The sequence below is a fragment of the Hyla sarda genome, chromosome 4, assembly GCF_029499605.1.
Source record: "Hyla sarda isolate aHylSar1 chromosome 4, aHylSar1.hap1, whole genome shotgun sequence".
In the NCBI taxonomy this organism is placed as follows: Eukaryota; Metazoa; Chordata; class Amphibia; order Anura; family Hylidae; genus Hyla; species Hyla sarda.
The window spans coordinates 66,612,261-66,714,382 of record NC_079192.1 but is presented as its reverse complement, the minus strand read 5'-3'; the positions used below and the strand labels follow the sequence as shown (position 1 = coordinate 66,714,382).

Below are 102,122 nucleotides of genomic sequence, written 5' to 3'. Positions count from 1 at the left end.
GTGAGATCCATTTGTCATCTGACAATCCAGTGGTTGTTCTTAGCACAGAAGGTTTCTGGTGTCACACAACACTACCGTATATACTCGAGTATAAGCCGAGTTTTTCAGCGCGATTTTTCATGCTGAAAACACCCCCCTTGGCTTATACTCGAGTGAACTCTCCGCCTTCAGTGGTCTTCAACCTACGGACCTCCAGATGTTTCAAAACTGCAACTCCCAGTATGCCTGGACAGCCGATGGCCTTCGTCATCATCCAGCCCCCCTTTTGTTTTGTACTTGCCTCCCCTCGGCGGGAAGTTAGGGTGAGCTGGTCTGGGCCATCTATGCTGCAGGGACCGTCCGGTGGGGATGGTTAGTCGTTGCAGGCTTTCCATCTTCTCCGCGCTTCGGGCCCGGACTAGTGACGTTGCGCATGAACGTCCCTTTGCGTCGCGTCAAGGCAACCCGTCACTACTCCGGGCCCGGAGAAGAGGCCCCCCCAGTGACTATGGAAAGCCCGCAACAACTAACCATCCCCACCGGACGGTCCCTGCCGCATAGATGGCCCGGAACAGCTCACCCTTCCTTCCCACCGAGGGGAAGTTGAGTGCAAAACAAAAGGGGGGTGGGGTCTGAATGATGACGAAGGCCGCAGTGGTCTTCAACCTGCGGACCTCCAGATGCTTCAAAACTACAACTCCCAGCATGTCCGGATGGCTGTATGGGCATGCTGGGAGTTGTAGTTTCTTAAACATCTGGAGGTCCGCAGGTTGAAGACCACTGGATAGACAGGCGGTGTGGATGAAGGGGGGGGGGGGATGATGACAGGGTGATGATGAAGGGGGGGGGGGATGATGACAGGGTGTTAATGACGGGGGTCTGGTTGATGACAGGGGGGGATGATGTATTTCCCACCCTAGGCTTATAGTCGAGTCAATAACTTTTCCTGGGTTTTTGCGGTGAAATTAGGGGCCTCGGCTTATATTCAGGTCGGCTTATACTCGAGTATATACGGTAAATACTTCTCTTTGCACAAACTTTCCTGGTTTAAAAGCTAAAACTTCCTGAAGGTTCTACCCTTAGGGTCTATTCATTCCGGCAAGCGGAAATTCAGAAGTGTGAATGGGAGTGCGGAATCCCATAGAAGTCTATGGGCTTTAATTTGAGTCTGAATTCAACAAGTAGAAATCCTGCTGTGTGAATAAACCCTTAGGGTATTTGTTGCAGATCTTGACTTCCCTATTTTTCATTGGATCTGCAGTGTATCCACCACATGTGAACATAACCTATAGGCAAGATTTAAGTGGCAGATTTGTTTCAGACATTTCTAGAACTGAAAATCTGTTCCATTTGTCTGAATGGGGATATTTCAGCTGAACCAAACAGGTGCAGAAATGTCTGCAACACATCTGCCTCCTGAGAATGCAACCTTGTAGTTTCATGACTATATATTAATCCAGGAAATTGCTTTATCTTGTAACAATCAGGTCCCATTGATTCAGTATTAAAGAAATATTACTGTACTGGTTTATGAAAAAAATATATATAATTAAATTGAAGGGAATTTATCATCAGAAAATAACCTATTTTAAGTTAAGCATTTAACTTTTTTTAGAATTTTTTTTTCCTTGTCAAGTTTCCATTTTAATATATATATACTATATATAGTATAATATACTGGTATTTCCTGTTAAGTACAGATCATTTTCCAGTAGAGCTCTCCTTATCAATACAAACTGGAGTACAGTAAAAAGTGACATGTCTGTATTCATTAAGATAGGTAGGTGTTGTCCATAGCTCCCCCCCCCCCCCCCCCCCCCCACTGCACAGGTCACAGAGCATGACTGGAAAACTCCCATAGAAGGGAATTGGGTCCCCTCCAATCTATTGTTGCCCATGTACATGGGGCTGCATCTCTAAATACTGCTGGAGATGCCCCCATAATAATGTAACTAGAAAATACATTCAGAAAAAAATAACATCTTTCAGTATTTGGCTCTAATCAGTAAAGAAAAAAGTTATAATCAAGGTAATTCATTCTCTTTATTTAGGATTTTTACAGACATGTAAAACAAGCAGTAATTCTATTTCCACTCATATTCCTTCTATAGTAAATAGTAGAGAGGAGGGGGATGCAGCTGCAGTTTCCTTCTGTGTCTCCAAGACTGTGCAATAAAGAGACGGTATCTGAATCATCGAATGCATAGTCTCACACCACCCATGGGCACTGAAGCCAAGCAGCAAAACCAGCAAGTCCTCCTCCCCATTAGGTACTGACCAACATATCATTTAGGTTCTTTGATGGATATTTTGCATTAAGTTGGAAACACACATTATACAGACAGTAATTTAAAGTTGTCAGAAAGGGTAGAGTCTCCTTTTCATAAAGTGCTGGTTAAAGTCAGGACTTCAGTGCCAGACGTGAGCCAGACAATGTCCTAGGGCCTGGAAAATAAAATAAGGGCTCATGTTATTTTTCAAAGCATATTGGAGAAAATACATAAACCATAGTGAAACCACCGATACAGCTAAAAGCACCTCCCAGGATAAAGCTGACTGGTGTGGAAGGCTGTATGTATAGCTCTGTAATCTGCAGGGCTGTGGAATCGGACAACATTTTGGGTACCTGGAGTCTGAGTCGGCAAACAATACTCTGACTCCTACTAAATTTAGATTGGAATAAATAAAAAGCAAGTTTAAAGGAGTAGTCCGGTGCGCACTTTTCTTATTTTATCCGGTCCGGGCTGCAAGAAAAAGAAAACAAACTTTCTCTTGCCTGCCTGCGCGGCCCCGGAGCTCTGATACAGGTGTTCGGTCGCCGGGCTGTTTGCTTCTTGCTTCCTGTTAGCCCGGCACGTCACACGGAGCTTCAGCCTATCACCGGCCGAGGCGGGACATCTCTGTGGCCGTTACAGGGAACCCATGGGTAACCTAGCCTCTCAATGATAAGGGTTTAAGTAAATATGTTTTTTGCAGGACTAGAGACACTTGTATAAGTGAAGGGAAGGGAGGGTCAATAGTTCAAGACTGAAGCTGTAAACCATTGGAAAAACTGCTGCCATTCAGCTAAGGCTATAAAAACTTGTAAACTCCGATTGTTAGCTTAAACTTTAAACATGACTATGGGATTCTACTAGGGAAATCATGTTTTATAATATATGCTCCTTCCTGGATCCTCCCACTGCCCTATCTTCAGCAGCAGATCACACAAAAAGGAGAAGGTAGCAGGTTCTGCCCAACTACCTCGCTCTGCTAGAAGAGCTTAGAAGAACTTGGTGGAACAGCTTCTCTGATTCAACTGTAAGGGTTTATAAATACATTCGCATATTAATACAGAGGAGTCGGGGAGTCCGAGTCGGAAGTACAAAAAACTGTGGAGTCGGAACACTTATCTACTGACTCCAGCCCTGGTAATCTGCAGCAAACTGCATTCTATGAGCAAATCTTGTAGTTTAAAAATACACACATCATGGATGTCTGGTCCATAAGCCATATACCCAGATGTATTCATATATAAATGTTTTCAGAAAGTACAGTTTAACAATGGCTAAGCGCATGTGTATGGCATATAGTTGTATACCTCAGGATATCTTTACATTGTAGATGCTGATTATTCACACTATAGAGTCTAAACTGAGTACACATAACTTTCTACCAGCTTCATCACAGGTAACACAAATTATATATACTTGTATGACTAAGGGTGTAAATGCCTTAAAGGCATAGTATTGGGAAAATATTTTTAATTCTATTGTGCCCAGGCTGCAAAACACCCAAAACAAATATTAACTCACCTTCCTCTGCTCCCCTGTTGCGCTGCTACAGCTGTTGGTCCGGTCTGTTTCCTTGTGCACGGATCGTCACACTGCAGTCAGCGTATCGCGGGTCGCAGCAATGTCCCGCCTCGGCCGGTGATAGGCTGAGCGTAGTGTCATGCAAGGAGCCTGGGCTCCGCCTTCTCCCTGGTGCCCGGGCTCCTTACATGACACTGCACTCAGCCTATCACCGGCCGAGGCGGGACATTGCTGCAGCCGGCGATACGCTGACTGCAGTGTGACTATCTGTGCACACGGAAGAAGGAAGGAGACTGGACCGAAGACAGATATCGGAGCAATGGGAAACCATTAAAGTGGTATTCCGGGCAAAAACATTTCATCCCCTATCCAAAGGATAGGGAATAAGATGTCTGATCGTGAGGGCCCGCCGCTGGGACCCCCCACGATCTCCCTGCAGCACCCACATTCTATGCAGGAGCTGCGTCTCCAGTTTCGGAAACCTCCATGTTTCCGGGATTAGGACGTGATTTCACGGCATGTTCCCTCCATTCATGTCTGTGGGAGGAGGGGGTGTGATGGCCGTCACGCCCCCTCCCATAGACATGAATGGAGGGGGCATGGCGTGACGTCACATCCCCAGTCCCGGAAACAAGGAGACGCAGCTCCCGCTTAGAATGCGGGTGCTGTAGGGAGATCGCGGGGGGTCCCAGCGATGGGCCCCCAGGATCAGACATCTTATTCCCTATCCTTTTGCCTGGAATACCCCTTTAAGCTAATGCACATGGCAGATTCTGTACCGTTCCTAATACAGACCTCATGGACATATAACTGGCAGAGTTCCATATAATCCTCCATTATAAAAAGGTATAGAAAGAGGGCATTGCTTATACATGTTTTCACTATATAAGGTTTTCCCCCAGGCCTTGGCCATCATTTACCTTGCATTCTCTGGCACTGTCCAGACTTTGGCACCAATATGAGGGTCCGGCTGCACAGGCAGTGTTCTCAGCAGGTATGGTCTTAGAAGGAGCTGGACAAGCACCTAATGTCTGTGGGAAAGAAATATGTGTTTAACACACGTACAGTATATACCACAAGTGTTTCCAATTGTAAAGTTAAAAACAGGAGGAAATCGACACAGACAGGCGGCATACCTGGGACATATATATATATATATATATATATATATATATATCAGGGCATAAATAAAGTGCAGAACATGCTAGCACTGAGATGGTGTGTGTGACTGCTGGATAAATAGATCTACTACAAGCTCAAGTCTTATCAAAGAGACAAAGAGCAGATGGAAAAGTGTAATAGAACAGTAAGTTTAAGGTGAAGACTTCACAGCAATGAACAATAATCAAGATGGATACATACCACAGTGCAATAGAAGTACTAGAAGTCCCAGGATGCCTCCACCCCCTACATGTGTTTCGGTCTGCTGACTTTCGTCCGGGGGGGGGATGCACGCACTGTGAACAGGGGATGACGCGATCTCAAACGTGTGGCAGTGACATCTGGTGTACAAAATGAAAATTGCAGGCATAATGCTAATTATGCAAATTAGATGAATGCATATATACTGTATACACACATAAACAGCCAAGCGTATGAAGCTTAAATATTTAAGTTTCATATGCTGGGCTGGATATACCGTATGTGTGTATATAGATATGCATTTATCTAATCATTAGCATTATGCCTGCCACACGTTTGACCTCCTGACCTTCTGTGCGCTCGTACGCGCAGCGGCGCGTCTCTATGTGTTCAGTCATGTGAGTATATCACATGGCCGTCACATGACACGCTATGCCACGGCCCGGCTGCCGGAAGTAATGCGGGGAGTGTGTGCCAGGTGAGATGCGCTACAATGTACAATGATTGAGAAACTCTGTCTGTGATTGGACCTATAGGCATATAAAAACCCATAACTATCTGGATTCCTTCACCCCCGGACGAAGGTCAGCAGACTGAAACACATGTAGGGGTGGTGGCATCCTGGGACTTCTAGTACTTCTATTGCACTGTGGGATGTATCCATCTTGATTATTGTTCATTGCTGTGAAGTCTTCACCTTAAACTTACTGTTCTATTGCACTTTTCCATCTGCTCTTTGTCTCTTTGATAAGACTTGAGCTTGTAGTAGATCTATTTATCCAGCAGTCACACACACCATCTCAGTGCTAGCATGTTCTGCACTTTATTTATGCCCTGAGATATATATATATATATGTCCCAGGTATGCCGCCTGTCTGTGTCGATTTCCTCCTGTTTTAAACATGTATTTTTAACTTTATGCTTAATAAAGATTCATTATTAATTCGCAATATTTTGAGTAGCTTCATTTCTTTGTTTATTTTATTATTCATTTTGGAGTCTATTATTTAGGCTTATTCTACTAGTAAAGGGGCATTGCATATACCATATTTTTCGCCGTATAAGACGCACTTTTTCTTCCCCAAAACTGGGGGGGAAAAGTCGGTGCGTCTTATACGGCGAATACACCCCTATCGCGGCGGTCCCTGCGGCCATCAACGGCCGGGACCCGCGGCTAATACAGGACATCACCGATCGCGGTGATGCCCTGTATTAACCCTTCAGACGCGGCGATCAAAGCTGACCGCCGCGTATGAAGGGAAAGTGACACTAACCCGGCTGTTCAGTCAGGCTGTTCGGGACTGCCGCGATTTCACCGAGGATACCCGGCCGGCAGCAGAGACGTTCCAGAGCGATGGGGACAACGATGGAGCGACATCCAGGGCAGCGGTGATGGGTCCGGAGCGGCGGTGACACGTGAGTATTACCTCCTATGCAGTGGTCTTCAATCTGCGGACCTCCAGATGTTGCAAAACTACAACTCCCAGCATGCCCGGACAGCCAACGGCTGTCCGGGCATGCTGGGAGTTGTAGTTTTGCAACATCTGGAGGTCCGCAGGTTGAAGAACACTATTGGGTTCAAAATCTTTATTTTTATAGATTTTGCACCTATAAATTGGGTGCGTCTTATACGCCGGTGCGTCTTATAGGGCGAAAAATACGGTAGTCACTACATGTAGCCACTGTTATAGGGCACAATATCACAGTACAATCATTTGTTCCCCGTATATGTGGATCCTTTTTGCATTTTTTGCATACCTAGTGTTTCCAATTGTGTAGGTACTATCCACCTATATTCAGTCCTCTATATCCTGAGTGTTTTTGGCTGGTATAGAATGCTGCTTGTTTACTGTTACCTGACAGGTGATGTTGTGGTCCCAAGGTTTCAGGAGAAGATTGGATAGTTCCTTCTGGTGGTCTTCGATGAATGCGTAACACTGAGAATATAGAAAAATATAATTAATGATAAATATATTAAATAGGAAACATATAGTTTGTGTTTGCTAGGTTTAGGTTTTGCTTTGAAATATGACCACTAGGTGACACCACTTGGATGCATTTGATTGGTTTATATCTAAGTTCAATACTGCAAATCATTGTTAATACTTAACAGGACTCTCCCACTTTACATGTAAAGGTACCATCCACCCTCAATCTCACCTGTTGCCCACACAGCCATACCTTCATGTGCTTTGAATGGAAAGAGGAAGGAAAGGGTCGGCAGCTGAAATATAACGTGCCTGACCCTTCTCTCCCCCAATATCCTCTATCGGGATAACTAAAAGAGGCCTTCAAACACATTAGATCAGTGTTTCCCAACCAGAGTGCCTCCAGCACACTCCTACAACTCCTAGGATGCCCCGACATATTAGATAGCCAGCTGGTCCCACTAAATATGTCAGGTTTGGCCAACGTTTCACTACATAGAGGCCTTAAAGGGGTACTCCGGTGAAAACCTTTTTTCTTTTAAATCAACTGGTGGCACAAAGTTAAACATATTTGTAAATTATTTCTATAAAAAAAAATCTTAATCCTTCCAGTAATTATTAGCTGCTGAATGCTACAGAGGAAATTCCTTTATTTTTGGAACACTGATGACATCACGAGCACAGTGCTCTCGGCTGACATCTCTGTCCATTTTAGCAACCATGCATAGCAGATGTATGCTAAGGGCAGCATGGTGACTCAGTGGTTAGCGCTGCTGCCTTGCAGTGCTGGGGCTTTGGGTTCAAATCTCACTAAGGACAACAATAAATAAAGTGTTGTTATTATTATAATAATAACGTCAGCAGAGAGAACTGTGCTTGTGATGTCATCAGAGAGCATTCCAAAAAGAAAAGAATTTCCTCTGTAGTATTCAGCAGCTAATAAGTACAGGAAGGATTAAGATTTTTTAATAGAAGTAATATACAAATATGTTTAACTTTCTGCCACCAGTTGATTTAAAAGAAAAAAGGTTTTCACCGGAGTACCCCTTTGAAGATTTTTTCACTTCCAAACCCCCTCAAACCGCAGTAATCGGTAAATAGTTAAAGATGCAAACTCCAAATCGGTTTTAATTTTGCAAGTTCAGAATCACTGTCTTTTGAGAATTTTACTGTAGTTTAGGAGGAGTTGACAGAATCCCTTTGAGGCTCGAATATTTTTTGGTGTTTTTGGGGTGTAAATGGGCACTGTCAGATATAATAACTGTTGATATGTTATAAAGCATGCAAAAACAATCTGTTTTACAATGGCTTTCATCAGGAAATTTTGAGTATTTCATACTGAAAAAGCCAGTCAAAGTGGCCACTAGGGGTCCCCCTGCCTCCTGGGACACATACTAGTCCTGCAGTGTCCAGTGGTCATCGATATGTCATGGACACCATGAGTGATTACCGTGGAATGATGCAAAAAAACCCTGTAGAAGGTGGCGCTGCTGGTTTCCAGTGTGAAGAAGAAACACCGGACCAGAGAAGTGATGTGGAACCAATCTGGACCGCTTTATTGAGAATACAGCAAAGCAAACAGGATAGCGTGTTTCGGGGTATCGATAAAGTAACATCACAGTAATCACGTCACATTCATTACCTGTTCCTGGCGGATGTCGTTTCGTGGGCAACCCCACTTCGTCAGGAGATACGCTTTAATACACTGACAATCTAATGTCTATAAAGGGAGTCATTGTAATGTGTTGTAAAAGAATGATTTTATAACACAAAAGCAGGATGCTCACGTATACTGTTAAGAGCAGCGGACCCTGTTCACTTCTGTGGTCGAACGGAATCACCTCATGATTGGGGCGTATGCGCTATTTCAAAAGCGCAACAGCCCCAGTAATGAGTTCGCTTAAAAGAGCGCATACGTCCCGAACTTAGGGGGTGACTCCATTCAGCCATAGAACTGAATGGTGGCCCTCCTCCGGTTAACAGTATACGTAGGCATCCCGGTTTTCGGCAGGATGCCAATAGAGACTATTAACGTGAGCAGGAACGTAGTGTGATGGTGCCCTTATCATTTAGGCCTAGCGTAAGGCTGGTGGTTGACCACCTGTCTGTCCCTCTTTCACATTGACGTACTAGAGAGATGGTCCTGCATGCACATGGTACACCAAAGTCTGAAAGTAAGGGTGCATTCACACCAATAGGGCCGCCGGCTGGGGAATTAAACAACCGGCCGCTGCCGTACCCGCCCTGTAACCCATTCATGTGAATGAGCCGTACGGAGTCAGATAGTGATAGTGACGTATCAGTTTTATTGCCAGACTAAAAACCGTGGCAGACCATGGTTCTCAATCCGGCAAAAACAAAAACAAATATGGTCCAAAAATAAGTGGCTGGTGTGAATGCATCCTTACAGAGATTGCCAAGCTAGCAACATTTTTCAAAAGAGAATGCCCCATGCATTGCCATCTATTCTCAAATGGCCATCGGAGATAGCGGGTATTGGAGGCCCCATAGCATGTGCCACTCAAGTACCCCCTCTGGTCAAGCTGACTACACCATTTTTCTCTATCATTCTTACCTCCTTCCAATCCTTCGCAGAGGCGCATACTTTGGAGAGGGCCATGTTGATTCCCTCCTCTGTCATGTTGTCACCACTTGTACTCTTCACAATGGAGGTGATGGCCAAGCAAGTATCGCAGGTGACGTTGGATTCCAACACTGGCATTACCTCTGAAGAGAAAAAAGGTTAAAAAAAAAAATTATCTAGAGGAAAGAAGGTTTCACCATCATCATAGATGGGGATTCTTTACTGTAAGAGCAGTGAGACTGTGGAACTCTCTGCCACATGATGATGTGATGTCTGACTCAATAAACAAGTTCAAACGGGGGTTTTGGATGTTTTTCTGGAAAAATATAATAGTACGGGTTATGGATACTAGATTTATGTGGACAGAACGTTAATACAGTGATCCCTAAACATACAATGGTAATTCGTTCCAAGTGAACCATCGTTACTTGAATCCATTGTATGTTGAGGGATACGTGCAATACTAATATAGAAAGCTATGCTCATGTGTCGCCGCCGCTCCGGACTGTCACCGCTGCCCTGGATCGTCGCTCTCCATCACCGCCATCACGTTGCTGCGTACGCCGCTCCTATTGGATGACGTGACGGCGTACGCGGCGACGTGATGGTGACGATGGAGAGCGACAGCCATGCAGCGGAGCATGAAGAGGACGGTCCGAAACGTCGGGGACAAGTGAGTGACCGGAGCACACGGGGCACATTAAACGGCTATCAGGCGGCATCTGAAGCAGTCTGCACTGCCGGATAGCCGTTTATGCGACGGCCCGACATACAAAAGCATCGTATGCTGCCTTCAACATGCGATGGCCTCTGAGAGGCCATTGTATGTTGAAATTATCATATGTTGGGGCCATTGTAGGTCGGGGGGGTCATTGTATAGGGATTTATTCTGCCATATTGGAGTTTGGTAGAAATTATAATTTATTTATTTTTTTTGCCTTCTGTAGGGTTTTAGGTTGAACTTGACTCTTGTCTTTTCAACCTTATAAACCAGTGTTTTCCAACCAGGGTGCCTCCAGCTGTTGCAAAACTACAACACCCAGCATGCCTCTCAGAGGCCATCGCATGTTGAAGGCAGCATCAACATACGATGCTTTTTTATGTCGGGGCCATCGCAAAAACGGCTATCCGGCAGTGCTGACTGCTTCAGCTGCAGCCAGATAGCCGTTTACGGTGCCCCGTGAGCTCCGGTGATGGTCACTCACCTGTCCTCGGGGCTCGGGCGTGTCCTCTTCTTGATCCTCTGCATCGTTGGCGCTCTCCATCGACGTCATCACGTCGCTGCGCACGCCGTCCCGTCATCCAATAGGAGCGCCGTGCGTAGAGACGTGAGGGTGGCGATGGAGAGCGCGGTTGCCGGGGAAGCAAAGGCCTTGTCGGAGCGTCGGGGACACCTCGGGGACGCAGTGACAGCGATGGACGGCGACATATCGGGCAGCGGTGACGGTCCGGAGCGGTGGGGACACGCGAGTACAACTTTCTCTAACAGTGGTTTACAACCTGCGGACCTCCAGATGTTGCAAAACTACAACACCCAGCATGCCCGGACAGCCAATGGCTGTCCGGGCATGCTGGGTGTTGTAGTTTTGTAACATCTGGAGGTCCGCAGGTTGTAGACCACTGTCCTATACTTTACATTGCACGATGGTCCGTTTTGAACAGATTACCATCGTATGTTGAGGGACCACTGTATACTGTAAACTATGTAACTATCTTATTAAACTAAAAGGGGTTCACTTATTTGTTTGGTAAGGAAGAACCATAATGTGGTGGTCCGTAACCATTGATTATAATGCTGTAAAATTCCACACTTACATGGCAGATTATCATATTAAATATAGGACTGTCCTATATAGTATCAAACAATATGCGCTTCTTCACAAACAACGGGAACGTTCTCTTCTACCTAAGGGGTATTTGTGGGGTGGGGGATCCGATTTTTGTGAGATACTTTACAGAATGTCCAATTTTTGCATGTGTTTGTGTGAGTTGGACTTTTAATATGGCAATATCTAAAGTACATTGAGGGAGATATATCAAAACCTGTGTAGAGAAAGAGTGGAACAGTTGCCCATAGCAACCAATCAGATCGCTTCTTTTATTTTTTACAGGCCTCTTTAAAAAGGAAAGCAGTGATCTGATTGGTTGCTATGGGCAACTGCTCCACTCTTCCTCCACACAGGTTTTGATAAGTCTCCCCAGTGGTCAAGTCCTGGGAAAAAAAAGTGTGGGAACTCACCCAAGATTTTCACTTAAAGGGGTACTCTGCCCCTAGACATCTTATCCCCTATCCAAAGGATAGGGGATAAGATGTCTGATCGTGGGGGTCCCGCCGCTGGGGACCCCCGCATTCTCCCTGCTGCACCTGGCGTTCGTTTAGAGTGTTGGGTGACGTGCCAAAGGCTTGTGACAATGCAAATCTATGGGATGGTGGCGTGATGGCTGTCACGCCACCCTCCCATAGACTTGCATTGAGGGGGCATGGCAGTGACGTCAGGAGCCTTGCCCCCCTTCGCCAGTCATTTGGCACTGAGCGAAGTTCGCTCTGTGCACCGAATGTCTGGGGTGCTGGAGCCGAGATCGCGGGGGTCCCCAGTGGCGGGACCAATGCGATCAGACATGGTATCCACTATCCTTTTGGATAGGGAAAAGATGTCTAGGGGCAGAGTACCCTTTAAGGTCTGGTCCTGCAGGACTCCTACTAATAGGAACTGTGTTCCTGCTGTGGAAAAAGTGCAGGAACTCCGTTCCCATGAGTTCCTGCAGGACTTGAGCCCTAAGTCTCCCCCAATGTCACCACATTAGACTCACCTGGTGCGCAGTTTTCATCTGTAACGCACATGAATAACAGTCCACACACCAGTTGCGGTCCCAGTCTTCCTAAGATGGTGTCCAGGAGAATAATAGTGTACTTCTCCACCACACACTGGCACACCCCGGCTATTTTCAGTGGCAGTACAAGGCATAGCCCTGATGCACCCTTCGCAATAGCTTGCTGTAAACATGAAACACATACCATCATGTGGGTAGGTATACAGTACGTTCCTGTATGGCCTATAGGAAATAAAAGGTCATTTTTGAGTTTACCTTTGGGATTGCTGCTTCAAATTTCCCTATAAATGATTTACACATCCAGCACATCGGCATTGGGATCGGCCAATCCTCCTTCATGTCCTGTAAAACATTCATACAGACGGGTGGACGCGGGAATAAGACACAATGATGAATATGGAATGCCTGCAGGGTGTATACAGCACGTGTGCCTGGCTTTATGATTTGGTTTGGTATTATGGCCGATCAGAGCTTCGCCATTTTTCTTTGTGTGAGGAACAAATGCCAAATTGGCAGAGCATTTGAATTTCTATATATCCAACAATTGCCTTCTCTCTGGAAGGGAGATGTAAAGGAGTACTCCCTAAAGGATAGGAAATAAGATGTCTGATCGCGGGGGTCCTGCTGCTGGGGCTCCCCACGATCTCCCCAAACGGCGGGTTCCTGCAGCAGTGGTCATGACGTCATGCAGACATGTCCCCTCCCATAGACATGAATGGAGGGGGCGTGCTGTGCTGGCACGAGCAGGTGTGGTCGTGACGTCATGATCATGGCCTCTGGCTCTGAGGGTTCTGAACAAAAGGTTCAGAACGCTGGGGCACCGGAGTACCCCTTTAAGGATTGTCTTGGATTGATTTTATTTTATTTTTTTCCGAAACAGCGCAACTCTTGTCCATGACCTGTGTGTGTAATTGCAGCTTATTCTCATACATTTGGAACGGACTGGATTGCAATAACAGACACAGACCAAGGAAAAGGGTGGCACTGTTTTTTTCTAATCCCTGACAACCCCCTTTATAGGGGTACTCCAGTGGAAAACTATTTTTTTAAATCAACTGGTGCTAGAAAGTTAAACAGATTTATAAATTACTTCTATTTAAAAATATTAATCCTTCCAGTACTCAAATAAAAATATTAATCCTTCCAGTACTCAACTCAATAGGGTCTTATTAGGGTTATAGGTTGAACTTGATGGACTCTGGTCTTTTTTCAACCTTATGAACTATGTTACTATGTTACTTATCAGCTGCTGTATGCTCCACAGGAAGTTCTTTTCTTTTTTAATTTCTTTTCTGTCTGACCACAGTGCTCTCTGCTGACACCTCTGTCCATGTCAGGAACTATGTAGAGCAGGATAGGTTTTCTATGGGATTTGCTCCTGCTCTGGACAGTTCCTGATATGGACAGAGGTGTCAGCAGAGCACTGTGGTCCGACAGAAAAGAAATTCAAATAGAAAAGACCTTCCTGTGGAGCATACAGCAGCTGATAAGCTGAAGTAATTTACAAATCTGTTTAACTTTCTGGCACCAGTTTTGATTTAAAAATTTTTTTTCCACTGGAGTACCCCTTTTAAAGTAGTCATCCAGGAAAAAACTTTTTTTTATATCAACTGGCTCCAGAAAGTTAAACAGATTTGTAAATTGTTTGATAGAAGTAATCTTAATCCTTTCAGTGCTTATGAGCTGCTGAAGTTGAGTTTTTTTTTTCTGTTGAAGTGCTCTCTGACACCTGTCTCGGGAACTGTCCAGAGTAAAATCAAATCCCCATAGCAAACTTCTTCTACTCTGTGCAGTTCCCGAGACAAGCAGAGATGTCAGCAGAGAGCACTGTTGCCAGACAGAAAAGAACAACTCAACTTCAGCAGCTGATAATTATTAGAAGGATTAAGATTTTTTAATAGAAGTAATTTACAAATCTGTTAAAGGGGTTATCCACCATAAGGTGATTTTAGTATGTACCTGGCAGGCAGTAATGGACATGCTTAGGAAGGATCTGCGCTTGTGTTGGGGCTAAATGGCTATGTTGTGAGATTACCATAACACTGTGGTTAGCTTTTTGTGAACTTGTATTTCCTGTTTGACTTTTCTTTTTTTGAGTACAAATCCCACAGTTCCATTTTCCTTCCTCCCACATATGAGCCACCCCACCCATTGAAACAAAAGACCTGTGGTTTTCAATCAGGGTGCCTACAGCTGTTGCATTAGTTGCAGATTGATCTCTCCCCCACCAAGCGATCGCTCCACCCATTGAAGCAGACAGGCTCCTGTCATCAGCTGACTAGTGAGTCAGGTCTCAGCCGCATTGCAAGCTGGATAAAATCCGAGACAACAGTCATTTTGTATTTTGCTAAAAATAAATATTGGGGTGAAAATCACGAAGAATTGTAAGAAAACCGTCACACACAGGTACAGACACTATATTATGAACTACACTAACTTTACAGCCCCTGTAGCATAGTCAAATAAAAAGAAAAATACCAGAATACCCCTTTAACTTTCTGGAGCCAGTTGAAAAAAAAGTTTTTTTTACTGGAATACCCCTTTAATTGATCACATCTCACCCGCATAGACTTGTGTGACTTAATATATTCTCTGTCCAGCCAAGAATATTAAAGGGAATATTCGCCTTTAGGGTAGGGTCCCACGTAGTGTATACACAGCAAATATTTCCCACTGTGCACACACCCCTGAAACCATGTGACTTATGACATATTGTCTCAGAGACACCAGTAAAATAACAAGACTTGCACTACAGCACTACCAGGTGTGGGTCCTGTGCATGAACATAGGGATAAGTGGTGCATGGAAATGATAGAAGCAAAGGCTGAAGAAAATAAATCCTGGAATACCCCTTTAACTCTACCCAGATGGCAGATGTAAGAAGAAAGAATAATAGAGCCGTTCATCATACCCCATCCATGTCTGGCAATAGGTTTTCTCCCCCCTTAAAACATGTGCATTCTTATACACGCTCGGCTTGGCTATGGGAGATGGGGAGTTCTAGTTGTCAATGGACAATATCTGATGTGTATGGGGAGTTCTAGTTGTCAATGGACAATATCTGATGTGTATGGGGAGTTCTAGTTCCAATGTATGAGAGGCGCCTCACCAAACACAGTCCGCAGACCTCATCTTACCTGTGTGGCCCTGGCATGTATGGTTTGTACAGTGTCTTGGATGAGAGGTAATATATTCTCCAATATATGTTTGCTAAGAAGATCTGGGCTCCAGTTCAAGGCTTCTTCGGAATGGCATATTCTTAACTTGGTGCAAATGAATGATGGATTCTGCGAGACAATAGATATATCTAATAATGCATTATCGATAGTTGGAGCCTGTAGGCATAAATAGTCCGGTGCCTGAGACTCTGCCCATCATGTAGGACACACTTAAAGGGGTCATCCAGCACTCGGAAAAAAAAAGAGCTAATTTCTTCCTAAAACAGCACCAACCCTGTCCTCAGGTTGTGTGTGGTATAACAGCTTGGTTCCATTCACTTTAATAGAACTGATCTGCAATACCACACACAACCTGAGGGCAGGGGTTGTGCTGTTTTAGAAAGAAATCATCCCTACAGTCTCCATAATGCAAAGGCTAGCCTTAGTATTTTTATGTAAATGTTAACTTTATTCATTACAATTATGGAGTCACCAAATTTCTATTGTTAAAAAAAAAAAAAAAAAAAAAAAGATATATATATATATATATCTATCTATCTATATATTTATTAACTTATTTTGAAGGATAATTAGTTTTTATGTGTCGCCACATTCCACAGACCTAATACATGCATTTTTTAATAGAGCTGTATAAGGGTTTGTTTTGTGGGATTGGTTATAGTTTTCATTGCTGCCATTTTTGAGTACATATCAGTTTGTTTTCTATGCTTTTGTCTGGATGAACCGAAAAAAGGAAGTGTGTGCTTGTATGGGGGGGGGGGGGGGGGGGGGGGGAATTACTATTTGTTTTTCGGATGCTATTGGACTTGAACAAGCAACAATATATTCCACACAAACATTATGTGCCATCTCATGGACGGAGAATTTCCAAGGGGAATCCGCAGAAAGAATAGACTTGAGGATTTCTGTGGCAGAAACATCTGCTGTGGAAATTCTGCTGTGTTCACTGTACAGCAGAATCCCATTAAAATCAATGGGACTCTGCAGCAGCGGAACGTCCGTGCGGAATACCCTTACGCCAACAGGCAGTCTACTGAGCCTTGTCTTGTGTTGTAATAGGTTACAATATATGTTGTTTTAATGCAGTGTGCCTCCAGCTGTTGCAAAACTACAAATCCCAGCATGCCTGAGATTTGCATCTTTGCAACAGCTGGAGGCACACTATTGGGGAAAACTGTTTTATTGCGTAACTATAATATTGTTGTGGTGGCAAGATACCTTACTAAAACTCCTGCTTAAAGTGTACCTGTTGTCAACAAAAACTTTTTATATAATGAAGATAATACCGTTATATGTATATTTTTGTCCCTGCAGCTATTGCCTGTGTGTCTCTATGAGGAGTCCAAATACAGGAAGTGTGGGTGGACAAGCAGGGCTCTGTACATTCAGGACAAGCAGGGCTCTGTACACTGAGGACAAGCAGGGCCCTGTACACGGAGGACAAGCAGGGCCCTGTACACGGAGGACAAGCAGGGCCCTGTACCCTGAGGACAAGCAGGGCTCTACATTACATTATATAAAAAGTTTTTGTTGAAGACAGGTACACTTAAGCGAGTGATCTATGGATTTGCCAGAAATCCCATGCAAGTCTATTTTTTTTACATAGACAGTCGCTTTAGCAGTGGGCTATAGGTTGCAGTGATTTCAAATGCGTATCCTGTCACTGCAACAATATTATAGTTACCCCCCCCCCCCCCCCAAATATGTAGATCAGTGTTTCCCAACCAGGGTTCCTCCAGCTGTTGCAAAACTACAACTCCCAGCATGCCCGGACAGCCGAAGGCACCCTGGTTGGGAAACACTGATGTAGATGTTTCCCTTACATCTGCCCCTCTCCAGGGATGTCTACAGGCAATGTTTACTGTATGGTAAATTTGGCTTTTTGTATTATAACTTCATTTCTGTAGATTTATATTTGGCTGATACTTACAAACTGGTTTTCCAGAACGTTTATTATAACCGCTTCATACTCGTCCACCATCTTAATGCACTCTGACTGGAATGGAGGGATTCTGGAACACTGTCCATGTAGAAAGTTCTTGATATAAGTCTGCAGACAGAAGACATTTCATAGGAATGAAAGAGAATTTCCCCAGCTAGCCCCATGCGTTTTAAAGGGAGCCTAGCATTATGTTTGAAGTCATTATAAAATATTACAACTTATCACCTATCTACAGGATAAGTGCCAAGTGTCTGATCGGTGATATGTGGGGGCCACAGCAGTCAGACCCCCACGGATCAGATACTTATTACCTATACTGTGGATGAGTGATTAGTAGTAACCTTGAGCTAACCTTTAACCGCTACCACATAATAATAGACGCTCTAAACATGGTTTCTAAGTTGAGGGATAAGCCATAACTGAACCTAAAAAGTGTTGCCTGCTGTATTGTATACAACCTGCGAAGAGTCATCTGGGAGGAGCCACAGTGCAGAAGAGTCAAGCTGTCCGCTTCCACTAACACATACCCTAACAGCCTTGATTAACATCTCCCAACCCGTTTTGTATCACCCCAGAACATCATCTGCTATACCACTAACACCTGCACAGTGCTGTCAGGTTTACTGTCCACCATCTTTATGCTCACAGATACCCCAGAGTTCTTTTAAAGGGGTACTCCGATGAAACTTTTTTTTCTTTTTTTTTTAATCATCTGGTGCCAGAAAGTTAAACAGATTTGTAAATTGTTTCTATTTAAAAATCTTAATCCTTCCAGTACTTATCAGCTGCTGTATGCTCCACAGGAAGTTCTTTTATTTTTAACTTTCTTTTCTGTCTGACCACAGTGCTCTCTGCTGACACCTCTGTCTGTCTCAGGAACTGTCCGGATCAGTGGGTATGATTAGCGACACGGCCATAACAAATTTATTGTTCTGGGGGGGGGGGGGGAAAGGGCTGCACAGGGTGCCTCCAGCTGTTTCACCACTACAACTCCCAGCATGATCTGACAGCCAATAGATGTCAGGGCAAGCTGGGAGTTGTAGTGGTGAAACAGCTGGAGGCACCCTGTGTAGATGAACTAAGGGCGGAAGTCGGCCCCCCAGCAGGCATCAGTGATGTCTTCCTGCTGGGGAAGTCTGCCTGGTAGTGAGCACACTAACAGGCAGACAAAAAGGCATTTTTTTTATATAGTATAAAAAAATTTTAAAGCAGGGAGGGGGTTAGGGAGAGATGGGCAATAGGCAGAGACAGAAAAAAAAAAAAAAAGGATGGTGGGAGCTACTGTTTAAGATTTTTAAATCAAAGTAATTTACAAATCTGTTTAACGTCCTGGCACCAGTTGATTTAAAAAAAAAAAAAATGCCACCTTTAAATTATAGTTATGAAAACTTTGCTATAGTATTGTTGCCAACTACTGTCCAAGAGCGGTTTATCATGTCTTTTAAACATCCTGGCAATTGTACATAATTTAGATCTTAAGGGATTGGTGGCGCTGCCATCACTATAGTCATCACAATAGATGGCGGCACAGCATTTGTCTTTATAAACTCTAATAATGATCCACTTAGTTAATGTATGTGATAGGCCTCCATACCTGGATTGGGGACGTCTTTGCCATGTTTATAAGGATTGCGACAAGCTGCTTACACTGCAAACATTCTGTATCCTGTTTGGAAGAAGACACAGGAGAATTAACAGCGGTATGGTTAATGGGTCATATGGTACTATATATATATATATATATATATAAATTTACAATGGAATGCTGGTACTAGAGTAATAGCAGTATAGTCCAATACTCCAGTACCAGGGGACTATTCATCTCCATAGGCTTCCTGGGTTGTATTACGAGCTATTAAAGAGAGCTCCAAACTATATACCAGCTTCCATAGTTCCCTGAGCCATACAACTTAAATAGGTCATTTTCCTCCACTACTGTGGTGTCCCAGCCCCACGGCTATCCTATGGGCTAAAGATTGCCTTGGGCACCCTTGCTGACTGTTTACTGGGCCCACTATCTTATTGTTTAACCTTGTTTTATTGTATCTATTGTCATGTCATGTTCTGTATTTTATGTATGAATGTACAGTGATCCCTCAACTTACAATGGCCTCAACATACAATAGTTTCAACATACAATGGTCTTTTCTGGACCATTGTAAGTTGAAACCAGACTCAACATACAATGTACAGACAGTCCAGATCTGTGAAACGTGTCAATGAACTGACCAATCAGAATAGGTATTCACTAGTAAAGCTCCTGTATTACTGAAGCGTATGCACTGAATGGTGTCTGGTAGCGCCCCCTACAGTACAGGGAGGTATTAGATGTTCTGTACTAATCTTTGGGCCAGTGTTATTTGCTCCTTTGGACACCAGGTGAGGGCGTCTCCATGTAACTTTTTTAGGACATTGCCTGTACGGTACAGGACCCCGAAGAATCTCCTGTCCTCTACATAGACCAGTGCTTCCCAAGCAGGGTGCCCCCAGCTGTTGCAAAAATACAACTCCCAGCATGCCCGGACAGCCTTTGGCTGTCTGGGCATGCTGGGAGTTGTAGTTTTGCAACAGCTGGAGGCTCCCTGCTTGGGAAACACTGACATAGACAGTGATTTACAGCTCCCAGCAGATCTTTCTTACTTTTATGTGTAAGGATTTGCTTTACCTGTATTAGTGTTCTACTTATTTTTCTTTAATTCTCACTTTTTTCTATTTTTGGATGACATTTTGGTGCTTTTAGAACCAATTGCCAGGTTTCCATAGAGTTATGTTCTCAACATACAATGGTTTCAACATACAATGGTCGTCCCAGAACCAATTAATATTGTAACTTGAGGGACCACTGTATTGTCATGTCATGTTCTCTACTGTACCCTCAAGGAAGTGAGTATAAATCCTACTAAAACTCTACCAATGCGGTGCGTGCTACCCATATAAATATATATCCTACAAATGAGCAAAATGGTAGACTAAACTTGATATCAAAATAATATAATCTTTATTGAAGTCACAGAAAACAAAACAGATAAAATCACATAAAAAAAAGGCACAAAGAGCACAGCAAAAGAATATACCATCAGGTAGACGGTGGAATCTGTTGGCTGGAAGAAATAAATGTTCTTCCCGGGACATAAGTGTGAACAGTATATGGGGATAAGGTGCAAAAACGTAAACAAAGGGGTCAGAGCAGCTAGGTGTTCATTGCAATATAATAATTAGAGATGAGCGAACTTACAGTAAATTCGATTCGTCACGAACTTCTCGGCTCGGCAGTTGATGACTTTTCCTGCGTAGATTAGTTCAGCCTTCAGGTGCTCCGGTGGGCTGGAAAAGGTGGATACAGTCCTAGGAAAGAGTCTCCTAGGACTGTATCCACCTTTTCCAGCCCACGGGAGCACCTGAAAGCTGAACTCATTTATGCAGGAAAAGTCATCAACTGCCGAGCCGAGAAGTTCGTGACGAATCGAATATACTGTAAGTTCGCTCATCTCTAATAATAATATAAAAGTAGGTGCCAAAGTGCATACAATAGTATTAGTTCAGCAGATACATAACATTGTACGATTCACACAAACATTACCCTCAGGTTTTCTCCAGTCAGCAGATTCCACCGTCTACCTGTTGGTATATTCTTTTGCTGTGTTCTTTGTGCCTTTTTTATGTGATTTTATTTGTTTTGTTTTCTGTGACTTTAATAAAGATTATATAGGGGGAGATTTATCAAAAACTGTGCAGAGGAAAACTTGCCCAGTTGCCCATAGCAACCTATCAGCTCGCTTCTTTAATTTTTATGAAGGCCTGTGAAAAATGAAAGAAGCGATCTGATTGGTTGCTATGGGCAACTGGGCAACTTTTCCTCTGCACAGGTTTTGATAAATCTCCCCCTATATTATTTTGAAACCAAGTTTAGTCTACCATTTTGCTTATTTGTAGGATATATGTAGTGTTGAGCGCGAATATTCGAAATGTTAATTTTTACCGCGAATATCGTCACTTCGCAATTTTGTGAATATTTACAATATAGCGATATATTTAAAAAAGAGATCATCCCTCCCTGCTTCCAGCTTGTGGTCCAAAGAAAACTCCAATATTATTTACTGTGTAAGGCTGGGTCCACACTACGTTTTGTCCCATACGGGAGCGCATACGGCAGGGGGGAGCTAAAATCTCGCGCTCCCGTATGTCACCGTATGCGCTCCCGTATGTCATTCATTTCAATGAGCCGACCGGAGTGAAACGTTCGGTCCGGTCGGCTCATTTTTGCGCCGTATGCGCTTTTACAACCGGACCTAAAACCGTGGTTGACCACAGTTTTAGGTCCGGTTGTAAAAGCGCATACGGCGCAAAAATGAGCCGACCGGACGGAACGTTTCACTCCGGTTGGCTCATTGAAATGAATGACATACGGGAGCGCATACGGTGACATACGGGAGCGCGAGATTTTAGCTCCCCCCTGCCGTATGCGCTCCCGTATGGGACAAAACGTAGTGTGAACCCAGCCTTAGTCGGTGTGGAGTGCGAATATTTCGTATATGCAAATATTCGCGAATATCGGCATTTCCAGAGGACACTGATCCCTCTAATCCTACATGCGCACTATGCGAATTTCATTACGAATTTTCGCATGGAGAAAAAAAAGGGAACAAACATAGCAAATATGCAAATTTCGTGAACATAGAACGAATATTCGTCCATATATTTGCGAAATATCACAAATTCGAATGTGGCCCCTGCCACTCATCGCTAGATATATACCTTAAGGAAGTGAGGCAGAGGGACCAGTTGACCCTGACTCCCCAATTGGGAACCCCGAAACCTTGCCCTTAAGTAGTGTAGGGAGAGAGTGAGTTGGAGCTGTGTGTTAGTGAAGAGTTCGGAGAACTCCAGAAAGTTAGACAGATTTGTAAATTACTTCTATTAAAAGATATTAATCCTTTCAGTACTTATGAGCTGCTGAAGTTGAGTTGTTCTTTTCTGTCTAAGTGCTCTCTGATGACACCTGTCTCGGTAACTGTCCAGAGTAGAAGCAAATCCCCATAGCAAACCTCTTCTATTCTGTGCAGTTCCCGAGACAAGCAGAGATGTCAGCAAAGAGCACTGTTGCCAGTGAAGAACAACTCAACTGCAGCAGCTGATAATTATTGGAAGGATTAAGATTTTTTAATAGAATAAAATCTGTTTAACTTTCTGGAGCCAGTTGATATAAAAAAAAAAAAATAAAGTTTTTTCCTGGAATACCCCTTAAAGGCTGCATTCAATGGCAACTACAACTCCCAGCAAGGCATCAGGCTCCCCGAGTTCCACTCAGCCCATCCCTCTGCACACAAGTCTATAGTGTACAAGACCTGCTGCCTCTATCATCAGTAAAAAGACGGTTTTCCGTAACCCGGCATCAGTGTATTCTTTATCCCACGCCTGGCCCAGGAGAAGCTGTCTCACCCTCAGACTGTGTAGGTTAACTGTACCCTGGCATCACAAAGTGATATCTAACCACCCCGAGTCACATACCATATCTATCTATTGCCTTATCAATCCCCGACACCACACTAACAAAAAGATATCCGTTACCTGGCTTGGTATAAAGGACTGGAAGGACATCACAGGTCACGTGACATGCCGGTAGAGTGGATAATATACGTATTTTTGGGAATGTAAGTAAATTACTTATTTGATGTGAGCGGCGAGTGGGGAATTATATAATAATAATAATTTCTCCACCTCTTTAAAATAAGAATTTATTGCTATAGTTTACCAGATTAAAAAGAATACATTTCTATTAAGTGACGCTTGTAAAAGGAATGAGGGTGTGAGTATACACAGAGAGGATTAGGGTGTATATCAGTGTTTCCCAACCAGGGTGCCTCCAGCTGTTGCAAAACTACAACTCCCAGCATGTCCAGACAGCCGTTGGCTGTCTGGGCATGCTGAGAGTTGTAGTTTTGCAACAGCTGGAGGCGCCCTGGTTTGGAAACACTGGCATATGCACTTGGTGTGGTTTTGAATCAGTCAAAACCATCAAAACCAGTGACTGTGTGAATCCTTACCAGATCTTCCTTCCATACATTCTGCTTGCAGTGGTCCACGGCCCCACAATGGGCGGCTGTCTCCAGATCCTGACACCAGAACTCCGGACCCCGGGTACATTCCTCCTTCACCAGGACTTTACCAGACACAGCTGTGGAGATCAATACTTCTACAGTTCAGAGGAGTATTTGCCCCCTCCCATACTGAAGGGTGTTTATTCTTATAACAAAAGTAATACAGTGATCCCTCAACTTACAATGGTCTCAACATACAATAGTTTCAACATACAATGGTCTTTTCTGGACCATTGTAAGTTGAAACTAGACTCAACATACAATGCTACAGACAGTCCAGATCTGTGAAACGTGTCAATGGCTGGAAGAACTGACCAATCAGAATGGGCATTCACTGGTAAAACCCCTGTATTCCTGAAGCGTATGCACTGACTGATGTCTGGTAGCGCCCCCTACAGTACAGGGAGGTATTACACATTCTGTACACTTTACCTGTACCAGGGTTACCTGCTCCTCTGGACACCAGGTGAGGGCGACTCCATGTTATTTTTTTTAGGACATTGTGTGTACTGTACAGGACCCTGAAGAAGATCCTGTCCTCTACATAGACCAGTGTTTCTCAAGCAGAGTGCCCCCAGCTGTTGCAAAACTACAACTCCCATCATGCCTGGACAGCCTTTGGCTGTCCGGGCATGATGGAAGTTGTAGTTTTGCAACAGCTGGAGGCTCCCTGCTTGGGAAACACTAACATAGACAGTGATTTACAGCTCCCAGCAGATCTTTATTACTTTTATATGTAAGGATTTGCTTTATCTATAATAGTGATCTACTTATTTTTCTTTAATTTTCACTTTTTCCTATTTTTGGATGACATTTTGGTGCCTTTAGAACCAATTACCAGGTTTTCATCAAGTTCTGGTCTCAACATACAATGGTTTCCACATGCAATGGTCCCCCCCCCCCCTCCAATAATGTCATTAAGGGAGAACAGAAGAGGAAAACACACATTTTCAAATCAACTGTTGCCAGAATGTTATACAGATTTGTGAATTACTTCTATTTAAAAGTATTAATCCTTACAGTACTTATCAGCAGCTTCATGCGCCAGAAGAAGTTGTGTAGTTCTTTCCAGTCTGATCACAGTGCTCTCTGCTGACACCTCTGTCCGTGTCAGGAACTGTCCAGAGCAAGAACAAATCCCCATAACGACCCTTTCCTGCTCCGGACAGTTCCTGACACGGACAGAAGTGGCAGCAGACAGCACTTTGGTCAGACTGGAAAAAAATACACAACTTCATCTGTAGTATACAGCAGCTGATAAGTACTTGAAGGATTAAGATTTTTCAGTCTGTATAACTTTTTGGCACCAATTGATTTGAAAACGTTGGTAAATGTAGGAATGAAGTGCTGGTTCTGTTTCTGTTACATTTACTGTTGTATTTGTATTTATTGAATTGTTTGCTTTGTGTTTCTTGTTGCATAAAGCCATAAAACATCCCTTTATGGCAACACAAATGGTCCTTAAGGCAAGAACACATTTCCCCCCTTCAACCATGAGTGTGAATAGTGGCTAGCTGCAGCCATTGGCGGTCTAGGCATGCTGGGAATTGTCGCTTCACAACAGCTGCGGAGCCATAGGCCGCGTTCACACAATGGAAAAAACGCATATCTGTGTGAATTCTGCATCCGCATAGGTTCTGCGCTAAATTCCACGTTTTTTATTTATTCTTTCGCGGAATTCATGCAGAATTTGTGCGGAGATTTCTACACGAATTCCGCAGCTCAGTAAAAGATAGACTTTATTTCATAGAACTGTCAAAGTTAGTGCGGATTCCACAAGTAATCTGCATGCAAAATCCACACAAAATCGACAGACTTCAAACCCCAGCAACTTCAATGTGAATATTCTTGCAGAATCCCATTAAAATTAATGGGCAAAAAAATTTAGACAGAATTCCGCATGGAAAATTCATGCGGAATTCCGTGCGTAATTTCCGCCGTGTGAACGCGGCCATAGGTTGGAAACTAATAGCAAGAGCTGAAACTCAGAGTCAGTGCAAGACCAGTAAAGGTTCCAATAAAAAAAAAAAAAAAAAAAAAAAAAAAGAAGAATATTCATGAAAGTCATTTTGGACTTAGTGGTTCCTATGTCAAATTGTAAGGGTAGAGAAAATAATCTAGTAGGCAGTAAGGGTCTATTCACACGACAGAATTTCCGCCTGCGGAATTCTACCTCAAATTAAAGCTAATAGACTTCTATGGGATTCCGCACTCCCATTCACACTTCTGAGTCTATGACTAGGTTCAGACTACGGAATTTCTGCCTGTAATTCCGCTTTGAAATTTAGTAAGCAGAAATTCTGCTTACTAAAATGTATATGCTAGTCCAGTGTTTCCCAACCCAGTCCTCAAGGCACACCAACATTCCGGGCTTTTTCAGTTACTCCGTTGGAATAGAACAGGGAAAAATTAAAATCCTGGACTGTTGGCGTGCCTTGAGGACTGGGTTGGGAAACACTGTGCTAGTCAATGGATTTTCTATTCACACTTTTTGTAATTTTTGAAGTGGAATTTGTGATCGGACAATTCTCTTTAAAATTTACGCCTGAAGAATGGCGGTGCTTATTCTTCAGGCGGATCTATTGGGGACTGCAATGCCTGCCCGGTCCTAATGCCGGATGATTCAGTTGGCGCTGGCTGCACTTGGAATCTCTAGAAGCAAATTTTCTGCTGGAGATTCCGTAGTCTGAACCTTGCCTATGGCCTTTCATTTGAGATGGAATTCCACAAGCGGAAATTCTGCAGTGTGAATAGACCCTTAGACTGGGTTCACACTGTGGAATTTCTGGGCAGAATTTCTGCCGGTGATCGAGCCGTCCCCATAGATGGCAATGTATTTCTGAGCAGATCTTCCAAAAGATCCACCCAGAAATGCATTGCAGTCTATGGCGGTAGCAATGCAGTCTGCTCGGTCCTAGCGCCACCGGCTCGATCTCCGGCAGAAATTCTGCCCAGAAATTCTGCAGTGTGAACCCAGCCTTAGTGTCGTCGGCTAAATTTCCGGCAGAAATTCTTCTCAGAGATTTTGTAGTGTGAACCCATCCTAAGGGTCTATTCACACAGGCAGAATTTCCGCTTGCGGAATTCCGTCTCAAATGAAAGCCCAATAGACTTCTATGGGATTCCACACTTCTGAATTTTTGCACAAATTCCTCACCAATTCCATTCAAAATCCAAACAAGCCAGAAACCACCCAAAGAAGCAGAATTGGTGCTGAAATTCTGCTCCTGTGAATAGACCCTAAGGCTGGGTTCACACTGTGGAATTTCTGAAGGAGATCTAGCCGGCGGCACTAGGACCGCGCGGACTACATTGTCGTTCCCATAGATGGCAATGCATTTCTGAGCAGATCTCCCAAAAGATCCACCCAGAAATGAATTGCAGTCTATGGGGGCAGCAATGCAGTCTGCTCGGTCCTAGCGCCGCCGGCTCGATCTCTAGCAGAAATTCTGCCCAGAAATTCTGCAGTGTGAACCTAGCCTAAGAATACTAATGCAACGACTGAAAATGATGTCTGGCACCTACAGAAGGGAGACTGTGCACTGTGTTAGTCATAATCCTACGATGGTACCTACAAGAATTATTAAAAAGAGGAGGACTGGAGGCAGTACATTAAGATTACTCGAAGGTAGACGAACAACCTATAATATACCCAGGATGAAAGGACACTCATAAAAGAAAATTAAAATACAGGCCAATAGGATATAGGGGTGAAGGTGAAGTTATGGAAGAACTACAGTGACCCCCCGACCTACGATGGCCCCGACATACGATCATTTCAACATACGATTACCTCTCAGAGGCAGCATCAACATACGATGCTTTTGTATGTCGGGGCCATCGCATAAACGGCTATCCGGCAGCGCAGACTGCTTCAGCTGCCACCGGATAGCCGTTTACGGTGCCCCGTGTGGTCCGCTGACGATCACTTACCTGTCCTCGGGGCTCCGGCGCATCCTCTTCGGGATCCCCTGCATCGTTGGCGCTCTCCATCGTCGTCATCACGTCGCTGCGCACGCCATCCCGTCATCCAATAGGAGCGGCGTGCGTAGCGACGTGATGGCGGTGATGGAGAGCGAGGATGCCGGGGAAGCAGAGGCCGCGCCGGGGACACCCCGGGGACGTGGCGACAGCGATAGAAGGTGACATCCAGGGCAGCGGTGACGGTCCGGAGCGGAGGGGACACGTGAGTATAACCTCCAATACCAGTGGTCTTCAACCTGTGGACCTCCAGATGTTGCAAAACTACAACTCCCAGCATGCCCGGACAGCCATTGGCTGTCCGGGCATGCTGGGTGTTGTAGTTTTGCAACATCTGGAGGTCCGCAGGTTGTAGACCACTGTCCTATACTTTACATTGCACGGATCCCTCAACATGCGATGGTTTCAACAAACGATGGTCCATTTGGAACGGATTACCATCGTATGTTGAGGGACCACTGTATAACAAAGAATTCTTCAGTGAAAAGATACTGCCCAAACTGGATCTTGGAAAACACAGCGAAGACCCTGAGATGTCATGAAATGCATGTAAAAGTTTTTTTTGTGGATGTAAAATATGGAAAAAAGTTACGGATATCTTTGAACATCACTGTTGGACATCACTGGATCATAGTCACCAAACCAAGACAGAACTTTAACTTAAAACAAACACAAGGATTAAGCATTTTACAACGTCGGACATACTATGAGAAAACCTTCTTCTTAGAGGAACTGAAGGTTAAGAGAAATGATCAGCAACAATACAGGTGTTTATCATAAGGGCCCATTCCCACTACATATTTTCAGAGCGGAATTCCTTTCCAGAGTTCTGCTGTGGAAAATATGATGAAGCAGCCTCCCATTCTGCTGCACCGTTCACACTACGGAAATTCTGGATGCGAGACTCCGCCGAAAGAACGAACATGTGCATTCTTACAGTGAAATGCGCTAAGAAATGCATTGCCATCTATGGAGATGGTGCATCCCAAGCGGTCCTAGTGCCGGCTTGTTCTGCCACCACCCGCTACAGATGGAATATCTGCCCGGAATATTAGGTAGTGGAAACATGAACTTGATATTAAGGAGCCTGAACCATGAAAGAATGAGAAGAGACTGAAGAATCGAAACCAGTATAGTCAGAATTGATTCCCATGTGGATTGATATTCAGTACAAGTCTCTGCATTGCCTTCCTGGGAACAATCCTCACAAATCCATTATAAGATCAAAACTATTTCCCCAAGTGCATTCATCTACATATATGTGATATATAGAAACTACTTTACCTGCGAACACACACAGGAGGCATAACAGGCTCAGGCGTGGTCCTTCCATGATCGTCTGTAATGGGCAGCCTCCCTTACCTGCTGACCCTAATATACCTGGGCAGGAGGAGGGGCACTGCGTCATATATGTACCTGTACTCCTACTGCTCTTAGGGGCCAGATCTCTATCTCATATTTATTCATCTATCTGTATATCTCATATCTATCTACCTATCTATCTACCTATCTATCTATATATCTATCTATCTATCTCATATCTATCTACCTATCTCATATTTATCTATCTCATATCTATCTATCTCATATCTATCTATCTCATATTTATTCATCTATCTGTATATCTCATATCTATCTACATATCTATCTATCTATCTATCTCATATCTATCTACCTATCTCATATCTATCTCATATCTATCTATCTATCTATCTATCTATCTCATATCTATCTCATATCTATCTATCTATCTATCTATCTATCTCATATCTATCTACCTATCTCATATCTATCTCATATCTATCTATCTCCCTATCTCATATCTATCTATCTCATATCTATCTCATATCTATCTATCTCTCATATCTATCTATCTATCTATCTATCTATCTCATATCTATCTATCTATCTATCTATCCATCCATCTATCTCCTATCTATTTATCTATCTGTCTATCTATTTCATATCTATATCATATATCATATCTGTATCATATCTGTCTTATATCTATCTATCCATCTTTCTCATATTTATCTATCTATCTATCTATTTATCTCATATCTATTTATCTAGCCATCTATCTCCTATCTATCTAAAAACCTTCCATCTATCTTTTTATCTATCTAATATCTATCTTTCTTCTGAATTATTATGTCCTGATACACTGTGTGTTGTTGCTCACCTAAGGTTGTATTTACCTAATTTTTAATTTTTTTTTATTTTTGTACATGTTTATTATGTTCTGATATGTAAAACCATAAAATTCATGCATTGCTTCCAGCACTATCACAGAGTTGTCTCACAAGCAGCTTAATCACAAATTCTACTACATCAGTGTTTCCCAACCAGGGTGCTTCCAGCTGTTGCAAAACCACTACTCACAGCATTCCCGGACAGCCTTTGGCTCTCTGGGTATGCTGGGAGTTGTAGTTTTGCAACAGCTGGAGGCACCCTGGTTGGAAAACACTGTACTAGATGATTTGACATCCAGCAGAGAACATAATCCTATGGTTATTCCTGGCCGGGCGTTTTAAGACAATGCTGCTTTAATAGTGAAGTGCCCGGACATTATTTCCACACTTAAATAAGACTTTTAGGTGCAGAAGGGGCTGATACATTTTTTTTAGGATTTCAGGGTTTTTGCCCAAAATAACTTTAATTTGCAAATCCACATGTATACATTGATCTCTAGCTAAAAATTACTCAATCTATGTCACATCCCCTATTACCCTCTAGGACAGTGTTTCCCAACCAGGGTGCCTCCGGCTGTTGCAAAACTACAACTCCCAGCATGCCCGGACAGCCGTTGGCTGTCCGGGCATGCTGGGAGTTGTAGTTTTGCAACAGCCGGAGGCACCCTGGTTGGGAAACACTGCTCTCGGACATTATATACAATGATAGAAACCAATCCACATGTATATTTAAATCTCTAGCTAAAAATCACTGGATCCATATTTCACATCCACTACTACCCTATTACATTACATTCAATGATAGAAACCAACCCACCTTCATTACTAACCCCCCACTATACACACAGCGTCAGGGAGGTGGCACACACCGACTTTTTTTTCTACTTGAGCCCCTGCCCCCCAAAATGTCTGTGTACGTCCCTGCACAGCGTTAGGAGACCTCCTCCACCATTATTTCAAGCACTCTCAGGTTTAGAAATCGGTTCTTTATTGAAGTGTCCAGCAAACATCTCATGTCCTTCCTTTCTGCTTTACAGGCGATTTAACTCTTAATGTTCTGGAAAGGCCTGGCGCATATTGCTGTAAAAACGATTTAAACATTTGAGGTGTAGGATCTTAGCCTACGTACAAAAACACACGACACGGGCGTACAGACACACAAATACATACACAAACGCACCAATAAGACAACTTCATTCATCACGACCTCTTCGCCTTCTAAGGGTGCGTTCACACGCTCTTTGTTTTTGCGGGTTTTCCGCTGCGTATTTGAAAGGAGCGGGCTCTTCTCGGCTCTCCATAGCAGATTGTCCGTGGCGGAATTTACGCTGCGGAAAATCCGCCGCAGTCCCTACTGACTTCAATAGGGCTTGTGGCAGATTTTCCGCAGCGTAAATTCCTCCGTGGAAATTCTGCTGCGGATAGCCGAGAATACGCAGCGGAAAACCCGCAAAAACAAAGAGCGTGTGAGCGCACCCTAATAGCCAGAACATTTAAAATTTTCCACTTACAGACCCATACGAGGGCTCTTTTTTTGCATCACCAATTGTATATTGTAATGACATCACTTATTTTACCACCAAATCTACAGTGAAACATAAAAAAAAATTTTGAGGTGAAATAAAAATAAAAAAAAGAAGCCATATTGTAAATTTTGGGAGCTTCCGTTTGTACACAGTGCACTTGGTAAAAATGACACCTTATCTTTATTTTGTAGGTCCATACGATTACAGCGATACCCAATTTATACAGTAGAATCTCCCGATAGCAAACACTCACTGGGAAAAAGGCTCAAAAATCTTTCTAAATGATTGAATTCTGTTCTGTACTCACTCCATAGGGCAATTACTTATAAAAGATGATAAAAAGCAATACTACACTACAATCTCCCAAAACTATTTATTTAACCCTTTTGTTCCATTTCATTCCCCTGTGCCATTTTATTTCCCCTCTTGATCCTTCCAATGACACTTTATTCCTCCCCTTGTTCCCCCTTGCCCTGTGCCAAATCACCCCCCCTTACCCCCTGTACCACATCATTTCCTCTTGATCCCCCTGTGCCATTTCATTCCTGCTTTATGTCCCTCTGTACAAATGAATCACCCCCTCTTTACCACCACTTGTGCAATTTCATTCCCCCTTTATCCTCCGTGCCATTTCATTCCCCTTTTTCCCCCTGTGCCACTTTATTCTCACTGTGCCAAATCATCCCCCTCACCCCTTGTGCCACGACACTTTTCCCCTTCCCTCCTCACCGTTTATCTTCTTACATGGCCAGCAGGCTCAGATGCAGGGGCTCTCAGTGCGTTTGACGTTCTCCTGATGTCCTCTGTGTTCCACTTGTGAGCAGCTGCAGCTGCCAGCAGTGACGAGTGACGCTCCTGATGTCACTAGTCAGTGACTGCCGCCGCCGCCGTATTGGCTTTGCCCCCTGATGGCACCCCTGTGTACAAGGTAGGGTCGGAGCATAAGCCTGGTTGTCCCCTATTGGAAGTGTTTTGTCTATTGGTTGTGTCCGCGTCCTCTATTGGGAATGTCCGCTATTCAGAAGGTGCAAATACATAAAGTCCTATGGGCCTCTGCCAGGGGAATAAAAAACTGTCGGCTATTGGGAGGTGTCCGCTATTGGGAGGTGTCCGCTATTGGGAGGACATTTTTTTGTTTAATGGCTCAGGAACAGTGTATGAACAGAACACCTCCAAATAAGAAATATTTTTTTTATTGCAGTATATTTTGTGATAGAATGAAAGGTGTCATTATAAAGTACAATTGGTCCCATATGGGTCTTTATTGGACAATTAGAAAAAAAGTTATAAGAAAAGATGTTCTAGAACTGTCCTTTCATGGGGAATACAAGGATTTAAAGGGGTACTCCGGCGCTTAGACATCTTATCCCCTATCCTTTGGGGACCGCTGGGCACCCCCGTGATCTTGCACGCAGCACCCCAGTTAAAATCAGTCCCAGTAGCATGTTCGCTCCGGGTCTGATTAGCGGCGACCACAGGGCCGGCGGCGTGTAACGCCACGCCTCCGCCCCCGTGTAAGTCACGCTCCGCCCCTCAATGCAAGCCTATGGGAGGGGGCGTGACAGCTGACTTTAACTGGGGTGCTGTGTGCAAGATCACGGGGTTCCCCAGCGGCGGGACCCCCGCGATCAGGCATCTTATCCCCTATCCTTTGGATAGGGGATAAGATATCTAAGCGCCGGAGTACCCCTTTAATATAACAGACAGGTCAGGACAGACCACTGGTCCTCTTTAAACTAAATATATATTCGTTCTCCTTTAATTTTTATGACCTTTACTGACACGTTTACAAAGAAAATAAGCAGTAAACAGGTTATTACCTTTGTGCAATGTATAATGACATTTTCTTTATAACTAGAGGTAAAAACCTTTTAGCGTTACATAACAGTCATTTCTATCATTGGCAAAGAGTAGAAGTGCATTGTGGGAATGACTTATGTAGCTACTTGATGATGGTGTCAGAGGGCCCAAAGTAAACGTATCTTCTAGATAAGTGGCTTATATTGAAATAGTGAAAACCGCAAGTGACACAGGTGCTGGCTCGCCATACAGGCGTCATGTGAAGTGTCAGCTCTTGTGTAACAAATATCACTTCTTCACTGCATTGCGACAACTGGTTTTATAACAGCTCATCTGATGTGAATTCAATAGAAATGTTTTGGATAAATTATGATTATGATTATTATTATAGCTGATACATTTACCATGGAGCCCTCATACCCCTCTCTGCTGCTGTACAATAAACCATTAAGTGCCAGATTGCAAAATAATTGCTCCTGTAAAGCCCCATAATATGACATCTCAAAGAGAAGGGCACAATTGTTTCCTATCAGATTCTGTATTAGTTACATTGTAAATAATTCTAGGGATAAACAATAAGATCTGTGTCCTATATGTGAAGCAGGTCACCGCCGGACCTGTGCCGTATCCCATTTATTTAAAGAGTACCTGTCAGAGCTATAAAAAGCTGTGTATCATACCTTTATTCTTGCTCACATGTGCAATCTCCCAGCAGGAGAAAGTGAGTGTTTCCCAGCAGGCATGACATTGCTGAAGCCTGCTAGTGGACCACTTCCACCCTCACATCTGTCACGATACGGCTGGCAGGAGGTGGATCCTCTGTGCCAGAGAGGGATTGGCGTGGACCGTACTAGTGGACCGGTTCCAAGTTACTACTGGTATTCACCAGAGCCCGCCGCAAAGCGGGATGGTCTTGCAGCGGCGGTAGTAACCAGGTCGTATCCACTAGCAACGGCTCAACTTCTCTGACTGCTGAAGATAGGCGCGGTACAAGGGAGTAGACAAGAGCAAGGTCGGACGTAGCAGAAGGTCGGGGCAGGCAGCAAGGATCGTAGTCAGGGGCAACTGCAGGAGGTCTGGAACACAGGCTAGGAACACACTAGGAAACGCTTTCACTGGCACAATGGCAACAAGATCCGGCGAGGGAGTGCAGGGGAAGTGAGGTATACATAGGGAGTGCACAGGTGAACACACTAATTAGAACCACTGCGCCAATCAGTGGCGCAGTGGCCCTTTAAATCGCAGAGACCCGGCGCGCGCGCGCCCTAGGGAGCGAGGCCGCGCGCGCCGGGACAGGACCGACGGAGAGCGAGTCAGGTACGGGAGCCGGGGTGCGCATCGCGAGCGGGCGCCACCCGCATCGCGAATCGCATCCCGGCTGGAGGCGGTATCGCAGCGCACCCGGTCAGTGGATCTGACCGGGGAGCTGCAGTAGCGAGGATGTGGCGAGCGCTCCGGGGAGGAGCGGGGACCCGGAGCGCTCGGCGTAACAGTACCCCCCCCCCCTTGGGTCTCCCCCTCTTCTTGGAGCCTGAGAACCTGAGTACCAGACTTTTGTCTAGGATGTTGTCCTCAGGTTCCCGGGATCTCTCTTCAGGACCACAGCCCTCCCAATCGACCAAGAAATTTTTTTTTCCTCTGACCGTCTTGGAGGCCAGTATCTCCTTTACGGAGAAAATGTCAGAGGTACCGGAAACAGGAGTGGGAGAAACAAGTTTGGGAGAGAAACGGTTGATGATGAGTGGTTTAAGAAGAGAGACATGAAAGGCATTAGGAATACGAAGAGAAGGAGGAAGAAGAAGTTTGTAAGAGACAGGATTAATTTGGCACAAGATTTTGAAAGGACCAAGATAGCGTGGTCCCAGTTTGTAGCTGGGGACACGGAAGCAGACATATTTAGCGGAGAGCCATACCTTGTCTCCGGGAGAAAAAATGGGGGAGCTCTTCTTTTCTTATCGGCAAACTTTTTCATGCGAGATGAAGCCTGTAAAAGAGAATTTTGGGTCTCTTTCCATATGGTGGAAAGATCACGAGTCACTTCATCCACAGCGGGCAAACCAGAGGGCAAGGGAGTAGGGAGGGGGGGGGAAGAGGGTGACGGCCGTACACCACGAAAAATGGGGATTTAGAAGAAGATTCAGAGACTCTGAAGTTGTACGAGAATTCGGCCCATGGTAGAAGATCTGCCCAGTCATCCTGGCGGGAGGAAACAAAATGCCGTAAATAGTCACCCAGGACCTGGTTAACTCTTTCTACTTGCCCATTGGATTGAGGATGATAAGCAGAAGAGAAGTTTAATTTAATCTTGAGTTGTTTACAGAGAGCCCTCCAGAATTTTGACACGAATTGGACGCCTCTATCCGAGACGATCTGCGTGGGCAAACCGTGAAGACGAAAAATGTGTACAAAAAATTGTTTTGCCAACTGAGGCGCTGAAGGAAGACCAGGAAGAGGAATAAAATGTGCCATCTTGGAAAATCGATCAACGACCACCCAAACAACAGTGTTGCCACGGGATGGGGGTAAGTCTGTAATAAAGTCCATACCAATCAGAGACCAAGGCTGTTCGGGGACAGGCAGAGGATGAAGGAGACCAGCAGGCTTCTGGCGAGGAGTCTTATCCCGGGCACAGACAGTACAGGCCCGCACAAAATCAACAACATCCGTCTCCAGAGTCGGCCACCAATAGAAGCGAGAGATGAGTTGCAAAGACTTTTTGATGCCCGCATGGCCAGCGAGGTGGGAGGAGTGACCCCATTTGAGAATCCCGAGACGTTGGCGTGGAGAAACGAAGGTCTTCCCTGGAGGAGTTTGCCTGATGGAGGCTGGAGAAGTGGAGATCAGACAGTCAGGAGGAATGATGTGTTGCGGAGAGACCTCTACTTCCGAAGCATCCGAGGAACGAGAGAGAGCATCGGCCCTAATGTTCTTGTCGGCAGGGCGAAAATGAATTTCAAAGTTAAAATGGGCAAAGAACAAAGACCACCTGGCCTGGCGAGGATTCAGCCGTTGGGCAGACTGGAGATAGGATAGATTCTTGTGGTCGGTGTAAATGATAACTGGAAATTTTGATCCCTCCAGCAGATGCCTCCATTCCTCAAGTGCCAATTTAATGGCCAGTAGTTCTCGATCCCCGATGGAGTAGTTCCTCTCCGCCGGAGAGAAGGTCCTAGAAAAAAAACCACAAGTAACAGCATGCCCGGAAGAATTTTTTTGTAGAAGGACCGCTCCAGCTCCCACAGAGGAGGCATCAACCTCCAATAGGAAGGGTTTAGATGGGTCAGGTCTGGAGAGCACGGGAGCAGAAGAAAAGGCAGACTTGAGCCGTTTAAATGCGTCTTCCGCTTGAGGAGACCAGGACTTAGGATTGGCATTCTTCTTGGTTAAAGCCACGATAGGAGCCACAATAGTGGAAAAATGTGGAATAAATTGTCTGTAATAATTGGCGAACCCCAAAAAACGTTGGATAGCACGGAGTCCGGAGGGGCGTGGCCAATCTAAGACGGCAGAGAGTTTATCTGGGTCCATTTGTAGTCCCTGGCCAGAGACCAAGTATCCTAGGAAAGGAAGAGATTGACATTCAAACAGACATTTCTCCATTTTGGCATAAAGTTGATTGTCTCGAAGTCTCTGAAGAACCATGCGGACATGCTGGCGATGTTCTTCTAAGTTGGCAGAAAAAATCAGAATATCGTCCAGATACACAACAACACAGGAATATAAGAGATCACGAAAAATTTCATTAACAAAGTCTTGGAAGACGGCAGGGGCGTTGCACAGGCCAAAGGGCATGACTAGATACTCAAAGTGTCCATCTCTGGTGTTAAATGCAGTTTTCCATTCGTCCCCCTCCCTGATGCGGATGAGATTATAAGCACCTCTTAAGTCCAGTTTGGTAAAGATGTGGGCACCTTGAAGACGATCAAAGAGTTCTGAGATAAGAGGTAGGGGGTAGCGGTTCTTTACCGTGATTTTATTAAGTCCGCGGTAATCAATGCAAGGACGTAGGGAGCCATCTTTTTTGGACACAAAGAAAAATCCAGCTCCGGCAGGAGAGGAGGATTTGCGGATAAACCCCTTTTTTAAATTTTCCTGGATGTATTCAGACATAGCAAGAGTCTCTGGGGCGGACAGAGGATAAATTCTGCCCTGGGGTGGAGTAGTGCCCGGGAGGAGGTCAATAGGACAGTCATAAGGCCTGTGAGGAGGTAAAGTCTCAGCTTGTTTTTTGCAAAATACGTCTGCATAGTCCATATAAGCCTTAGGGAGACCGGTTACAGGGGGACCCACAGGGTCACGGCAGGGAGTTCTGGAAACCGGTTTAAGACAGTCCTTGAAACAAGAAGTACCCCAGCTCTTGATCTCTCCTGTGGACCAATCAAGGGTTGGGGAATGGCGTTGAAGCCACGGTTGTCCAAGGAGAATTTCGGAAGTGCAGTTGGAGAGGACCAAAAACTCAATTTTTTTGTGATGAGGTCCGATGCACATTAGGAGAGGTTCCGTGCGGTAACGCACGGTACAGTCCAATCTTTCATTGTTAACACAATTGATGTAGAGGGGTCTGGCGAGACTGGTCACTGGGATGTTGAACCTGTTGATGAGAGAGGCCAAAATAAAATTTCCTGCAGATCCGGAATCCAAGAAGGCCTTAGTGGAGAAGGAGAAGGTAGAGGCACATATCCGCACAAGCACAGTAAGGCGTGGAGAAGCAGAGTTGACATCAAGAACTGTCTCACCTTTGTGCGGAGTCAGCGTACGTCTTTCCAGGCGGGGAGGACGGATAGGACAATCCTTCAGGAAGTGTTCGGTATAGGCACAGTACAGGCAAAGATTCTCCATGCGGCGTCGTGTCCTCTCTTGAGGTGTCAAGCGAGACCGGTCAACTTGCATAGCCTCCACGGCGGGAGGCACAGGAACGGATTGCAGAGGACCAGAGGAGAGAGGAGCCGGGGAGAAAAAACGCCTCGTGCGAACAAAGTCCATATCCTGGCGGAGCTCCTGACGCCTTTCGGAAAAACGCATGTCAATGCGAGTGGCTAGATGAATGAGTTCATGCAGGTTAGCAGGAATTTCTCGTGCGGCCAGAACATCTTTAATGTTGCTGGATAGGCCTTTTTTAAAGGTCGCGCAGAGGGCCTCATTATTCCAGGATAATTCGGAAGCAAGAGTACGGAATTGGATGGCGTACTCGCCAACGGAAGAATTACCCTGGACCAGGTTCAGCAGGGCAGTCTCAGCAGAAGAGGCTCGGGCAGGTTCCTCAAAGACACTTCGAATTTCCGAGAAGAAGGAGTGTACAGAGGCAGTGACGGGGTCATTGCGGTCCCAGAGCGGTGTGGCCCATGACAGAGCTTTCCCAGACAGAAGGCTGACTACGAAAGCCACCTTAGACCTTTCAGTAGGAAACAGGTCCGACATCATCTCCAAGTGCAGGGAACATTGCGAAAGAAAGCCACGGCAAAACTTAGAGTCCCCATCAAATTTATCCGGCAAGGAAAGTCGTAGGCCGGAAGCGGCCACTCGCTGCGGAGGAGGTGCAGGAGCTGGCGGAGGAGATGATTGCTGGAGCTGTGGTAGTAGCTGCTGTAGCATCACGGTCAGTTGAGACAGCTGATGGCCTTGTTGCGCTATCTGTTGCGACTGCTGGGCGACCACCGTGGTGAGGTCGGCGACAACTGGCAGTGGAACTTCAGCGGGATTCATGGCCGGATCTACTGTCACGATACGGCTGGCAGGAGGTGGATCCTCTGTGCCAGAGAGGGATTGGTGTGGACCGTGCTAGTGGACCGGTTCTAAGTTACTACTGGTATTCACCAGAGCCCGCCGCAAAGCGGGATGGTCTTGCAGCGGCGGTAGTAACCAGGTCGTATCCACTAGCAACGGCTCAACCTCTCTGACTGCTGAAGATAGGCGCGGTACAAGGGAGTAGACAAGAGCAAGGTCGGGGCAGGCAGCAAGGATCGTAGTCAGGGGCAATGGCAGGAGGTCTGGAACACAGGCTAGGAACACACTAGGAAACGCTTTCACTGGCACAATGGCAACAAGATCCGGCGAGGGAGTGCAGGGGAAGTGAGGTATACATAGGGAGTGCACAGGTGAACACACTAATTAGAACCACTGCGCCAATCAGTGGCGCAGTGGCCCTTTAAATCGCAGAGACCCGGCGCGCGCGCGCCCTAGGGAGCGAGGCCGCGCGCGCCGGGACAGGACCGACGGAGAGCGAGTCAGGTACGGGAGCCGGGGTGCGCATCGCGAGCGGGCGCCACCCGCATCGCGAATCGCATCCCGGCTGGAGGCGGTATCGCAGCGCACCCGGTCAGTGCTGTGATTAGAAGAACACCTCAGGCTCTGTGCAGCAGCTTTTAGTCTGTGCAGCTGTCAGTGAGGCTCTTTGCAGCTTTCAGTGATGCTCTTTGCAGATTTCAGTGAGGCTCTTTGCAGCTTTCAGTGAGGCTCTTTAAATCTTTCAGTGAGGCTCTTTGCAGCTGTCAATCAAGCTCAGTGCAGAGAAGCACTTCCTGAGTTTGGTCTCATGCCATTGCAAGCAGGAGACCAAAATCTGAGATTTTGACCAGACGGAATGTGTTCTGACCAAGAAGGGAGACCCCTGGTGGCCAGAAGTATACAGCAGAAAAACTAACATAAAAGTTTTTTTGTTTATTTTTTAATAGAAGCCAATTACAAAAGTTACTTATTTGGCATAAGGAATCAAAAATCATGCTTATTGGTAGTGCCCATTTAAATGAGATGGCCAGAGTCAGATTGTGATTCTGGCCAGCTCATCTTTGCACCGTATCAGTTTTATTGCCTGATTGAATATCGCGGCATAACACAGTTTTCAGTCCGGAAAAACAAAACTGCATACGGTGCAAAAATGAGCCGATCTGCGTCACAATCTGACTCCGGCTGTCTTATTTAAGTGATTGAGATGTGGTGCGGGTCCGGCAGCCGTACGCCAAAAACGTAGTGTGAATGCATCCTAACATAAATGTTGGGAGTTTAGCTCTGCAGAGATGGGATAACGGCAGTAAACAGCAGTCAGAGACAGTGACACGAATCAAATGCAGGGCTTCTTATGCAGTATATTGTCCAAAAACAAAATACAGCTGTATTCACAAAATGAAACAAAACCTGCTGTCCAGCATTAAACTACTATACAAGTGGCCTATTACCCCCCCCCCCCCAGTAGCCAGGTAGTACCCCCAGTACCCCAGGAGGGGGTTAATCTAGGGGTACTACCTGCCTACTGGGGGGGGGAGGGGGTTAATCTGGGGGTACTACCTTCCTACTGGGGGGGAGGGGGTTAATCTAGGGGTACTACCTGCCTACTGGGGGGAGAGGGGTTAATCTGTGGGTCCAGATTAACCCCTCCCCCCCCAGTAGGCAGGTAGTACCCCTAGATTAACATGTACATTGCTGACTTCAAGGGTCTTCAGGTTCCTCCACCTGGAGGCTGAGGGTGGACACAGATGTTGTCCTGTGATCTTCTGTCACTGACTGCTATAATGTGAGAAGTTATGTTAAAGCGGGTACGCCAGTGGAATTTATTTATTTATTTTTTTTACAAATAAACTGGTTCCAGAAGGTTAAACAGATTTCTAAATTACTTCTATAAAAAAAATGGACAGTTCCTAAAATGGACAGCAGAGGTCAGCAAAGAGCACTGTGGTCATGACATCAGAGGAAATGCATTTCTTTTTTGGATTTCTCTTTAGTATACAGCCCCTAAAAAGTACTGGAAGGATTAAGACTTTTTAAAAGACAATAGTTGATTTAAAAAAAAAAAAAAAGTTTTCCATGGGAGTACCCCTTTAATCCCTTGGGGATGGAGCCCATTATGACCCTAAGGACGGGAGCATTTTTTGCAAATCTGACCACTGTCACTTTAAGCATTAATAACTCTGGGATGTTTTTACTTATGAATTTGATTCTGAGATTGTTTTTTCGTGACATATTCTACTTTATGGTAGTGGTAAATTTCCGTCGATACTTGCATCCTTTCTTGGTGAAAAATTCAAAAGTTTGATGAAAAATGTGAAAATTTTGCATTTTTCTAACTTTGAAGCTCTCTGCTTGTAAGGAAAATAGACATTCCAAATAAATTATATATTGATTCACATATACAATATGTCTACTTTATGTTTGCATCATAAAGCTGACGAGTTTTTACTTTTGGAAGACATCAGAGGGCTTCAAAGTTCAGCAGCAATTTTCCAATTTTTCACAAAATTTTCAAAATCGGAATTTTTCAGGGACCAGTTCAGTTTTGAAGTGGATTTGAAGGGCCTTCATATTAGAAATACCCCACAAATGACCCCATTATAAAAACTGCACCCCTCAAAGTATTCAGAATGACATTCAGTAAGTGTGTTAACCCTTTAGGTGTTTCACAGGAATAGCAGCAAAGTGAAGGAGAAAATTCTAAATCTTAATTTTTTACACTCGCATGTTCTTGTAGAGCCCTTTTTTGAATTTTTACAAGTGGTAATAGGAGAAAAAGCCCCCAAAATTTGTAACCCAATTTCTCTCGAGTAAGGAAATATCTCATATGTGTATGTCAAGTGTTCGGCGGGTGCAGTAGAGGGCTCAGAAGGGAAGGAGCAACAATGGGATTTTGGAGAGTGAATTTTACAGAAATGGTTTTTGGGGGGCATGTCACATTTAGAAAGCCCCTATGGTGCCAGAACAGCAGAAAACCCCACATTGCATACCATTTTGGAAACTACACCCCTCAAGGCACGTAACAAGGGGTCCAGTGAGCCTTAACACCCCACAGGTGTTTGACAACTTATCGTTAAAAGCGGATCTGTAAATGAAAAAAAACATTTTTTCCACTAAAGTGCAGTTTTTTCCCCAAATTTACGATTTTTACAAAGGGTAATGGGAGAAAATGCCCCCCCAAAATTTGTAACCCCATCTCTTCTGAGTATGGAAATACTCCATGTGTGGACATCAAGTGCTCTGCGGTCGAACTACAATGCTCAGAAGAGAAGGAGCGCCATTGAGCTTTTGGAAAGAGAATTCGTTTGGAATGGTAGTCAGGGGCCATGTGCGTTTACAAAGCCCCCTGTGGTGCCAGAACAGTGGACCCCCCATATGTGACCCCATTTTGGAAACTACACCCCTCACAGAATTTAATAAGGGGTGCAGTGAGTATTTACACCCCACTGGCGTTTGACAGATCTTTGGAACAGTGGGCTGTGCAAATGAAAAATTACATTTTTCATTTTCACGGACCACTGTTCCAAAAATTTGTCAGACACCTGTGGGGCATAAATGCTCACTGTACCCCTTATTACATTCCGTGAGGGGTGTAGTTTCCAAAATGGGGTCACATGTTGGGGGGGTTCATTGTTCTGGCACTATGGGGGCTTTGTAAACACAATTACGGAAAAATTTTCTCTTCAAAATCCCAATGGCGCTCCTTCTCTTCTGAGCATTGTAGTTCGCTCTCAGAGCACTTTACATCCACACATGGGGTATTTCCATACTCAGAAGAAATGGGGTTACAAATTTTGGGGGGCTCTTTTCCTATTTTCCCTGGTGAACATGAAAAATTTAGGGTAACACCAGCATTTTAGTGAAATTTTTTTTTCCATTTTCCCATCCAATTTTAATGAAAATTCGTCAAACACTTGTGGGGTGTAAAGGCTCACTATACCCCTTGTCACGTTCTGTGTGGGGTGCAGTTTCCAAAATGGGGTCACACGTGGGTATTTATTTTTTTGGGTTTATGTCAGAACCGCTGTAAAATCAGCCACCCCTGTGCAAATCACCAATTTACCCCTCAAATGTACATGGTGCGCTCTCAATCCCCCAAAATTTGTAGTGCAATTTCTCCCGAGTAGGGAAATACCCCATATGTGGCCCTAAACTGTTTCCTTGAAATACGACAGGGCTCCGAAGTGAGAGAGCGCCATGCGCATTTGAGGACTAAATTAGGGATTGCATAGGGGTGGACATAGGGGTATTCTACGCCAGTGATTCCCAAACAGGGTGCCTCCAGCTGTTGCTAAACTCCCAGCATGCCTGGACAGTCAGTGGCTGTCCAGAAATGCTGGGAGTTGTTGTTTTGCAACAGCTGGAGACTCCGTTTTGGAAACACTGCCGTACGATACGTTTTTCATTTTTATTGGGGGGGGGGGGGGGGGGACAGTGTAAGGAGGTGTATATGTAGTGTTTTACCCTTTATCATGTGTTAGTGTAGTGTAGTGTTTTTAGGGTACATTCGCACTGGTATGTTACGGTGAGTTCTTCAGCGCCGGTCGCCGCTGGTTTCCCCGTTCTTCCCCGCCTATTGTGGGTGGGCAGGACGGAGATAACGAAAGTAAAGCCCCCCCGCCCCCGATCTGCTATTGGTGGTCGCTTCTAGACCACCAATAGCAGTGATAGGAGGGGTGGCACCCCCTTATATTCACCATAGACCCGTAATGACCCGGAATCGGCGCAAATCGCAAGTGTGAATTCACTTGCGATTTGCGCTGGTCGCCAACATGGGGGGGTCTAATGACCCCCCTGGGCATTGGCACGGGGTGCCTGCTGATAGATATGCATACGCCCTTCGTCTCCAACAGGTTAAAAGGATACTACGGTGAAAAACTATTTTTTTTAAATCAACTGGTGCCAGAACATTAAACAGATTTGTAAATTACTTCTATTTAAAAATCTTAATCCTTCCAGTACTTATCAGCTGCTGTATACTACAGAGGAAGTCGAGTTGTTCTTTTCTGTCTGACCACAGTGCTCTCTGCTGACACCTCTGTCTGTCTCAGGAACTGTCCAGAGCAGGAGCAAATCCCCATAGCAAACTTCTCCTGCTCTGGACAGTTCCTGAGACAGACAGAGGTGTCAGCAGAGAGCACTGTGGTCAGACAGAAAATAAATTTAAAAAGAAAAGAACTTCCTCTGTATGTAGTATACAGCAGCTGATAAGTACTGGAAGGATTAAGATATTTTAAATTTACAAATCTGGTTAATGTTCTGGCACCAGTTCATTTAAATACATACATATATATATATATATATATATATATATATATATATATATATATATATATTTCACCAGGAGTACACCTTTAATAAAACTACAGCTGTCTTTAAATATAATCCCCTCCCGCTCCCCCAACTAAATTTTTTGACTTTTTTTTTTTTTGATAGATGTTAATTATGGGATATTAACCCCTTAAGGACGCAGGACGTAAATGTACGTCCTGGTGAGGTGGTACTTAACGCACCAGGACGTACATTTACGTCCTAAGCATAACCGCGGGCATCGGAGCGATGCCCGTGTCATGCGCGGCTGATCCCGGCTGCTGATCGCAGCCAGGGACCCGCCGGCAATGGCCGACGCCCGCGATCTCGCGGGCGTCCGCCATTAACCCCTCAGGTGCCGGGATCAATACAGATCCCGGCATCTGCGGGAGTTCGCGATTAAAATGAACGATCGGATCGCCCGCAGCGCTGCTGCGGGGATCCGATCATTCATAACGCCGCACGGAGGTCCCCTCTCCTTCCTCCGTGCGGCTCCCGGCGTCTCCTGCTCTGGTCTGTGATCGAGCAGACCAGAGCAGGAGATGACCGATAATACTGATCTGTTCTATGTCCTATACATAGAACAGATCAGTATTAGCAATCATGGTATTGCTATGAATAGTCCCCTATGGGGACTATTCAAGTGTAAAAAAAAATGTAAAAAAATGTAAAAGTAAAAGTAAAAAAAAAGTGAAAAATCCCCTCCCCCAATAAAAAAGTAAAACGTCCGTTTTTTCCTATTTTACCCCCAAAAAGCGTAAAAAACATTTTTTATAGACATATTTGGTATCCCCGCGTGCGTAAATGTCCGAACTATTAAAATAAAATGTTAATGATCCCGTACGGTGAACGGCGTGAACGAAAAAAAATTTAAAAAGTCCAAAATTCCTACTTTTTTAATACATTTTATTAAAAAAAAAATTATAAAAAATGTATTAAAAGTTTTTTATATACAAATGTGGTATAAAAAAAAAGTACAGATCATGGCGCAAAAAATGAGCCCCCATACCGCCGCTTATACGGAAAAATAAAAAAGTTATAGGTCATCAAAATAAAGGGATTATAAACGTACTAATTTGGTTAAAAAGTTTGTGATTTTTTTTAAGCGCAACAATAATATAAAAGTATATAATAATGGGTATCATTTTAATCGTATTGACCCTCAGAATAAAGAACACACATCATTTTTACCAGAAATTGTACGGCGTGAAAACAAAACCTTCCAAAATTAGCAAAATTGCGTTTTTTGTTTTAATTTCCCCACAAAAATAGTGTTTTTTGGTTGCGCCATACATTTTATGATATAATGAGTGATGTCATTACAAAGGACAACTGGTCGCGCAAAAAACAAGCCCTCATACTAGTCTGTGGATGAAAATATAAAAGAGTTATGATTTTTAGAAGGCGAGGAGGAAAAAATGAAAACGTAAAAATTAAATTGTCTGAGTCCTTAAGGCCAAAATGGGCTGAGTCCTTAAGGGGTTAAAGAGGTTGTCCAGGAAAAAAAGTTTTTTTTTTTTTTTATATATATCAACTGGCTCCAGAAATGTAAACAGATTTGTAAATTACTTCTATTTAAAAAATCTTAATCCTTTCAGTACTGATGAGCTGCTGAAGTTGAGTTGTTCTTTTCTGTCTAAGTGCTCTCTGATGACACGTGTCTCGGGAACCACCCAGTTTAGAAGCAAATCCCCATAGCAAACCTCTTCTACTCTGTGCAGTTGCCGAGACAAGCAGAGATGTCATCGGAGAGCACTGTTGCCAGACAGATAAACAACAACTCAACTTCAGCCGCTAATAATTTTTGAAAGGATTAAGATTTTTTAATAGAAGTAATTTACAAATCTGTTTAACTTTCTGGAGCCAGTTGATATAAAATAAAATAAAAATCAATTTTTTCCTGGAATACCCCTTTAAGTAATAGAAAACCGAGCTGAATTCATCAAAAAACAGCACCACACTGGCCCTCAGGTTGTGTGTAGTACTGCAGCTCGGTACCATTGGAGTGAATAAAGCCAAGATGTAATACCACACACTACCTGAGGACAGGTGTGGTGCTGTTTTTTGATGATAAGATAATGTACTAATTTACTATAGCATAAGATCAATGAGGACAATCTTACTTCCCACCTTATCACTGGGTGAGGTTTTTAGTGAATGCAATTCGTCTATACAGACACCAGGTGGCAGTATGAATACACAAGATGAAGGCTGAGAAAGTTTACGTTTTAGTTTAAACTTAAGACTTCTCATACTTTTTCTGCTGGGCTCTCACCAGCCCTGGTGGGAATGCTAAATCAACGTTTTCCAAACAGGGTGCCTCCAGCTGTTGCAAAACTACAACTCCCAGCATGCCCGGACAGCCTTTGGCTGTCCGGGCATGCTGGGAGTTGTAGTTTTGCAACAGCTTGAGGCACACTGGTTTGGAAACATTGCTCTGGCTACATATGCAAATATATCCATAGACCACTGGTCCGTTGGCTGTCCGGGCATGCTGGGAGTTGTAGTTTTGCAACAACCAGAGGCACCCAGGTTGGAAAACACTGTGCTAAGTATTGTACAGTATACCTTTTATTTGTCTCCTGCACCCAGTATAACAATAAAATGTGAGAACTTTCTCCCCAACCACTGGGGGGCGCTCTGTTAGTAGAACTAGCCGCACAATTTGAGAAGTATGATATCTGGAGAACTTTGTTTTGTGTAACACCGAGGGAGATTTATCAAAACCAGTGCAGGTGAAAAGTTGACCAGTTGCCCATAGCAACCAATCAGATCGCTACTTTCATTTTTGAAAAGGCCTTTGAAAAACGAAAGAAGCGATCTGATTGGTTGCTATGGGCAACTGGTCAACTTTTCCTCTACACAGGTTTTAATAAATCTCCCCCACTGAGTTTCTGTAGCCATATTACTACTACTGTAATGATATAAAGCTGAGATGAGATCTGGGCCCCTATACCTGATGGCCCAGGGGCCAAAAACCAGCACATTGAAACCAGGGAAATTTAAAGGGGAGATTTATCAAAACCTGTGCAAAAGAAAAGTGGAGCAGTTGCCCATAGCAACCAATCAGATTACTTCTTGAATAAAAAAAAAAGGCCTCGGAAAAAGTTAAGAAGCAATCTGATTGGTTGTGATAAATTTCCCCCATAGCCAGGGCTGGTGCAAGGATTTTTGCCACCCTAGGCAAAAGCTAATTTTGCCACCCCCTTGACTCCGCCCTTTGACGCGCCCCACCTTATTACTGGGGTGACACACTGTAACAAACCTCCTCCTTATGCTGCTGGCTGAGCAAATGGTTTGGATGCTGGTTGTCTAACTTTCTTGCGGCAGGCACAGCAGCGCCCCTCATCAAGAGGGTGCTCTAGGTCGCTGCCTATGTTGCCTATAGGGAGAGCTGGACCTGCCTATAGCCTTAAAGGGTACCTCTCATCAAAAAAACTTTTGATATATTATAGATTAATGTATGCAGAATAACTTTACAATTGCATGTTTTAAAAAATATGCTTCTTTCTATTTAATTTTCCACTTTGAAGAAATGACCACTAGGGGTCTCCCTACCAGTCCTGGCAGCAAGCATTTCAGACTCATGCTGGAGTCCTAAACACTACGAGCTGCCAGTCTGCTTTGTTCACAAAGGAGAACACTCAGAGCTGCCAGCCTGCTTTGTTCACAGCCTGTTTGGCTGTGAACAAAGCAGGCTGGCAGCTCTGAGTGTTTAGGACTCCAGCATGAGTCAGAAATGCTTGCTGACAGGACTGATCGGGAAAAATACAATAGAAAGAAGCATATTTTTCATTAACATGCTATTGGAAAGTTATTCAACATTCATTAATCTAAAATATATTAAAAGTTTATTTGATGAGAGGTACCCTTTAAAATAATAAGGTCATCTTATTAATCAAGGAACCATGGCCCGCCTCTCACCATATGCCCATGGGCACTGTCCTAATGCCCTAAACGTTGGCGCAACACTGACAGCTTGAGCACCACAAATCAATGATTTTGCATATGTTGTCAAACGTTCACATTACATATTTTTAGAAAAATACAATGCAGAATTTTTAGGCATTGGTTTTGCATAGCAACACGAATCCAGGCACGGTTTTTGACCAGGCTACTCATTTCGCATTTCGTCACTTTTTTACATTTTTTTATTTAACCACATGGATTTCTGCAAATCTGCACTGGCAAAATCCTTTTTTGAATTATCGTTGAAAACCAACACTGGAGTTTTTGCTTGGAATCTGCATCAGAATTTATGAAGCATTTATGTGTAAACAAGGTGCAAAAACTGGACCACTTTTGGCAGAATTATGGTGCGCCCGCCACTTTAAAAAGTAAGCAAGGCGACAAAGTGGGCGTGGCTACTGCAGTCCGTCACATTCACTGGGATAAATGCAAGTTAACGGAGCTGATGTGGCTTTTAGCGTGCAGCGCACATGCCCAGCCGATTAAAAGTGGCAGGTGCTTCTTAAAAAAATGTGTCAAAATGTGCTAGGGGTGTGAATTGGCAAGAATCTGGCAATACGACATGTATCACGATACGAGATATCCCAATATATCCCAATTCTGTCTCAAAAACGATATATTGCGATTTGTTCGCATGAGGCTGTATGAGGGCCAATTTTTTGCACCATAATCTGTTTTTTGTATCGGTACCATTTTGGTATTGATCTGACTTTTTAATCTTTTTTTCTGGGATTTTATAAAAATTGCGCTTCTGTGATTTATTTTTATTTTTTTACATTTACATAATTTACCGTATGGGATACATAATGTGATTTTTAATAGGTCGTACAATTACGCACACAGTGATACCAAATATATTTATTTTTATTATGGTTACATGTTTTTATATGGGAATAGGGGGGGATTTGAACTTTAAATATGGAAGGGGTTAATGTGTGTCTTTTAAACTTTTATTAACACATTCTTTTTTTTTTTTTTTTTTTTTTTTACACTTTATTAGTCCCTTAGGGGACTTTTAGGAGGAATCATTAGATTCCTCATACAGATCAATAGTGTTCTATTGAACTCCATTGATCTGTGTGCTCTGCGCTCCATTGATTGAGCCTAGTCCAGCCAGGCTCTACAAATGACAGAGCCGCGGACACCAGGGAAGCAGAGGAAAGCCCTCCGGCTACCTCTATAGTGGATTGCCCCCCCCCCAGCGATCGCGCTGCGGGGGCAGCCATCCACCCCACTAGCCCACAGGGAGCATTCACAAGTCCCTTTAGATGCTGCTGTCAGCTTTGACAGCTGCGATCTAAAGGGTTAATAGCCAGCCACCGCTCCATACACCTCTCTGCGTGCCGCCGCACTTGTCTGGGGCTTTTAGGTCCAGCCCTGCTTGCCTGAAGCAGGGTTAAGGGCCTGAAAAATTCACCTGCCGGCGCCCGGAACTGCAGGTGCCGGGTATCGGGCGATAGGAATTCCACATCCCTGAAAAAATCGATTCGAACAGATTTTGAATCGATACTAATATAGTCTAATGAAATATCACGATATTTGACAGAATCAATTTTTTTCTGACACCTCTAAAATGTACGGTGGCAAGGTGTATACCGAGGAACAAGAGGTCCCATAGACTTCTATGGAACAGCTCAACTCAACACAGATCCAAAATACAGCTCTAAGTGTCCCCCAAAAACACATCAAAGAATTGTTCACATGATTTTTCTTTACCTTAATACAGTGTGTCTCAACCAGGGGGCCTCCAGCTGTAATAAAACTACAACCCCCAGCATGCCCGGACAGCCAACGGCTGTCCGGGCATGCTGGGGGTTGTAGTTTTGCAACAGCTGGAGGTGCAATGGGTTAATGGTGGGGTTTGTAATTTTGCAACAGCTGGAGACGCAATGGTTCAATGGTGGGGGTTGTAGTTTTGCAATGGCTGGAGGTGCAATGGTTCAATGGTGGGGTTTGTAGTTTTGCAACAGCTGGAGGCGCAATGGTTCAATGGTGGGGTTTGTAGTTTTGCAACAGCTGGAGGCGCAATGGTTCAATGGTGGGGTCTGTAGTTTTACAACATCTGGAGGCGCAATGGTTCAGTGGTGGGGGTTGTAGTTTTGCAACAGCTGGAGGCGCAATGGTTCAATGGTGGGGGATGTAGTTTTGCAACAGCTGGAGACGCAGTGGATCAGTGGTGGGGGTTGTAGTTTTGCAGCAGCTGGAGGCACAATGGTTTCCAGCAACAAATCTGACCTGTGTGAACATGCCCTTAAAGGGTTCGCTTCTTACCTATACACATCCGCAGAGGAGAACCTTCCTTGAAAAGTTCCCAGACTCCTCACCGGAGATTATTCATTCCCAGGATTCATTTACTTAATCATTAATGGGAGTAAGTCAAATAGTAGATCAAAGGAGAAAAAGGGTCCAACTATGTAGAGGAGGAAGAACGTCCGAAGATGCTTCATTCCACCAAGGCAATTTTCCCCCAATCTGTGGCTCTGTGGGTTGTAGTTACCCAACAGCTGGAGGGCCACAGGTTGTGGAACACTGCATTAGGACAAAATACATGGCCTGATTATTGGTCTGGATTGTACAGAATATTGGATCAGTTTTGTCCTGTAACGTTGAATTGAAATCAGAGCAAGGAAAATATTTGCATGGCCACCATTATTTTCCAGCACTGCCTTAACCCCATAAGTACCCAGCCAATTTTCCCCTTATATCGGTACTCTGCTGCTCAGCGTTTGGAACAAACTGTTCCAAACGCTGGAGCCGGCTCCGGGAGCTTGTGACGTCATAGCCCCGCCCCCTCGTAATGTCACGCCCCGTCCCCTCAATGCAAGTCTATGGGAGGGGGCATGACGGCTCCCGGCGCTGGCTCCAGTGTTCGGAACAGTTTGTGCCAAACGCTGAGCAGCGGAGTACCCCTTTAAGGACCCGAGCATTTTTTGCACATCTGACCACTGTCACTTTAAGCATTAATAACTCTGGGATACTTTCACTTTTCATTCTGATTCTGAGATAGTTTTTTTCGTGACATATTCTACTTATGTTAGTGGTAAATTTTTGTCGATACTTCCATCATTTCTTGGTGAAAAATTCCAAAATTTCATGAAAAATTCGAAAATGTAGCATTTTTCTAATTTTGAAACTCTCTGCTTATAAGGAAAATGGACATCCCAAGTAAATTATACATTGATTCACATATACATTATGTCTACTTTATATTTGCATCATACAGTTTACATGTTTTCACTTTTGGAAGACATCAGAGGGCTTCAAAGTTCAGCAGCAATTTTCCAATTTTTTTCAACATTTTTAAAATCAGAATTTTTCAGGGACCAGTTCAGTTTTGAAGTGGATTTGAAGGGCCTTCATGTTAGAAATAAACCCATAAATGACCCCATTATAAAAACTGCACCCCTCAAAGTATACAAAATTACATTCAGAAAGTTTGTTAACCCTTTAGGTGTTTCACAGGAATAGAAGCAAAGTGAAGGAGAAAATTCAAAATCTTAATTTTTTACGCTAACATGTTCTTGTAGACCCAGTTTTTAAATTTTTACAAGGGGTAAAAGGAGAAAAAGCCCCCCAAAATCTGTAACCCAAATTCTCTTGACTAAGGAAATACCTTTATGTGTACATAAAGTGTTCTGTGGGTGCACTAGAGGGCTCAGAAACGAAGGAGTGAATTTTGCTGAAATGGCTTTTGGAGGGTATGTCACTTTTAGGAAGCCTCTATGATACCAAAACAGCAAAAAAAAAAAAAAAAAACACATGGCATACTATTTTGGAAACTACACCCCTCATGGCACATAACAAGGGGTACAGTGAGCCTTAATACCCCACAGATGTTTGATGACTTTTCAAGTACGGAAATATCCCATCTGTGGATGTAATGTTACATAGTTACATAGTTAGTACGGTCGAAAAAAGACATATGTCCATCAAGTTCAACCAGGGAATTAAGGGGTAGGGGTGTGGCGCGATATTGGGGAAGGGATGGGATTTTATATTTCTTCATAAGCATTAATGTTATTTTTTTCCAGGAATGTATCTAATCCTGTTTTAAAGCTGTTAATTGTTCCTGCTGTGACCAGTTCCTGAGGTAGACCGTTCCATGAATTCACAGTCCTCACTGTAAAGAAGGCGTGTCGCCCCTTTAGACTAAACTTTTTCTTCTCCAGACGGAGGGAGTGCCCCCTCGTCCTTTGGGGGGGTTTAACCTGGAACAGTTTTTCTCCATATTTTTTGTATGGGCCATTAATATACTTATATACGTTTATCATATCCCCCCTTAAACGTCTCTTCTCAAGACTAAACAATTGTAACTCCTTTAATCGCTCCTCATAGCTAAGATGTTCCATGCCCCATATTAGTTTAGTCGCGCGTCTCTGCACCCTTTCCAGCTCCACAGTGTCCCTTTTATGAACAGACGACCAAAACTGAACAGCATATTCCAGGTGAGGCCGTACCAATGCTTTATAAAGGGGGAGTATTATGTCCCTGTCCCTTGAGTCCATGCCTCTTTTTATACATGACAATATCCTGCCGGCTTTGGAAGCAGCAGCCTGACATTGCATGCTATTCTGTAGTCTGTGATCTACAAGTACACCCAGATCCTTCTCTACCAGTGACTCTGCCAGTTTAATCCCCCCTAAGACATACGACGCATGCAGGTTATTAGTACCCAGATGCATAACTTTACATTTATCCACATTAAACCTCATTTGCCAAGTGGATGCCCAGACACTTAGTCTATCCAAGTCATCCTGTAACTTATGCACATCCTCTATAGACTGTACCGTGCTACAAAGCTTGGTGTCATCTGCAAAGATAGAAACAGAGCTGTTAATACCATCCTCTATATCATTGATAAATAAATTAAACAACAGCGGGACCAGTACTGAACCTTGGGGTAAACCACTAATTACCGGGGACCAATCAGAGTACGAATCATTGACCACCACTCTCTGGGTACGATCCATGAGCCAGTGTTCAATCCAGTTACAAACTAAAGTTTCCAAGCCCAAAGACCTTAACTTACCTGTCAGACGTCTGTGAGGGACAGTATCAAACGCTTTAGCAAAATCCAGAAACACTATATCCACAGCCATTCCTCTGTCAAGGCTTCTACTCACCTCTTCATAAAAGCAAATTAGATTGGTTTGACAACTTCTATCCTTAGTAAACCCATGCTGGCTATCACTTATAATACTATTATCCCCTATGTATTCCTGTATGTAATCCCTTATAAGTCCTTCAAACAATTTACCCACAATGCACGTTAGACTTACCGGTCTATAGTTTCCTGGGGAAGAACTAGAGCCCTTTTTGAAGATTGGCACCACATTCGCCTTGCGCCAGTCCCTTGGCACAATACTAGACACCAGAGAATCTCTAAATATCATGAACAGGGGTACAGATATTACTGAACTTACCTCTCTAAGAACTCTTGGGTGCAATCCATCCGGCCCTGGAGATTTGCTTACATTTATATCACTTAACTTACCTTGTACCATCTCTACATTAAGCCAGTTCAGTACATTACATGATGTGTTACCAGCACTGACCTGGCCAATGTCAGCTCCTTCTTCCATAGTGTATACAGAACTAAAGAACCCATTCAGTAGCTCTGCTTTCTCTTTATGGCCTGTGACAACCTCCCTGTTATCATTATTAAGGGGTCCTACATGCTCTGTCCTTGGTTTTTTTGCATTTATATTTCTAAAAAAAATATTTAGGATTAGTTTTGCTTTCTTTGGCCACCTGTCTCTCGTTTTGAATTTTTGCTGTTTTTATTACATTTTTGCAGATTTTATTAAGCTCCTTGTACTGTTTAAATGTTATCGCTGACCCATAAGATTTGAATTTTTTGAAGGCTATTTTTTTGTTGTTTATTGCTCTTTTAACATCATTTGCTCTGCTGGTGCACTACAATGCTCAAGAGGAGAAGGAGTGCCATTGAGCTTTTGGAGAGAGAATTTGTTTTGAATTGCAGTCAGGGGCCATGCGCATTTACAAAGCCCCCATGCTACCAGAACAAGGGACCATCCCACATGTGACCCTATTTTGGAAACTACACCCCTCATGGAATGTAATAAGGGGTACAGTGAGCATTTACACCCCACTGGCGTTTGACATATCTTTGGAAAAGTGGGCTGTGCAAATGAAAAATTACATTTTTCATTTTCACAGACCCCTGTTCCAAAAATCTGTCAGACACCTGTTCAGTGTAAATGTTCACTGCACCCCTTATTACATTGCTTCAGAGGTGTAGTTTCCAAAATGGGGTCACATGTGGGGGGGGGGGTCCAATGTTCTGGCACCACGGGGGCTTTGTAAATGCACATGGCGTTTAAAGGGGATGTGTGCTGCCCTGCAGTTCGGAGCTCCGCTCACAGCGGTCGCGCCCCCTTCCCATAGACTTTCGTTGAGGGGGCGGGCGTGACGTCATGCCCGCCAGCCGCAAACACGGAAGCCCGCACACAGCGTTCGGAGTAATGAACTTCCGGACGCTGTGAGCGGAGCTCCGAACTGCAGGGCAGCGCACAACCCCTTTAATTCCAGACACATTTTCTCTCCAAAAGCCCAATGGCGCTCCTTCTCTTCTGAGCCCTGTAATCTGCCAGCAGAGCACTTTGCATCCACATATGAGGTATTTATATATACTCAGAAGAAATGGGGTTACAAATTACGGGGGGATTTTTCCTATTACCCCTTGTGAAAATGAAAAATTTAGGATAACACCAGCATTTTAGTAAAAAGAATAAAAAATTTAAATTTTACGTCCAACTTTAACGAAAATTCTTCAAACACCTGTGGGGTGTTAAGGCTCACTATACCCCTTGTTACGTTCCATGTGGGGTGTAGTTTCCAAAATGGGGTCAAAAATGCCACCCCTGGGCAAATCATGAGTACTGGAAGGATTACGATTTTTTAATAGAAGTAATTTACAAATCTGTTTAACTTTCTGGCACCAGTTGATTTGAAATATTTTTTCCACCTGAGTACCCCTTTAAGCTTCTTGGCCAAGAAGTTCACCAGAGCTTTGCATGTAGCCATTGGAGTCCTCTTCCACTCTGATATAACGGAGCTGGTGAATGATAGAGACCTTGTACTCCCCCACCTTCCATTTGAGGATGCCCCACATGCTAGGTCTGGAGACATGCTTGGCCACTCCATCACCTTAGCTAGGTTATGTTGACACGGCAGAATTTCTGCATGGAATTCCGCATGAAAATTCTGCATGAATTCATAGCCAATACACTTCAATAGGATTTTGCTGCAGAAATTCCATTGAAGTGCATGGGCAATTAATTTCTGCGGAATGTACTGCAGAATTTTAATGCTGAATTTCATGCAGAAATTCTGCCATGTGAACATAGCCTAGCCAAGGTGATGGACTGGCCAAGCATGTTTCCAGACCTAAACCCTATTGAGCATCTGTGGGGGGAATGTCCACACAGGAAATCTCTTTGCGGACATTCTGCAAACTGCGCCGTCTCATAGATGGCTATGCATTCGGTGCGGTGTCCGCTAAAAGAATGAGCAGGTTAATTCTGTCTGGACATGGAAAACTGATTTTTTGCTGCAGAAATTCCGCAATGTGCACAGCGCAGCAGAATCTCATTGTATTCAACAGGACTCTGCTGCACCGAAATTTCCGTGTGGACATTGCAAGCAGAATTCCTCACAGAAATTCCCTACGTGTGTCATCTTGGCAACGTATTTGAGGTTGTTATCAAGTTCTTATACTGTCCTGCGGCCCAGTCTCTGAAGGGGGGGGGGGGGGGGAATGTCACTGTACATGTTGGCATTCATGGGTCCATCAATTAACTGTAGCTTTCCAGTGCCAGCCATGGAGGCCCAGACCACGACACTCCCACCACCATTCTTTACTGTAGGCAAGACACCTAGTTCCCATCACACAGGTGTGACTTTTGGTTTCATTGGACCACAGGACAAGGTTTCAGTAATCCATGTCCTTAATCTGCTTATCTTAAAGGGGTACTCCCGTGGAAAACTTTTTTTTTTTTTTTTGGTGCCAGAAAGTTAAACAGTTTTGTAAATCACTTCTATAAAAAAAATCTTAATCCTTCCAGTACTTTTTAGGGGCTGTATACTACAGAGGAAATGCTTTACTTTTTGGATTTCTCTTCTGTCACGACCACAGTGCTCTCTGCTGACCTCTGCTGTCCATTTTAAGAACTGTCCAGAGCAGCATATGTTTGCTATGAGGATTTTCTCCTGCTCTGGACAGTTCTTAAAATGGACAGCAGAGGTCAGCAGAGAGCACTGTGGTCGTGACAGAAAAGAAATCCAAAAAGAAAAGCATTTCCTCTGTAGTATACAGCCCCTAAAAAGTACTGGAAGGATTAAGATGTTTTAATAGAAGTAATTTACAAATCTGTTTAACTTTCTGGCACCAGTTGATTTAAAAAAAAAAGTTTTCCACGGGAGTACCCCTTTAACCCCTTAAGGACCCAGCCATTTTACACCTCAGGACCCGGCCATTTTTTGCAATTCTGACCACTGTCACTTTAAACATTAATAACTCTGGAATGCTTTTAGTTATCATTCTGATTCCGAGATTGTTTTTTCGTGACATATTCTACTTTAACATAGTGGTAACATTTTGTGGTATCTTGCATCCTTTCTTGGTGAAAAATCCCAACATTTTATGAAAAATTTGAAAATTTTGCATTTTTTTAACTTTGAAGCTCTCTGCTTGTAAGGAAAATGGATATTCCAAATAATTTTTTTTTTTTATTCACATATACAATATGTCTATTTTATGTTTGCATCATAAAATTTACGTGTTTTTACTTTTGGAAGACACCAGAGGGCTTCAAAGTTCAGCAGCAATTTTCCAATTTTTCACAAAATTTCCAAACTCACAATTTTTCATGGACCAGTTCAGGTTTGAAGTGGATTTGAAGGGTCTTCATATTAGAAATACCCCACAAATGACCCCATTATAAAAACTTCACCCCCCAGAGTATTCAAAATGACATTCAGTCCGTGTTTTAACCCTTTAGGTGTTTCACAAGAATAACAGCAAAGTGAAGGAGAAAATTCACAATCTCCATTTTTTACACTCGCATGTTCTTGTAGACCCAATTTTTGAATTTTTACAAGGGGAAAAAGGAGACAATGTATACTTATATTTGTAGCCCAATTTCTCTCGAGTAAGCACATACCTCATATGTCTATGTAAAGTGTTCGGCGGGCGCAGTAGAGGGCGAAGGAGCGACAAGGGGATTTTGGAGAGTACGTTTTTTTGAAATGGTTTTTGGGAGGCATGTTGCATTTAGGAAGCCCCTATGGTGCCAGAACAGCAAAAATCCCCCACATGGCATACCATTTTGGAAACTAGACCCCTTGAGGTATGTAACAAGGAATAAAGTGAGCCTTAATACCCCACAGGGGTTTCACGACTTTTGCATATGTAAAAAAATAAAAATTAAATTTCACTAAAATGTGTGTTTCCCCCCAAATTTCACATTTTTGCAAGGGTTAATAGCAGAAAATACCCCCCAAAATTTGTAACCCCATCTCTTCTGAGTATGGAGGTACCCCATAAGTTGACCTGAAGTGCACTATGGGTGAACTACAATGCTCAGAAGAGAAGGAGTCATATTTGGCTTTTTGAGAGCAAATTTTGCTCGGGGGCATGTCGCATTTAGGAAGCCCCTATGGTGCCAGGACAGCAAAAAAAAAAACACATGGCATACCATTTTGGAAACTAGACCCCTTGTGGAACGTAACAAGAAATAAAGTGAGCCTTAATACCCCACAGGGGTTTCACGACTTTTGCATACGTAAAAAAAAAAAAAAAAAAATCACTAAAATGTAACAAGGCATAAAATGAGCATTTACCCCCCACTGGTGTCTGTCATATCTTTGGAACAGTGGGCTGTACAACATTTTTAATTTGCACAGCCCACTGTTCCAAAGATCTGTCAGACACCTGTGGGGTGTAAATTCTCACTGCACTCCTCATTACATTCCGTGAGGGGTGTAGTTTCCGAAATGGGGTCACATGTGGGGTTTTGTTTTTTTTGCGTTTGTCAAAACCGCTGTAACAATCAGCCACCCCTGTGCAAATCACCTCAAATGTACATGGCGCACTCTCCCTTCTGGGCCTTGTTGTGCGCCCCCAGAACACTTTACGCCTACATATGTGGTATCTCTGTACTCGGGAGAAATTGTGTTACAAATTTTGTGGGGATTTTTTCCCCTTTACCTCTTGTCAAAATGAAAAGTATAGGGCAACACCAGCATGTTAGTGTAAAAAGTTTATTTTTTTACACTAACATGCTGGTGTAGACCCCAACTTCACCTTTTCATAAGGGGTGAAAGGAGAAAAAGACCCCCATGATTTGTTAGTCAATTTCTCCCGAGTACGGCGATACCCCATATGTGACCCTAAACTGTAGCCTTGAAATACGACAGGGCTCCAAAGTGAGAGCGCCATGTGCATTTGAGGCCTGAATTAGGGATTTGCATAGGGGTGGACATAGGGGTATTCTATGCCAGTGATTCCCAAACAGGGTGCCTCCAGCTGTTGCAAAACTCCCAGCATGTCTGGACAGTCAACGGCTGTCTGGCAATACTGGGAGTTGTTGTTTTGCAACAGCTGGAGGCTCCATTTTGGAAAGAGTGGCGTACCAGGCGTTTTTCATTTTTATTGGGGAGGGGGAGGGGGCTGTGTAGGGGTATGTGTATATGTAGTGTTTTTTACTTTTTATTTTATTTTTTGGTAGTGTAGTGTAGTGTTTTTAGGGTACAGTCGCACGGGCGGGGGGGTTACAGTGAGTTTGAGCTGCCGCGCAAAATTTGCTGCATTGCAAACTTGCAGCCCGATACTCACTGTAAGCCCCCTGCCCATGTGAATGTACCCTGTACATTCACAGGGGGGGGGGGGACCTCCAGCTGTTGCAAAACTACTACTCCCAGCATGCCTGAGAATGTTTGGGAGTTGTGGTTTTGCAACAGCTGGAGGCACACGGGTTGGGAAACACTGAGTTAGGAAACAATGTTTCCCAACCAGTGTGCCTCCAGCTGTTGCAAAACCACAACTCCCAAACATTCTCAGGCATGCTGGGAGTAGTAGTTCGGCAACATCTTTAGAGCCAGATGTTGCCGAACTACAACTCCCAGCATGCTTGGAGTTGTAGTTTTGCAACATCTGGAGGACTACAGTTTGCAGACCACTAATACAGTGGTTCCCAATCTGTGCCCTTCCAGATGTTGCAAAACTACAACTCCCAGTATGCCAAAACTGTCCAGGCATGCTGGGAGTTGTAGTTCTGCAACATCTGAAGGGCCAGATGTTACAGAACTACAACTCCCAGCATGCCTGGACAGTAAGGGCATGCTGAGGATGTGTAGTTTTGCAACATCTGGAAGGGCACAGTGGTCTCCAAACTGTGGACCTCCAGATGTTGCAAAACTGCAACTGCCAGCATTCCCAGACGCCAAGGGCTGTCTGGGCATGCTGGGAGTTGTAGTTTACAGGGTCCTATTACAGCAATGCATGTCGCTTTACGGCGACGTGCATTGCTGTAAAGAGCCCGACCGCGGCTGAAGATCTACTCACCTGTCGCCGCCGCCGCCATCTTCATCGTCTGGATCCGGGTCTTCAGGGACGAGGTAAGTACCGGGGCCGGTCCCCAGCACTCCCCCGTCCCCCGCCGCGTCCTCCGGTCTTCCTTCCGTCCTCTCCGGACTTTCAGGGGCCGGGCAGGACGGGAGGAAGTAACCGCTCTCCCCCCTGCGATTGGTCGGTTAACTAACCGACAGATCGCAGTGTATAGGAGGAGGTGGCCGGCTTGCCACCTCGCTCCTATACGTTAGCATGGTCCTGGCTGTCTGTGAAAGCCGGGATCATGCGAAATTACCGGGTGGTCGGGTCCCAGAGACCCGATCAGCCCGGTATCGCCGCAGATCGCAAGGGCGATTTCCCTTGCGATTTGTGGCGATCGCCGACATGGGGGGCCTACATGGCCCCCCTCAGCGTTTGCCCTGGATGCCTGCTGAAGGATTTCAGCAGGCATCCAGTTCCGATCTCTGCCCGGCGAGCGGCAGAGACCGGAAAACGCCATGACGTATGCATACGTCATGGGTCCTTAAGACCCAGGGTGTGAAGACGTATGCAAACGTCATGGGTCCTGAAGAGGTTAAGCAAACTGTTTGTGTGCTTTCTTGTGCATCACCTTTAGAAGAGGCTTCTTTCTGGGACAACAGCCATGCAGACCAGTTTGATGAAGTAAAGGGCGTATGGTCTGAGCACTGACAGGCTGACCTACCCACTCCTTCAACCTCTGGAGCTATGTTGGCAGCACTCATATGTCTATTTCCCAAAGGCAAACTCAGGATATGACATTGAGCATGTGTACTTACCTTCTTTGGTCAACCATGGTGAGGCCTGTTCTGAGTGGAACGTGTATGGTCTTGCCCATCATGCTGCAGCTCAGTTTCAGGGTCTTGACAATCTTCACATAGTCTAGGTCATCTTTACGTAGACCAACATTTTGTTTTTCAGATCCCTAACGAGTTTTTTGCCATGAGGTGCCATGTTGAACTTCCAGTGATCAGTGTTACGAAGAGTGTGAGAGCGATAACACTAAAATTAAGACACCTGCTCCCCATTCACACCTGAGACTTTGTAACACTAATGAGTCACATGACACAGGGGAGGGAAAATGGCTAATTGGCCCATATTTGGACATTTCCACTTAGGGGTTTTGTTGCCAAGGTTTCAACATCAATGTCTGTGTGTTGAGTTATTTTGAGGGGACACAACATTAAACACTGTTATACAGGCTGTACACTCACTACTTTCCATTGAAGCACAGTGCCATTTCTTCAGTGTTGTCATATGAAAAGATAGAACAAAATATTTACAAAAATGTGAGGGGTGTACTCACTTATGTGAGATACTGTATATAATGTGAGGGGTGGAGTCACTTATGGGATATACTGTATATATAATGTGAGGGGTGGAGTCACTTATGGGAGATACTGTATATAATGTGAGGGGTGGACTCACTTATGAGATATACTGTATATAATGTGAGGGGTGGAGTCACTTATGGGATATACTGTATATATAATGTGAGGGGTGGAGTCACTTATGGGAGATACTGTATATAATGTGAGGGGTGGAGTCACTTATGGGATATACTGTATATATAATGTGAGGGGTGGACTCACTTATGGGAGATACTGTATATATAATGTGAGGGGTGGACTCACTTATGAGATATACTGTATATAATGTGAGGGGTGGAGTCACTTATGGGATATACTGTATATATAATGTGAGGGGTGGAGTCACTTATGGGAGATACTGTATATAATGTGAGGGGTGGAGTCACTTATGGGATATACTGTATATATAATGTGAGGGGTGGACTCACTTATGGGAGATACTGTATATAATGTGAGGGGTGGACTCACTTATGGGATATACTGTATATATAATGTGAGGGGTGGACTCACTTATGGGATATACTGTATATATAATGTGAGGGGTGGACTCACTTATGGGAGATATTGTATATAATGTGAGGGATGGACTCACTTATGGGATATACTGTATATAATGTGAGGGGTGGACTCACTTATGGGATATACTGTATATAATGTGAGGGGTGGACTCACTTATGGGAGATACTGAATATAATATGAGGGGTGGAGTCACTTATGGGAGATACTGTATATAATGTGAGGGGTGGACTCACTTATGGGATATACTGTATATATAATGTGAGGGGTGGAGTCACTTATGGGAGATACTGTATATAATGTGAGGGGTGGACTCACTTATGGGAGATACTGTATATATAATGTGAGGGGTGGACTCACTTATGGGAGATACTGTATATATAATGTGAGGGGTGGAGTCACTTATGGGAGATACTGTATATATAATGTGAGGGATGGAGTCACTTATGGGAGATACTGTATATAATGTGAGGGGTGGACTCACTTATGGGAGATACTGTATATATAATGTGAGGGTTGGACTCACTTATGGGAGATACTGTATATATAATGTGAGGGATGGACTCACTTAATGGAGATACTGTATATAATGTGAGGGGTGGAGTCACTTATGGGAGATACTGTATATGTAATGTGAGGGGTGGACTCACTTATGGGAGATACTGTATATATAATGTGAGGGGTGGACTCACTTATGGGAGATACTGTATATAATGTGAGGGGTGGACTCACTTATGTGAGATACTGTATATATAATGTGAGGGGTGGAGTCACTTATGGGAGATACTGTATATAATGTGAGGGGTGGACTCACTTATGGGAGATACTGTATATATAATGTGAGGGGTGGACTCACTTATGGGAGATACTGTGTATATAATGTGAGGGGTGGAGTCACTTATGGGAGATACTGTATATATAATGTGAGGGGTGGAGTCACTTATGGGAGATACTGTATATATAATGTGAGGGTGGACTCACTTATGGGAGATACTGTATATAATGTGAGGGGTGGAGTCACTTATGGGAGATACTGTATATATAATGTGAGGGGTGGAGTCACTTATGGGAGATACGGTATATAATGTGAGGGGTGGACTCACTTATGGGAGATACTGTATATAATGTGAGGGGTGGAATCACTTATGAGATATACTGTATATATAATGTGAGGGGTGGACTCACTTATGGGAGATACTGTATATATAATGTGAGGGGTGGAGTCACTTATGGGAGATACTGTATATATAATGTGAGGGGTGGACTCACTTATGGGTGATACTGTATATATAATGTGAGGGGTGGACTCACTTATGCAAGATACTGTATATATAATGTGAGGGGTGGACTCACTTATGTGAGATACTGTAAATAATGTGAGGGGTGGAGTCACTTATGGGATATACTGTATATATAATGTGAGGGGTGGAGTCACTTATGGGAGATACTGTATATAATGTGAGGGGTGGACTCACTTATGGGAGATACTGTATATATAATGTGAGGGGTGGAGTCACTTATGGGATATACTGTATATAATGTGAGGGGTGGACTCACTTATGAGATATACTGTATATAATGTGAGGGGTGGAGTCACTTATGGGATATACTGTATATATAATGTGAGGGGTGGAGTCACTTATGGGAGATACTGTATATAATGTGAGGGGTGGAGTCACTTATGGGATATACTGTATATATAATGTGAGGGGTGGACTCACTTATGGGAGATACTGTATATAATGTGAGGGGTGGACTCACTTATGGGATATACTGTATATATAATGTGAGGGGTGGACTCACTTATGGGATATACTGTATATATAATGTGAGGGGTGGACTCACTTATGGGAGATACTGTATATAATGTGAGGGATGGACTCACTTATGGGAGATACTGTATATAATGTGAGGGATGGACTCACTTATGAGATATACTGTATATAATGTGAGGGGTGGACTCACTTATGGGAGATACTGAATATAATATGAGGGGTGGAGTCACTTATGGGAGATACTGTATATAATGTGAGGGGTGGACTCACTTATGGGAGATACTGTATATATAATGTGAGGGGTGGACTCACTTATGGGAGATACTGTATATATAATGTGAGGGGTGGACTCACTTATGGGAGATACTGTATATATAATGTGAGGGATGGACTCACTTAATGGAGATACTGTATATAATGTGAGGGGTGGAGTCACTTATGGGAGATACTGTATATGTAATGTGAGGGGTGGACTCACTTATGGGAGATACTGTATATATAATGTGAGGGGTGGACTCACTTATGGGAGATACTGTGTATATAATGTGAGGGGTGGAGTCACTTATGGGAGATACTGTATATATAATGTGAGGGGTGGAGTCACTTATGGGAGATACTGTATATATAATGTGAGGGTGGACTCACTTATGGGAGATACTGTATATAATGTGAGGGGTGGAGTCACTTATGGGAGATACTGTATATATAATGTGAGGGGTGGAGTCACTTATGGGAGATACGGTATATAATGTGAGGGGTGGACTCACTTATGGGAGATACTGTATATAATGTGAGGGGTGGAATCACTTATGAGATATACTGTATATATAATGTGAGGGGTGGACTCACTTATGGGAGATACTGTATATATAATGTGAGGGGTGGACTCACTTATGGGAGATACTGTATATAATGTGAGGGGTGGACTCACTTATGGGAGATACTGTATATATAATGTGAGGGGTGGAGTCACTTATGGGATATACTGTATATATAATGTGAGGGGTGGAGTCACTTATGGGATATACTGTATATATAATGTGAGGGGTGGACTCACTTATGGGATATACTGTATATAATGTGAGGGATGGACTCACTTATGGGAGATACTGTATATATAATGTGAGGGGTGGACTCACTTATGGGAGATACTGTATATATAATGTGAGGGATGGACTCACTTATGGGATATACTGTATATAATGTGAGGGGTGGACTCACTTATGGGAGATACTGAATATAATGTGAGGGGTGGAGTCACTTATGGGAGATACTGTATATATAATGTGAGGGGTGGACTCACTTATGGGAGATACTGTATATATAATGTGAGGGATGGACTCACTTAATGGAGATATTGTATATAATGTGAGGGGTGGAGTCACTTATGGGAGATACTGTATATAATGTGAGGGGTGGACTCACTTATGGGAGATACTGTATATATAATGTGAGGGGTGGACTCACTTATGGGATATACTGTATATAATGTGAGGGGTGGACTCACTTATGGGAGATACTGTATATATAATGTGAGGGGTGGACTCACTTATGGGAGATACTGTGTATATAATGTGAGGGGTGGAGTCACTTATGGGAGATACTGTATATAATGTGAGGGGTGGAATCACTTATGAGAGATACTGTATATATAATGTGAGGGGTGGACTCACTTATGGGAGATACTGTATATATAATGTGAGGGGTGGACTCACTTATGGGAGATACTGTATATATAATGTGAGGGATGGACTCACTTATGGGATATACTGTATATAATGTGAGGGGTGGACTCACTTATGGGAGATACTGAATATAATGTGAGGGGTGGAGTCACTTATGGGAGATACTGTATATATAATGTGAGGGGTGGACTCACTTATGGGAGATACTGTATATATAATGTGAGGGATGGACTCACTTAATGGAGATATTGTATATAATGTGAGGGGTGGAGTCACTTATGGGAGATACTGTATATAATGTGAGGGGTGGACTCACTTATGGGAGATACTGTATATATAATGTGAGGGGTGGACTCACTTATGGGAGATACTGTGTATATAATGTGAGGGGTGGACTCACTTATGGGAGATACTGTGTATATAATGTGAGGGGTGGAGTCACTTATGGGATATACTGTATATATAATGTGAGGGGTGGACTCACTTATGGGAGATACTGTATATATAATGTGAGGGGTGGACTCACTTATGGGAGATACTGTATATATAATGTGAGGGGTGGACTCACTTATGGGAGATACTGTATATAATGTGAGGGGTGGAGTCACTTATGGGATATACTGTATATATAATGTGAGGGGTGGACTCACTTATGGGAGATACTGTATATATAATGTGAGGGGTGGAGTCACTTATGGGATATACTGTATATATAATGTGAGGGGTGGACTCACTTATGGGATATACTGTATATATAATGTGAGGGATGGACTCACTTATGGGAGATACTGTATATATAATGTGAGGGGTGGACTCACTTATGGGAGATACTGTATATAATGTGAGGGGTGGAGTCACTTATGGGAGATACTGTATATATAATGTGAGGGGTGGAGTCACTTATGAGATATACTGTATATATAATGTGAGGGGTGGACTCACTTATGGAAGATACTGTATATATAATGTGAGGGGTGGACTCACTTATGGGATATACTGTATATATAATGTGAGGTGTGGGGTCACATATGGGATATATTGTATATATAATGTGAGGGGTGGACTCACTTATGGGAGATACTGTATATATAATGTGAGGGGTGGACTCACTTATGGAAGATACTGTATATATAATGTGAGGGGTGGACTAACTTATGGGAGATACTGTATATATAATGTGAGGAGTGGACTCACTTATGGGAGATACTGAATATAATGTGAGGGATGGACTCACTTATGGGAGATACTGTATATAATGTGAGGGGTGGACTCACTTATGGGAGATACTGAATATAATGTGAGGGATGGACTCACTTATGGGAGATACTGTATATAATGTGAGGGGTGGACTCACTTATGGGAGATACTGTATATAATGTGAGGAGTGGACTCACTTATGGGAGATACTGTATATAATGTGAGGGGAGGAGTCACTTATGAGATATACTGTATATATAATGTGAGGGGTGGACTCACCTATGGGAGATACTGTATATATAATGTGAGGGGTGGACTCACTTATGGGATATACTGTATATATAATGTGAGGGGCGGACTCACTTATGGGAGATACTGTATATAATGTGAGGGGTGGACTCACTTTTGGGAGATACTGTATATATAATGTGAGGGGTGGACTCACTTTTGGGAGATACTGTACATAATGTGAGGGGAGGACTCACATATGGGAGATACTGTATATATAATGTGAGGGGTGGACTCAATTATGGGAGATACTGTATATATAATGTGAGGGGTGGACTCACTTATGGGAGATACTGTATATATAATGTGAGGGGTGGAGTCACTTATGGGATATACTGTATATATAATGTGAGGGGTGGACTCACTTATGGGATATACTGTATATATAATGTGAGGGGTGGAGTCACTTATGGGAGATACTGTATATATAATGTGAGGGGTGGACTCACTTATGGGAGATACTGTATATAATGTGAGGGATGGACTCACTTATGGGAGATACTGTATATAATGTGAGGGGTGGACTCACTTATGGAAGATACTGTATATATAATGTGAGGGGTGGACTCACTTATGGGAGATACTGTATATATAATGTGAGGAGTGGACTCACTTATGGGAGATACTGTATATAATGTGAGGAGTGGACTCACTTATGGGAGATACTGTATATAATGTGAGGGGAGGAGTCACTTATGAGATATACTGTATATATAATGTGAGGGGTGGACTCACTTATGGGAGATACTGTATATATAATGTGAGGGGTGGACTCACTTATGGGATATACTGTATATATAATGTGAGGGGCGGACTCACTTATGGGAGATACTGTATATAATGTGAGGGGTGGACTCACTTTTGGGAGATACTGTATATATAATGTGAGGGGTGGACTCACTTTTGGGAGATACTGTACATAATGTGAGGGGAGGACTCACATATGGGAGATACTGTATATATAATGTGAGGGGTGGACTCAATTATGGGAGATACTGTATATATAATGTGAGGGGTGGACTCACTTATGGGAGATACTGTATATATAATGTGAGGGGTGGAGTCACTTATGGGATATACTGTATATATAATGTGAGGGGTGGACTCACTTATGGGATATACTGTATATATAATGTGAGGGGTGGAGTCACTTATGGGAGATACTGTATATATAATGTGAGGGGTGGACTCACTTATGGAAGATACTGTATATAATGTGAGGGATGGACTCACTTATGGGAGATACTGTATATAATGTGAGGGGTGGACTCACTTATGGGATATACTGTATATATAATGTGAGGGGTGGACTCACTTATGGGAGATACTGTATATAATGTGACGGGTGGACTCACTTATGGGATATACTGTATATATAATGTGAGGGGTGGACTCACTTATGGGATATACTGTATATAATGTGAGGGATGGACTCACTTATGGGAGATACTGTATATATAATGTGAGGGGTGGACTCACTTATGTGAGATACTGTATATAATGTGAGGGGTGGACTCACTTATGGGAGATACTTTATATATAATGTGAGGGTGGACTCACTTTTGGGATATACTGTATATATAATGTGAGGGGTGGACTCACTTATGGGAGATACTGTATATAATGTGAGGGATGGACTCACTTATGGGATATACTGTATATAATGTGAGGGGTGGACTCACTTATGGGAGATACTGAATATAATGTGAGGGATGGACTCACTTATGGGAGATACTGTATATAATGTGAGGGGTGGACTCACTTATGGGAGATACTGTATATATAATGTGAGGGGTGGACTCACTTATGGGAGATACTGTATATAATGTGAGGGGTGGACTCACTTATGGGAGATACTGTATATATAATGTGAGGGGTGGAGTCACTTATGGGAGATACTGTATATATAATGTGAGGGGTGGACTCACTTATGGGAGATACTGTATATAATGTGAGGGATGGACTCACTTATGGGATATACTGTATATAATGTGAGGGGTGGACTCACTTATGGGAGATACTGTATATATAATGTGAGGGGTGGACTCACTTATGGGAGATACTGTATATATAATGTGAGGGGTGGACTCACTTATGGGAGATACTGTATATATAATGTGAGGGGTGGACTCACTTATGGGATATACTGTATATATAATGTGAGGGGTGGACTCACTTATGGGATATACTGTATATAATGTGAGGGTTGGACTCACTTATGGGAGATACTGTATATATAATGTGAGGGGTGGACTCACTTATGGGAGATACTGTATATAATGTGAGGGGTGGACTCACTTATGGGAGATACTGTATATAATGTGAGGGGTGGACTCACTTATGGGAGATACTGTATATAATGTGAGGGGTGGACTCACTTATGGGAGATACTGTATATATAATGTGAGGGGTGGACTCACTTATGGGATATACTGTATATATAATGTGAGGGGTGGACTCACTTATGGGAGATACTGTATATAATGTGAGGGGTGGACTCACTTTTGGGAGATACTGTATATATAATGTGAGGAGTGGACTCACTTTTGGGAGATACTGTACATAATGTGAGGGGAGGACTCAATTATGGGATATACTGTATATATAATGTGAGGGGTGGACTCACTTATGGGAGATACTGTATATATAATGTGAGGGGTGGACTCAATTATGGGAGATACTGTATATATAATGTGAGGGGTGGAGTCACTTATGGGATATACTGTATATATAATGTGAGGGGTGGACTCACTTATGGGATATACTGTATATAATGTGAGGGGTGGACTCACTTATGGGAGATACTGTGTATATAATGTGAGGGGTGGACTCACTTATGGGAGATACTGTATATATAATGTGAGGGGTGGACTCACTTATGGGAGATACTGTGTATATAATGTGAGGGGTGGAGTCACTTATGGGAGATACTGTATATATAATGTGATGGGTGGACTCACTTATGGGAGATACTGTATATATAATGTGAGGGGTGGACTCACTTATGGGAGATACTGTGTATATAATGTGAGGGGTGGAGTCACTTATGGGAGATACTGTATATATAATGTGATGGGTGGACTCACTTATGGGAGATACTGTATATATAATGTGAGGGGTGGAATCACTTATGGGAGATACTGTATATATAATGTGAGGGGTGGACTCACTTATGGGATATACTGTATATAATGTGAGGGGTGGACTCACTTATGGGAGATACTGTGTATATAATGTGAGGGGTGGAGTCACTTATGGGAGATACTGTATATATAATGTGAGGGGTGGACTCACTTATGGGATATACTGTATATATAATGTGAGGGGTGGACTCACTTATGTGAGATACTGTATATATAATGTGAGGGGTGGACTCACTTATGGGATATACTGTATATAATGTGAGGGGTGGACTCACTTATGGGATATACTGTATATATAATGTGAGGGGTGGACTCACTTATGGGATTTACTGTATATAATGTGAGGGATGGACTCACTTATGGGAGATACTGTATATATAATGTGAGGGGTGGACTCACTTATGGGAGATACTGTATATATAATGTGAGGGTGGACTCACTTTTGGGATATACTGTATATATAATGTGAGGGATGGACTCACTTATGGGAGATACTGTATATAATGTGAGGGATGGACTCACTTATGGGATATACTGTATATAATGTGAGGGGTGGACTCACTTATGGGAGATACTGAATATAATGTGAGGGATGGACTCACTTATGGGAGATACTGTATATAATGTGAGGGGTGGAGTCACTTATGGGATATACTGTATATAATGTGAGGGGTGAAGTCACTTATGGGAGATACTGTATATATAATGTGAGGGTGGACTCACTTTTGGGATATACTGTATATATAATGTGAGGGGTGGACTCACTTATGGGAGATACTGTATATATAATGTGAGGGGTGGACTCACTTATGGGAGATACTGTATATAATGTGAGGGGTGGACTCACTTATGGGAGATACTGTATATATAATGTGAGGGGTGGACTCACTTATGGGATATACTGTATATATAATGTGAGGGGTGGACTCACTTATGGGAGATACTGTATATAATGTGAGGAGTGGACTCACTTATGGGAGATACAGTATATATAAAATGTGAGGGGTGGACTCACTTATGGGAGATACTGTATATATAATGTGAGGGGAGGACTCACTTATGGGAGATACTGTATATAATGTGAGGGGTGGACTCACTTTTGGGAGATACTGTATATATAATGTGAGGGGTGGACTCACTTATAGGATATACTGTATATAATGTGAGGGGTGGACTCACTTATGGGAGATACTGTATATAATGTGAGGGGAGGACTCACTTATGGGAGATACTGTATATATAATGTGAGGGGTGGAGTCACTTATGGGATATACTGTATATATAATGTGAGGGATGGACTCACTTATAGGATATACTGTATATAATGTGAGGGGTGGACTCACTTATGGGAGATACTGTATATAATGTGAGGGGTGGACTCACTTATGGGAGATACTGTATATAATGTGAGGGGTGGACTCACTTATGGGAGATAATGTATATATAATGTGAGGGGTGGACTCACTTATGGGAGATACTGTATATAATGTGAGGGGTGGAGTCACTTATGGGATATACTGTATATATAATGTGAGGGGTGGACTCTCTTATGGGATATACTGTATATATAATGTGAGGGGTGGACTCACTCATGGGAGATAATGTATATATAATGTGAGGGGTGGACTCACTTATGGGAGATACTGTATATAATGTGAGGGGTGGACTCACTTATGGGAGATACTGTATATATAATGTGAGGGGTGGACTCACTTATGGGAGATACTGAATATAATGTGAGGGGTGGAGTCACTTATGGGAGATACTGTATATATAATGTGAGGGGTGGACTCACTTATGGAAGATACTGTATATATAATGTGAGGGGTGGACTCACTTATGGGAGATACTGTATATAATGTGAGGGGTGGAGTCACTTATGGGAGATACTGTATATAATGTGGGGGGGGGACTCACTTATGCAAGATACTGTATATATAATGTGAGGGGTAGACTCATTTATGCAAGATACTGTATATACACTGCTCAAAAAAATAAAGGGAACACTTAAACAACACAATGTAACTCCAAGTCAATGACACTTCTGTGATATCCCACTGTCCACTCAGGAAGCAACACTGATTGACAATCAATTTCACATTGTGGTGACCCACGGTGATGGCGGGACCACGGGTTGTAGCGGTGTAGGTGGATGGGGCAAGATGGTATTAACCCCAGGGGCAAGGTGTTATTAACCCAAGGTGTTATTAACCCCTAGTGTTCGTGACGTCAGAGTGGTTTTTGAGTACCGGGACCACCCAAACGGTATCTCCGCTATTCCAATGGCTAAGCAGTGAAAATGAGAGTCCACAACCAGGTTATGGTTTAACGGAGGCTTTACTGAGGTCAGATAGGTGTTATTATCTTCATAGCTAGGCCAGAATCCCAGAGAGGTGGCCAGGAACTCAGAAGGACATTGCAGCTTGCTGGGACCAATTATACTTGTAGTAGAATTGACTTGAGGCTTGACCAGACTGTAGATAGTGACAGCAGACATAGACCTGACTTACCGGAATGACTGTAGATTGGAGGCCTTCCAGGTGCTGGACACTAGAGATCTCTGGTGTTTGCTGGTCTCAGTAAAGAAGAGCACAGAGAGCAAGAGCTTGTGGTGGAAGAGAGAGAATTGTGATGGCCACCCCCTTATATAGAGGGGGGCTGAGACAAAGCCCATTGGTCAAGCTGAGGGTCATGTGTTAAACTGGTGCCCTCTGGGTAACATGTGATACATAATATGTGACATTTCACAGGTCCTTTAGACATTTACTGGAGTTCTCCAAAGGTCCTTTATACTGACTATACATTGACATACTGACTATAATCCTATTACATGAAATAACACTATAATAACAGCAGGGGAGACACTGCAGGAGAGCCCCCAGGTCACTGAGGGACTCAAGCTGATAGGGCCTAAGTAGTGCAGGGCCATGTTCTAAACTGGGACATTACAACATGCTGTTGTGCAAATGGAACAGACAACAGGTGGAAATTATAGGCAATTAGCAAGACAACACCAATAAAGGAGTGGTTCTGCAGGTGGTGACCACAGACCACTTCTCAATTCCTATGCTTCCTGGCTGATGTTTTGGTCACTTTTGAATGGTGGCGGGGCTTTCACTCTAGTGGTAGCATGAGACTGAGTCTACAACCCACACAAGTGGCTCAGGTAGTGCAGCTCATCCAGGATACCACATCAATGCGAGCTGTGGCAAGAAGGTTTGCTGTGTCTGTCAGCATAGTGTCCAGAGCATGGAGGCACTACCAGGAGACAGGCCTGTATATCAGGAGACATGGAGGAGGCCGTAGGAGGGCAACAACCCAGCAGCAGGACCACTACCTCCACCATTGTGGAAGAAGGAGCAGGAGGAGCACTGCCACAGCCCTGCAAAATGACCTCAAACAGGCCACAAATGTGCATATGTCCATCCAAACAGTCAGAAACAGACTCCATGAGGGTGGTATGAGGGCCCGACATCCACAGGTGGGGGTTGTGCTTACAGCCCAACACCATGCAGGATATTTGGCATTTGCCAGAGAACACCAATGCTAGACCTCATGTGGCTGGAGTGTGTCAACAGTTCCTGCAAGAGGAAGGCATTGATGCTATGGACTGGCCCGCCCGTTCCCCAGACCTGGTTCCGATTGAGCATATCTGGGACATCATGTCTCGCTCCATCCACCAACACCACGTTGCACCACAGGAGTGGTCCAGGAGTTGGCGGATGCTTTAGTCCAGGTCTGGGAGGACATCCCTCAGGAGACCATCTGCCACCACATCAGGAGCATGCACAGGCTTTGTAGGGAGGTCATACGGGCACGTGGAGGCCACACACACTACTGAGCCTCATTTTGACTAGTTTTAAGGACATTGCATAAAGATGGATCAGCCTGTAGTGTGGTTTTTCACTTTGATTTTGAGTGTGACTCCATATCCAGACCTCCATGGGTTAATAAATTTGATTTCCATTGATCATTTTTGTGTTATTTTGTTGTCAGCACATTCAACTATGTAAAGACTAAAGTATTTTATACGATTAGTTCATTCATTCAGATCTAGGATGTGTTATCTTAGTGTTCCCTTTATTTTTTTGAGCAGTGTGTGTGATAGCCTGAGGGATGTAGGGTATGGGGAGTGTAGCTGTGTGGTTATTATAGGGTGCTTGTTAACCCTTGCTATTCGTGACGCCAGGGTGAGGGCTCCTCAGTAATGCTTGTCCTACCGCCACCCTTCCCAAGAGCGATAGGGAGGTAGATAATAATAGATTGCCCACAACCGGAGAGTTTTCTGAAACAGTATTAACTTTTACTGAAGGGTTTCCTGCAAGCTTCAATGACACAACAGTCTCTAAGCATAACAACGGCTTTCCTTGGAGATTGACAATGGTTGGGACTTTAGCATTTAGAGTCTTTTAGTACTGTGCGTTGTTCCACTAGATTTAGGGGTTTAGTTGCGGTCCAGTAGTCACGCTAGCATTAGCGGGGATTTAGATTTGAACTCACGGTTTTGGTTCAGCTGTGGCCGGCAAGTTTTTGAGGCCTAGTGTGTCTTTGAAAGTTGCGTAGCACCGTCCTGTTAGTTTGGCATCCACGAGAGCAGCAACCCAAGAGAGCGATAATTGGATGCAGCTCCCTTATATGGGCAGGGGCTGGACTAATGCTAATTGGTCCATACTGATATCAATCACCATTACAAAGATTTGTGGGTAACATGTGACCCAAGGACCTCCAACCGTCCTCCAACGTACCATAGATGTTATTAGCATGGTCACATGACCGAAGGTCCTGCGATGCTGAACAAGGTAAGCACTATACATTACTATTAAATATATATAATTATTAAATATATACATATATTATCATTAGGGATAGACTTGAGGAGAAGCGACTAGGAGCTCTCCCACCTGAGGAACCCCACCTGAACATAGCTACTCTGACTTTGGGGACCTCTACACTAGGTACGGTATGCAAATTGTACCGGGAAACCACAAACCCCCTTAAGATAAGTCGGCCTCAACGTCAGTCCCCTAAGACAGAGGGACGAAGTGAAGGTCGGGTACAACACTAGAAAGCTACTTAACATTTTCTTTGATGTACATACATTGGTTTGGGTAAACTCACGAACAGTATTGTTGGTTCATGAATTTAGTAACAGGATGATATTATGCACATGAGATACATCCTACTTAACATTTTTTTCTAAGCTCACTAGACAATTTAAATCTCACTATACATTTTTGCCATGTTAGCTACCTGTTTAGTACACTGAGAGTATATTGGCTTGCCTGAGGCTTTCTACCAATAAGACTGGCTACTAAGGTCCATTGGCTACACGCTCTAGTCCCTAGAACAATAACAGATAAACCTTACCTAGCTTACCTTTAATTACGTGTATTATTTTTAGCTCACAAGAGCACCTACTGGCCAGGCAGGACATCTCGCACACGTATAAGAAAAGAGAGAATTAGTGTACATAACAGTGGCAGGAATTGGAAAATGACATTAGCTACAATTCCCAAGGCATTTACTTTAATGTGAGACATTTTTGTTTGTTTATTTTTGGGTGTACAAAGTTTAAGTGAGGTAAGTACACTTAAGTGATTGTTTTTTTTTCTTTTTGAGGTACTATGTGTGTAGTATTATGTGGAAGGTCAGTCTTGATACCTCAGGGGTAGTTTCCCTTGAGTGGACCTTTGAGAAGGTGTTAGTGATGGGTGACAAAATTGTTATTCCTCAGAGGAGCTTAGGAAGCCACCTACTAGCAACTACTACAACACCTATTATTTACATTTTTTCATGTACATGTGTACAAGGCAAATTTTCTGTGTACAATAACCATTTACATTTAGTTACTCTAGCATAAACATTTATTAAACACTCCAACAGGGTTCAGAGGCATTCACCTGATAAGTGCAACTTTCACGAAGAATGTCACGTTACTATTGAGGTATATACACGTAAACAAGCGTGCAAGGATCAGCAGTCCACCTGCACTAAGAGTCTAAAATTCATGGCTACCAGCTCTAGCCAGGCACACACTTACGAATCTCCTACCGCTAGGAGTCTCTTGGTCTGGGGACCAGGCACAAAAGCTTGATGGTTACATTACAACTTGAACAGTCATAGTATAGTCCTGCTAGGCACACTTCTTGAACTGTTGCAGAAAAGTCTGTGAAGACAAAAAAAAACAACTTTAAAGCAAGATGAGTGTCACAGCTCAGATTAAACTCTTGCGATGTCGTCCTGCTCCTCGCCTAGAGCCTCTACCCCTCTCAGGATCACGAGCAGGCAAAGAGTTAATGTGGCTCTCCCACACCACATTAGTAAGGGTAGAGTGTGACACTGAAGGATTGAGGTTAACAGTTGGTGCTAGTTGATTCAGCCCCACCTCCTCGTCGGGAGTGGGCCGCAGCACTTTCGTTGGTACCTAGTGGGCAGACTAAACCTCCTTGTCAAGAGTAGGCCCAGGTACTTTGGTTGGTACCCGCGGTCAAGGCCAAACCTCCTGGATAGGAGTAGGCCAGGGTACTTTGTTGAAGGCAGAAGGAAGTGGCTGCTAGTGTAGAGACTCCTCCTCCTTGGGTACATTGGTAGAGGCATCAGGAGCAGGCCATTTCGGCCTCAGTTGGAATGGGTATGCTTCCCAATCATCAGAGGGAAAGTACTTGAAGGGCAACTGGCTTGGAGCGGCTGGCCTGGTTACTGCGGCCGCCCACTCTCCTTGCAGGCCCCAGACCGGGGTGTATTCCACTATCTCACCCACCTCCAGGGAATGGAACTTTTTGTGAAGATATGACCTCTGTACAGCTCGCCGGTTTTCGAGGTTGGTATAGCCGGTGTGGCAATCAACGAGGGTACCATAACCTCTGACCTTGTCCAACTTGGCCACTGTTGCTCTGCGACATTCCAAGGGCTTCTCCCCTTCTTGGGGATGATCCCCCTTGTGAATGAAGAGTGCCTCCATCTCTTTGGTGTTCTCTTGGTAGCGGATCCTCTCCTCAAGAGGCAGATGTACATGCTTGGGGGCATGAAGTTCTCGGTGTCGGGCCTTTAGCTTGTCCATCAAGTCGGCTATTTCGGCCTCCTGACGGGCCCTTTCTTGCTGTGCCTTAGGAACCGATGGAAGGGGCTTCCCAGGCAGGGGTTGAAGCACATCATGAATGTATTGAATGAAGTCAGGCATTGGGGCAATTTTGGTGAGCACGGTCGTGCATTCTGCAGGGCGGACAGGGGTATTTCTGGCTCAGGGATGGTGGAGGAAGAGAAAGCTGCCTCTGATGGGGTGCTTACAGAGGATTCCTGCATCGGGATCTCAGCCCACAAACCCCAAGTCCGGTGATAAGGGGACAGTCTCACCGGTGAAGGAGTTCCAGGTGTCCCTGCAGTGTCCCCTGGAGGGGTATCATGCCAGCCGTCGTCATCATCGGGCAGTGGGGGAAGATTGCAGGCCCCCTCTTCATCCAATGACAACCGCTGCAAACTGTCGGCAAGATCATGGAACAGTTGGGCTGCGACCGGTGCCATCTTAGTATGCATGCCACGTGGAACGCTGCTCTCCGCCATGTCTGTACCTTCCGGTTCTCCTTTGTGCAGACTGAAGAGGTTGCTGTGCAGGGTTCCTTTTATACTGGGCTTCACCAAAATGGCTGCCGGCCGGAAGAAGGTCATCGGTGCAGCCCCGAATTCCTGTCCCCCCGGAAACAACAACTGTGATTTTAAGTTCCCTTTCGGCTGTGATATGCTCACTTGATAGCCAAGCCCAGGGGCGGGTCGTGGCGCAGCGCGGGCTTTCTTCGCACGCTTTTCCGGCAGTGGGTTAACTCTTGTACTGCTGATCGGACCAGAGGCTCGTAGCATACTTTCACTCCTTACTTTACACATTCCTGCAGCAATAAAATTTTTGTCTCCCCCCCCCCTTACTTTTCGCATGTGCTCTCTGCACGCGGCACCATACGCAATCTTCCGTACAATTATATGGTTCTCCGTAACACATTGGTACAGTTTTTTATACAGGGTTAGTGCACTTTACTTGGTGGCAACAGCTGGAGGCACACACTCGTATCCTGTTCATAAGACGCGAAAAAGCTATGTGATAGCCTGGGGGGATGTAGGGTATGGGGAGTGTAGCTGTGCGGTTATTAAAGGGTGCTTGTTAACCCTTGCTATTCGTGACGCCAGGGTGAGGGCTCCTCAGTAATGCTTGTCCTACCGCCACCCTTCCCAAGAGCGATAGGGAGGTAGATAATAATAGATTGTCCACAACCGGCGAGTTTTCTGAAACAGTATTAACTTTTACTGAAGGTTTTCTGCAAGCTTCAATAACACAACAGTCTCTAAGCATAACAACGGCTTTCCTTGGAGATTGACAAAGGTTGGGACTTTAGCATTTAGAGTCTTTTAGTACTGTGCGTTGTTCCACTGGATTTAAGGGATTTAGTTGTGGTCCCGTAGTCACGCTAGCATTAGTGGGGATTTAGATTTGAACTCACGGTTTTGGTTCAGCTGAGGCCGGCAGGTTTTTGAGGCCTAGCGTGTCTTTGAAAGTTGCGTAGCACCGTCCTGTTAGTCCGGCATCCACGAGAGCAGCAACCCAAGAGAGCGATAATTGGACGCAGCTCCCTTATATGGGCAGGGGCTGGACTAACGCCAATTGGTCCATACTGATGTCAAAGATTACAAAGATTTGTGGGTAACACGTGACCCAAGGACCTGCAAAGGTCCTCCAACATACCATAGAGGTTACTAGCATGGTCACATGACCGAAGGTCCTGCAACGCTGGACAAGGTAAGCACTATACATTACTATAAAATATATATAATTATTAAATATATACATTTATTATCATTAGAGATAAACTTGAGGAGAGGCTACTAGGGGATGTCCCTCCTGAGGAACCCCACCTGAACGTAGTTACTCTGACTTTGGGGACCTCTACACTAGGTACGGTATGCAATATTGTACTGGGACACCACATGCGTATAATGTGAGAGGTGGACTCACTTATGATACTGTGTATATGATAGCAATGAGGTGGCTTATCGAAGAGAAATATGGCTAACATGCCTAGCAGGTTGCACACACATTGTTATCATACAGCACAGGTGTAGGAATAAGGTGTCTGCGGCCCACGTCATGGATCCAACACAACTTTATTGTCAGCCTACGCAGCGCACAGGCCTGTGCGCTGCATAAGCTGACAATAAAGTTGTGTTGGATCCATGACGTGGGCCGCAGACACCTTATTCTTACACCTGTGCTACTGGATTTGCTGCTGCTAGTCTGGACCTTTGGAGCGATCACCAGTGAGCCTGCTGTCTCCACGCAATACGGTTAACAATGGTAGTGCCAGCTACCTTTTCTATCAGTATATTGTTATCATACATGTGGCACAATCTGCTTCATTTATTTCTATTTCTCCATGCAATCTATAATACTATTGATGAATCTCTTTAATTTTATCCAGAAAAAGAAGTAAAGGGTTTTCCCTCTGTCAAGCCCTAGGGTGTACATACTATAAAGGCACCCTGTGTGCTTCTATGGGGTCCCTGGAGAGAAGCAAATCCCAGAATTAGAATCAGCGTATTCTACGACACTAAACACATGAACCCTGCATTTACATCAGTCCTTATCAGATACTTTCCAATCTTTACTTCATAGACACATTGTCATACGTTACTTCCATACACTTTAGCATACACATGCTGGGAAGCTCTGCATTGGAGAACATTCTAACTCCAAACAGAGGTTACATTGGTTACGGTGAATCCTTTGCCCTTTGTGATTGATGACCAATTAGGACCCAACCTGGGTGATAATAAACCATATAACGCTTCATTTGGTGGCACTTATCTATCTGATAATAATAATCTCCTGGCAAACTTTTTTTTTTTTTTTTATTATTTATTTTTAGCTTTTCCCTTTAAGTCCATGGAAGAAAGTGAAAACTTAAGTCCTTAAACCAAATCTTCAGAGGAATTATGATTAAGTAAACTGATAGCCCCCAGCAGTGAATAGGTTAATTGGCCCCATTAGAATCCATGGGAGAGAACCCTCAATAGGTCCTTGTGTCTCGCCATTGACTGATGACCATCTGACCTCTAGTCCTCCACTGACCAGCACATGAAAGACTATATGCTAATGAAAAAGATAAAGAAGAAGGGAGGAAATTAGGAGTTAATTAATATAGACTCTTCAGCCAGGCATCTGTATCATTACAAAGACCTTACAGCAGTACTATTCTATTAATGGTGGACTCATCGCCTTGATGCTAGTACTTATTCAGGATACCTATTATAAATGAGGAAACAATAAACTACATAGAAAATGTGTGCTGTGAGCAAAAGAAATTTACTGAAAACTGAGGAATTACTAAAAGTTCTCTGGTACCTCGGACTAGTGATGTCATCATGCTCAGAAAATGATGTCACTTAACGTGCAATGCTCGGTAATACTGACTGGCTAAGTGTTAAAAGATGTGAGTATAGAATAAAACCATCCACTTCAACATACATGGGCAGAGGGTGGCCTGTGCGCAAACCTTCAGGTAATGTATAAATTAACATTCACATATGTAAGGGGTTAAAACTACATAAAGCCTATAGGGTTTCCTTTTTTTAAAACATAAAAATCCTCTTAGTTAAAGGGGTACTCCGGTGGAATTATTATTTATATATATATATATATATATATATATATATATATATATATATTATTTATTTTTTTTAAATCAACTGGTGCCAGAAAGTTAAACAGATTTGTAAATTACTTCTATTAAAAAAAAAATCTTAATCCTTCCAGTACTTATTAGCAGCTGTATACTACAGAGGAAATGCTTTTCTTTTTGGATTTCTCTTCTGTCACGACCACAGTGCTCTCTGCTGACCTCTGCTGTCCATTTTAGGAAAATCCCCATAACAAACATATGCTGGTCTGGACAGTTCCTAAAATGGACAGCAGAGGTCAGCAGAGAGCACTGTGGTCGTGACAGAAGAGAAATCCAAAAAGAAAAGCATATCTTCTCTAGTATACAGCCACTAAAAAGTACTGGAAGGATTAAGATATTTTTAATAGAAGTAATTTACAAATCTCTAACTTTCTGGCACCAGTTGATTTAAAAACAAAAAAAAAAAAAAAGTTTTCCACCAGAGTACCCCTTTAAAGTGTATCTGTCAATAAATTATTTTTTTTTTATTGACAGGTACACATTAACTAAGAGGAATTCTATATTTTAAAAAAAGGAAACCCTATAGGCTTTATGTAGTTTTAACCCCTTCGGCCCCATAGACTTAAATTCCATCCAGGTCACGTGACAGAGCTGGGAGAGAATGCATTAAGCATGCACCTTTCCAGGCTCATGATTGGTCAGGAACTGAACCCTCAGACCCCGAACTGACCGATGAAAAGTTATGATGTTTTACAACATAATAAAAGGTTTTTTCATGATAGGTAGATTTGAAAGTAGGTTCAGATACTTTATGAGTTCTGGGTACCCTACTTGATATCTTTTTTAGGGCGCTGTCACATGACAAAACACCTGTTTATTAGGGTACACAAACATCATAGGGTTAGTTTCCTCTCTTAGAGTTAAGACCCTTCCCAATTACAAAGTTGTTGTCTTCTGTAATGTAGGGTCACACATGCCGTATTTTTCTGCGTATTTTTCTATCCATTGAAGTTAATGGGTAGCAAAATCAGCTGCAAAAAAATGTAGGAAAACATGGCACGTAGGACCCTACACTCAGAATGGATCATGTAACCCAGATGTCTATAGGGCTCCACACTGAGTTGTCCGTTCCATATTTCAGCCATGTATTCCTGTAGGGAAAGAACGTATGGACATTGCAGCTGAACAACTATACTCAGATGGTGATGGACCCCCATGTGTAGCTGTACAGGAAGAATTATCCCATAAATAGGGGAACAAGATGTCAATAGGATATATTTATATATTTACTGAACTTCACTTTCAATGTCACCTCCCATATGAGAGAGTAGCTATGTTTTACCATATATACTCGAGTATAAGCCAAGTTTTTCAGCACGATTTTTCGTGCTGAAAACGCCCCCCTCGGCTTATACTTGAGTGAACTCTCTGCCTGTCAATCCCTTCTCATTGGTCTTCAACCTGCGGACCTCCAGATGTTGCAAAACTACAACCTCTGGAGGTCCGCAGGTTGAAGACCACCGCGGCCTTCGTCAACATCCAGACCCCCCCTTTTAGTTTTCTACTCACCTCCCCTCGGTGGGAAGGAAGGGTGAGCTGGTCCGGGCCATCTATGCTGCAGGGACCGTCCGGTGGGGAGGGTTAGTCGTTCCGGGCTTGTCATTTTCACCGGGGGGGGGGGCTCTTCTCCGCAACGCTCTGGGCCCGGCCCTGGACTAGTGACGTTGCCTTGATGACGACGCACAGGGACGTTCATTCGCAGCCTGCGCATGAACGTCCCTGTGCGTCGTCATCAAGGCAAGTCACTTGTCTGGGGCTGGCCCGGAGCGCGGAGAAGAGGGCCCCTGCAGCATAGATGGCCCGGACCAGCTCACCCTTCCTTCCCACCGAGGGGAGGTGAGTAGAAAACCAAAGGGGGGGGGGGGATCTGGATAATGACGAAGGCCGCAGTGATCTTCAACCTGCGGACCTCCAAAGGTTTCAAAACTACAACTCCCAGCATGCCCGGACAGGCGATGGAGGTCCGCAGGTTGAAGACCACTGATGAAGGGATTGACAGGCGGTGATGATGAAGGGGGGGGGTGATGATGACGGGGGTCTGGATGATGACATAGGGGGGTGATGTATTTCCCACCCTAGGCTTATAGTCGAGTCAATAACTTTTCCTGGGATTTTGGGGGTGAAATTAGGGGCCTCGGCTTATATTCGAGTCGGCTTATACTCGAGTATATACTGTAATGAGCCTGTTGCAATCCATAGAGATGAAAATATTGGGAATATTTGTAGAAACCTGCAGGAACCAGGTTTATGGAGATTTATCTTCTCAACCAAAAGGGACCAACATATGCGAAAAGACGGACAACAAGCGCTACCTATTGGATATTATCCTGACAATAACTCATTTTAGGTGTCTCCTTCATGAGACTGGATGGACATATACATGGCATTCTAGACCTTTCCTCTCAGACATCTGATGCCATCTTTACTAGGTGTTTAAGTGCAGGTGGCAAAGTGACTGAATGCTCTATAGAAGTCACCATTCTGCACAATAACATTCCTGATGGCTACAAAGTGACCATTGTGTATAATATCATCCATTGACATCCTCTTTCAAGGAAGTGAGGAAATTCCCAATACAAATGACCCCACCTGTTTGCAGGAATGGAATGTTGTCACTTGTCACCTTATTGCCTCGGGGGAACCCGTCTCCATGCCCTGACATGGGATTACTGATACACTAGTGCTATGTGGTTGCTGCTCTGGCTGCATCCAGTGTAGACTGCAATGCTGCTCTATCTTATGATATCAGTGCCATGGTTTTGGCTGAATCTGGTAGGACAGGTGTCTAAGCAAGATCAGTGACATCATATTAACATGATATACTCACCATGGGGCAAGCTGGCCCACAAGAGTACTAGAGAAGGGTTCAGGTAAAGCCCTGCATTGGGACTGGGATCCTTTGGTTTCACAGGACACAATAAAAAACTTGCGGGTGCTAATGAGTTTTTTTGCGGGCGGGAGCGACGATTGCAGAACATACAGGGGATCCCGCAAAATCCCGCAAACCTCTGATAAGCCCCAGGGGGCTGATAAAATGGCACAAGAGAGCAATGGAATGGCACAAGAGGGTTGAAAAATAACATGAGAAGGTCATGAAATGGCATTGGGGGGTAATGAAATGGAATGGGGGGGGGGCGGATAATGAAATGGCACAACAAGTCAATGAAATGTAGGGGTACGATCTCTAAAAGCTGTGACACACATTGCAGGAGTAGAATACACACCTTGCGGGAGCGGGATTGGTAATGGTAAGAAATCCAGTGGGAGTGGGACTAAGAAAACAGTCCCGTGCTGGGCTCTTCCCCCAAACATAAGAATGGGCCCCAAAGATCCATCAGAAGACTCCATTTGAAGGTGATATTGGAGCCAATATGTTGTCACTTGGGTCTATTTCTTATGGGATGATTCACAAATCCCCTATTAGACCCATTATCCTGTGCATACGAAGATAACAGCAAAGATAACAATGCAGTTCAAAGTCAGTGAGCATATGTTGTGTATAGAACAATGTTCCTGTGCTGGGCCCACAAAACCCCTGCCTGACAATGATACTTAAAGGGGTATTTCTGTCGCCAAAATGTATCCCCTACGCATAGAATAGGGGGTAACAAGCTGATCAGTGGGGATCTGACCACTGTGAGCCCCATCAGTCAAATTAATTAAAGGGAAATTCCAGTGAAAAACTATTTTTTTTCCATCAACTGGCTCCAGAAAGTTAAACAGATTTCTAAAGTACTTCTATTAAAACATTTCAATCCTACCAGTACTTATCAGCTGCTAAAGTTGAATTGTTCTTTTCTGTCTGACAACAGTGCTCTCTGCTGACACCTGAGTAGGTGCAAATCCCCAATAGCAAACCTCTACTGCTCTGTACAGTTCCTGAGAAAGACAGAGGTGTCAGCAGAGAGCACTGTTGACAGACAGAAAAGAACAACTCAACTTCAGCAGCTGATAAGTTATGGTATACTGGTAGGTGTTACGCCGAGCGCTCCGGGTTCCCGCTCCTCCCCGGAGCGCTCGCTTCACCTCCTCCGCTGCAGCGCTCCGGTCACGTCCTCTGACCCGGGGCGCTGCGATCCTGCTGCTAGCCGGGATGCGATTCGCGATGCGGGTAGCGCCCGCTCGCGATGCGCACCCCGGCTCCCCTACCTGACTCGCTCCCCGTCTGTTCTGTCCCGGCGCGCGCGGCCCCGCTCCCTAGGGCGCGCGCGCGCCGGGTCTCTGCGATTTAAAGGGCCACTGCGCCGCTGATTGGCGCAGTGGTTCCAATTTAGGTTATCACCTGTGCACTCCCTATATTACCTCACTTCCCTTGCACTCCCTTGCCGGATCTTGTTGCCTTAGTGCCAGTGAAAGCGTTCCTTGTGTGTCCCTTGCCAGTGTTTCCAGACCTTCTGCCGTTGCCCCTGACTACGATCCTTGCTGCCTGCCCCGACCTTCTGCTACGTCCGACCTTGCTTCTGCCTACTCCCTTGTACCGCGCCTATCTTCAGCAGCCAGAGAGGTGAGCCGTTGCTAGTGGATACGACCTGGTCACTACCGCCGCAGCAAGACCATCCCGCTTTGCGGCGGGCTCTGGTGAAAACCAGTAGTGGCTTAGAACCGGTCCACTAGCACGGTCCACGCCAATCCCTCTCTGGCACAGAGGGTCCACTACCTGCCAGCCGGCATCGTGACAGTAGATCCGGCCATGGATCCCGCTGAAGTTCCTCTGCCAGTTGTCGCTGACCTCACCACGGTGGTCGCCCAGCAGTCACAACAGATTGCGCAACAAGGCCAACAGCTGTCTCAACTGACCGTTATGCTACAACAGTTGCTACCACAGCTTCAGCAGTCATCTCCTCCGCCAGCTCCTGCACCTCCTCCGCAGCGAGTGGCCGCTCCTGGGATACGCTTATCCTTGCCGGATAAATTTGATGGGGACTCTAAGTTTTGCCGTGGCTTCCTTTCCCAATGTTCCCTGCATCTGGAGATGATGTCGGACCTGTTTCCCACTGAAAGGTCTAAGGTGGCTTTCGTAGTCAGTCTTCTGTCCGGAAAAGCCCTGTCATGGGCCACACCGCTCTGGGACCGCAATGACCCCGTCACTGCCTCTGTACACTCCTTCTTCTCGGAAATCCGAAGTGTCTTTGAGGAACCTGCCCGAGCCTCTTCTGCTGAGACTGCCCTGTTGAACCTGGTCCAGGGTAATTCTTCCGTTGGCGAGTATGCCGTACAATTCCGTACACTTGCTTCAGAATTGTCCTGGAATAATGAGGCCCTCTGCGCGACCTTCAAAAAAGGCCTATCCAGCAACATTAAAGATGTTCTGGCCGCACGAGAAATTCCTGCTAATCTACATGAACTTATTCACCTAGCCACTCGCATTGACATGCGTTTTTCTGAAAGGCGTCAGGAACTCCGCCAAGATATGGACTCTGTTCGCACGAGGCGTTTCGTCTCCTCGGCTCCTCTCTCCTCTGGTCCCCTGCAATCTGTTCCTGTGCCTCCCGCCGTGGAGGCTATGCAGGTCGACCGGTCTCGCCTGACACCTCAAGAGAGGACACGACGCCGTATGGAGAACCTCTGCCTGTACTGTGCTAGTACCGAACACTTCCTGAGGGATTGTCCTATCCGTCCTCCCCGCCTGGAAAGACGTACGCTGACTCCGCACAAAGGTGAGACAGTCCTTGATGTCTACTCTGCTTCTCCACGTCTTACTGTGCCTGTGCGGATGTCTGCCTCTGCCTTCTCCTTCTCTACAGTGGCCTTCTTGGACTCTGGTTCTGCAGGAAATTTTATTTTGGCCTCTCTCGTCAACAGGTTCAGCATCCCAGTGACCAGTCTCGCCAGACCCCTCTACATCAATTGTGTAAATAATGAAAGATTGGACTGTACCATACGTTTCCGCACGGAGCCCCTTCTTATGAGCATCGGATCTCATCATGAGAGGATTGAACTTTTGGTCCTCCCCAATTGCACCTCGGAGATTCTCCTTGGACTTCCCTGGCTTCAACTTCATTCCCCAACCCTGGATTGGTCCACTGGGGAGATCAAGAGTTGGGGGTCCTCTTGTTCCAAGAACTGTCTAAAACCGGTTCCCAGTAACCCTTGCCGTAACTCTGTGGTTCCTCCAGTAACCGGTCTCCCTAAGGCCTATATGGACTTCGCGGATGTTTTCTGCAAAAAACAAGCTGAGACTCTACCTCCTCACAGGCCTTATGATTGCCCTATCGACCTCCTCCCGGGTACTACTCCACCCCGGGGCAGAATTTATCCTCTCTCTGTCCCAGAGACTCTTGCCATGTCCGAATACGTCCAGGAGAATCTAAAAAAGGGCTTTATCCGTAAATCCTCCTCTCCTGCCGGAGCCGGATTTTTCTTTGTCTCCAAAAAAGATGGCTCCCTACGTCCTTGCATTGACTACCGCGGTCTTAATAAAATCACGGTTAAGAACCGCTACCCCTTACCCCTCATCTCTGAACTCTTTGATCGCCTCCAAGGTGCCCACATCTTCACTAAATTGGACTTAAGAGGCGCCTATAACCTCATCCGCATCAGAGAGGGGGACGAGTGGAAAACGGCATTTAACACCAGAGATGGACACTTTGAGTATCTGGTCATGCCCTTTGGACTGTGCAATGCCCCTGCCGTCTTCCAAGACTTTGTCAATGAAATTTTTCGTGATCTATTATACTCCTGTGTTGTGGTATATCTGGACGATATCCTAATTTTTTCTGCCAATCTAGAAGAACACCGCCAGCATGTCCGTATGGTTCTTCAGAGACTTCGTGACAACCAACTCTATGCCAAAATTGAGAAATGTCTGTTTGAATGCCAATCTCTTCCTTTTCTAGGATATTTGGTCTCTGGCCAGGGACTACAGATGGATCCAGACAAACTCTCTGCCGTCTTAAATTGGCCACGCCCCTCCGGACTCCGTGCTATCCAACGCTTTTTGGGGTTCGCCAATTATTACAGGCAATTCATTCCACATTTTTCTACCATTGTGGCTCCTATCGTGGCCTTAACCAAAAAAAATGCTGATCCCAAGTCCTGGCCTCCTCAAGCAGAAGACTCCTTTAAACAACTCAAGTCTGCCTTTTCTTCGGCTCCCGTGCTCTCCAGACCTGATCCTTCCAAACCCTTCCTATTGGAGGTTGATGCCTCCTCAGTAGGAGCTGGAGCTGTTCTTCTACAAAAAAATCCTTCCGGGCATGCTGTCACTTGTGGTTTTTTCTCTAGGACCTTCTCTCCAGCGGAGAGGAACTACTCCATCGGGGATCGAGAGCTTCTAGCCATTAAATTAGCACTTGAGGAATGGAGGCATCTGCTGGAGGGATCAAGATTTCCTGTTATTATCTACACCGACCACAAGAACCTCTCCTACCTCCAGTCGGCCCAACGGCTGAATCCTCGCCAGGCCCGGTGGTCTCTGTTCTTTGCCCGATTTAATTTTGAGATTCACTTTCGTCCTGCCGATAAGAACATTAGAGCCGATGCTCTCTCTCGTTCCTCGGATGCCTCAGAAGTTGATCTCCCTCCGCAACACATCATTCCACCTGACTGCCTGATCTCCACTTCTCCTGCCTCCATCAGGCAGACTCCTCCAGGAAAGACCTTTGTTTCTCCACGCCAACGCCTCGGAATTCTCAAATGGGGTCACTCCTCCCATCTCGCAGGTCATGCGGGCATCAAGAAATCTGTGCAACTCATCTCCCGCTTCTATTGGTGGCCGACTCTGGAGACGGATGTTGGGGACTTTGTACGAGCCTGCACTATCTGTGCCCGGGATAAGACTCCTCGCCAGAAGCCCGCTGGTTTTCTTCATCCTCTGCCTGTCCCCGAACAGCCTTGGTCACTGATTGGTATGGATTTTATTACTGATTTACCCCCTTCCCGTGGCAACACTGTTATTTGGGTGGTCGTTGATCGATTCTCCAAAATGGCACATTTCATTCCTCTTCCTGGTCTTCCTTCTGCGCCTCAGTTGGCTAAACAATTTTTTGTACACATTTTTCGTCTTCACGGGTTGCCTACGCAGATTGTCTCGGATAGAGGGGTCCAATTCGTGTCTAAATTCTGGAGAGCTCTCTGTAAACAACTCAAGATTAAATTAAATTTTTCCTCTGCATATCATCCCCAGTCCAATGGACAAGTAGAAAGAATTAACCAGATCCTGGGTGATTATTTGCGACATTTTGTTTCCTCCCGCCAGGATGACTGGGCAGATCTCCTTCCATGGGCCGAATTCTCGTATAACTTCAGGGTCTCTGAATCTTCCTCCAAATCCCCATTTTTCGTGGTGTACGGCCGTCACCCTCTTCCCCCCCTCCCTACCCCCTTGCCCTCTGGTCTGCCCGCTGTGGATGAAATTTCTCGTGACCTTTCCATTATATGGAGAGAGACCCAAAATTCTCTCTTACAGGCTTCTTCACGCATGAAGAGGTTCGCGGATAAGAAAAGAAGAGCTCCCCCCGTTTTTTCCCCTGGAGACAAGGTATGGCTCTCCGCTAAATATGTCCGCTTCCGTGTCCCTAGCTACAAGTTGGGACCACGCTATCTTGGTCCTTTCAAAATTTTGTGTCAAATTAATCCTGTCTCTTATAAACTTCTTCTTCCTCCTTCTCTTCGTATCCCTAATGCCTTTCACGTCTCTCTTCTCAAACCACTCATCCTCAACCGTTTTTCTCCCAAATCTGTTCCTCCCACTCCTGTTTCCGGCTCCTCGGACGTCTTCTCGGTCAAGGAGATTCTGGCTGCCAAAAAGGTCAGAGGGAAAAATTTTTTTTTAGTAGACTGGGAGGGTTGTGGTCCTGAAGAGAGATCCTGGGAACCTGAGGACAACATCCTTGACAAAAGTCTGCTCCTCAGGTTCTCAGGCTCCAAGAAGAGGGGGAGACCCAAGGGGGGGGGTACTGTTACGCCGAGCGCTCCGGGTTCCCGCTCCTCCCCGGAGCGCTCGCTTCACCTCCTCCGCTGCAGCGCTCCGGTCACGTCCTCTGACCCGGGGCGCTGCGATCCTGCTGCTAGCCGGGATGCGATTCGCGATGCGGGTAGCGCCCGCTCGCGATGCGCACCCCGGCTCCCCTACCTGACTCGCTCCCCGTCTGTTCTGTCCCGGCGCGCGCGGCCCCGCTCCCTAGGGCGCGCGCGCGCCGGGTCTCTGCGATTTAAAGGGCCACTGCGCCGCTGATTGGCGCAGTGGTTCCAATTTAGGTTATCACCTGTGCACTCCCTATATTACCTCACTTCCCTTGCACTCCCTTGCCGGATCTTGTTGCCTTAGTGCCAGTGAAAGCGTTCCTTGTGTGTCCCTTGCCAGTGTTTCCAGACCTTCTGCCGTTGCCCCTGACTACGATCCTTGCTGCCTGCCCCGACCTTCTGCTACGTCCGACCTTGCTTCTGCCTACTCCCTTGTACCGCGCCTATCTTCAGCAGCCAGAGAGGTGAGCCGTTGCTAGTGGATACGACCTGGTCACTACCGCCGCAGCAAGACCATCCCGCTTTGCGGCGGGCTCTGGTGAAAACCAGTAGTGGCTTAGAACCGGTCCACTAGCACGGTCCACGCCAATCCCTCTCTGGCACAGAGGGTCCACTACCTGCCAGCCGGCATCGTGACAGTAGGATTGAGATTTGTTAATAGAAAGTAATTTACAAATCTGTTTAACTTTCTGGAGCAAGTCGATATGGAAAAAAAATATAGTTTTTCACCCCAAAAATTTGATTCTGAGAATGTTTTTTTCATGACATATTGTACTTTATGTTAGTGGTAAATTTTTGTCGATATTTGCATCATTTCTTGGTGAAAAATTCCAAAATTTCATGAAAAATTACAAAATGTAGCATTTTTCTAGATTTGAAGCTCTCTGCTAATAAGGAAAATGGACATCCCAAGTAAATTATATATTGATTCGCATATACAATATGTCTACTTTATGTTGGCATCAGAGGGCTTCAAAGTAAAGCAGCAATTTCCAAATTTTCATGAAAAATTCTAAATCTGAAATTTTCAGGGCCCAGTTCAGTTTGAAGTGGATTTGAGGGGTCTTTCTCTAGAAATCCCCTATGATAGACCCCATTATGAAAACAGCACCCCTGATAGTATTCAAAATGACATCCAAAAAGTTTGTTAACCCTTTAGGTGTTTCACAGGAATAGCAGCAATGTGGAGGAGAAAACTCAAAATCTCCAATTTTTACACTAACATGTTCTTGTAGCCCAATTTTTTTAAATTTTTTTTTACATGGGGTAAAAGGAGAAAAATCCCCCCAAAATTTGTAACCCAATTTCTCTCGAGTATGGCAATACAGCAATACCTCATATGTGCATGTAAAGTGCTCTGAGAGCGCACAACATGGCTCAGGAGGGAAGGAGCAACTTTGGGATTTTGGAGAACGAATATTGCACTTTATTTTTTGGGGGGCATGTAGCATTTAGAAAGTCCTCAGGGTGCCAGAACAGGAAAAAAAAACACATGGCAATTTGGAATGAATGTCTGGGGCCATTTGAATTTAAAAGCCACCATGGTGCCAGAGCAGTGGACCCCCCCCCCCCCATATGTGACCCCATTCTGGAAACTACACCCCTCACAGAATGTAATAAGGGGTGCAGTGAGCATTTACACCCCACTGGTGTTTGACAGATCTTTGGAGCAGTGGGCTGTGCAAATGAAAAATGTCAATGACCACTGCACCCCTTATTACATTACTTAAGGGGTGTAGTTCCCAAAATGGGGTCACATGTGGGGGGTCCACTGTTCTGGCACCGTGGGGGCTTTGCAAATGCACATGGCCTTTAATTCCAGCCAAATTCTCTCTCCACAAAACAAATTTTGCTCCTTCTCTTCTGAGCATTGTAGTGCGCCCGCAGAATTCTTTTATCCCAATACAGACCAATATATGGAGGGGTCAATCAATATTTTCCCATAGGGATTTTTTGGATTCCAAATAGGAATCTATGTTCCCATATATTATAATTATTAGTGATCCCACAAGCTTTATTAGAAAAAATGCTCAAAATCAAATTAGAAAAACACTCTCTTAAAATTACGCACATCTCGGGCCAGTTGTATAGATTAGAACCTATAGTTTCAGGGAGTTATACTCCTCTATTGTTTTTTTGTATAGTGATCCTAAGAAGGCATGTCTGCAGTTACATGCTCTCTCATTGGCTGGCCTCCGCTTGTGCTGTTAAAAATGAGGGGGGGCAGAGCAGGGAAATTTTTAACAGCACAAGCGGAGGCCAGCCAATGAGAGAGCATCTAACTGCAGACATGCCTTCTTAGGATCACTATACAAAAAAACAATAGAGGAGTATAACTCCCTGAAACTATAGGTTCTAATCTATACAACTGGCCCGAGATGTGCGTAATTTTAAGAGAGTGTTTTTCTAATTTGATTTTGAGCACTTTTTCTAATAAAGCTTGTGGGATCACTAATAATATATGGGAACATAGGGATTTTTGGGATTCCAAATAGGAATCTATTGGAAAATATTGAAAAAACGCAGAATACTTTTCATTCACATATGGGGTATTTTTGTTACTCAGAAGAAATGGTCTTACAAATTTTGGGGAACTTTTTAGTCTATTATTCCTTGTGAAAATGAAAAATATGGGGTACCACCAGCATTTCAGTGAAAAAAATCTAATTTTTCATTTTCACGTCCAACTTTAATGAAGATTCATCAAACACCTGTGGGGTGTTAATGCTCACTATACCCTTTGTTACATTCCTTGAGGGGTGTCGTTTCCAAAATGGGGTTACATGTGGGTGTTTTCCTTTTTTGCGTTTATGTCAGAACCGCTGTAATATCAGCCACCCCTGTGCAAATCACCAATTTAGGCCTCAAATGTACATAGTGCGCTCTCACTCCTGAGCCTTGTTGTGCGCCCGCAGAGCATTTTACCTCCACAAAAGAAAATTGTGCTACAAATTTTGGGGTCTTTTTCTCCTTTTACCTCTTGTGAAAATGAAAAGTATGGGGCAACACCAGCACGTTAGTGTAACATTTTTTATTTTTTTTGCTAATATGTTGGTGTAGACCTCAACTTTTCCTTTTCATAAGTTTTAAAATGAGAAAAAGCCCCCCAAAATTTGTAACGCAATTTCTCACGAGTATGGAAATATCCCATATGTGGCCTTGAAATAAGACAGGGCTCAGGAATGAGAGAGCGCCTCCTGCACCACAAATACCCTATGGCAGTGTTTCAAAAACAGGGTGCCTCCAGCTGTTGCAAAACTCCCAGCATGCCTGGACAGTCAATGCCTGTCCGGCAATACTGAGAATTGTTGTTTTGCAACAGCTGGAGTTTGAGCAGCAGCTGTAAATTTGCCACAGCTCAAACTTGCACTCGGAAACTCACTGTGAACCCCCGCCTGTGTGAATGTACCCTGTACATTCACATGGGGGGGAGGGGTGTGCAAACCTCCAGCAGTTGCAAAACTACAACTCCCAGCCTGCACTGACAGACCGTGCATGCTGGGAGTTGTAGTTTTGCCACAGCTGGAGGCACACTTGTGTGGAAACACTAACTCAGTGCCTTCCCACCAATGTTCCTCCAGCTGTGGAAAAATTACAACTCCCAGCATGCAGGGTCTTTCAGTGCACGCTGAGAGTTGTCGTTTTTCAACAGCTGGAGGCACACTGGTTGGGAAACTTTGAGTTAGGAAACAGACTCTAACTCAGTGTTTCCCAGCAAGTGTGCCTCCAGCTGTTGAAAAACTACAACTCCCAGCATGCACTGACAGCCGAAGGGCATGCTGGGAGTTGTAGTTATGCAACAACTGGAGAACAGTTTGGAGACCACTGTGTAGTGGTCTCTAAGCTGTGGACCTCCAGATGTTGCAAAACTACAATTTCAAGCATGCCCAGACTTTTCAGGCATGTTGGGAATTGTAGTTCAGCAACATCTGAAGGGATAGATGTTGCAGGACTGCAATGCCCAGCATGTCTGACAGTTTTAGCATGCTGGGAATTGTAGTTTTGCAACATCTGGAGGTCTACAGTTTGGAGACCACTGTACAGTGGTCTCCAAACTGTGCCTCTCCATAGGTTACAAAACTACTACTCCCAGTATGCCAAGACTGTCCAGGCATGCTGGGAGTTGTAGTTCTGCAACATCTGAAGGGCCAGATGTAACAGAACTACAACTCCCAGAATGCCTGGACTGTCTGGGCATGTTGAGAGTTGTAGATTTGCAACATCAGGAGGACCACCGTTTGGAGCCCATTGCACAGTGGTCTCCAATCTGTGGCCTTCCATATGTTGCAAAACTACAACTTCCAGCATGCCCAGACAGCCAAAGGCTTTCTGGGCATGCTGGGAGTTGTAGTTTTGCAACTTCTTGAAGGCTACAGTTTAAGATCACTTACCAGCAATCTTCATACTTTGGCCTGCCCCCGCCAATCATCCCCACCGCTGGTCACGCAATTGTCGTTCCGACATCCTGCAGCTGCCGCCGGCAGTAAGTGACGCTGCATCCTCTGTTACCCCTGCTCTGCCCGGACTTCTATTGGTGGGCAGAGAAGGGGATCTTGACTTTTGACCCGCCCCCTCCTTTCATTGGTCAGTCAGTCCTGACCGACCAATGGCAGAGGATAGGAGGAGTTGGCACCACTGCCACTTTGCTCCTATCCTTTAGGATGATCGGGCTGTCTCTGACAGCTCCGATCATCCTTATTTTCCGGGCGATCGGGTCACCAGAGACCCGAATAGCCCGGAAAAGCTGTTATTGAAAGGTCAGAATTGACCGTCCAATCACTGCGATCGCCATTAGGGGGGGACTCCCCTGGGTGATGTCACAGGATGTCACGGGAACCCAGTTCCGATCACGGTGAGTGGCGGTGATTGGAAATATGGAGGCCGTACAGGTATGCCCTACGTCCTTAAGTACCAGGAGGCCGTACCTATACGCCCTCCATCTCCAACAGGTTAAGGATAATTGTGCACCACACATGCACAGCCAGTGTCCCATTTATTCTATAATGGCTGTGCAAGCATGATGGGCTCCATTTATTTGTGGGGTCAAGGTTCCTTAGTAGTGTTGAGCGCGAATATTCTAAATGCAAGTTTTTACAGCGAATATCGGCACTTCGCGATGTCGCGAATATAGTGATATATTCGTAATGATGAATATTCGTTTTTTTAATGCAAATTTATGCAAATATCGGCACTTCCAGACTGGACACTGATCCCTCTCTTCTTTTAGGTGAGATATAATTGCGCATTCACCCTATGCGAATTTCATTACGAATTTTTGCATGGAGAAAAAAAAAGAGAGAATGAACATAGCGAATATGTTAATCTTGCGAAAATAGGATGAATATTTGTCCATATATTCGGGAAATATCGCAAATTCGAATATGGCCCCTGCCGCTCATCACTATACCTTAGTTCTCAAGATCGGTGATAGTCCCAGCGGTCAGACCCCACTGATCAGTTTGTTGTCTCCAATCCTGTATATAGAGGATAACTTTTAAAGATTAGATGACACCACCACCATGAGGTGTTGCGCAAACTGGCCTAGAGCTGTAGGTAGGCATTTGCCAGGACTTTAGGCGCATGCAGCATTCTTTCCCCTTATTCATCAGCTTTAGTCATCTCTCTTCGAAGAAATATTCTATACATTGACCGATATTATGGCCTGCATGTTTAGCTCAGACTTTGTGCTCCTAGATCAGTGTTTTCAAACCAGGGTGCCTCCAGCTGTTGCAAAACTACAACTCCCAGCATGCCCGGACAGCCTTTGGCTGTCCGGGCATGCTGGGATTTGTAGTTTTGCCCAGCTGTAGGCACCCTGGTTGCGAAACACAGTCCTATGGAAGCCATTAGAGATGAGTGAACTTACAGTAAATTCGATTCGGCACGAACTTCTCGGCTCGGCAGTTGATGACTTTTCCTGCATAAATTAGTTCAGCTTTCAGGTGCTCCCGTGGGCTGGAAAAGGTGGATCCAGTCCTAGGAGACTCTTTCCTAGGACTCTATCCACCTTTTCCAGCCCACCGGAGCACCTGAAAGCTGAACTAATTTACGAAGGATAAGCCATCAACTGCCGAGCCGAGAAGTTTGTGACGAATCGAATTTACTGTAAGTTCGCTCATCTCTAGAAGCCATTCATGCTACATTACAATAACAATTATTATGTATGGAGTCTTCCCCTTTTATACACTGCCGGACATTGAGATGAGTTAAATCACTGATATTATCAATAAGAAGAGAAAAAAAACATCAAAAAAGGAAAAACACAAAAACATTCAAATCATCTCAGGTTACTGTAACTAGAAGCACAAAGTGACCATTGTACCTAAAGTTAAATAGCCCATGTCAGAAGATCCCCACCATCACCAATAGTGTCCAGAGACACCATAGCCCCAGGCCCTACTGGATTGGCCATGAGAAGTCGCTGTTTGTCACTGGGGACTGATGGTATTCGAGTCTCTTTTTATTAGAGGAATTGTTTGGATCTGTTCTTTATGCTTTATAGTCATAGTTTGAAACATTGGCTTTCCGGCTGACGTGAAACTAAAACTACATGTTCTGACAACCCGTAGCGTATAGGCTGCAAGGAATATGTACTTATGTAGGGGCCTCTGGCAGGTGCAGAAGCTTTAGGGGTCATCCACATGACCTTATTAAAGCTATAGTGCGTTCAGAAAGTTTTCAGACCCTTTCACTTTGCTATATTCAGCTTTCCCTCAACCCTGACCAGCCTCCCTAAACACCCGCACACCATGATGCTGCCCCGACAATGCTTCACTGTAGGGATGGTATTGGTCAGGTGAGGAGCAGTGTCTGTTTTTATTCCAGACATGACGCTTAGAATTGAGGCCAAAAAGTTCAATCTTGGTTTCATCAGGCCAGAGAATCTTGTTTCTAACAGTTTTTGAGTCCTTTAAGTGTCTCTTTCCGGCCTTTTGGCTAAGAGCAAGTGTAGTACCTTCCTGTTAGTTGGCGGTGTAGAAGACCACCAAGGCAGCAAATGGGAACCACACACATTGGCTGTACGGCCAGGCGGCGGGCCCTGAAGCGACCTGTATCTTCTGGATCTGGATATTTCCGTACTCAGGAGAAACTGCTTTACAATTTTTGGGGGTCTTTTTCTCCTTTTGCCTCTTGTGAAAATAAAAAGTATGGGGGGCAACACCAGCATGTTAGTGTAAAAAATGAAAAGAATTTACACTAACATGCTGGTGTAGCCCCCAACTTTTCCTTTTCATAACTGGTAAAATGAGAAAAAGCCCCCCAAAATTTGTAACGCAATTGTAACAGAAATATCGCATGTGTGGCACTAAACCGTTGTCTTGAAATAAGACAGGGCTCAGGAGTGAGAGAGCGCCATGCGCATTTGAGGCCTAAATTAGGGATTTGCATGGGGGCGGACCCGAATGAAACATGGCGCTTGCCTCCTGCACCACAAATACCCTACGGCTGTGTTTCCCAAACAGGGTGACTCCAGGTGTGACAGGCAGCGGGCCCTGAAGCCACCTGTATCTTCTGGATCTCGCCCTAAGGATTGGGTAGAGTGAAGGCTGAGGGGCAAAGTGCCCTAAGAGTGGTGACCCCAGGGTGCCGGAACTCACTTGGGAGTAGTGACCCCACTTGATTGATGGCACGGAGCAACCACTTTTTCTCTCACTCTTCTGAGCACTCACCTATAGCTTTCCGGCCTTCTGGCTGTTGATCTGCAGAGGAGTTTTTAAAGATCCGGATGGATGTCCGGGCAGTACCACACTGTGCACATCCACTTATTTATTTTATATGTTTTGTCACTGTGCTCACGTTTGTGTTTTTTTATGTACACTAGGATTTTGTCAGGGTGCGGTAGCCCTTTTAGGTGTCCCTCCTGCCGGTCTAGGGGAGGTGTGCGTGGCCACCAGGTTCCTCACCTCCCTGCCATGCCCCGTGGTTCTCCTGCTTTGGCAGGAATGCTGAACCGGTTTTACTGGTTCCTTGGTGGTAACTTGGTTAACGCCAAGTTGTTCGCCAGGAACACTTTTCAATCCCTGAGTAGCTTCGGCAAAAGGGGAAATCGTACCTGGAACCTTGCAGGTGCCTTTTGGCCCGGAGGCGAAGGGTTTGGTTTGTTGGGGACCTCTCTTCTGTTGGAGAGGGGCTTGCGATGGACCACATCCTCGTGCACGTTTTTTTGTGTGAACACTTGCACTTTTTACTTGCACTCCGGTGATTTGAGAGCACGTACCTCGGCTTTCAATAAATATATCCTATGCTATTCGGCTGTCTCTAGGGAAGCATATCTTGTAATATGGAGCCATATGGGAGCACTGTGTGTGTCTTCATACAGGATCCATTGACTTGGCTCTGCTGTGTGTATGAAGCCTTAGCTTTGGTGATACACATCCAGCACACACATTAGTACAAGCCTCATGGAGGCCTCAGCGTAGTGTAGCTGTGTATGTCCCTGGAGATGTGGACAATGGGTTCACTTGGCTGTGACCGTATCGGCTACGACATGGTACAGAGGAGAACGCTCATACCTTTTCCAACAAGATTGTTTCCATTGAGCTGCTTATACATAAAACTGCTCCCAATTCCAATAATAAGTAACCCGCAAATGTTTTTCATGGTCATTTATAAATTTCTATACTCCTAATCCAGAATATACCTCAGCCACCGTGGTCCATCTATTACCATTCATGTCCTGCTTTCCTCTAGATGAGTGAATGAAGGCAAAATGCCTCCTGCACCCCATATGCCACAAAGAAAAATATAGGAATCAGCCAGGGAAAAACAATCCAGCCCAGTCAATCTATCGTGTCCCCGGAGAGTGAAGGCCCAAGGATGCTTGACAGACGCCATAGCACGAGATTGTTGTCAGGTCCTGCCAGAAATGTCTACGGGCCAAGAAACAGCATCATGACCGCATAACAAATCAGGGGGGCCATCTAGTGTGTTCTTTTGTTTTGTTATATTTTTTATTTATTTTATTATTCATTTTATTTGTGTTTTATTCAGATATTCTGGTTTAGACCTGTTCTTAACTACGACTACTTTAAAGGGGTACTCCGGCGCTAAGACATCTTATCCCCTATCCAAAGGATAGGGGATATGATGCCTGATTGCGGGGGTCCCGCCGCTGGGGACCCCCATGATCTTTCATGCAGCTACCCATTACCATGAGCCCCCTGAAGCATGTTTGCTCCGGGTCTGATGACTGCCAATAAGCTGTCACGTCCAATCCCATAGGCCTACATTGAGGGGGCGGAGCATTAAGTCACATGGTGGGCGAAGCCGTGACGTCACAATACTCCAGCCCCGTGATCGGCAGTCATCAGACGCAGAGCGAACATGCTCCGGGGACTGATTGTAACAGGGTGCTGCGTGAAAGATCACGGGAGTCCCCAGCAGTGGGACCCCGGCGATCAGGCATCTTATCCCCTATCCTTTGAATAGGGGATAAGATGTCTTAGAGCTGCAGTACCCCTTTAAAGGGGTTGTCTGGGGAACTAAACATTTTTAAAAGGGACCAGAGTGCTGTAGAAATAAAAAAGGACTTTGACCTGCTTGATCCCCAGCAATGGTTACTGGTTCCTTGCTGCTCACCCATGCAGCGGTGGTTGCAACGGTGACCAACCAGTCTGCTGATCAGGCATTTCTTGTGTGTCAAAACAATCCCAGAGCTCTGTAAGGCCCTGTCAAAATGCCAGCAGTGGGGAATCAGGTAAGTGAATCCACTTATTTTGAAGACACTCTGACCCCTTTAAAGTGTACCTGTCATATCACAGAAAAAAATAATGCTTCTATGTGTAACTCACTAGTACATGCAGATTCTTTACATGTCTTTTCCTGTGTCTAGTTTCTGTATTTGGCTTATAAATCCCTTTGTTCTGCTGCTCATTCATTTTGACATCCACTACTCAAAAAGGGGTGTTTCTGATGAAAGCATTGAGCCCGCCCTCACTTACCATGCATTCACTTCCTCCCTGAGTCTGCTGTGCTGGCTCTCTTCATCCAATCACTACAGGCTGCTCTGTAACCCCTTCAGCTCTATTTTCATTCTGCAGTATAATGGAGAGGACAGAACTGAGCACAGAGGAGAGCTAGTCCTGTCCACACTTACTGGACTTTGTGTCAGTCTATGCTTCAGCTTGGACAAAGATGATGCTGCAGCCAGGCAGGATTATGTTCTGGATAGTATGGGGACCCCTAGTGGTCTATAAAAGGGAGATAGCATTTGTTAAGAAGTATATTAAAAAGGTTAATATTTAACCAAGATGTACAACATATGAAAAGTTTTTGAAACTGACAGTGCCCTTTTAATTAAAGATAGATAAATATTAGATAGATAGATAGATAGATAGATATTTAGAAATCCCAGGAGAGCAGCTCAACCAAAGTAGTAGTAAGTTAGAGGCAGGTGCAGGCTGTATGGGAACCCTGGTCAGTGGTTCCACTCACACACTGTTCTGGATTTGTTTAGATAGATATTTAGATAGATATGGGATAGATGGATGGATAGATATGAGATAGATAGATATGAGATAGATAGATATGAGATAGCTAGATAGATAGATATGAGAGATAGATAGATAGATAGATAGATAGATAGGAGATAGATAGATATGAGATAGATAGATAGATATGAGATAGATAGATAGATAGATATGAGATAGATAGATATGAGATAGATAGATAGGTAGATAGATATGAGATAGATAGATAGATAGATAGATAGATAGATATGAGATAGATAGATAGATAGATAGGATATAGATATATAGATAGATAGATAGATATGAGAGATAGATAGATAGATAGATATTAGATAGATGGATAGGTAGATAGATAGATATGAGATAGATAGATATGAGATAGATAGGTAGATAGATATGAGATAGATAGATGGATAGATATGAGATAGATAGATAGATAGATATGAGATAGATAGATGGATAGATATGAGATAGATAGATAGATAGATAGATAGATAGATATGAGATAGATAGATAGATAGATATGAGATAGATAGATGGATAGATATGAGATAGATAGATAGATAGATAGATAAATAGATATGAGATAGATAGATAGATAGATATGAGATAGATAGATAGATAGATAGATAGATATGAGATAGATAGAGAGATAGATATGAGATAGATAGATAGATAGATAGATAGATAGGAGATAGATAGATAGATATGAGAGATAGATAGATAGATATGAGATAGATAGATAGATAGATAGATATGAGATAGAAAGATAGATAGATAGATATGAGATAGAAAGATAGATAGATAGATATGAGATAGATAGATAGATAGATAGATATGAGATAGATAGATGGATAGATATGAGATAGATAGATAGATAGATATGAGATAGATAGATAGATAGATAGATAGATAGATAGATATGAGATAGATAGATGGATAGATATGAGATAGATAGATAGAGAGATAGATATGAGATAGATAGATAGATAGGAGATAGATAGATAGATATGAGAGATAGATAGATAGATATGAGATAGATAGATAGATAGATAGATATGAGATAGAAAGATAGATAGATAGATAGATATGAGATAGAAAGATAGATAGATAGATATGAGATAGAAAAATAGATAGATAGATATGAGATAGATAGATAGATATGAGATAGATAGATAGATATGAGATAGAAAGATATGAGATAGATAGATAGATAAAAGAGGCAATTTATACCAAGTAATTTTGTACATTCAGTGTCACTGATGGCTTTTATTGTTCTTCTTTCTTCTTTCCCTCCTGATCTCTTATCTGTAGAACACTTTTTGTAGACCCCTCCATAAGGATCTCCTATCACAGATTAGATCTAATGGGCAGATCCTGTGAAAGGTCCCTTTGTCCCAGCATCACCTCGTGTCAGAAGTGACACCTGACTGCATAGAACAAGGGATGACATCAGGTAACACCTAACTGCTTGTTTTCAATACAACACAATACAGTAAGTATAAAAAAAAAATGTAAATGACTGTATTCTTAACATTAGTGGGTCCATTGACTTGGAGACCCATAAATTGGCCTCCACAAAGGAGTCCTGCTGTTTTCTTTATGGCTGGACCTGTGGCGGCTCTTTATCAGATCTGCCTTGGAGCTTTTTCATAGAACACACAACACCCCAGTGAGATCAATGAACCAATGATCACTGTCTTTGTCCAATGTTTGGATTCAGTTTAAAGAAAGCTGCAATACCAGGCATGGCCTATGGACAAGAGTGGCGCTGTTTCTAAATAAAAATAAAAAAAATAAAAATCATTAATAAATAATAATAAATATTAAAAAATAAAAAAAAATTTTAATCTCAGCTTAATCTCTACCCTTACCTTAAATCTATTGAAGGCCTTAAATTCAAGTTGACCCCCTAAATGCACAGAGGTCTGGAAATTTGGGCTATTACAGTGTACAGTAGAAGAAAACTTTAAACGAAAAACACTGTAAAGACAAATCTGCAAATACTATAGGCCAGTGGTCTCCAACCTGCGGACCTCCAGATGTTGCAAAACTACAACTCCCAGCATGCCCGGACAGCCGACGGCTGTCCGGGCATGCTGGGAGTTGTAGTTTTGCAACATCTGGAGGTCCGCAGGTTGGAGACCACTACTATAGGCCATCTAAAGCAAAAATGCATTGGAGAA

General features: G+C 44.2%; 1 protein-coding gene across 3 annotated transcripts; it reads right to left on the bottom strand.

Moving 5' to 3' along the window:
* Positions 1-1,984: 1,984 nt before the first annotated feature.
* Positions 1,985-99,457, bottom strand: SFTPB (surfactant protein B). Of its 3 annotated transcripts, XM_056571292.1 has the most exons (11): positions 99,409-99,457; positions 23,645-23,775; positions 19,195-19,266; positions 17,589-17,708; positions 15,617-15,766; positions 12,735-12,821; positions 12,459-12,642; positions 9,639-9,790; positions 6,992-7,072; positions 4,694-4,804; positions 1,985-2,424 (listed from the first exon to the last, which is right to left on the bottom strand). In XM_056571292.1, the coding sequence occupies exons 1-11, from the start codon at positions 99,413-99,415 to the stop codon at positions 2,389-2,391; spliced, it is 1,131 nt and encodes a 376-aa protein (XP_056427267.1). In that variant the 5' UTR covers positions 99,416-99,457; the 3' UTR covers positions 1,985-2,388. The 3 variants fall into 3 exon arrangements, with proteins under 3 accessions (XP_056427267.1, XP_056427268.1, XP_056427269.1); XM_056571293.1 differs by lacking the exons at positions 23,645-23,775; positions 99,409-99,457 and adding an exon at positions 21,348-21,396; XM_056571294.1 differs by lacking the exons at positions 23,645-23,775; positions 99,409-99,457 and adding an exon at positions 21,219-21,362.
* Positions 99,458-102,122: the final 2,665 nt, after the last annotated feature.

Excerpts from the sequence above, each read along its gene's own strand:
- SFTPB (XM_056571292.1), bottom strand. Across the intron at positions 15,767-17,588 it reads ACGTTCTGGAAAACCAGTTT|AATCCATCATTCATTTGCAC; the intron begins GTAAGTATCAGC and ends ATTGTCTCGCAG. Across the intron at positions 12,643-12,734 it reads TTGAAGCAGCAATCCCAAAG|CAAGCTATTGCGAAGGGTGC; the intron begins GTAAACTCAAAA and ends TCATGTTTACAG.